Consider the following 117416-nt stretch of genomic DNA (forward strand, 5'->3'; position numbering starts at 1 on the left):
ATCCACCTTCAATGCTGGAGGCCTGGGTTCAATCCCTGGGTTGGGAAGATCCCCTGGAGAAGGGAAAGGCTACCCACTCCAGTATTCTGTCCTGGACAATTCCATGGACTGTCCATGGGGTTGCAAAGAGTCAGACTTAACTGAGAAACTTTTGCTTTCACTTACTCATTCAGTAAAGTAAGACGCTAATATGCCAAGCATGAATTCAATTTCTTGTGTGACTGGAAAATGTAAGAAAAGATAATATCACAAACAGAAATAAACTTGAAGAACAGAGTTGTTTTAGGCAGGAACATTCATTTCTACTGGGTGCCACCACTATTTGGGTGGTGTTTTGAACTATTTGAACAGTTGACTGAGGTGAGAAAACCACTATTTACCAATTATTCTCATGATAACTTTCTACCTGGGCTTCCCAGGTGGCTCAGTGGTAAAGAATCCGCCTGCCAACTCAGGAGATGCAAGGGGCGAGTTCAATCCCTGAGTTAGGAAGATCCCCCGGAGAAAGAAATGGCAATCCACTCCAGTATTCTTGCGTAGAGAATCCTATGGACAGAGGAGCCTGGAGGGCTACAGTCCATGAGGTCATAAGAATCGGACACAACTGAGCAACTGAGCACACACACAACTTGCTTGCAGAATTGGATGAGTGAAATATTAGGGACAGTGTCAGGTGCTAAGGTGGTCTTATCCAAATGGAATTTGAGATGAAGTTTGAAGCATATTTGGACTGATATGTTAAAACAGGGAAACATAATACAAATGTATTGTGATGCTTAAAAGTGCCAGCTGGACCCAGCTCCAGCACTGATGAGTTGTGATCTTGAGCAAGTTCATTAGCCTCAGTTTTTTATCTATGCTATGGGATAATTATAGCACTAATCAGAAAGAATTGCTGAGATTATAGTTCTTTCTTTCAACAAACACTTGTTGAGTGCCTATTCTATGCCAAGGGCTTCCCTGGAGGCTCAGCAGTAAAGAATCGGCCTGCAATGCAGGAGACGAGAGTTCAATTCCTGGGTCGGGAACCTCCCCTAGAGGAGGGCATAGCAACCCACTCCAGTATTTTGCCTGGAAAATCCCATGGACAGAGGAGCTAGGGGGGGTACCGTCCATGGTGTTGCAAAGAGTCAGACAAAACTGAAGCGACTTAGCACACATTCTACGCCAAACGCTATTCTAGGTACTAAGGATATAATAATAAGCAAAGTAGTTTAAATTTCTACTTCGTTAATTCTGGCTAAAGGAAGGATGAAAATAAGAGAGTCAACATAGTAAGATTAAGAGGGACTCTTGGAACTTCTCTGGTTGTCTAGTGGTTAAGAATCCACCTTCTAATGCAAAGGATGTGGATTCGATCCCTGGTTGGGGAACTAAGATCCCACATACTGTGGGGAGCCCCTGTGCCAAAAGGAAGATCCCACATGTCACAACTAAGACGCAACGCAGCCAAAAAATATAATAAATGCATTTTTTAGAAAAACTCCACTGAAGGTGAGTTCACAATCCAAAACCGTTTGAAAAAAAACAAGCAGTTCACTGTGAGATTTTTTTTTAAGACAAAAAAAAAAAAATTTATTCCTTGTAATGAGAACACTTAGGATTTACTCTCAACAACTTTCGTGTAACATCCAGTGTTAATCAGATGAGTCATGTTTAACCTTACCTCCCTAGAACTTATTTATCTTATAACTGGAAGTTTATACCTCGAACCACCTTCATCCAATTCCCCCTCCCCCCGACTCTGAACCATTTTGAGTTGATCGGTAACTCCTGTCAGCTCTGATTGTGCTCTTTAAAGCCACAAAACGACTCCAGTCTCTCTTGCAGCAGCTCTTTAAATATTGAAGAGAGCCATCTTGTCCTGTCGTCCCGTTTTCTCTCATTGTATTAAAACTTTGTACTTCCTTCAGCCCTGCCACAGCAGTGTGTCCGGTCTCTTGGACGTCTGGAGAGAAGCTTCGGTGGGTCAGTGATCACCCCGAGGCTGACCAGAAGGAGCGAGAGTTCCAGGAGTGCTGTGGTCAGAGCCTGGTGAGCCAGGGCTCCATCTCCTCAGGTCAGGAGGTTATAAATCAACATAGGTTCAGCAAACCTTTCTCACAAACCATCAGGTTCTCCGCCTCCTTTCTGGAACTCAGAGACACTCTGAACAGAAACAAACAGCTTTACTGAGATTTGGGGTGACAACTCAACTCTCAAACTGTTGAGCGGAATTGAAGTAAATCCTGTGTGATGACCGCCTCAGGCTGTATCCTCTGCTAAAGGCTCAGGAAGAAGGCAGAGGTAAGTAAGCTCTTACAACTGAGTCAGACAACCTGACCCTGAATATAGGAGCATGGCTTTACTTTCTTTCAAAGCCTGATAACTGGCCTTACTACCTTCAAAAACCTAATGACTTACCATTTTGAAAATAGCAGTCCAACTCTCCTTACTCTTGCCTTCCCCCAAGATTTTATTCTCCTGCTTTTTGTTTTGTTTTACCTCTAAACCCAACTTTTTTCCCCACCTACAACCTTGCATTTCCCAATTGCTTTTTGGCAGCACAAAGAGCAGATGATAGAAGAAATCCACAGATGGGTTAAGTACCTCCAAAAGGATCAAATATCTGAATGTTGAAAGATCTTGAGTTCAATAAGAGGGACTCTTTTCCTTTCACTAGACCTATTTAATAAATACATTTTAAAAGGTAGAAGATGTGTATATGTGTGTGTGTGAATACTCAACAACCAAATCAATTGCAACATTTTTTTTTCTACCCAAATACCATTTAGTAATTCTCAGATATTTCTTGTACTGCTCCTCAACCTCAGAAGGTGATATTTCTGCCACTGTTTCCAACCTGTTTAAGTAGTTTGAGGAAAGACAAACACAAAAATATCTGCCCACCTGCAGCTCTATGGACAAAAATCTGAGAACTGCTTTGAAAGTGAGAGGGGGTGGAGCAGGAAGTGCTCTGATCCTTCTGGTCACCTCCATTTCCAGAGTGTAAATGGAAATTCCAGCCTTTCCTTTCTCTTAAGAAGCCCCAAGTGGCAGGGTTGTTTCCTATTGTCTGATAATGATAGTTAATATTTATCGACTATTCCTTCTGTGCTAGGAGCCATTCCCAGAATAGAAGTGTATTAACTCATTTAGTTCTCTCAACAAATTCATCAGGTCGCTGGGACACATAGGCAAGCTTTAATGTCATCAAGATCAGATGGCTGGGAAACTGAAGAGGAGGGATTTAAAGCTGACTTCTGGCTGCTGAGTTCCAGCACCTCAGCTTCAGAATCACACACTGCACTAACTTTCAAGAGCTGACATTAAGTCAGTAAACAGGTGGGAAAGAGCATTACAATAATTTTGCAGAGATTTGTATATTCTGTTTCCTTCTTACGATGCAATATGTATACACTCTTAGAGTGTTCAAAGCCTTGGAGAACCATACTTCTGAAAACATATGAGTTTTTACATTTTAACTTTTATCCTATGAAAACATAATCCCATTGCCATTATTTACCAGTATCCCAAGACACTCTGCCTGAACCATCCCCTTCTCCAAACCCTTAGCCCATCTCCTATTTCTCCATCTTCTGGCAGGATCATCCAGAGGTTTTATGAAACAATTTAACAAGATAATTTCTACAAGTCATAAATGTCATTGTGCATGAATGCTCAATCATGTCTGACTCTCTGCAGCCCCATGGATTGTAACCCACCTGACTCCTCTATCCATGGGATTTCCCAGGCAACAATACTGGAGTGGGTTTCCATTCCCTCCTCCAGGGGATCTTTCCCACCCAGGGATCTAACCCCCATCTCCTGCATTTCCTGCATTGGGAGGCAGATTCCTTACCACAGAGCCACCTGGGAAGCCCTTTAAAAATAAATGTCATGAAGAGAAGCAAACAGTGTGGTATATATTTGGTGGGATTATCTGGGAAAGCCCTTGAGGAGATAATACTTGAGCTTAAATTCAGAGGTTTGGGGCACAATAAAGGACAGAAATGGTATGGACCTAACAAAAGCAGAAGATAATAAGAAGAGGTGGCAAGAATACAAAGAACTATACAAAAAAGATCTTCATGACCTAGATAATCATGATGGTATGATCACTCGCCTCGAGCCAGACATCCTGGAAAGAGAAGTCAAGTGAGTTTTAGGAAGCATCACTACAAAAAAAGCTAGTGGAGGTGATGGAATTCCAGTTGAGCTATTTCAAATCCTAAAAGATGATGCTGTGAAAGTGCTGCACTCAATATGTCAGCAAATTTGGAAAACTCAGCAGTGGCCACAGGACTGGAAAAGGTCAGTTTTGATTCCAATCCCAAAGAAAGGCAACACCAAAGAATGTTCAAACTACCACATGATTGCAGTCATTGCACACACTAGCAAAGTAATCCTCAAAATTCTCTAAGCCAGGCATCAACAGTATGTGAACTATGAACTTCCAGATGTTCAAGCTGGTTTTAGAAAAGGCAGAAGAACCAGAGATCAAATTACAAACATCCATTGGATCATAGAAAAAGCAAGAGAGTTCCAGAAAAACATCTACTTCTGTTTAATTGATTACACCAAAGCCGTTGACGGTGTGGATCACAATAAACTGTGGAAAATTCTTCAAGAGACAGGAATACCAAAAGACCTTACCTGCCTCCTGAGGAATCTGTATGCAGGTCAAAAAGCAACAGTTAGAACTGTACATGGAACAACAGACTGGTTCCAAACTAGAAAAGTAATATGTCAAGCCTGTATATTGCTACCCTGCTTATTTAACTTATATGCAGAATACATCATGTGAAATGCCAGGCTGGATGAAGCACAAGCTGGAATAAAGATTGCCAGGAGAAATGTCAATAACCTCAGATATGCAGGTGACACCACTCTTTTGGCAGAAAGTGAAGAGAAATTAAAGAGCCTCTTGATGAAAGTGAAAGAGGAGAATGAAAAAGTTAACTCAACACTCAGAAAGCTAAGATCATGGCATCTTGTTCCATCACTCCATGGCAAATAGATGGAGAAACAATGGAAACAGTAACAGACCTTATTTTCTTGGGCTCCAAAATCACTGCAGATGGCAACTGCAGCCTTGAAATTTAAAGACTCTTGCTCCTTGGAAGAAAAGCTATGACCAACCTAGATGCAAATTAAAAAGCAGAGACATTACTTTGCCAACAAAGGTCCATCTAGTCAAAGCTGTGGTTTTTCCAGTAGTCATGTATGAATGTGAGAGTTGAACTATAAAGAAAGCTGAGCGCCGAAGAATTGATGCTTTTGAACTGTGGTGTTGGAGAAGACTCTTGAGAGTCCCTTGGACTGCAAGGAGATCCAACCAGTCCATCCTAAAGGAAATCAGTCCTGAGTATTCATTGGAAGGACTGATGCTGAAGCTGAAACTACAATACTTTGGCCACCTGATGTGAAGAACTGACTTATTGGAAAAGACCCTGATGCTAGGGAAGATTGAAGGCAGGAGGTAGAAGGGGACAACAGAGGACTACGTGGTTGGATGCCATCACTGACTCAATGAACTTAAGTTTGAGCAAGCTCTGGGAGTTGGTGATGGACAGGGAAGTCTGGCATGCTGCAGTGCATGGGGTCTAAAAGAGTCAGACACACATGAGCGACGAACCAAACTGACTGAAGTGACTTACACTGCCATGAGAGTGACTCATGTGATTCAGGGGCTCTCTCTCTGAGCCTGCTCATGTGTCTATTTACCCATAGTTAATAGATACCCGTGCTACTGCTAAGTCACTTCAGTTGTGTCCGACTCTGTGCAACCCCATAGACGGCAGCCCACCAGACTTCCCCGACCCTGGGATTCTCCAGGCAAGAACACTGGAGTGGGTTGCCATTTCCTTCTCCAATGTATGAAAGTGAAAAGTGAAACTGAAGTCACTCAGTTGTGTCAGACTCTTCGTGACCCCATGGACTGCAGCCTACCAGGCTCCTCCGTCCATGGGATTTTCCAGGCAAGAGTACTGGAGTGGGGTGCCATTATAGTTTCCTCTTAATAAATTACTTGCTTCACTACTTCCCTTCCTTGTGGAAATTCTTTTCTGCAAAGTCAAAGGGCCAGGGCCCTTGTCACTGACTACTGGTCTGAGGTTAGGATCTGGTGCTCTCACCACCAGGACCCAGACTCAATCTCTGAGTGGGAACCCAAGCCCAGCTCTAAGTCATTGCAGGCCAAGGCCATGGGAGATCATATCCATGTGTGGCTGGCATCCTTGGCTTTGCCAATAAATCTGAGATCAAAGTTGTGTCTTTGAGCTGTATGGTACAGAAGCTTCCCTCAGAATCTGTACATGCATCTTATGTCTCTTTAAATATCAAACACACTGTAAGTGTTCTTCTCATGCCATTGCACAAGTTCTTTCCTCACTGTGAGCTATGATGAGTCAGACATGGTCCCTCACAATTGTTTTCTGTGCTCTGTTTTTTTTTTTTTTTTTAATGTGGAAAACTATCCTATTAGGGGAAAGGGTTTCTTTTTCTTAATGTGGGAAAAAATTTTTATTTTAGGGACCTCAGAAACAGAGAATTAGATTAATCACACTCATTGTTTCACAATTTGTTCTCATCATTGTCCACACATGGTATTTTCTTATTCATCAGATCATTTCAGATCAGTTGCTCAATCGTGTCCGACTCTTTGAGACCCCATGAATCACAGCACGCCAGGCCTCTCTGTCCATCACCTACTCCCGGAGTTCACTCAGACATGTCCATCGAGTCAGTGATGCTATCCAGCCATCTCATCCTCTGTCGTCCCCTTCTCCTCCTGCCCCCAATCCCTCCCAGCATCAGAGTCTTTGCCAGTGAGTCAACTCTTCCCATGAGGTGGCCAAAGTACTGGAGTTTCAGCTTTAGCATCATTCCTTCCAAAGAAATCCCAGGGCTGATCTCCTTCAGAATGGACTCGTTGGATCTCCTTGCAGTCCAAGGGACTCTCAAGAGTCTTCTCCAACACCACAGTTCAAAAGCATCAATTCTTCGGTGCTCAGCCTTCTTCACAGTCCAACTCTCACATCCATACGTGACCACGGGAAAAACCATAGCCTTGACTAGACGGACCTTTGTTGGCAAAGTAATGTCTCTGCTTTTGAATATGCTATCTAGGTTGCTCATAACTTTCCTTCCAAGGAGTAAGCGTCTTTTAATTTCATGGCTGCAATCACCATCTGCAGTGATTTTGGAGCCCAGAAAAATAAAGTCTGACACTGTTTCCACTGTTTCCCCATCTATTTCCCATGAAGTGGTGGGACCAGATGCCATGATCTTCATTTTCTGAATGTTGAGCTTTAAGCCAACTTTTTCACTCTTCTCTTTCACTTTCATGAAGAGGCTTTTTAGTTCCTCTTCACTTTCTGCCATAAGGGTGGCGTCATCTGCATATCTGAGGTGATTGAGATTTCTCCCAGCAATCTTGATTCCAGCTTGTGTTTCTTCCAGTCCAGTGTTTCTCATGATGTACTCTGCATATAAGTTAAATAAACAGGGTGACAATATACAGCCTTGACGAACTCCTTTTCCTATTTGGAACCAGTCCGTTGTTCCTCGTCCAGTTCTAACTGTTGCTTCCTGACCTGCATACAAATTTCTCAAGAGGCAGATCAGGTGGTCTGGTATTCCCATCTCTTTCAGAATTTTCCACAGTTTATTGTGATCCACACAGTCAAAGGCTTTAGCATAGTCAATAAAGCAGAAATAGATGCTTTTCTGGAACTCTCTTGCTTTTTCCATGATCCAGCGGATGTTGGCAATTTGATCTCTGGTTCCTCTGCCTTTTCTAAAACCAGCTTGAACATCAGGAAGTTCACGGTTCACATATTGCTGAAGCCTGGCTTGGAGAATTTTGAGCATTACTTTACTAGTGTGTGAGATGAGTGCAATTGTGCAGTAGTTTGAGCATTCTTTGGCATTGCCTTTCTTTGGGATTGGAATGAAAACGGACCTTTTCCAGTCCTGTGGCCACTGCTGAGTTTTCCAAATTTGCTGACATATTGAGTGCAGCACTTTCACAGCATCATCTTTTAGGATTTGAAATAGCTCAACTGGAATTCCATCACCTCCACTAGTTTGTTCATAGTGATGCTTTCTAAGGCCCACTTGACTTCACATTCCAGGATATCTGGCTCTAAGTCAGTGATCACACCATCGTGATTATCTGGGTCATGAAGATCTTTTTTGTACAGTTCTTCTGTGTATTCTTGCCATCTCTTCTTAATATCTTCTGCTTCTGTTAGGTCCATACCATTTCTGTCCTTTATCAAGCTCATCTTTGCATGAAATGTTCCTTTGGTATCTCTGATTTTCTTGAAGAGATCCCTAGTCTTTCCCATTCTGTTGTTTTCCTCTATTTCTTTGCATTGATCACTGAAGAAGGCTTTCTGATCTCTTCTTGCTATTCTTTGGAACTCTGCATTCAGATGCTTATATCTTTCCTTTTCTCCTTTGCTTTTCGCTTCTCTTCTTTTCACACCTATTTGTAAGGCCTCCCCAGATAGCCATTTTGCTTTTTTGCATTTCTTTTCCATGGGGATGGTCTTGATCCCTGTCTCCTGTACAATGTCATGAACCTCATTCCATAGTTCATCAGGCACTCTATCTATCAGATCTAGTCCCTTAAATCTATTTCTCACTTCCACTATATAATCATAAGGGATTTTATTTAGGTCATACCTGAATGGTCTAGTGGTTTTCCCTACTTTCTTCAATTTAAGTCTGAATTTGGCAATAAGGAGTTTATGGTCTGAGCCACAGTCAGCTCCTGGTCTTGTTTTTGCTTATTCATAAGATCTAAAATAAACTACATCTAAACATGTGGTTTTCCCCCACCAACCTACTTCCTGTTTTATCCAACCCAAGGTAACCACCCACTTGAGTCTTGTTTTCATTGTGAATCTTGTATCATTCTGTTGCTTTCATTTTTGTATAATTTTGCATGTATGTATAATTCTGAAGAGTGTGTGCCTGCATGTACCCATGTAGGTGTTTAATTGTTCTAAACTATAAAGAGCTTCCTGCTGTATGTAATTTGAGAGGACTCAAGGTTTTCACTTATTGCTATGATACATCAATTTTATTGCATACCATATGATCCAAGTTAATTTGTGTGTGTGTGTGTGCGCACACATGCGCATGCATGCATATGCTCAGTCATGGCCAATTCTTGCAACGGCATGAACTGTAGGCCACCAGGCTCTTCTGTCCATGGAATTTTTCAGGCAAGAATACTGGAGTGGGTTGCCATTTCCTATTCCAGGGAATCTTCCCAATCCAGGTAGGGCAGAAATTTTTGTCTGTTTTATTCACCGATGTATCCAAGTAACTGGAATAATGTCTAACATGAAGGAGGTGTTCAGTAAATATTTGTTGAATGAATAAGTGTAACAAAAACTTTCAAATGACATTAGAATGGCCATACTGATTTGCATTTGCATAACCTAAAAAAGGCAGAGGAACCAGAGATCAAATTGCCAACATCCTCTGGATCATCCAAAAAGCAAGAGAGTTCCAGAAAAACATCTATTTCTGCTTTATTGACTATGCCAAGGCCTTTGACTGTGTGGATCACAATAACTGTGGAAAATTCTTCAAGAGATGGGAATACCAGACCACCTGACCTGCCTCTTGAGAAATCTGTATGCAGGTCAGGAAGCAACAGTTAGAACTGGACATGGAACAACAGAATGGTTCCAAATAGGAAAAGGAGTACGTCAAGGCTGTATATTGTCACCCTGCTTATTTAACTTATATGCAGAGTACATCATGAGAAACGCTGGACTGGAAGAAGCACAAGCTGGAATCAAGATTGCTGGGAGAAATATCAACAACCTCAGATATGCAGATACCACCCTTATGGCAGAAAGGGAAGAGGAACTAAAAAGTCTCTTGATAAAAGTGAAAGAGAAGAGTGAAAAAGTTGGCTTAAAGCTCAACATTCAGAAAACGAAGATGATGGCATCCAGTCCCATCACTTCATGGGAAATAGATGGGGAAACAGTGTCAGACTTTATTTTTCTGGGCTCCAAAATCACTGCAGATGGTGATTGCAGCCATTAAATTAAAAGATGTTTATTCCTTGGAAGGAAAGTTATGGCCAACCTAGATAGCATATTCAAAAGCAGAGACATTACTTTGCCAACAAAGGTCCATCTAGTCAAGGCTATGGTATTTCCAGTGGTCATGTATGGATGTGAGAGTTGGACTGTGAAGAAAGCTGAGCGCCGAAGAATTGATGCTTTTGAACTGTGGTGTTGGAGAAGACTCTTGAGAGTCCCTTGGACTGCAAGGAGATCCAACCAGTCAATCCTAAAGGAGATCAGTCCTGGGTGTTCATTGGAAGGACTGATGCTGAAGCTGAAACTCCAATCCTTGGCCACCTCATGGGAAGAGTTGACTCATTGGAAAAGACCCTGATGCTGGGAGGGATTGGGGGCAGGAGGAGAAGGGGACGACAGAAATGAGATGGCCAGATGGCATCACTGACTCAATGGACATGTATCTGAGTGAACTCCAGGAGTTGGTGATGGATAGGGAGGCCTGGTGTGCTGCAATTCATGGGGTCGCAAAGAGTCGGACATGACCGAGCAACTGAACTGAACTGAACCTATATGTACTTCTCTTAATTCATTTTATTATATTTTTCATTATAAAAGTAAACATGTTTTTTAGAGTACATTTGGGTAATTTTGATTAATACAAACTTCTGAAACTGAAGAAATATATTCAGATTCAGAAATTGACCACATTAAATCATTAAATCGAATCCATGATAATGGGAAGAATACAAAGCCACCACTTGGAAACCAGTTATATTTATATAGCTACCCCAATCAGATCTAGGCATAGAGATAAGCAGATAAACATCTAAAAATCGATATACAGGTATTAGGCTTCCTGTATAGGTGGCTTAGTGGTAAAGAATCTGCCAGCAATGAAGGAGTCAGAGGAGACTCAGGTTTGATCCCTGGGTTGGGAAGATGCCCTGGAAGGGCATGGCAACCCAGTCCAGTATTCTTGCCTGGAGAATCCCATGGACAGAGAAGTCTGGCAGGCTACAGTCCATAGGGTCGCAAAAAGTCAGAACAACTGAAGCAACTTAGCACTCATACAGATATTAGTTATAAGTTAATCTGTTCAGTGGCCTACTTCCTGTTCACTGTTAACCAGCCTCAGTGTGAATAGGATAGCAAATCATAATCTATGTCTGATAAAATATGTCACGCCCTCTCACAAAGTAAATTTATCAAAAAGATTTATTTAGACTCGATTTGCAGGAGTGATTACCAGTGTGGTCAGGAATGGCATATGGAAATCAGGCTGTCAGCAAGGCCCCCAAATTATAAATTACATCATGCCTACAGCAAAATTTTGGGGATAAATCACAGTGAGAAATGTCACAATAAATCAGTGCACTCCTTTGAACTAAAAGTCACTTATTTGATTTTGCAAATGTGAGACTCTGCACTTCCAATACAGTGGGTGTGTGAGTTTGATCCTTGGTTAGGGAACTAAGATCCCACATGCCTTGTGGCAAAAAAAAAAAAAAAAAAAACACAAGATAGGATGTAACAGGAGTGAATCAAGTGTTTCTCCCCTAATGTACTTAAATAACAGAGAGCTAGGTTTAGGATTATATTCGGCAATAAGCACGAAAAATCAACAGTGACTTAAACATATAAAGACTTGTTTGTCTCAAGAAACAAGAGAGCTGAAAGTATGCAAGCCAGAGTTTAAAAAGTGGCTCAATAAAGCTTTTAGTGAAAGATATTTCCATCTGTTCCTTCCATATCATTAGCAAATATATCTTCATCTTCATACTTTTGATTTCATGGTTACAAAATGGCTTCTCTACCCCTAATCTCATAATCAGAGTCTGGAGTTTCCCAGATGGCTCAGTAGTAAAGAACTCGCCTGCAGTTCGGGGGACACAGGTGCAATACCTGGTTTGGGAAGATCCCCTAGAGGAGGAAATGGCAACCCGCTCCAGTATTAATGCCTGGAAAATCCCATGGATAGAGGAACCCAGCGGGCTACAGTCCACGGGGTGCCAAAGAGTTGGACATGACTGAGCACACGTGCACATCTTCCTGATGAAAAGCTTTTCCCTCCGTGAGTACCTTTCAAGACACAATGAGAACATTTTTTGGTGTTATACCAAAAAACAAAGTTGTTTTTTTTTTTTTTAATGTGGGTCATTTTTAAAGTCTTTGTTAAATCCGTTACAACATTGTTTCTGTTGTTTTTATGTTTTGGTCTTTTGGCTCCAAAGCATGTAGGATCTTAGCTCCTCAACCAGAATGGAACCTGCATCCCCTGCATTGGAAGGTGAGGTCTCAACCACTGCACTAGGAGGGAAGTCCCATAAAAATGTTTTACTCAGCTGTTCTTTCAACTGTCATCCACAAAAGAGACCTGGTCTGAACCAAAGTAAAAATTGGCTAACTTTCTTCTCCCAAGTCTAGACATGAGAATTTCTTTTTTACTTTTAGCTTGATGCCTTGGATAAGAACATTCAATGTGAATCAGTGCAGTTACAACATATGAATTTTATTAAAGATCATTTCGACAGCTAAAATTCTAAAGTTTCATAAAAACCTTCAAATAAGTTCACGACTAGAGAAATTTACTGAAACTTCATATAAATCTGCCTTCATTTAACGAATGGATAATGCAGTATTTGGAGTATTATTTAAATAACAAAGGTTTGTTTTTCTTTTCAAAACAGATAAAATTAAGAGATACAAACTTATTTCTAATTTCAGTATTTAATATTTACTGAAGTAAATTAGTCATTCACCTGAGAGCATAATTTAATATGTTTCTCTCATTTGGAGGGTAAAATATACTTTGCTTTCTTTATACCTTCATTTATTTTATGGGAAATACTAGTGATTTCAATAAACAAGTATAAATACAAAGCATTGTTTGTTTCTAGTCCCTTAATATAATAATTGGCTATGGAATGTATGTCATTATTTTTGAAAAAACAATCAGAATTTCTCTTATCTTCAATGTAGCTGATGTTAAAATGTTGCATTGCATGCTAAAATGGAAAACAATTAAGTAATAATTCCTTCAAGTGCTGTCCAGTAATTTTATATGTGAAAAGCATAGAAATTAAATAAATTATATGGAACTTAAGTAGAAACATTTTATTTAAAAATAGCATGAAAGCTATAAGGTTGAGTCCTAATAACATTTGTTATTTAGAGTACATGCAAAATATATGCAAATTGTGTTATAATACCATTTCACATTCTGAAAGACATCTTTTAGAAGTTTCAATCATGACTCAAAAAGTTTAAAAGACTAAAGAGAATTCCCAATTTTCTATAGTAGAAAAAAAGATATGGATAATAAGAAGGAATTTATATTTGACTCTGGAATTGCCTTGTGTGCTTATAATTTAAGAGTGTTTTCTAGCGATAAGGATTGAAATTGAAACTGAACCATGAGCTCCATCATACAGCCTGAGAAGAGCTTGGGAATTTTATAAACCAATTACAGAGAGTTGGAAATCAAAAGAGAAAGGCTACCTATTTTAGTAAAGAGCCTGACCTCACTTTCAATGTTGGGCTGTAGACAGCTATCGACAGCCATGCCTTACCTTTTCCCTTTCTGCCCTACAGAGAGGCAAGCTAGGGAAGTTGGGTGTGCACATCTTTGGCAATCGGAAGAATTTTTTATATGTTTTTTTTTTTTAATTGGATTTTTTTTTTAAATGTTATTTTGGTGTTTAGCAGTCCGATGGTTAAGGCTCTATAGCACTTCCACTGCAGAGGGCGATGTTCTACTCCTGGTCAGGGAACAAGATTCACAGCCAAAAAAAAAAGTCAGTTGCACTTGTTTATCTATGACATCAGTAATGTCTTTGCCGAATTGCATAGTAGTTTTTGAACACTGGAATAATATTTCTTCCTATCTTTGTGCTATTCACAATGTGCCACAAATGATCACTCAGAAACAATATTACTAAAATTTTCATTTAATGCATTATTAATACTTTTTCCACCACTTTCTTAAGTCCAAGCAATACAATAAAACAATGCCTGATTTACATCATTTGCCATTTTACAGGGTGTAGATCAACATGATATCACTGAACAAGTCATTGGGAAAAAGTGTGCAGTAGTACAACGTTATATGATATCTTCACCATATAGATAAAATAGAAATAACCTCAAGAGTAGATAATGATAAAATATTGATAATTAGGAAATAATGAGCTTTGAGTATTCATTACCTTTCTTTTCACATAGTTCATTTAATTATACATTTATATAATTTAGTATTTAACAACGGTTATGTTAACAATCAGTTTACACAATTCCTGAATTTTTAACAAGCAGCTCTCACAGGACAATGACCCCAACACACCACTGATTCATAGCTGTTCCAGTGAGATAAGGTCTTTCCTACCCTTCTGTTTGCCAACCTTCCAATTTTAAAGCAGCTTAAACACCACCCACTAAGTGGGAGAAGAGCTGGGTCAAGAAATCAAAAATAAACCCACTTTGACTGCCTGCAGCTAAGTGAAGCTTTAATTGGATGAGAGTCTGGAGTTTTGATGGGGCTGCCCCTATGGCTCAGCGGTAAAGAATCCGCCTGCAATGCAGAAGACACAAGAGATACAGGTTCCATCCCTGGGTTGGGAAGATCCCCTGGAGGAGAAAATGGCAACTCACTTCAGTATTCTTGCCTGGAAAAGCCCATGGACAGAGGAACCCAGTAAGCTACAGCCCATAGGGTCTCAAACAGTCCAACACGACTGAGCACACACGCACTAGAGTTTTGATAATAAGCAGCACTGGACTTCTGGACATTCAAGAATGATCAGAAAAGCTCTGAGGCCAGACAAGGATTTAATCTGAAGGATGAGAAAATATGTTCACAGGAAAAGTGGTGGGAAGACTTTTTCCTTTGCATGTTCTCTTGAAAGTTCAGCTTGTTCAATAAAACAAAAACAAGAGATTCTGAAAGAAAGATGAATCTGGTTTAGACTCACCCTGGACTTGAGGACACTGGGGGAACCTCAAGAAGATATCCAAGAGCTTTTACAGATTTCATGTTTGACAATTCAGAGTAATAATATGATAAAAAGACATTTGAGAGTTAAAATATTTAAACTCAATGAAGTTAAGAATGTCAATAAAACTTTTTGATCAGAGATATAGACTGTTCAACCTCCCAAGAGCAGAGAACTTAACCAGTGATCCTACTGTGGTACCTACAGTGCTAGAAAGTTTAATAAGTTATCTCAACTATACTTTAAAACAACTCTACAAAGTAGATCTTATGTCTACTTTGCCAACAAGTAAACTAAGGCTCAGATTCGAAAGTAACTCACTTAAGATCCTATAACTAAGGAAATGCTAGATCCATATTTGATCTCAGGTCCTCTGATTCAAAGGCTGCTCATCATTACCTATAGCATGAAATTTCCTTGTTCTTTCCCAACATTCAGTCAGCTCCATAAATTAATCTAAAGCCCAGTCATGTCTGATTCTTTGTGACCCCATAGACTGCAGCCCACCAGGCTCTTCTGTCCATGGAATTCTCCAGGCAAGAATACTGGAGTGGGTAGCCATTCCCTTCTCTATGGAGTATTCCCCACCCAGGGATTGAACCCAGGTCTCCTGCACTGTAGGCAGATTCCTTATCCTTTGAACCACCAGGGAATCCTCTTATTTTAGACTTTTTTTTTTTTAATTAGTGTGGTGAAGAATGGGTAGCTAGGTTTTCACTTCAGTTCAATTCAGTTCAGTTGCTCAGTCGTGTCCAACTCTTTGTGACCCATGGACTGCAGCACACCAGGCCTACCTGTCCATCACCAAATCCCGGAATTTACTCAAACTCATGTCCATAGAGTCGGTGATGCCATCTAACCATCTCCTCCTCTGTCATCCCCTTCTCCTCCTGCCTTCAATCTTTCCCAGCATCAGGGTCTTTTCCAATGAGCCAGTTCTTCGCATCAGTTGGCCAAAGCATTGGAGTTTCAGCTTCAGCGTCAGTCCTTCCAATGAATATTCAGGACTGATTTCCTTTAGTATGGACTGGTTGGATCTCTTTGCAGTCCAAGGGACTCTCAAGAGTCTTCTCCAGCACCACAGTTCAAAAGCATCAATTCTTTGGTGCTCAGCTTTCTTTATAGTCCAACTCTCACATCCATACATGACTACTGGAAAAACCAGAGCTTTGACTATATGGACCTTTGTTGGCAAAGTAATGTCTCTGCTTTTTAATATTCTGTCTAGGTTGGTCATAAATTTTCTTCCAGGAAGCAAGTGTCCTTTAATTTCATGGCTGCAGTCACCATCTGCAGTGATTTTGGAGCCTCCAAATATAAAGGTTTTCACTTAATATGCTTTAAAAGTTAGAAATGACCTTTATGAAAATTTAATAAAGTAGTAGTAAGATAAACAGTGTTTTATTTCCTTCAGATTTTCAGATGAATCTTGACCTCCCCAGCTACTTTTTTTCCTTTTTTATCATCTCTTTCATTTCCCATGCTCACTGCTGCCCTGAAACTTTTTGTACTTCAGATATTTCCCACTTAGGTTGCCAGATTGTCCCTTTCAACCTGTTCAAATTCTAGTGGTTTCTTTAAGGTTCAGTATAAATCCTACCTACTCTATGAAGCTGTCCTTGTCTACTCCACAGCCCTCTATTCTTTTCTACCTTTAAGCACACACATTATTTAGCAACAAACTGGTATTTCTTTCTCTCCTCCAAACAGCCACCAAATTGGTGTGCCATTTACTCCTAAGCTTCCCAAAGAGAGTTAAAAAGGAGCTGACTGTCTTCTCGGCTCCTCTCCTACCCCTTGGCATTAAGCTTCCCTAATTTCTAAACCAGCTTTCTCAGCAGTTACCTCTTCCCCAACCTCTACATATTCCTGCTTTCTCTGAGGAATCCATGTTCCAAAGTTATCTATATCTTAATTTAACCCATTCCACACACAGAGAGCATTTTTGCTTACATCAATCAACAATGACTAGAGACTATATCTATAGCTAGATTAGATCTATAAGGGTTTAAAGTACAATTTCTTCCTTCTTGAAATGCTTTGTTTGGTTGTCTAAGCTAGTAATAGGACTTAGAAACACTGAACTGCCTACAATTTGATTAAATCAAAGCACAATAATTAGAAGAGATACCAGTAAATATCTGTAACCACACACATTAGGTTTTCCTGTTTATATCCAGAGTTTAATGAATTAAAGGAGGATTGATAATTGCCAGTTTTGGAGTGAGCTGTTTAGAGAAATAGTTCTTTCTTAATATTATAATTTAATTCAACCCCCAAGGGAAGTATTATATGAGACAGCAAAAGTAATAGTAAATAGTATAACAATGTAAATAGTGAATACTATAATAATGTGAATATAGTAAAAGTAGTTTTAAAAAATTACATTGTAAATATTTAATTCAGCCTTTACACTTGCTATTTACTGAAAACTTGGGAAGAATGTTATTTTGCCAACATGATGACCAAGTCTATGTGCAAGCGTGCTAAGTCGCTTCAGTCTGCCACCCAGTGGACTGTAGCCCGCCAGTCTTCTCTCCATGGGATTCTCCAGGCAAGAATACTGGAGTGGGTTGCCCTGTCCTCCAGGGGATCTTCCCAGTCTCTTCTGTCCCTGCATTGGCAGGTGGATTCTCTAACACTAGCGCCACCTGGGAAGCCCAGAGCAACTTTCTGCTGCTGCTGCTGCTGCTGCTAAGTCGCTTGAGTCGTGTCCGACTCTGTGAGACCCCATAGACTGCAGCCTACCAGGCTCCCCCGTCCCTGGGATTCTCCAGGCAAGAACACTGGAGTGGGTTGCCATTTCCTTCTCCAATGCATGAACGTGAAAAGTCAAAGTGAAGTTGCTCAGTCGTGTCCGACCCTCAGCGACCCCATGGACTGCAGCCTTCCAGGCTCCTCCGTCCACGGAATTTTCCAGGCAAGAGTACTGCAGTGGGGTGCCATTGCCTTCTATACTAGGGGAAATACTTTCTGAGGTCAAAATTGTAAATGGAAATGACAACTTCTTAAAGAACAATTCAGTAGTGTTGTTTTTGTCTTAATCAACGTGTGTACGAAGAATGTGATTCCAAAGTACACAATCTTAGCTTGCTAGGGAAAGGAAAGCACTGTAGGGAAGCACTATATTCCTTTTACCAGGAAGAATTTAAGAACTGAAAAGTGAAAGTGAAGTCGCTCAGTTGTGTCCGACTCTTTGTGACCCGGTGGACTGTAGCCCACCAAGCTCCTCCGTCCATGGGATTCTCCAGGCAAGAATACTGGAGTGGGTTGCCATTTCTTTCTCCAGGGGATCTTCCCGATCCGGGGATCAAACCCAGGTCTCCCGCATTGCAGGAAGACGCTTTAACCTCGGAGCCATCAGAGAAGCCCACTTAAGAACTGAGGGTATACTTAACTTCCGGCAGGAAGGAACAGTGAGCACTTCAGAGCAGTTCATTTATTCGAAGAACGCTCTGACCCTCGAGAACACGGGTTCTCTTGGCAACCCATCTACTTTACTTTGGCTTTTGTTTTATCTTTATAAAATCTACATATAAATGGTACATTCAGCTGTGGTGACAGGAAGGCAAAGCCCTGCAATCGATGAGCTGCCTCTTGGCTTAGGCAAGAAACCACAGCCGATACGCGAAGAGACTAAATATGAGCTCCCCGGGCACCCGTAGCTCGACTTTTCAAAAAGTGCGAAAAAGCTAAGTGTGAATTCCCAGGTATCCGTAGCTCGGCTTCTTAAGAGCGCGGAGGGACTAAGTGTGAGTTCCCAGGCACCCGTAGCTCGGATTCTCAGGAGCATGCGCCGGAAGTGGGCGTCCTCAGCCGCTCCCTCTGCAGGGATGCAAACACTTCCGGCTTCCCATTGTAGTCCTCAAACCACTAAGAGTATGGAGGCTCCGTGCTCGCCCCCGACGGCGGGGAAGTTCGTGGTGGTCGGCGGTGGCATCGCGGGTGTCACCTGTGCGGAGCAGGTAAGGCGGGCGCGCAAGCGATTTCGTCTCTCCGAGACCCTGGAGGCGCTGGCGTTCGAGGCTCCCTCCCGCCCCCTTTCCCTAGTGTTTCTTCCAGGTTGCTTTCACAATTTCCCTTGTCCCTACCCACCCCTTCCGTCTCCTAGGTATTAGAGGCTCTATCTTGGCTCTCAGAGGATGTCCTTACTACGTCGCAGGCTTCGCCTCCGGTGCAGGGACGAGGAATGGCGAGCAAGTCGTTAGGGGAAACCCAAAGCCGACTGAACCTGGCTGTGGTCCTGGTGATGCTAGAGCAGATGCGAGGAGAAGTGGGATGGGTTATGACTAGGAAGTACTTGGCCAGAAAATTCCCCCTTCCTTCTTAATGACCTGATTGAATCCAGCTTCCTCATATTGGCCCACGTCCTCAGTGCATCGTAACTAGATTATAAAGAAGTCCTTACATAAGTTTTGTATACTTTGGACTCCCAAGATAGAAGAGATGTCATCTCCAGTAATATCTTGTAAAACAGCCGACAAGAGCTTAAGTGAAGCGAGGTGATGCTTTTTTGATTTATAGTCGACAATCAGACAACATATATACCTATGGAATATTTACATGTACTTTACATGAATACATGTATTCCAAAAGGGTCTAGATTATTGTATTGGTAAAAAGTAAATATAAGCAATCGTTGAAGTCATTAGAAATTAGGAAGTTTATTCCCTTAACTTTTAGCCTTTGGATGTGTGTAGATTTCATTCATTCATCAAGTAAACACCTATAATCCAGATACTGTACTAAGGACTGATTAGACTGGTACTATCAGAGCATGGTGCCTCCTTTTTGGAGACTCAAAGCCTAGTGAGTAATGTAAATAAATAAGGAAATCATTTCATCAGTGTGTTCACTACCTTAGGGGTGCCTGTGGAGTTGGTGAAGAGTGAATTAGGGAAGAAGTGTCCTTTCTCACAGGAGATGTCCCTTTGTCTTAGTACAGTCATATCTCATTTTATTGCCCTTTGATTTATTGTACTTCACATAAATAACTTGTTTACAAATTGAAGGTCTTCAGCAGGCCTGTGGAGCAAGCCTTATTGGCACCCTTTTTCCAACAGCATTTGCTCATTTGTGTCTCTCTGTCCTATTTTGGTAACTACCACAATATTTCAAACTTCTAAATTATTACTCTATTTTTTATGGTGATCTTCGATCAGTGATTTTTGATGTTACTGTTGCAAAAAAGACTGCAAAAAGATTAACACTCACTGAAGGCTCAGCTGATGATTAGCATTTTTATCAGTAAAGTATTTTTTAATTAAGGTATGTACATTTTTTACAACACTTTCAGAACACATTTTTATGCACACTTAGTATTGACAACAGTGTGTAGTATAAGCATAACTTTTATATGCACTAGGAAACCAAAATTCTCATGTGATTCGCTTTATTGCAGTCTTCACTTCATTGCAGTGGTCAGGACCCGAGCCCATAGTATCTGTTATGCCTGTATAGAGGAATGAGTAAGAGTTTACCAGGTAGACAAGAAAAGACAGATATTTCAGAGAGAGGTAGCAGTGTAATCTCAGGTGAAAAAGCATAGAACCTTCTGGAAGCAGCAAAACTTAAAGTATATGGTGCTTGGGGAAGATGACCAGAGATGAAGCAAGGAAGACTGGCAGGGACCTGATCATAAAGGATCTTTTAAGTCATGCTAAGAATTTAACAAAAACTTACAAGTAGTCAAATGATTGTGACCAATGGAGTAATATGATCAAATGAAAAAATTTTGAAAGATTATTAATTATAGTGTGTTTGGAGCAGAGGAATCTGGTCAATACGAGACTGGAAGGCCAACTCAGAGGTGATAGTAGTAGTATGATAATGGAAGCAGAAAGTGAGGAAATAAATTACAGAATATACATAGGAAAGGAGAGATTGATAATGTCAGATATAAAAAAATTTAAGTAAGGTTGTACAAAAAAGAATAGTGGATGTGTAGGTGAATTGAACATGCTCAGTTGGGTTTTTTTGTTTTTTTTTTTTTTTAAGGTTTTTACAATAACATTTATTTCTTAAAAGTTAACATGCATAACAGGAAACCAAAAAGCACAAGCAAAAAAACAAAGTCTTTCCTAATCACAAGCAGAGACAGATCAAGATAGATGGAGTTACAGAGCTGCAGGGGTTAAGAAAATCCTTTCAGGAAATTTAAAGTGAGCAAGAAAGAGGTTGTAGCTAAGGAAGATGATGAAACGTTGGCAGATTAAACCTCCGGATTTGAAAAGACTCTCAGAGTCTAGACTGGTTGGGCATTTGGAAGAGTAGGCATGCCAAAGCACTTGGGTAAGTTGCTTAAGTTTTAAGTGTTTTATTGGAAGTTTGCTGTGATTTCATTCAGCTTAAGTTATTAAATGAAGTTATTTTGCAATGAAGAGAAGTTGGTTTAACTGTTAATTAGGAAGGTGGTTCCTTCTCATCCTTTTCATGGTAATTGTTAAGAGTGTGGTGTAAATGTATGTTTCATTTTAATCAATATCAGAGTTGAACGCTTCTCACCATTACCCCATAAATATAGCCAAGACCCAGGATAATGGAGACCTTTAAAGGGAGAACAGTGAGTTTTTAGTTTCCTAAGTTAAGAACATTTAAATTGCATTATCTGTCTCACCCCTCTATGTACTAATACTTATTTATCATAATTTTCCTTTCTTTTTTTTAATAAGTTGGCAATTAATTTTCCATCAGAAGATATTCTCCTGATAACAGCTTCTCCTGTTATTAAAGCAGTTACAAATTTCAAGCAGGTAAGAACCATCATATAATTTTCTTAGTGTTAATTTTCAAAAACTGCAGTAACTCACACAGCAGTTAGGTAATTGTAGTATTTTAATTGTTTAACAAATGCACTTTGGGTACTCATTTTCAAATCATAGCTCAAAGTTTAGAGTTGTTCACATGAAATACCAAAAGCACCTAGAATGCATTAAATTTCTGGTTGTCTCTCATCTTTTCCTCCCCACTCAGAAGTATGTTTCAGAAAGTTTCTCTTTTGAGGAAGGATGTTATGCACATCTACATATAAATGCTATTATACATGTATATCTTTATTATAAGTGTGTGTGTATGTACAGGTCAGAAGAACACTACCTCTGAGCCAGGTTTACACTTGCAGATAAGTAATGCTTCCGATGTGTAGTAAGCATCTCAGAACACTTTGTAGTTCCATGAATTTATTTTACACATAACATTATAATAGCAGTCTAAAGAGCATTTGGGTCATAGTATCATGGAAAAGGAGACGCCAAACATTTTTGATCTTGTACCTCATCTGTTAAAAACTTTTGCACTCATATCTTAATATTATAAACTACATACATGTAATGCCATAGTTCTGTATATTATAGGGCCTATGCAAAAAATAAATGAATAAAAGGTGAAAAACATAAATCTTTTCTTCCCATACTACAATGAAGACTACTCACATAGTCTTTGATTCAGTACAAGTTTTCGCTTATAACACTCTGATGATGGAATATATTTTTTTTTTTCCTTTTGGCATTTTGTATAGATTTAATCTTGAAATAAAAGTTAAATATTTGATCTTAGGGAGAAAAAGCAATCTACCCATCTCCCACAAATACACTTTTCCAATCTGGAAGTGTGTTTTCTAAAGGTTCTTAATAATATTGTCTCTCAGGGAAGAGATCAGTATACAGTTAACCTACCCCATTTTCATACATAAATCCCTAAGATTTACACAATCTCCTAAGACCAAGGGTAATTTAAGACCATATGTTGCACTTTATAACCTCCCTACAGGTAGGTAAGATATCTTAGTACTTAGGTATAGCCAAAAGAACTATGTATGAGATTGGGAGGACCAGAGAACAGATTAAACAGGCTTTTAATTTCTAAAAGAAAAAAGCATAAATTCAGTTATAGGCTACGAGTACATTCTTAGAGATGTATAGCTGAGTCTTCCAAGTACAAGTGTTGTACAGTAGAAAGAGAAAACTTGGGTTCTAGGCCTAGTGATTATTTACTGGCTGTGTGGCCTTGACAAATCTCTGTACCTGAGTTGCATCATTAGGATAATATCTTCCTTGCTTACTCAACAGGGTTGTGAGCTTAAGATGTACTAATATATGTGAAAGTGCATTGAAATAGCAAATGTCCTTTTTTTTTTTAAGTGTATAGAAGTCAGAAATTGCATTCCTTTTATCACTTACTGAATACTTAGATTATTTATCATTGTGCTAGGCATCCAGGATATGGAAGTTAAAAGTATAGACCGTATATCAATCAAAAAGTCACTAATGGTTATCAGTGTGGTTAGAAGAAAGAGTGGTAAAGAGGGACTTTGATAGTTATTCTATATTATGTATTATTTATTTGTTTAGTGTTAAGAGAACACATATTCATGACTTGTGTAATTTTTAAAGGAGAAGAGGAATTAATAGTAATTCACATTTATGGAGTACTTATTATGCTGTACTTCTAAATGTTTAAGTGTAGTAATGTATTTAATTCTTAACCCTGTGAAATAGGTTGTTATCCCTGCATTACAGATGAGATAAATGTGTCACAGTGAGGTTTGGTTGGTTTCCAAGTATATTGTCAGGTTTGAATCCAGACACTTTGACTGTAGAGCCCACATGGTCAGTTTCTCAGAATGATTATTTTCTACTGGGGCAACAAATATGCAAGAAATAGTTATCATACAATTTGATCATTATCCTGATAGAGGCAAAAAAATGAGGTCATATACCAATATATTGATATCTATACATACTGAACTTTGTGAAAGAGCGTCAAAGCCTACCTTTGGGAGTTAAGGAAGGCTTTACATAGGAAATTGCATTGAAATGAGTTTTAAAGAATAAGAAGGTTTTACTGTGTTTGCAAGAGATCAAGTGGAGTTTCAATTAAGAGGAGTAGTCAGTTGTGTCAGATCCTATGGAATGGTCAGGTAAGATGATGGTTGGAAAGTGGTTATTTCTAGTATAGATCATTGGTGACTTTCAAAGAATTTATGCAATTTTGAAAAATTAATGGGAGGTAATTCTAAAATGACAGCATGAACTTTTCTCTACTGAAAAAGTTGGCTATGAAGGTAGAAAAGATTTAGAATGGCACAACAAGAGGACATGAGGTCTAGCATTAAGTTGAATTTTATTCTTTTAAGGTGGGAACTGCTTGAGCATGTTCACTTGTTGAGATTAAAAAACCAGTGGGGAAGCCTGAAGATGAAGGAAAGCAAAGAATATATAACAAGGAAGGAGCCCTGAGGAGGTGAGAGGTGATGGGATCTGGAGCACAGAGCAGTGGATTGACTTTGAAATAGTGGGAGTGGGTCAAGGAAAGTGGACATGAGCAAAGAAACATCTAAATAGTGGGAAAGTAGCCAGAGTTCTTTGTGGTCTCTGTGTGTTAGGTGATTTGCTGAGAATTAAGAGGATAGAGTAAGTTCAGGGAACATTAGAATGATGAGAGTTTGAAAAAGTCACTGAGGGACTGAAGTATGTTACTAAGATGTTATTGCACTTTTCACTATATTTGCATTGATGGTATAAAAGTAGTGGTAGCTACTTAACCCTGGTAGCCATTGTGTTCTTGACTGCCACACAGTTAGTGGGAAAAATAAAAGCCATTTTTTAAAAAATGTTACTTTGATTAAATCGTGACTCTTGAGTGGGCATATTTTTAATATTCTATGACATAATATGTATGCATAAAGCATTTCTGCATATGAAGAGTACAACATTGTCTCAAGGAAAAGCAGTTGTATACCTGCTGAGTTGCAAGATGAACTAGCTACTATTTTCATGGAACATCGCTTTTACCTGAAAGAAAACTGACACCACTGTGGCCATTCATGTTTGGAAAATGAATGAAGTGAGCCTGTCACTTCAAGAAACCAACCAATGGTATTTGTTGCCAGTATGACAAAATTAGAGCTTTCAAGCAAAAATTAGATTTTTTGGAAAACTCATTCTTCACTGTGAGCCTTATAGTACTTAGCCTTTTCTCATGAGATTGGTGATAATAATAATGTGATTTTTAAAAAATATTTATTGATATGAAATGTGTCAATATTTGGAAGATCTCTGTAATTTTGAAAACCAGTATTATCTGATGTGTGAAATTACAAGATAGACTTGTAACTATCAAAGTGCAAGATAGACTAATGGATTTCACAGTCCCAATATGAAAAGTTCTTGACATAGTTTCAAATTCTACTTTGCATCTAATCTTTAAGAAACCATCACTTGTTGAGTTTTAGTGTAACATCAAGAAGAATGTACAGTTATCTGAAAGGGCTACATATCTGTGTGAGGCTAACTCTCTTCGTGTACTTCAACCAAAACAATGGTGCAGTGGTTTAAATGTAGAAGTGGTTTGAATGCAGAAGCAGATACCCAGCTAAATTCTACTAAACCAGACATGAAAGAGATTTGCAAAAATGTAAAACAGGGCTGCTTTCTCAGTTTGTTTTGTTTTTTTTTTTTTTTAAATAGTTATTTTTCTTTAGAAGTGTATTGGATCTGTTATTGTTACTTTTAATTAAGAAATATTTAAAATTTTTCTCCGTTGCAATTTCTAATGCAACAGATATTGCTAGGTCTAACTCAAAAACACAAAAACTCATTGGGGTCCTCAATTGGTAAGCCTATAAAGAGGTCTTGTTTGAGAACTGTTATAGCCAAGCAGCAGGATTTCCAGGCAGCATTTGAGGGCAAATACTAGTCTATAACATGTGTGGGTCTTCTGTAGCAGACTGGGTTTACAACTAGAGAATGGATGTAATTTGGTCTGTGGTTGGAAGTTTTCAGGGTAATTAATGGTTAAGGATAAGAGAGCAAGAAAGTAAAGGATTTGGAAAAAAGATGAAATGATCCATAGTGGCGTCCTAGTGGGATAGGACAGAAGGTAAGTCCAAGAGGAGGCTGACAGTTTTGAAGAACAGGAAAGAAGAGTCCAAAGATTAGCTCACAGTAATGTTAGCTAGTAAATAGAAAGAGAAAGCTGCAAGGATAAAGAAATAGAGAAGCTGTTTGATTAAACTGTACAGAAGTAAGTAGTGCTAGCCTTCATTTTACAGGCCAGGAGACTAAGGCTCAGTGACTTCCTGACTTGCCCATGAGTGGCAGGACCAGTATTTGCATTTAGGTCTAAAGATAAGGAGTCTAGCCTTCTTTCTACTGTGTATATTGCAGCTGGCAGACTTTCCTGTTTTATGAATGGGAAATAAATAGTGTCTAAAAAAGAAATGAAAGTATTTTATTGTTTAAAATTCTTAAAAAATTTAAGTATGCATTTTTATCTCTTTTGTCTCATATAGGTTTCTAAAGTATTGGAAGAATTTGATGTTGAAGAACAACCAAGTACCATGTTAGAAAATCGCTTTCCCAACATTAAGGTTATAGAATCTGGAGTAAAGCAACTAAAGAGCAAAGAGCATGTACGAGGACTTTTTCTTAATGACATTTGCTGTTGTTGAATCTTGGCGAGAGGGCTCGCCTGCCTTCCTTTGACCCCACCTGTTGCACCACCACCCAAGTCCCTGGCATGTAAATTTTAGTGACATTGATTCCTGTTAGTATTAGGAAAATGTACCCTATTTGTGAGTTTCTTAGGGATATATCATTAGTTTAGGTTAGCATTTTAGATTTTACATTTTAAATGAGCATTAACATTTGTATAGTGTTCACTGTGTTCTGGGCACTGCATTAAGTGTGGGGTACAGGAGCAGTAAGAGTAGAAACCTGCTCCCAGCAACTCTCAGTGTCATAGGGAGTACAGACATGCATATGTTTAATGTTGAAATATTATCAAAGCTCTGGTATTAGGTGTTTAGGAAGACCTCACAGAGTGAGTAATACTGAGCTATGTTTTAAAAAGGTAGGCGAAGTAACAGTTCTCCACTTGGGAAAGGACATTCCTGGAAGTGGAGACTGCGTGTTGAGAGACCCAAAGAGAGGAGAAGGGGCATGTGGAGAGAGAGAGGCTGTCAGAGGGGTTGGGATATGGGTAAGGAAAGGATATTGGCCAACTAGGCCAGAGAAGTGAGTAAATAGGATTGTGAAGAACTTTTTATGTCATGCTAATAAACCGAGTTCATTTTATCATCAGTGGATAAATAGTAAAGAAATTCTAAGTGGAAGAAGGGTTGATAAAATATTCTTCTAGGAAGATCTATCTGACAATACTGTCAAAGACAAACCAGGGTAGAACAAGTAGCTTGTAGCCAGTAACCAAATTAGAAGGTGGTTATAACAGTCTAAAATGATATAAGGCCCAAGCTAAGGCAGTCTCAAGAAAGCACCTTCTCAGTCTCAGATGTCAGGGAGTCTCAGTGTCATGCGATACACAGTATCTTCACATGAACTTCAGGCAGTAAGATGGGAAGCAGGGTTTGTAGTTGTTTCTCTGAAGCAGCTCAGGTTTGAGTTCTCCCTTAGGGAGAAGGTGTTATGTGTCATGTTTGAAACAAATAACTTGACAGGAAAAAATAAAGGTAAGAAAAGTACTGAGTTTTATGAGAAAATGTTTACAAATCTGAATCCAAACACCACAGTAATTTCCTAATATTTGTAATGATAACACTTGTTCCATAAAACACCCATGTCAGTGAATCTGCACACTGAGGTAGGCTCAGAAGTATACAAATGAATTGTGAGGGAACTGACGTATTAGGGCACTTGAATGAGTCAGAGTGCCAAATGTGTCCTGTATAATATACATGTCTGCCTTCTGTGATCCATCCTTCATATTCTTTAGTGAGTTATAAATGATGTGTTTACCTTTTTGTCTCCAAAAATTTAACAGTAGTCAATGAAGAGGTTTTGTGTTTGTTTTTATAGTACCTAGGTCCAAATAATTTTTTAAATTTGGTCAGTGCCTATAACTTCTATTAAAATTGTAACCAGATTATCTAAAGGAAGACTTGTATAACATTTCTGTATGATTATACTCTGTTGGTTTACTGGTTTTATGTTGTATTTGTTATATAGCTGAAGAGTTAAAATGTGTAACATATTTCAGTGGGTATGTACTTTGCTATTTGCTAAATTTTATAAATCAAACACAAGGTACAAAGATTAACTCCTAAAACCATTCCAGCAAAGTCTGACATCTCTCATAGTAGCACATGCTTATGTCTATCTGCTTTCTAAACGCTACTTTTACCCATTTAGTATTTAGTGGATACCCATTCAGTATTAAGAAACAAAAACCATGGATCTCTGATATGTATTTTTAGACTTATCTAAATTCACTAATTAAAAATTAATTAAAGCCAGTACATGCTAGGATTTAAGGTTAACATGCTTTTCACTTACAGAAAAATGTAATCTCCAAATAGCATGATGTTTGCTGGTAATGTGATTGTAATTTGTACTTGAGTATAAACACTTGTTCAGCACTTCTGAATTTTTAGATTCAGAAGCTATTGTTACCTCTTCTACCATTAACTATTCCTCTCCACCCATAACAGATATTAAGGTCTGATATGATTATAATCATCAGTCTACTTATAATGAATCCCTTTGAGATTCGAGTGTTTATCAAGGAAATGTTCATCAGAATGCTCAATTTAAAAATTTCTAAATGCTTAGTCTTTAAGGCCAACATACCTTTCCAGACATGAGATTCTCAAAGTTTTATCCAAAATTTTGTGGTAATGTACCTTTTTCCCCCCCATGAGAACAGGACTAGTTTTCATCAGATTTCTTGGATGGTTCCTGGTTCCAAAGGGATTAGGAATCTCTGAGTTGTAGAACACATTCTTGTACTCAGTTAGCTTTGTCGTTGCTGTAGCAAAGTATTGAGTGCTTCCAAGAGGAAACCTTAATATGTTTTTTGCTTTTGCCTTATTGAATGTTTCATAATTGTGCTCATGTGTAAATGTTTCTCCTCTCTTCATTTCTGTACGGTTTTACAGTGCATTTTAACTGAAGACGGCCATCAGCATGTTTATAAGAAGCTCTGTCTGTGTGCTGGGGCAAAACCAAAATTGATATGTGAAGGAAACCCTTACGTGTTAGGAATCCGGGATACAGACAGTGCGCAGGTAACATCTGGGTCACGGGAAAGAAACATGAAGACTTCTTAGACGTTTTCTGCATTTGAATCTAAGTGCTATACTTATAATGTTAATTTCTAAACTGTAGCAGCAGAAGAAACTCTTCAGGACTCATAAACCAAAAAGTAGTATAATGTTCTAGTACTGCCAGTCTGAGTTTAGTTTTAGTTGATAATTTAGGGCTTCTCTGTGGCTCAGATGGTAAAGAACCCACCTTCAATACTGGAGACCTGGGATCAATCCCTGGGTCAGGAAGATCTCCTGGAGAAGAGAATGGTTACCCACTCCAGTATCCTTGCCTGGAGAATTCCATGGATAGAGGAGCCTGGCAGACTACAATCCATGGGATTGCAGAGTTAGACACTGAGCAACTAACAGTTAATAATTTATCTTGTTTTTTATTCATGTTCTTTCTCTTTATGTGTTGTCTCAGGTATAATGTCTATGCTGAAGGTTACAACTTACATTTAGTTCAGTGCAGTCCCTCAGTCATATCTGACTCTTTGCAACCCCATGGACTGCAGCATGCCAGGCTTACCTGTCCATCACCAACTCCCGGAGCTTACTCAGACTTATGTCCATTGAGTCAATGATGCCATCCAACTACCTCATCTTCTGTCGCCCCCTTTTCCTTTTGCCTTCAATCTTTCCCAGCATCAGGGTCTTTTCCAGGTTGTCAGTTCTTCGCATCAGGTGTCCAAAGTATTGGAGTTTCAGCATCAGTTCTTCCAGTGAATATTCAGGATTGATTTCCTTTAGGATTGACTGGTTGGATCTCTTTGCAGTCCAAAAGACTCTCAAGAGTCTTCTCCAACACCACAGTTACAAAGCATCAATTCTTTGGCACTCAGCTTTCTTTATAGTCCAATTCTCACATCCATACGTGACTACTAGAAAAACCATAGCTTTGACTAGACGGACCTTTATTGGCAAAGTAATGTCTCTGCTTTTTAATATGCTGTCTAAGTTGGTCATAGCTTGTCTTCCAAGGAGCAAGCATCTTTTAATTTCATGGCTGTAATCACCATCTGCAATGATTTTGGAGCCCAAAAAAATAGTCTGTCAATGTTTCCATTGTTTTTCCATCTATTTGCCATGAAGTGATGGGACCAGATGCCCTGATCTTAGTTTTCTGAATGTTGAGCTTTCAGCCAACTTTTTCACTCTTCTCTTTCACTTTCATCAAGAAGCTCTTTAGTTCTTCTTTGCTTTCTGCCATAAGATGACACGCTTTCTGGTGTCATCTGCATATCTGAGGTTATTGATATTTCTCCGGCAGTCTTGATTCCAGCTTGTGCTTCATCCAGCCTCGCATTTTGCATGGTGTACTCTGCATATAAGGTAAATAAGCACGGTGACAATATACAGCCTTGACATATTCCTTTCCTGATTTGGAACTGGTCTGTTCCATGTACAGTTCTAACTGTTGCTGCTTAACCTGCATACGGATTTCTCAGGAGACAAACCATACATTATTCTGCTCTGATTGGGAATATGTGATTTGCATCCTAAATGATGTAATGATCTTTTTCTCAAAAGGCAAAGCATGTCCAAAACTTATTTCTTAGCAAATAAATTAATATTCAGAAGATCTTTGTTATGCAGAATCCTAGAACTGAAAAAGATGCATGGTTTGTTCTGTTCAGGAACAGTGATAAACTATCCCAAAAAGGTGAAATTCTATCTTTAGAACCTTTTGCAACTTCTTTTGGTAATTTATTTCAGAATTAATTGATCCTTATTGCCAAGAACATCTTGATTCCAGTCATAATACTCCTGTCTTACCTCAAGCTCAGTGTTGTTCTGTCCTATGAGGTAGTAATTTTATATTTACATAATAAGATTTCACAGCATATTAAAAAGCAGAGACATTACTTTACCAGCAAAGGTCCATCTAGTCAAAGCTATGGTTTTTCCAGTGGTCATGTATGGATGTGAGAGTTGGACTATAAAGAAAGCTGAGTGCCAAAGAATTGATGCTTTTGAACTGTGGTGTTGGGAAAGACTCTTGAGAGTCCCTTGCATTGCAAGGAGATCCAACCAGTCAACCTTAGAGGAAATCAGTCCTGATTACTCATTGGAAGGACTGATGCTGAAGTTGAAACTCCAATACTTTGGCCACCTGATGTAAAGAACCGGCTCATTGGAAAAGACCCTGATGCTGGGAAAGATTGAAGGCAGGAGGAGAAGGGGACGACAGAGGATGAGATGGTTGGATGGCATCACCAACTCTATGGACATGAGTTTGGGTAAACTCCAGGAATTGGTGATGGACAGGGAGGCCTGATGTGCTGCAGTCCATGGGGTCACAGAGTCAGATACAACTGAGTGACTGAACTGAATAAGATTTCATCGTCTGTAAAATCGATAGCAACTTTTTTAAGCTTATTCTTAAATAGGAATTTTAGAGAATACTAGAAGAACTTGATTTTGTTCTTGTGAACATTTGAGGTTCATATTCATATTATTCATATTATGAAGGATTGAGTTCATAACTATGTTACGGCAGTCTTCTGTGTACATGAACTCATCAGTCCTCATGAAAATCCTGTGGCAGTCATTACTCCCACTCTACAGAGAGGAAACTGAGATGGGGGGACTAAGTAGAGCTAACTGCTTCAGCTGTTCAGCTGTCATCCTGAAGCAATGGGACTTTTCTCTACTTCGGAAAGTACCATAAGAATGATTTCTGGTCACTTTTTCTCCAAGCTCATTGTGATCTCTTTTGGTGGGGAATGGGAAATGGAGGCATCAATTAGCTGTTTTACAGTGGTGATAACATTTTAAAAACAAATACTAGATATTATTATGTGCCTGCTACTCCTAACAACTTTATCTCCATCATCTTGCTGCTGCTAAGTCGCTTCAGTCGTGTCCTTCTCTGTGCGACCCCATAGACAGCAGCCCACCAGGCTACCCCATCCCTGGGATTCTCCAGGCAAGAACACTGGAGTGGGTTGCCATTTCCTTCTCCAGTGCATGGAAGTGAAAAGTGAAAGTGAAAGTGAAGTTGCTCAGCAGTGTCTGACTCTTCAGGACCCCGTGGACTGCAGCCTACCAGGCTCCTCCATCCATGGGATTTTCCAGGCAAGAGTACCGGAGTGGAGTGCCATTGCCTTCTCCCCTCCATTATCTTACTTAATGCTTAAAAAACTTTGAGATATAGTCACTTCTTCATTTATAGTTGGGAGGACCTTAGGTGCAGAGAGGTTAAGCAGCTTGCCCAAGGCCACCCAGTTAGTAATTGCTGGAGCCAGGGACTCTACAGTCTGTGCTCTGAACCACTGTGCCACTGTTCTCCTCATATCTGTAAGTTCTTAGTGACTGCAGGGAAAGTGTTGACTGAGGGACTAGAAGGACAGGAAGAATCCTGTATCCAGGATGTAGCTCAGTGTCATGTTAGTAAATTGACTTGGTCCAGTAGTTGGGAATGTAGTAAGCTAAAGGCAGAGCCTCGTGCTGCATTTGAGTATAATGACATACAAGGCAAAGAAAGCTAGAAGAAGCGTTGCTATAAAGGCAATCTGGGGTGAAACAGGGAGACAACATTTATTATATTAATCGGGAGGGTACATCCTGGCAGAGAGGGAAAGAGATTATCGGTAAAGCCTCTTGCTTCAGGCATTGCCCATACTACAAAACACTTGTCGTTTTCTTTTTGGTACAGGAATTTCAGAAACAGCTTACTAAAGCTAAGAGAATAATGATCATAGGGAATGGTGGTATCGCACTCGAATTAGTGTAAGTACATGTTTTTTAATATTATGTAAGGATTGCTCTGTGATTCGTGTTATTATTGGTAGACGAGAAAATATCTTGTTGTCCTGAAAAAATCAAAAGATAAGGATACTTGTTTTTCATACATTTTCAAGGAGAAAATCCACTTTTTTTTTAGCTTTTATGAAATAATTCATAGTTGAGAAGGTAAATTTATGAAACATAAAGAGTTTCAGGAAAGCTTTTGGTCTCACTGACGACTGGTTAGATTTGACCCATGCATGTGTTCTTGTAAGCATGTACTATATTGAAAAACAATTTAAATATGTACACCTTTAGAGAGTCCTGCCCATAGTCCCCATAGCTATTTATTGCTTATACCCCATCCTGCTTCTCTCATTTACATTACCTGTCTGGCCATGAAACCCAAAGTGTTTGTGAGTTTCTGTTTCAAGATACGTGATACTCCCACGTAACTCTTGGTTTCTGGAAGTTTGGGGAATGTGAACACCTTAATATGAAATACTATCTTCTTAGTATGGTGTTTACAGTTTGAAAACCATTAAGCAGTATGCTGCTCTAGTCTCCAGAGCATTGATGCACTTTCTTTGTGATTTTATCTTTCCGCAGATGGCAGACATGGACTAGTCTAAATATTTTTCAGGCCAGAAAGTTGGGTCTGGCTACAAAGAGGACAAATTTATATCCAAATAAGGAATCTGCCAAAACCCTGTCATTGCTCTCTTTCATTTGTTCCAGCCCTGAGACTAGGTTTTTGCTGCCTCTTTTTGAGGATGGTGAATCTCAGTGGAAGCCTGTAAGAGTTCTTGGATTGCCTGAGTATGAGCACTGGCAGTCATTAATGTAATTATGAAGTTTGTGGCATTGTATGGAAAAATGCAGAGAAAAAACTAGAGTCAAGACCAAATGGGCCAGAAGAAGAAGGCATGGATTTATTGTAAGAGGGGCTTCAAATCCTTACATACACATGACAGATTTTTCTCTATCAGTTATCACCAAAAGTGGAACTTAATACTATTATATTATTAACATTGAAAAGCTTGCTCACATTCAAAAAGTTTCCAAGCCTCACAATATTTAATCCTATTCTTTATTTAGGTTGGAGTTTGAAGACCATATACTTGGATAATATTCATAATTTTATATTCAGTAAACTCTGATTGTTTAAGAAAGTGCCCATGTAGTGCTATTCTCTCGGTTTAGATTAACTAAATGATTAGGCTTTTTTGTCTTACTGAAAAATGACATGTCCAGACTCTGATGCTAATACTGATTTCTTCAGTATGCCTTCATTTCAGCTATTATCTCTGTTTCCAAATGTAGGTTATTCCTTTCTTTTTCAAGCAGACATAGTTTTTCATAATTTCACAAAATGTAATACTTCATTGTTGTCTGGTTTGTTTTTTTTTTAAGTGGTTTTAAAAATGAAAGCAGAATTTCCCCAAAGTGTGATGATACCTTCTTGCTTATGCATCTTTCTGAGGACATAGTTCATAGGATAAGAGGATTAGAGGGCATCCTGTGAGGTACAGCACATCCAGGAGTTATTTCTGGTGGTTACTTATGGCCCACTGGTCAAGCATCAGTATTTTAAGCTATACTGCTATGTGTTATGTTGCTATATTACTTTAAAATACCAAAAAAAAAATTGTGTATAAAATTGGAATATAAAAGTTATGTGTATTCTGCTTTCTGTTTATCAGCAATATTATATGATCTGAGCAGCATGAGATATAGAATGGTCTCCAGATAATCTGAAATTTAGTAACTATTAAGTACTCTGCTGGCATAAGAGAGGAGGAGAAATAAAGGCCCCCTGGAGAAGGCAAAGGGCTCCTTTACTGTACACCACAAAGCATGAGCATCAGGTGACCTGGAGTCAGATGCACTAAACATTCTTTCTTCTATCATCAGCTTATCTGTCAGTTAGCCTTGAAAAATCATGTAACCTAACTATATTATGTCACTCTGAGAAATAAAAGTGGTAACACTTTTTACCATAAATGGATGTTAAAAACCAGTGAAAGTAACACACTGATTACCATTGCAGTTTCAAATCAAATCCTAGTATAGTTAGGATGACCATATATCCTGTTTGTTCAGGATTGTCCCCATTCATTTGTACCAAAACACATATTAAGAGCAGATAAATTATAGTGAACTCCAGGGACTGTGTGGTGACTATTAAGAGAACCACATTCTGAGTGTCGAAACCTAGAGATAAAACTGCTAAAGCCCAGAAGCTCTTGCTACCTCATGAACGTTAATGGAAGGTGGTTTCTATATACCCTGGGCATCCTTTTTTCCTCTAAGATCCTTCATTTTCCTGTGACCTGGGTCTTTCTTTGGCTAGATGTCTTTGAAATTTCTTAGATGAAAGGAATTCATTGCAGGGTAATCCTTTCCTGTACAACAAAATTAAGATTTTCATTGTAACTCTCATTCTTTTTTCTCTGTCCTTCCATAATGTGCTTTGAATACATATTGATAAAATATTTGTTCCCAAAGAAGTCAACTGTCTGAATATTGTAGCTATTTGTCATCCATCCTTCCATTACTGATTACATTGTAACTAGATAAACCAGGCATTGCTCACTCCTGGGAACCCTGGGGGACATGCATATAATAACTGTTTAGAAATTGAACACTTTTAGGTGATAGTCATTAAAAATTTTATATGCTATTCGGTGCGTATGTGTGCATGCTTTGTCGCTAAGTCGTGTGCAACTCTTTGTGACCATATGCATTATAGCCCGCCAGGAGAAGGCAATGGCACCCCACTCCAGTACTCTTGCCTGGAAAATCCCATGGATGGAGGAGCCTGGTAGGCTGCAGTCCATGGGGTCGCTACGAGTTGGACATGACTGAGTGACTTCACTTTCACTTTTTCACTTTCATGCATTGGAGAAGGAAATGACAACCCACTCCCGTGTTCCTGCCTGGAGAATCCCAGGGACGGGGGAGCCTGGTGGGCTGCCATCTATGGGGTCACACAGAGTCAGACATGACTGAAGCGACTTAGCAACAGCAGCAGGCTCCTCTGTCTATGGGATGCTCTAGGCAAGAATACTGAATTGCCATTTCCTCCTCCAGAGAGTCAGTGTATATATTTGTCATGTATATGTTCTCTAAATAAACTTGAAATTTCCCTTATAAATAAACTTTAATTTTCCCTACTTTAACTCTTATTACCCTGAAACGGTGTTATATTCTGCTTAATAGTCATTCTCAGTTTGCCTTAAAATATTTTCTTTACTCTTGCCCTAAGAGGTAGTTGTTATTTATCATACAAAGATTTCTTCTTCCACTTTGAAATTGCTCTAAGTAACTTCCATATTCCTTTTAGGTATGAAATTGAAGGCTGTGAAGTAATTTGGGTAATTAAAGATAAGGCAATTGGGAATACTTTCTTCGATGCAGGAGCAGCTGAATTCTTGACTTCAAAGCTCATTGATGAAAAACCAGAGGCTAAAATTGCACAAAAAAGAACCAGATATACAACTGAAGGTAAGTATGGTGTCTAGCTCATTCATTCACAGATGAGACTTTACTTTTTAACCATATAGAGAAAGGCTATAAGAAAATTTAGCAAAATATTTTGATAGGACTGTAGATAATACTTCTTTCTATTTCTTTATGTAACGTTTAAGATTATACACACACACATATATATGTAGGATATTTTTTTATGAAAAGTATGTATAACTAAAACTGCAAATTTAAAGTGAAGTAAATAAACCAGCCCATCTACATCTGTGCAGGCAGATGCTACAGTTCGACAACAGCTAAGTTTATAAAATGCAGTGAGTTTAAAAACAAATACAGTTTTTTAGTTTAAAAGAGCTTTTTTTTTCTTAAATGTTTGGCTTATAAAATTGAACAAGAATTTTGTAAGTTTGGGTCACACTAAAAATTGACAAATTTTTCAAAATTTAATGTCTGATTTTCTTACTCTTTATATTAACCAGTGATTATAACATCCGTGAAGCACTCTTTATGTGTTTATACACAACACTCAATTGAAAGATTATCCATTTTGTAGCTGTGTATCACAAAAAATTAAAGTAATGAATAAAATAATATAGATAAGTTTAGTCCTGCTGTATGACTGTGTATATGAGAATTATTACATTACCTAAAAACTTCTGAATGCAAACATAATTCTCTGCCTGACAGTTTTTGTATCCTTTGGATTTTGAACTGAGTTTGTCTCTTCAGGACGGAAAAAGGAAGCACAAGCCAGAGCTAATGCTGGTAACGTAGGCAGTGCCTTGGGACCTGACTGGCACGAAGGGCTGGATCTTAAAGGAACAAAAGAGGTATGTTTTCAGGTACTGTTTAAACATATCTAAATTCAATTTTAAATTCTTGAACTGTTTGTTAAAGACTGGTTATTAAGCCTGTAGTCAAAGAATTGGCCAAGTCATTTTCCTTAAAATTCATGGTGTTAAGAATGGACTCCGGGGCCAGTTGGCCCATTTGAACTTTAGAGATAGATCTCCATACACACAGGCTTTAGTAAACACACCCATCCTATTTTAAATTAATCTTTTCTCAAAGGTCTCTTTGGATGCAGTCTATTCTAAAGGTTATTAGATAGATTCTAAATAAATTACACATTTAATATCCTAATTGCATAAGCAGATGAATTGCTCTTACTCATTTTATTTACTAGATGTTTTAGTTCTTTGTGGTTAAAGGCTATGTATGATATTTAAATATGTAAGAAATACATATACAGTCTTTATTACTGTATATGATTTCTTTTCAGCCTTCATTAGGTTGGAGTGGGCCTGGCTTCACAGTATATCAAATTTTGTGATGGAAATCACACAAAATTATTTATTCCTGCACCTTCAGGTCCTACAATTAGTGGTATTTTTAACTTGCAGCTTCAGTTTAGTTCAGTGAACATTAGTTGAGTATCTCCTACCTAAGTGGCACTTTACTAAGGTTCTGGAATATAACCATCGGGATATGTCAACTTACTTTTTAGTCCATAACAGTTATAATTTTAAAATATATACAGGGCTTCCCTGTGGCTCAGCAGTAAAGAATCTGCCTGCCAATGCAGGAGACACTGGTTCGATCCCTTATCCAGAAAGATCCCACATGCCGTGAAGCCACCAAGCCTGTGCTCTAAAGCCCAGGAGCCTCAACTACTGAGCCCACGTGCCGTTCAGCCCGTGCACCACAGCACGAGAAGCCTCTCTAATGAGAAGCCTGTGCCCTGCAACTAGAGGAGCCCCCTCTCACTGCAACTAGAGAAAAGCCTGTGCAGCGACAAAGACTGAGCACAGCCGAAAATAAATAAAAATGTATATACATGTAATTATTGATGAGGCTTCTATTAGAAAGTATGCCCTTTGCGCCACCTGCCAATTCAACTCTTGATCTCTAAATACTAAATGAGTTTCTGCTCACTCTTGCCATACACAAAATTAAGAGGCATGTTTGGGAGTTAAATGTGTTTTCACTTATACTGTAAGAATTTTTTTAAGTTTCTGTAAGGGTATTATAAATTTTTTCTTCATCATCAGTAACCCATCCTTCTTTCTGGAAATATTATGGTGACCAGTACTTCTTTATTTTAGTTTTCTCATAAAATTCACATTGAAACCATGTGTGAAGTAAAGAAAATTTACCTTCAGGAAGAATTTAGAATTTCTGAGAAAAAGTCCTTGACTTTTCCAAGAGACCATCATGATCAGTCAGTTACTACTGATAAAGGTAAGTGATGAAATAAGAAAAAATAATCACTTATTTAAAAAGAAGACAATTTTGCTTTATTGTTATATTTAAAAACTCCATACTTCCATATAAAATTTAAATGTGAAAAGATAAAACCGTAATAATGTAAATCATTTCATTTTCAGTACTTAACTCTTTGCAATTTCTAATAAATTAAATTTTATAGAGCTTAACATTTTATGCAGGGCTCATTGTTTGAGCATCATACCCCTGTGAGTGAATTAGAGTATCTTGTAGATCAAGACAAAAAATAAAAACTAAAAAGCTGATGCTCTTAGAGTTGAAGTGACATCCTCAAAATCAGACAGATTGAAATCTAGAAGTTGAAACTAAGGAACAGATCTCCTGAAATTCCTATTCTACATTCCCATGAGAACTACTGTATGAAATATATTCAACTAAACCTCATATGAGATACCCCATTGCTCTGAATTCTTTGAATTTTTTCATAGGAAAAGGGATTGTCTGAATGTCAATAATAAGGGAAAACTTTGAAAAATGAGTAGCCTACTTGGACTAAACTCTTGATGGAGTATAATTTATTAATAAAGATTTTTAAAGAAATAATTTATAAAGTGATTATCAATTTACTTTGTTACAATTTGTGTCTAAATTTGAAGGAAAAACGTTTAGAATGCCTGCTATGGTTTCGTGATTATACCCAAAATAAGAAGATGGAATTGGTCATATTAAAATTGTTTTAGCAAATGTACCTTGTAAATATTCTTGAGTTACTGTTTTAAAGTCACTTCTTGCCTCGTTCAATTTTTCTTTGTTTTACTCGTCATATTCACATGTTACAGGCTGTTGGTGGTGATTACACTTGAGAACAGATTTTTTTTTTTTTTAAGAGATATGGCCTGTATATGTGGAATTGACCAATGAAAAGATATATGGCTGCGATTTCATTGTCAGTGCTACAGGAGTTACACCAAATACAGAACCTTTTCTCTGTGGCAACAATGTAAGGTGAAAATTTTTGTCTCACTGTGAACATTGCTAATGTATTCATTATTTGTGAAGATCTCTAATTCTCAAGCATGAACATTGTTCATTTGAAGCGTGGCACAGAACTGTAAATTGGCTGAAAACAATTTATATTCATGTCTTCATGTTCAGTATTTTTTTACTGTCAAATCCTTAAGCATTTAACATCCCAGCATTATTTAAGGTGACATAATGCATGCTCTATTTATCTAAATGTTGGTAAGAGACTGAAGTGTATGCTAAGTCACTTTAGTCCTGTCCAACTCTTTGCGACCCCATGGACTGTAGGCTGCCAGGCTTCTCTGTCCCTGTGATTCTCCAGGCAAGAATACTGGAGTGGGTTGCCATGTCCTCCTCCTGGGGATCTTCCCGATCCAGGATCGAACCCGCTTCTCCTACATCTCCTGCATTGGCAGGCAGGTTCTTTGCCATTAGCGCCCCCTTGGAAGTGGGCCTCAGAGACTGATACTTCCTGTGAATTCTGAAAAAGTGATTCTTTTAGAGAAACCACTGTGTATTTTTTGCTTTTTAGCATTTGAAGCTTGTAGTAACTAAGGAATATTTTTGTAACTATGAGTGGGGTGGTCATATGTTTATTGGCAATTTTTGATGTTCTAAGAATTTGAAGTTCCAAGAATGCTATGGGTTCATCTTTAGTAGGAATTTGACTGACTGGAAATTCAGATTAGTTGTCTAAACTTGGCAGCTGTTTCACTTTGCTCACTAAAAGTCAGCATATCAACATGTAGAAATTTGACTTGTTCTTTTACTTCAGAATGAAAAAGTCGTTTCCTTTTCCTTACCCCACGTGCTTATGAGGAACATTGTTTAGTTTGATGTAGGAGAAGACGGTGGCCTGAAGGTGGATGACCACATGCACACGTCCCTCCCTGACATCTACGCCGCAGGTGATATTTGCACGGCCTCCTGGCATCCCAGCCCTGTCTGGCAGCAGGTAAGCCAGCATACCTGATCACAGGTGTTTATCAGAGAGTCCATCTGAAAATAAAGGAGCTGCCACAAGTAAATGCAGCTTTCTGGTTTTCCAGCTTTTCTACTTCAAGTGGGAAGCTATCAGAGGTTTTTTTGGTCACAAAAACAACAAAACTCTAGAATTTTTCCCTTTTGGTAAGGTATTACATAGTGATGGAATAGACTGGGATGTCTTAATTTTAAAAAGAATTATGACTGTTACTTTTTCATGCTCAGATGCTTACCAGCAGTGTCCAGTAGAACTTTCTGTGATGACAGACACATTCTGTACTTTTGCAGTGTCCAGTCAGGTAGCCACCAGCCACCTGTCTACTAAGCACTTGAAATGTGGCTGTGACTGAGGAACTGAATTCTAATTTTACTTGTAATTAATTTAAATAGTTATGTAACTAGTGGCTACGATTTAGGACAACACAGCTTTAGATTAAAAAAATAGCACACTGAGATTATAAACCATACATTGTTTCTGATGATCTGTTCCCTGTGGGAATTACTGAAAGGATGTTCCCCGTGGTGAACAGCCTTCCTCAGCCTAACAACCCCTTCCACCTGGATCTAGATTTCCCCCTGCTGTCACAGTGTTGCCTGCCTCGTGATGGTGGGGCAGAAATCCTAGAGGGAGATACCCAAGACAGTGGCCAAAGCTGGTGTTGTTTTAGAAAGAGGAGCATCAAAGGTAGATGTTACAGATAAAAGAACCAGTCAACACACTTATCTTGGTAATACTCCAATAAAAAACAAAAACCACTTACCTTGGTGAAAGACCAGTTCCACTGGTTGGGCTATTATTCATTCAGATTAACTGGGGTGTGAAGTAGTAGAAGAACTAGATGTATTTTAAGAATCAGCTTTATTATTTTTACATACATCAGAGATAGCATCAGCAAGAGGGTGATGTCAGCCCTATTTCTAAAATGCTTCAAACTAGCTTGCTTTCAGTTTTATCTACAATGACATCCTATGTCGTTTTTATGGCGTATCTGTCGCAAACTCAATTAGGAATTGGAGTTGCTGTTTTTGTTGTTAACATTTCAGCCCACTAAGGGTTAAAGCTGGGCTTCCCTGGTAGCTCAGCTGGTCAGGAATCTGCCTGCCATACAGGAGACCCCAGTTCAATTCCTGGGTCTGGAAGATACCCTGGAGAAGGGATAGGCTACCCACTCCAGTATTCTTGCCTGGAGAATCCCCATGGACAGAAGAGCCTGGCGGGCTACAGTCCATGGCATCAAAAAGAGTTGGACACGACTAAGTGACTAAGCACAGCACAGCAAAAGGGTTGAAGTCAGGGAATATGTAAATTACATCCTTCATGTGCCTCATACTCTAATACAGGAAAGAAAGGTCCTAAAATGGTGTTTCTTACTTTGAGTGACTCTAATAAACTCATCTCTTAATTTGCATAAGCAGTAATGGTTTCACATAGTCCAAGACACAAACTGAAGGAACTTGGAGGCTAAAATGCATTAGTAACAGTGCAGCAGTATAGTATCACAGGCCACTTCTGTTGGCCATTCTCTAGTTGTTACTGTGCTCTGTAAGCTGCCTTCTTACTTCACCAGACCTAACCTTGTTTAGAGAGGAGACTGAATTTTTAAAAAAAAAACTATCTTAAAGCTCATATCCATGCTTATGGTTATTTTTTGCACACAAAAAAACATTAGTTGCCACACATGAGGGGTAAGAATTATCAAATACCAGAAGCAGTTAGTTAGTGTGACAGTGATCCAGGCAGTTACCTAACAAGCTAGGTGTAACTGTTCTCGGGGACTGTCATACACTGTAAGGAATTGTACTAGGTTAAGGTGGTAACATTTTTCAAATAATGATAATGAAAAATTAAATTGCATGACCTTCTTTATTTCAGATGAGGCTGTGGACCCAGGCTAGACAGATGGGATGGTATGCAGCAAAGTGCATGGCCGCAGCTAGTGTAGGAGAGTCCATTGACATGGATTTCAGCTTTGAACTTTTCGCTCATGTAACAAAATTTTTTAACTATAAGGTAAGACAGATTGACAAATATTAACAGTACCTTTCCTGCTTGTTAGTCTTATAACTAATTACAGTCATTAATTTTCTCACGTGAATAAGAGCTTAATCTGGTTTTAATCACTGTACAAAAAATGACAGATTTCCTCATTTCTTACAAACCCATAACTGGTATTATTGCTGGAGGCTTCCCCGGTGGCTCAGAAGGTAAAGAATCTGCCTACAGTGCAGGAGACCTGTGTTCGATCCCTGGGTTGGGAAGATCCCCTGGAGGAGGGCATGGCAACCCACTCCAGTATTCTTGCCTGAAGAATCCCATGGACAGAGGAGCCTGGCAGGCTACATACAGTCCACAGGGTCAGGCTTCCCTGGTGGCTCATACAGTAAAGAATCCGCCTGCAATGTGGGACACCTGGGCTCAATCCCTGGGTTGGGAAGATGCCCTGGAGGAGGAGGGCATGGCAACCCACTCCAGTATTCTTGCCTGGAGAACCCATGGAGACAGGAGCCTGGTGGGCTACAGTCCATGGGGTTGCAGAGAGTCGGACACAACTGAAGCAACTAAGCACGGTCCCTAGTCATCTGATAGTCAGACCTACCTTCTCACTGAACTCCTGTAGTTCAGGGGGAAAAAAATCTCTTCCAGATTTGTTCCCTGATGGTACATTTCTGAGTTTTATTTGAAATTCAGTCCTCCTTTGTGAAGGGAACTAACAGCTATTCATACTCAAGAATGAGCAGGTACTACTCTCTACATATTATTTAACCTTCTTTACATCACTCTGGGGCAGGTTTTTTCCTCCTCATTTACTGACAAGGAGAAACATACACATACAAATATATACATAAATTTCAGAGACTCAACAATTTGCCCATGAAAGATCTAACTCAGTTTCTTATTCACCCTTTAAATCATGACTCCAGGCTGATGTAGTCCACGTCCTACATGTTTGTATATTCACTAGGTATTTTTAATGTTCATATACATTGTATGGTCGGAGAAGGCAGTGGCACCCCACTCCAGTACTTTTGCCTGGAAAATCCCATGGACAGAGAAGCTTGGTAGGCTGCAGTCCATGGGGTCGCTAGAGTCGGACACGACTGAGCGACTTCACTTTCACTTTTCACTTTCATGCACTGGAGAAGGCAATGGCAACCCGCTCCAGTGTTCTTGCCTGGAGAATCCCAGGGTCGGGGAAGCCTGGTGGGCTGCCGTCTATGGGGTCACACAGAGTCGGACACGACTGAAGCGACTTAGCAGCAGCAGCAGCAGCATACATTGTATGGTAGTGTCATCTGTAAATGCATACTGTACAAATGTTTTCTTTGGTTCCTTGTAAATGGCACTTTTTTAAAAATATTAATTTATTTATTTTAATTGGAGGTTAATTACTTTACAATATTGTATTGGTTTTGCCATACATCAACATGAATCCGCCACAGGTATACACATGTTCCCCATCCTGAACCCCTCTCCCTCCTCCCTCCCTGTACCATCCCTCTGGGTCGTCCCAGTGCACCAGCCCCAAGCAACCAGTATCATGCATCGAACTTGGACTGGCAATTCGTTTCATATATATTATGAAACATATATTATGTTTCATGGCACTTATAACAGTAAAATTTTGTGATTAGATTTCCCATTCTAGGAAAACACAAAATAACTGTGTATTTTGTTTCTTCTTAAGTACTCACTAAAATAAAATTTTTATATTTCTCTACATAGGTTGTATTACTGGGGAAATACAATGCACAGGGCTTGGGTTCAAACCATGAACTACTGCTGAGGTGTACCAAAGGGCAGGAGTACATCAAAGCCGTCCTGCAGAACGGGCGAATGATGGGCGCTGTCTTAATTGGTGACACTGACTTAGAAGAAACATTTGAAAATTTAATTTTAAACCAGATGAACCTTTCAGCATATGGAGAAGATCTGCTGGATCCAAATATTGATATAGAAGATTATTTTGACTAAAAAGGGCATTTCAAGAGCTATATCAGGTTCCAAATAAGATTTTAAAAGTCAGAGGATTACACAGATTTATGATGACCAGCTGAAGTTAAAATAATTTATTTATAGAGTTTTTTTTTTCTAACACAAAATTGACCGCTAATTATGTAAAGATAAGTCTGAAGTATTCATTTCTGTGTTTTCAACTCAGAGACATTCATTTGTGATTTAGCTTTGAAACAAATTAGCTTGTTATCTACTTAACCAACAGTGTGGTGTCTAGTTAACATACCAGAGCCATTCTTTGACCGTGAAATGTCAAAGGCAGGCTGTGGTTTCAAGAAGCTTACCGCTGTAGCCTTTGTAAGCCAGTTGTGTGAAAAGAAAAATACAACTAGTTGTGACAAGGCATAAAGAACTTAACAAAATTACATGAACTTAATCTCCTACGTATTTTACATTTAAAGGGTTTTACAATAAAGTTAATTTATTTTTCCTGTTTCATACTGTAAATTTATGCAATTCATGATCTCAAGACCTCAGAATGTCTCAAAATTCTCAAGTTTTCAATACTTCAGAGATAAATTCTGAAAATGTAGCTCCATATGTATAAAATATTAATGAAATTGTCTTAAAATTAAACTTCTGATTAACTACAAAACTTATAACATATCCATGCATAAGTTATTTTCTTGGAAAATTTAGAAACACTCATCTCATGCATTATCAATTTTTCTTTTCTTAGCCCCTGTATTCTTACAATCAGGTTGCTGAAGCATGTTTGCAGACCTCTTCAGGAAGTTACTTGGAGTTTTTTCTTCCCTCTTTTTATCAGTTCCTTCAGAATGACAGGTTTGAGGTGATTCAGTCTGCAAAACAACAAGACAAACACTGGTAAAAATTGAGCTATTTCATTTTCTCAGGAGATTAATATTGAGTCCTTCTATATTAATCAGCTCTTTTAAGTGTCCACTGGTCTTGTTTTTATTTTCAAATTTCTTCCAATATGAGCCCCATCTTGAATAGGAAGGGCTGTGCTATCAAGACCATAAAAAATACCTGACATGTCCTTGGACACACTGGTGCCTGCTGAGCTTTTGCAGGCTGGAGAGCAGTTAGTTTGTGACGGGTTTTCAACTGCTGCACAAGCTGACTTCTCAGCTAGCACTGACCACAAGTAGGTCATGAGAGCAGGGTGCATCGTAACATCAGACATTAAAACGGAGTCTTCACATTGCAAAAGGTTGGAAACCCCTAGTCTTTATTTAAAAACTAGTCTAAATTCTTCCACTTAACACCTCTGCAGAACACAAAAGTAGGTTTTATCTCTTCTATACCCAGATTCCAAGAACACTGACTTATCTCTTCTGAGTTCCACTGGACCCAGAAGAGAACAAGTTAAAGATAAGCAAGACACAGGCTTTAATGTCTTTTTCAAATAATTAAAGATTGAAAACTAGTAATCACCCTGAAACAGTTCTGCGTGGGCTTCTTTACTCTCATGGTAATAACGTGTGCCTCGTTGTTCAGAAGGTTAGCTTTAGGTCCTACTTTCAAATATGAAATGGTAGCATAAGCTGTAAAACTGTAGTCTTCTCTGCAGGAGACAAAGGCCAACAGTCAGGCTTTGAGAAGTTGCAGACAACAAACTGAAATTTATAAAAAATAAGTAAAATAATTTTAACTAACATTGATATGAAATAAAACTTTTAGTATAAAAATGCAATAAAGTATTGTACTTTTCTGCTGCTTTGACATATGATAATTAAAAGTTTGAACTTGTTTACTAGGTAAATTTTATAGTGTTTAAAAGTTCCTATGAAACAACCACTAAACCATTTGTTCTGTTGCACTTATATAAAAATGAGACTCAGGAAAGACAGCATGCGAGGGCAAGAAATGGGTCTGTAGATACTTGAGATACTGCTGTATGAGAAAGTGTGCAATGATTTTCTCCAGGTCTTCACGAGGAAGTGTGGGAGGAGCAAGGCCTGCTACTCTCAATTTCGAGGCACCCTTTCCCATCCAGGAGTCGATTAGTTTTAGTGGCGTGAGCTTTTCATTCAGGTCCTCGGCCTGTTTCAGGATCTTAATAAGATCCCTGCAGTATGCAGTTACATTCTTTCTTTCAAATGCTGTAATGAAAGAGACATGGTTAAAGATGAATGAAATTTTGAAATTAGGGCAAGGATAGGCTGTCCTAAGTGGTTAGACTCGTTTAAAAAATAAGTCATCCAATGTGAGCCACCCTAAACACTGGTTTGTTCCTATGTTCTGAATTAAGACTTGCTCAAGTCTCTTTTCATTAGATTAAGCTATAGTCTCTCTAAGACACGAATTTAAATGATATACAAAAAAATAATCTGTTTATTGGAAGGTCTTTGGAGATGCTCTCAGAACCAAAAGGTATCAGCCAGACATGATTATGACAAAGACTTAGAGGTGTTTACAGGAGGGTAAGTCTCTTCTACATATTTACCAGGTTTAGACTACCATATTTAGTCAGTCTGTTCTTCATTTCTTCATATTTAATGAAGCATGCTCATTAAGCAATATTCTGACAACCAGTGTGGCTTCCTAGGGACTCTAATTTCACAACAAGAATCTCCTGGACAGTTATTCCCATCTATTGACATGAGCACTCAGATGTATTTATCAGACTCTTATTAATTTGGTCAGTATAAAACAGTCTAGTAAACACAAATAATTTTCTCTACCTGCAAAGTTAAAATTGTCGTGACCTTCCCCCACCAAGGCATCAGAACTCAGTAAGGAATGGGTTAGACTAGCTCATCAAACACTATGCATACGTAAATAATTTTTAAAAGTGAAAATACAGCACCAACACTACTAAACTAGTGTCTTACGAGTGATTGAGTATTATCTGGATCAAAAATGATACACTATAATCTCTATGTTGTACTAAATTTCTCTCTTCAGTCAGTGACTATAAAGTGTTAGAGATTATTACAAGACGTTAGCATTCTCATACATAAATAGTATTTCTAATCAGAGGGATTTTAAATGTTTCCCTTCATTTCTTAAAAATTTAACATCTCGGTGTAGCAATATAAAATACATGCATACACATAATAGCTTTTAAGTGTTACTACTCTCGAATCTGAGAAATTCTATTCACACCTTGCTGATTCTTTTAAATCCATTTTGAGAGTCTAATACTGCCCTCATGTAGTCCTAGTTATAAACATTAGCTTATAGAAATCTAAAAAGGACAACTCACACATCTCTTTACAGCAGTTATCACACATTTTGTTACATGCTTCTGGACTCCATACTTCATCAAAATGTTGAGCTATCAATACACGGCGACATCTGCAAACACATTAGAGATATGAATTATCCCTGTTTCAAAATACAGGGTTATATTCTGTTACTAGTTTCCTGTTGCTGCCATAACATTAACACAAACTTGGTGGCTTAAAACAACGCATATTTATAATCTTACATTTTTATAGGTTAGAAGGCTGACATGGGTCTCACTGGGTTAAAATCAATAAAAGCAAGGTGTTGACAGGGCTAGATTTCTCCGAGCGGTTCTAGGGAAGAATCTGTTTCCTTGCCCTTTCCAGACTCTAAAGACTGCCTGCACTCTTTGGCTCATGGCCCCCCTTCATCTATCTTCAAAGCTAACAATGGGTTAAGTTTTCACATCACTTTGACATCTTATTCCTCCTTCCACATTTAAGAACCCTTGTGATTATAGTGAGTCCACCCAAACAATTCAGGATTATCTCCCTATTTTAAGATCAGCTGACTACAACTTTAAATCCATTTGTAACTTTAACTCCCTTTTGCCATGTAAAGTAGCATACTCACAGGTTCCAGAGATTAAGATGTGGACATCTTTGGAAGACTACCACTATGCCCACCATATGTAATAGTTTTTTCCGTATGTTGTTAGTGTAAAAATAACTTCTATGCACTGGGAAACCAAAAGATTCGCATCACTAGCTTTATTACAATTTTCACTTTACTGCAGTGGTCTCAAACTGCAACTGCAATATCTCCAAGGTATACCTGTATTAGAGAATCCTCCTGAGAGCAAAGCAGTTTCCTGTACTTTATAGTATCATTTTGAGTCTAAGTCCCAAAATATGCTTCATGAGGGCCTATTGGATATCTAAGGACATTTTCATTTTCTCATTTTTTAAACTTACTGTAGCATTAATAGGAAAAAAATACCATTTTCTATCACTAATTACTGCTCACTTAAAAAATTTTGAGTCCTTATAATATGATGGGTAATAAGACTACAAAGATGACTAAGAGTAAAAATAGTAATTGTGAGGGAAGAATACAAATGCAAGATTGTTAAAATGCATTTGAAATTAAGATACCAAGTTACATCATCATGTATATAGAGAAATTGGTATATATAAACCTCATGGTAACCATAAACCAGAATTCTATTATAGAAACCCACACAATAAAGAAAAAGGAATTCAAACACTAAATTCATCAAACCACAAGAGTAAAAGAAGGAACAAAAAAGGTCTACAAAACCACCTCAAAACAATGAAATGGCAATAAGTACATACCTAATCAACAATTCCATTAACTTTAAATGGACTAAATGCTCCAACCAAAAGACATAAAGTGGCTGAATGGATACAAAATCAAGACCTGCATATATGCTGCCTACAAGAGACTCAGCTCTAAAGACACACATAGACTGAAAGTGAGTGGCTGGGGAAACATATTCCTTGCAAATGGAAATCATAAGAAAGCCAAGGTAGTAACACTCATGTCAGACAAAGAAAGTGAAAGTTGCACAATCATGTCTGACTCTCTGCAACTCCATGGACTATACAGTCCATGGAATTCTCCAGGCCAGAATACTGGAGTGGGTAGCCTTTCCCTTCTCCAGGGGATCTTCCCAACCCAGGGATCGAACCCAGGTCTCCAGCATTGCAGGCAGATTCTTTACCAACTGAGCTATAAGGGAAGCACCATATCAGACAAAATAAACTTTGAAACAAAGACTGTTTCAAGACACAAGAAGGACATTACATAATGATCAGGGGATCAATCCAAGAACATATAACTTTATATATATAGATACATATAGATATATATATACCTAACATAGAACCACCTAAATACATAAAACAAATATTAACAGACATAAAGGGAGAAACTGACTAACACAATAACAGCAAGGGTCTATAATATTCCATTTATATCAATAGATGACCGAGACAGAAAATCAATAAGGAAACACTGGCATTAAATGACACATTAGACCAGACTTGACATATATAGACCATTCTATTCAAAAATAGCAGAATATATTCTTTTCAAGTGCACAAGGAACATTAACATTCTCCAGGATAGATCACATGCTATGCCACAAAACAAGCCTTGGTAAAGTTAAGACAAGGAAATAATATCAAGCATCTTTTCCAACCACAACAGTATGAAACTAGAAATCAACTATAAGAAAAAACTGCAAAAAACTCAAAACATGCACAGGCGAAACCATAAACTACTAACCACCAATGAATCACTGAAGAAATCAAAGAACAATGCAAAAATACCTGGAGACAAAACAAAAACACAACAATTCAAAATCTAGGAATTTAGAAATAGAGTTCTAAGAGGGAAATTTATACCAACACAAGCTTACTTCAGGAAATAAGAAAAATCTCAAATAAACAAGCTAACCTTACACTTAAAGGAATTACAAAAAGAACAAACAAAAACAAGTTAGAAGAAGGAGTTAATAGAAGGAAGGAAAGAAAGATCACAGCAGAATAAATCGAGAGTAAAAAAATAATGGTAAAGATCAATGAAACTAAGAGCTGGTTCTTGGCACAGAGTCTAAATCACTGGCCCACCAGGAAAGTCTCAAGATAAACAGAATTAATAAATCTTTATCCAGACCCATCAAGGAAAAAAGCCCAAGTCAGTTAAATCAAAAATGAAAAAGTTGCAACCTACACCAGAGAAATACGAAAGATCAAAGAGACTACTATGGACAAATATTTGCCAATAAAATGGATGACCTAGATGAAAAGGATGAATTCCTAGAAATGTACAATCTCCAAGACTGAACAAGGAAGAAATAAAAAATATGAACAGACCAATTACCAGTCATGAAACTGAATCAGTAATTTGAAAATTCCCAAGAAACAAAACTCCAAGAATAGATGGCTTCACAGGTGACTGCTACCAAACATTCAGAAAAAAGTTAACAGTTATCTTTCTTGAAGAAAGACAGAATAACTTTTTTCTTTTTCTCTTTTTAGACTTAAGATACTATATTTTTTATTGTTGTACAATTTTAAAGGTTACTTTCCATTTACAAGTATTACAAAATATTATCTATATTCCCTGTGTTGTACAATACATCCTTGAGCCTATCTTACACCCAAAAGTCTATACCTCCCACACTCCTACCTCCTCCCCCTGCTCTCATCACTGGTAACCACTAGTTTGTTCTCTGTATCTTAGAATGCTGCTACTGCTGCTGCTGCTGCTGCTAAGTCACTTCAGTCGTGTCCGACTCTGTGCGACCCCATAGACAGCAGCCCCCCAGGCTCCCCCGTCCCTGGGATTCTCCAGGCAAGAACACTGGAGTGGGTTGCCATTTCCTTCTCCAATGCATGAAAGTGAAAAGTGAAAGTGAAGTCGCTCAGTCGTGCCCAACTCTTCGCAACCCCATGGACTGCAGCCTACCAGGGTCCTCTGTCCATGGGATTTTCCAGGCAAGAGTACTGGAGTGGGATGCCATTGCCTTCTCCGTATCTTAGAATATATGTTCTTAAATCCAGGCATTCTGCAGGTTCATGTACTGGTTTCTACCCCTTCAGACATCTGCTTTTACTGATTTACACTTGATGTTTCACCAATGTATTTACTCACTTAAGTAAGGACCCAAGAAACGTCACATGCTTTCATGTTGTTTTTAATTGACATAAGTGACAAAAAAGTGTGTGGCTTACTTGTTTATGTTTTGACAGTAGGACACCATCTCATAAAGCTTTTGTTGTCCCACATTTTCCATCACCACCATTGAACTTATCCTGAATATATCTCCAAAGCCATAATACAAAATACAGTCTGCTTTCATGTCATCTCGACCTGCAGTGGGAAGCATCTTCAGATTGCATAGTTACTTTAAAAAGTCAAACATGCAAAAATAATAAATATAAAATCTGCTGGTGATATTTCAGTCTAAATATATCATATCTAGAAATTTCAGATAGAGATGTAAAAGTTAATTTGTAGCAGGTGTCCTCAGATTTTTTAAAATACGACTGAAGAGAACTATCAACAATCAGCTTTATTAGCTTAAAAACCTGTCCATAAATAATCCAGTTGTTCAAATTATAAACTTGAAACCACTAATTAAAAAACTCAGGAGACAAAGATGGATATCAAATTACCTTAGCAAATATAAGAAGAAATAATTCATTACATTCCAATAGAACATAAGGAAAATTTCTCCATAGGCAAATAAATATAAAACTTCAAAGGACTTTATTGTTTGTTATAAAAATACTAGCCAATAAAGAGTTAAAAATACAGTAGTAATAAATATCACTTACAGTGTTTTTAAAGCTCTTTTAAAAACTTACTTCTGGGTATGAGTTATACATACCTGCTCGGCCACTCTCTTGGTAATAATTTTCCATAGATTTACTCATTGAATGATGAATAACAAACCTCACATCTGGCTTATCAATTCCCATACCAAATGCAACTGTTGCCACAACTACCTAAAATGTATTAACATTGTATATATTAATTAAGCTAAAATACATTTAAAGGTGAATTAGGTTTTGATTAAAGAGCTATTAGTTAACCTGAATTTCATTCGCTGACCATCTTCTATGAACCTTGGTCTTATCTTCTGGCTCCATATTGGCATGGTATGCACCTGCAGGAATCCCCAATTTCTGTAAACTAACTGTAACTTGCTCAGAGTCTTTCTGAGAAAAGCAATATATGATTCCTGCAATAAAGATGTCAAATGGTTAGATATATACAGCACACTCCTGGAAAATTTTTAACTCACACACTCAAGATACTGGTAATTACAATGCATGGGGAAAAAAAGAATTATGAAAAATTCCAAGGCCCTGAACACATACTGACTTTTCAGTATAACTCAAGATTTGATCAGCAACTTGCTCTAGAGCAGTAACGAGCCTGGAGCCACCAATTTAGGTTTCCATTATCTTAGTTCTCTCTCCAACTTTATCTTCCACTACACAGTATTTCTCAAACTGGTGCTTCATCCTCTAGAAGATGTAAACAAGTGTGCTGTGAAAAAAGAGTTCCATGCACAAATGAGTTTAGGAAGCACTGCATTGAACAAATTAAACAGGTGTATCTATTTGCAAGGCTGGTTAGAAAGTCAAAGGTACTGAGATACCCTGTGACTCTGTGGGAAGAATAAATAACTTGCAGATTTTCTCAAACTTATTTGACCCTGGAACTCCTTTTACCCAGGGCACCCACTAATATCTCCTGGCAATCTACAGAATAGTTTTGAAATACAACTTTTATATCAATTCTTTGCTTTAGTAACACCTGTCTATGCATTAATCCTGGAACATGTTATACACAATCTCAACTCCATCTACACTCATTCAGCATTTACTTTTTATATTTCTTTACACAACTTTACACTACACTTAACTCATTCAGCATTTACTTTTTATATTTCTTTAATGTGTCCTTTATTATAAGAAAACTATATTTTATATCCCTATAGAACATCATTGCTTAGCCTTCAATCTTATACACAGTAGCTACTTAACTAAATATGTGCTATTGATAACATTATCATTAGGCCTATTCTAATACAATTAAGTGTAAATAAGCAAATCAGTTTCATGACTCTTACAATCTGTGTCATTAGCAAATGCCAACCCGATTTCTAAGACCACCAAGCAAATTAATTTTATCATGATATTTTTAAGTATGTTCTGCCATGCATTAATCTTTTTCCAGTGAACTGCTGTAGTATTTGTTACTTTTGTAAAGTGCTCAGTCTTTATAGGTGGTTTGTTTCTGTATTACCTGATTGCCCCTTGTACCTTCCATTAATGAGCTTTACAATGTCCTCAATAAAATCTTCAGTGTTTGAGGGCTTCTGCCGAACCTAAAAAAAGTTAACTTATTAAAAAGTAAATTAATAAGTGCCATTCGTGTAGTTATTTACTTACAACTTTCAAGGTGCCATTCTTTCTTGGACATGGTGTTTTCTCCTATCATTCTTTCATTCATTTCATCTGACCCTGTCACAACCCAGACTCTTCTTGATCCTTAATTTTTAATTCACCAGAGAAGAGGAGGCACAGCAGCAATGAATAACTTGTAAAGATGAAGACTTTATTTTCTGACCCTACTTTTGTAAAAACATAAACCATGGCACAAATAACTATTCAGTAAGAACTCAGAAAAATATTAAGTCTATCCTTGGAAATGGAAAGTAAAAACAGCTGTGAGGTTATTTAACTTTCCAGGTTATATACTAAATAAAATCTAAATAGGGAGTATTAGCAAATCTTTAAGGGTATAATAATTTTGCATTATTTCATAATTAATTTTATAGAGATGTCATTAGGGTCCTTGGTTATCTTTTTCATTTTTTTGGCTATGCCATGTCCCCTGAATTGGAAGCAGAGTCTTAACCACGGGACCATCAGGGAAGTCCCAGGCCCCTCAAACGATGCATACTTTCTCTCCATCCTTACACAAAACGTGTGTATGCAAATTTAACAAGGCAGTTTTTTCTACTTAACCAAGCAAAGGATTAAACAGCATAAGATATACGAACGAAGCATTCATGAATAAATCTGTTTATACTCATCCAATTTTTTAAAAACTTTTGAACATAACTATGACTCATGTAGGGAGAAGGCAATGGCAACCCACTCCAGTACTCTTGCCTGGAAAATCCCATGGATGGAGGGGCCTGGTGGGCTGCAGTCCATGGGGTCGCACAGAGTCGGACACAACTGAAGTGACTTAGCAGCAGCAGCAGCATGACTCATGTAAACAGACATAATGAAAAAGTAAACTTTGAAAAGACTCTGATGCTGGGAAAGATTGAGGGCAGGAGGAGAAGGGGACGACAGAGGATGAGATGGTTGGATGGCATCACAGACTCAATGGACATGAGTTTGTGTAGGCTCCAGGAGTTGGTGATGGACAGGGAGGCCTGGCATGCTGCATGGGGTTGCAAAGAGTCAGACACGACTGAGCGACTGAACTGAACTGAAACTCTGCTGAAATCCTTCACAAAATAAACTGACATAGAATTACATACCTCATAATAGAGATTTGGTCGATTAAAAGAAGCCGTGAAAGTAAAACATTTTTCAACACACAATATTTTCTGAGCATCCTTCAAAACGTGACTGGTCGCTGTTGCAGTCAGTCCAATTAGCGACGCATTAGGGAACTGCCGCTTCAAGATACCAAGAGCCTTATAATCTGGAAAAAAAAAAAATACAGAGTAGCCCTCTTCCTATTCTTTCAGGAATTAAAAAAAGACCGATCTTTTAGGCAGATCATCAAGATCACTGTGAGTTTATTTCCACAGCCACCTGTATCTAATCTGCCACTGCAGCCTAGCCTTTGTGACAGATGGGCTTTACTCTGCTTTTATAACTGGTTCTTCAGAAACAAGCACTCTTGGCCACAGGTGGAATGCCCTGCAAAATGTCTCCAGGAAGCTAAGCACTGGTCTACACCTGCTGGACAGTGGATTCAAGAGATGGAGTGGAAGCAGCCACGGTGTTTGAATTATGGCAACGGATAAAAGATAAAAACACCATTTGTCAAAACCCTTCTACCACAGACACCACCCAAGAGTGTTAAACTCAGACAAGAAAATGCTTGATTATTATAGAACCCACTTCAGGGAAACTGCTCTGGGCTCCTATTTATCCTATGCATCGAAATCACTAGCTATGTTGTCCTTGAGTACACCCTCAAGTAGTTCAACTATTTGAAGAAAAGTGAAGAACAAACGTTGAAGAAATGGCTCAATGTCAAGGTCAAAAAGGCTACTATAACAACAGGGAGGAGGAAGTTATCTGTTTGGAAAGTTATGAAAGCCCAGAGTCCAGAAATAAGCCCACATATATATAGTCAATAAATCTTCTACAAAGGAGCCAAGAATATATAATGGGGAAACAATAGTTTCTTCAATAAATGGTGTTGGGAACACTGGACAGATACATGCATAAAGAATAAAACTGGACCCTCATATGACACCATACACGAAAGTGAACTCTCAATGAATTACAGACTCGAATGTAAGATCTGGAACCATAAAACTCCTGGACAAAAACAAATGAGATAAGCTCCTTGACATCAGTCTTGGCAATGATTTCTTGAATCTGAGGCCAATAGCAAAAACAAAATGAAAAAAACAGGTGGGGTTGCTTCAAACTAAAATGCTTCTGTCCAGCAAAGGAAGCCATTAACATAATGAAAGGCAACCCAGGGAATGGGAAAAACATCTGCAAATCACGTATCTGATAAGAGGTTAGCTAATACACAAAATTGATAAAGAACTCATACAGCTCAACAGCAAAAAAAAAAAAAATTTGATTTTCAGATTTCTTTCCATAGAACAAGTTTGAGCAATCTGTTTTAGGCTAAGACTGTAGGATTATGCTGGTGGAGCAAAGAATAAGGTTACTAAAGTATACCACAGAACTATAACATTGAGGAGTTCATTGGGTGTAGATCCTGAAGTGAGTGCTGAAGATACCTAAAATGACGACTAAAAGAGACAACTTTGAAGCAGAAGCAAATTCCTCAACAGATATGAAGGAGAATCCAGAAATCAGTAAATCTTTATGGCTAAAGATGACAAAGTACAATATATACACATTTCAAAAGATAAAGGCAACTGGACTAATAAGCACTACTGTGGTGGGTTTGGATTAAAGAGATTAAAGATTCTGCCTCGGCTCCTCTTGTATTAAGGCAAGAAAAAAATAAGTAATGACTACCTAAGAGGATAATTTTAATGGAAGCAAGGATTTGCATCATGTAAAGCTGAATAAGAAAAGAGTCCCTAGCATCACAGAGTTTTCTAGGTAGAATATACATGTGTGTGTGCACTCTGTCATGTCTGACTCTTTGTGACTCCATAAACTGTAGCTCACCAGGCTCCACTGTCCACGGCATTCACTGTCCAGGCAAGAATACTAAGTGGGTTGCCATGCCCTCCTCCAGGGATCCTCCCAACCCAGGGATCGAACCCGTGTCTCCTGCATTGGCAGGTGGATTCTTTACCACTGCACCACCTGAGAAGCCCAGAACATACATACCAGGTCTGAAATCGTGCCCCCACTGACTACAGCAATGAACTTCATCTACAGCAATTCGGGTAAATCTCCTTGCTTCATAGGCTTTTTCTAGTCTTGACATAAACATTTTGCTTTTTGCAATTTTCTCTGGAGTCACATAAATTAGTTTTAGCTTGGAGTTTTTATTTACCATTTCAGCATGAACCCATTTCACATGCTCCTATTGAAAGGAAATATAGACACAATGATAGAACTAAGCCAGCAGAATGCAATACTCAGTGGTAAATGAAGATGCTCATTACTCAGAAGCAACAGCCTTGGGATACTATAGCAGCAGATGCTTACCTCATTAAAATTAAAATGATGTCCCAGTACTGAGCTTCATGGTAGCTGTGCTAATAGCATTTTAGTTATTTATTTACATTCAGACAGTTGATAAAAGAATAATCAATCTCATTTGACAAAAAAGAGAACACAAAAACGAATATGAAGACACTCCAAAAAGCATTTACTCCATGAAGGCATAATTCTAAATTTTTCACAATAAATGCCAAAATGTAAGCTAAATGCAGTAAGTATGGTGATAAAGACAGGTTTTATTCATTTTAATGTTATATTTGAAATCATTTCATAGATCTCATAGATCTGATTTCATAGAACAAAATTTATTCTTGATTAGATACTTTAATGATGTTATCAAATCTATTCATAATCTATTTAGGTTTTACAAAGTATCTGATTCCTTATATCAAGATTTTATAATTATGAATAATTAAAATGAGATTCTACATATTATGTATTATATATAATAAGAATACATCTTAAGAGGTAACAGCTATTTGGTTCTTAGTCCTGTTGTTTTCCATAATATTTAGTACATTGGATGTTGTATTTTTCCTTCTAATCTAATTAAGGATCAAAAGAAGTGGTGAATGTGATAGAAATAGAAACTCAAAATGCCTTCGTCATCCCAAGAAAGCAGTTTGTTAACTCCTCGAGATATTCCTAGTTTTGTTAAGAAATGGTGAAGTGTATTAAATATTTCAATTGGTCTATATGTCCCAAAAATTTTAGAGGAGCAAACATCTGAGCTATTGCCTGAGAAAAGGATGCTTAGTCACTCAGTCATGTCCAACTCTTTTCGATCCCTGTGGACTCTAGCCCGCCAGGATCCTCTGTCCATGGGATTTCCCAGGCAAGAATACTAGAGCGGGTTGCCATTTCCTCCTCCGGCGGATCTTCCCAAACCCAGTGGTGGAACCCCATGTCTCCTACATTGGCAGACAGATTCTTTACCACTGAGCCACCTACAATATGAACTGCATGGGTGCACTTACATGCAGATTTTTTTCAGTAGTAAAGACTACAGTACCACATGACCCACAGCTAGTTGAATCCCTGAATGTGGAAGGCTGACTGTAAGTTAAGCGCAGACTTTTGACTGTGTGGCCAGTTAGGGCCCCTAACCCTCACACTGTTCAAGGGTCAACTGTACTTTCCATTATTATTACTCTGTTTTTCAATTTTAAAAAAGTGCAGTATGAGAAGACAATGTTCTCCATAGATTCATTTTGTTGAGCTAGAAAGCACTTAAAATGACACAAGAGTTTAAATAAATTAAAACTATTTGGGAAAGACTAGAAGAACCAGAACTTCTTCAAGACGTGGCTGATTTCAGGTTTGGGAAGAAATACACAAAATAAGCATGACGTATCTTAGAAAAGAAACCAAAGACTCAAAAGCTAGGGGTTAGACGTAGGGGCCAAATTAAATAGACTCTCACTACCCAAACATGGGACTACTTCAACATTAAAAAAAAGAAGAATAACCACGGATGGAAAGACATCAACCATAGGTTTAAAATGATACTTGAAAAAAAAAAAAAAATGAATTTATTGACCACCTTTGGAGAATGCTGGAAAACCAACTCTTTCCATAATACTTGACATTTCATTTCCATAATGAAAACTGGTAAAGAAAGGGAAAGAACTTTCAATCGTCAAAGAATAAATAAGGAAAGGTCCTTTTCTACAGAAAAAGTCTAGCTAATTTAAGAAGTGAGAGTTAGAAATCATTTTATAACCCCCTAATTAAATAATGGTCTAAGGTTGGCAATTATTATCAGCAGTTGTAGCCTGCCAGGCTCCTCTGTCCATGGAATTCTCCAGGCAAGAATACTGGTGTGGATAGCCATTCCCTTCTCCAGGGGATATTCCCAAGCCAGGGATTGAACTGGGGTCTGCTGCACTGCAGGCAGATTCTTTACCATCTGAGCCATCAGGGAAGTCCCCAAAAAAGAGAAAGAACTTTCAATCTGCAAAGAGTTAGGGGAAAAGTTCTTTTTTACAGGAAAAATCTAGCTAATTTAAGAAGTGAGAATTAGAAATCACCATCTTATAACCCCATAATTAAATAACACTCTAAGGTAGGCAATTATTATCAGTAGCTACTAAAAGCCATTAAATGAAAAGCTGATCGAGAACTTGATAATTATAGAGCAGGCAGACATAAGGTGACCCCACTGATCAAACTAACATCACACACAAAAAAATAATAACCAGGTGTTAAATACCTCCTGAGTGATACCAGGAGTAAGTATACTCTTACAGAAAAAAAAAAAAAAAAAAAAGCCCAAATTCAGTCAACTTTTAGACTAAAAGTAACAAGTGGAACAACATCACAAGGATACAATCAGGAAGACACGGAATATAGGAAACTTAAGGACCAAGAAAAAAAAAACAAAAAACAAAAACCTAAACGGTAATTTCACAGGAAACAAACAAGAAATAAAGGGAACCTATGGACATATCAACCAATACAGCATAATGCGTGAATCTGGACCATGATTTTAAACAGATAATAACATTTGATGAGACAGAAATCTGAGTATTTTTATTTAATGGTTTTAAAGAACTAATACTAAATTTTTGGATGTGATAATGGCATTTAGTTATATTTTTTAGTTATTTTTTTTTTTAATGTTAGAGATATATACTGAAGAAGTTACAACTGAAATGGTATGATGTCTGGGACTTGTCTCAACCAAATAAACCAAGGGTGGGCAGGGAGGGAAATTGGGAGTATACAGATGAAAAAAAACTAGCCATATGTTGATAACCATTAAAGCTACTTAACAGTTTTTATACTGCTCTATTTTTGTATATTTTAAAAATTTTTAATAATATGCTTTTTAAAAAAGAACACCTGGGAAATGCTTTATTGTACAGATAAAGGTAAGAGAGTCCTTTTCCAAACAAGAAATTCCACAAGGTTGGGTATCTTGTTTCTAATTCATTTTTTGTATTTAATTATATCCCATAATCAGAAATTCTTCCTCACTGTTTTAGAATGGATACTATGAAACAAGTCAGCAAACTTCCTGTAAAGTGCTAGACAGAAAACATTAGGTTTTGCAGCCCATATCACAACTACTCAACTCTGTCCTCATGTGTGAAAACAATCAGAGGCTACACATAAAAGAACCAGCATGGTTCCGTTCCAATAAAACTTTATTTATGGTCACTGAAATCTGAATCTCATATAATTTTCACACTTAACAAAATTTCACACTTTTAATTTTCACACTTCACTATTCTTTTGATTTTATTTTTTTGCCATGCCATACGGCATGCAGGGTCTTGGTTCCCAAACCAGGGATCAAAACTGTGCCTTCTGCAGTGGAAGTGTAGAGTCTTAACCACTGGGACTGCCAAGAAAATTACACTGCTGATTTTTTTGTAACCATTTAAAACTATAGACTAATCTGAGCTCACACACCATACAAAATAAGCAGTGGGCTAGCCTGATCTATGAGTGGTGATTTTAGATTCCAACATAAAGTTACCAGTTTTTTCTTTTATAAGCAACTCAATTGTAGCTAAGGTTCCTACTTCACTGAAGAGTATAAATTAAAAATAAAATACAATAAAAGCCACAGGAGCATACCTTAGAACTAGAAGCATTTAACATGGTAGCTGAAATTCCTAATTGTTTCAAAACCATTAACTGGTCTTCCATAAGGGAGATCAGTGGGCAAATCACAAGGGTAAAACCTAAAAAAGAAAGAAATCCACCTTAAATTTCATACCACCACCAGAGTAAGTTTCAATTATTTACCTTCTTTACTGTAACTTGAGAAATCTGTATGCAGGTCAGGAAGGAACAGTTAGAACTAGACATGGAACAACAGGAGTTGTTCAAAATAGGAAAAGGAGTACATCAAGGCTGTTTATTGTTACCCTGCTTATTTAACTTATATGCAGAGTACATCATGGGAAACGCTGGGCTGGATGAAGCACAAGCTGGAATCAAGATTGCAGGGGAAAATATCAATAACCTCAGATATGCAGATGACATCACCCTTATGGCAGAAAGCAAAGAACTAAAGAGCCTCTTGATGAAAGTGAAAGAGGAGAGTGAAAAAGATGGCTTAAAACTCAACACCCAGAAAACTAAGATCATGCATCTGGTCCCATCGCTTCATGGCAAATAGATGAGGAAACAGTGTCAGACTTTATTTTGGGGGGCTCCAAAATCACTGCAGATGGTGATTGCCGCCATGAAATTAAAAGATGCTTGCCCCTTGGAAGAAAAGTTGTGACCAACCTAGACAGCATATTAAAAAGCAGAGACATTACTTTGCCAACAAAGGTCCATCTAGTCAAAGCTATGGTTTTTCCAGTAGTCATGTATGGATGTGAGAGTTGGGACTATAAAGAAAGCTGAGAGCTGAAGAACTGATGCTTTTGAACTGTGAGATTGGAGAAGACTCTTGAGAGTCTCTTTGACTGCAAGGAAATCCAACCAATCCATCTTGAAAGAAATCAGTCCTGAATATTCATTGGAAGGACTAATGTTGAAGCTGAAATTCCAATACTTTGGCCACCTGATGCAAAGAACTGACTCACTGGAAAAGATCCTGATGCTGGGAAAGACTGAAGGCAGGAGGAAAAGGGTGAGATGGTTGGAGGGCATCGCTGACTCAATGGACATGAGTTTGGGTAAACTCTGGGAGTTGGTGATGGACAGGGAGGCCTGGCATGCTGTAGTCCATGGGGTTGCAAAGAGTTGGACATGACTGAGAGACTGAATTGAACTGACTGTAACTTGTGGCCCTGCCCACCAATTCAGACTGATTTTCAAAGCAGCTTTAGCAATATACCACCTATTTCTTACCTTCATTATTACAGAAAGTAAATATGAATAAATGATAAGCCAAATAGACTTATCATTTATTGACAATAGACAAATAGATAAGATTATATATAGAAAACTCTCACCTTATCTAGTCCTATAAAAACGTGGAGAGATATCATTTTGAACTTACTATCATACTTGACAATCAGTATTGGTAACCTCAGTAAAATTACATAAATCAAGTCATATACTATCAGGTTACATCAGGAAAAAGTTATTCCAAAGCTTTCCAAATGTGTTGTACAGAAGAAACTAACACAACAATGTAAAGCAATTATACTCCAATAAAAAGAAACAATGAAAAAAGTTCTATGATAAACTACAACAGAAAAGAATATTAAAAAAGGATGTGTGTGTGTGTGTGTGTATATATATATAAAAGTGAATCACTTTGCTGTACAGTGGAAAATAACAACACTGTAAATCACTATACTTCACTAAAAAAAAAGCTTTCCAGGGACTTCCCTGGTGGTCCAGTGGTTAAGACTGTGCTGCCAATGCAGGGGCCCCAGGTCCAACCCCTGGTCAGGGCAATGGAACCCATATGCCACAACTAATGATCCTGCCTGCTGCAACTAAAAAACAAACAAAAAAAAAAACCCCACATACTGCAGCTAAGACCAGCACAGCCAAATAAATAAATAATTTTCTTTAAAAAAAAAAAGCTTTCCAAAGCAAACATAGCACCTTGTATCATCCAGAATGATACATGAGTACCCGTCCACTTACTGCACAAGATTAATTCAGTCTGAGCAGAAATCAGTTAACAGTTTCTTGACTGACTCAAGTTCTGGTAATAAATCCCCTTTCTGTGAGAACTGAAATTGTTCACAGCTAAGAGAGCTATTTAGATTGCTAAAATCTTGCAGTCTTAGGTTTCCATAGTTTGTTCCTTAAAACAACTTGGGGCAGAGAGCAGACCAGTTTAAAAAACATATTCAGATTAAGACATTATCATGGATTTCACCCTCTCAACTAGTCCTCTCTGCTGTATTCTCACTTTCTCCCTCTTTACTGGCTGGCACCTTTTCATTGTATTTAAATATGGTCAGTTCAGTTCAATCATGTCAGACTCTTTGCGACCCCATGGACTGCAGCATGCCAGGCTTCCTTGTCCATCACCAACTTCTGGAGCTTGCTCAAACTCATGTCTATCGAGTCAGTGATGCCATCCAACCATCTCATCTTCTGTCATCCCCTTCTTCTCCCACCTTCAATATTTCCCAGCATCAGGGTCTTTTCAAATGAGTCAGCTCTTCCCATCAGGTGGCCAAAGGTTGGAGTTTCAGCTTTAGCATCAGTCCTTCCAATGAATATTCAGGACTGATTTCCTTCAGGATTGACTGGTCTGATTCCTTTTCTAGGGCTTTTTCTCCTACAACGTGCTTTTCAAGGATGTTTCAGGAATCAAATAAAAGAATGAACTACTTTCAGTCTTTAACATATCCTCTGTAAGTGAACACTTAAATATCTATTTGTGCATGCACTCAGTTGTGTCCTACTCTGTACAACCCCATGGACTATAGCCCTCCAGGCTCCTCTGTCCGTGGAATTTTCCAGGCAAGAATACTGGAGTGGGTTGCCAGTTCCTTCTCCATTAAATGTCTGTTAGTGGAGAGACAAACAAAAAATGCACTTGATTTTGGCAAATACACTATAGAGATATTTTTTTAAGACTTAAAAATATATTCATAGAAATGATGTTCTTCACCTTAAAATTAATGTTTATTAATACCCACCATCTGAACACAATGCTGGTAACTGGTAACATAAGCTCTTTCCCCCTCCTGTAGGCATAACGAGAAATACCTCCTTTCCAGACATTGTGACGTTAATAGTTTCTAGCTGAAGTGGCCTGAACTTCTGCAGTTTAAAGACATTTTGTAGAACATCTTTAACTTTACCAGACCATGGAAAATCTAGAAAGAGAATAACAAGTAGAACTATTTAAGATTATAATGAGACACAAATGTGAATGGCTGCTTCTATAATAGAGAAGAATCAGATCTATATATATAAGACTTTTAATACTAGGGATAATTTAATGTTTATAATAATAATTTTGAGATCAGTTTAACTCACGAAGCTAAGCAAACCAAATTTAATGATATATCAAAAGAAAAAGTATATCAGAATAAAATGACAACATTTGCCAGTGAGAAATAAACTACAGAGGAGAAAGGAGCAAGGTCAGGTACTTGATAAATAGTCTGAGTGTTGGTCAGGGAATTCACAGTATCAGAAACCTCAAATACCATGAACCAAAGTTAACAATTATATGGACTTTTGGTGTCAATATCTTGTTTAAAAAGTGGACAACAAAGCCCAGAAAGCACTGCAATTCTGTCAAGAGTTACAGTATTCTAAATTAATGATAAACAAGATGTTTGGCAAGATCCTCAATCAAGGAAGATTTACTCACTAGGGCAGGGGAATGAACTAGACTTTGACGAGGAGTTTGAATTTTTTTCTTGTTTAATTTCTCATTACAACCAAGAAAATTGAGTTAAATAAATATCTTTCTCCAAGCAAATATGTTTCCAATATGTCGGAAACATATTTGGTCTGAATAATAAAGGCTTTCATTTTAAAAGGACGTGGGTAAAGGCTGGTCTGCCTACTAATTCCCTTGCCACCTAAGGATGGCCAGTCTCACTTCTAAACTACTGAAAAGCACTGACCCAGACACAACAATTCAACTCCAGTTCAAAGAAACGAGAGGAAACAAAACTTGCAAAGAAAAAAAAAAGAGAGCAAACCTTCTTTATTCCAAGAGGCAGGTGAAGAATCACATTCACTGCTCTCCCCAGCATCGGAATCCTCTAAACACAGCTTTATTCTCTTAGTTAGTACGTTTTTTTTCTGAATGAGCTCCTGCTGTCTTTCCAGGAGTTCCTGGATTTGAATGTCTACTGCATGTAGCTCACTCGTTATAGAATCCAGTTCCTCACTCAGAGCTACAAGGGAAGAAAAAAGATACGATGACCAGACAGAATTAATCACAATTTCAGGTTTCCTTATGATTGATTTTCTTGGTATTCCTCACTATCAACTGTATAAACTTAGAGTAGTCTAGAAGAGTGGTTAAGTGCATGTTTTGGAGCCGCCCAGACAGGAGGTATATCTTAGGCCTTCCTCTCACTGGCTGAGCGACCTCAGGCTAAGTACCTTATACTTAACTGAGCCTCAAAATCCCTATCTGTAAAGTGGGGATAATACCTAGCTTTCACAGTATTGCTATAAAAAATTAAATGAGACAGAATTTTGAAAGTTCTTAACACAGTACCTGGTACACAATTAAGCATTTAATAAAAAACAAGTATTAATTTTACCATGGTGTGCTTCCCTGGTGGCTCAGGAGTAAAGAATCCACCTGCCAATGCAAGAGACGTGGGTTCAATCCCTGGGTTGGGCAAATCCCCTAGAAACGGAAACAGCAAACCACTCTAGTATTCTTGCCTGGATAGAGGAGCCTGGTGGACTACAGTCCATATGGTCACAGAAGAGTCAGACATAACGGAGCGACTAAACAATAACAAAAATCATGTTGGAGGCAAGTGGTCCAACAATCTTCTAAATCACTTCAGTAAAATGACTAGACTTTAAAGCAAGAGGAAGTTATCTAAAAGTAATCCCCTAACTACTTAGCTATCATTTACAAAAACATTTGTATTTGGGTTCATACTGTGACGTGGTAAGGAGCTGGTGATTATAAACAAGATGACATATCAGTAAAAAGAGAAATCAAATGTGCTACTAAAATTGGCATTACAAGGGCAGCATGATAATTTATAAAGAAGCCTTAACATATGTTACTAGACGATCCAAATATTAAAGTCAAAATGAGATTTCCTTTTACATCAGTGGAAACTAGAAAATTTTACAGACATCCTTGCTGCTTTCTAAAACATCTGCCTGCTTTAATCAAAGTCCAGTTTTAATGTCTTCCCATGAGATAAAATCTTATGGTTATGATTTAAAATAGGATGCTCTAGTGTTTCTGTATTGTATCAACTGCTTGTGTGATCCAGGTTTAGGGCTGGCCACCAGTGACGTCTGTCTGAGATTTGGAAGGTGGAAATGAAACAGCAGCCAGGTTTACAGTCGACATAAGGTCGGGCGCTGCTGCAGCTCTCCTTGTGGCCGATGTGCTGGCTCACCCTGGCCGACAGGGGGCAAAAGTCAGTTCCTCTTGTGCTCAGTCATGTCTGACTCTGTCACCCCATGGCTCCTCTCCATTCTCCAGGCAAGAATCCTGGAGTAGGCTGTCATTCCCTTCTCCAGGGGATCTCCCCCAACCCAGGAACTGAAGCTGGGTCACTTGCACTGCAGGCAGACTCTTGACAGTCTGCGCCACCAGGGAAGCCCAACAATACACAATAGTGAATGAAGCCAAATTTATTGGTGTGGATTCAATAAGAAATTCTGAATTTAGTACACTAAATATAGTGGCCAGGAGTGGCTCTAATTCTTTACTTAGCCGATCCCAAAGATGAGTATCAGAAAGTTGGGATGGAATGACACAGGGGTAGGTGCCAATGAAATGGAAAGGCTAGAACTTTCTGGGTATACACTAAAGGAGAGGAACTCGGAGCTTAGGGAGATGGGAGTGCTAGGGTGGTTGATCATCCACTCTCCTGCGATCCCCCAGGAGGATCCAGGAGACCCTCCTTTTCCCAAGCCTGTAAGAAATGCATTCATGAGGGGAATGAATCCCTGAAGAGGTCTGGGTTGGCTGTTCTCTGTAAGCCAGGAATGACCATGGGAAGTACTGCCTTTCAACTAGACAACCTGAATCATTGAGAATGATGATTTCTAAGACACAGGGGCTAATTGTCAGCAATTCAATTCATGACCAAAGGAAAGGCAGATGTGGTTGCCAAAATGGGCAACAGAAAGTGAAAGTGTTAGTCGCTCAGTCATTTCCTATTCTTTGTGACCCGATGGAGCCTGCCAGGCTCCTCTGTCCATGGGATTTCCCAGGCAAGAATATTGGAGTGGGTTGCCATTCACTTCTCCAAAGAATCCTTCCAATCTGGAGATGGAATCCAGGTCTCCTGTACTGCAGGCAGATTCATTACCATCTGAGCCACCAGAGAAACCCAAAGGGCAATAACCAGAAGAGTAACAATTAGAACAGTCTGACTTAAAGACATCTTTGGCACTGGCTAGGTGATCATAAAGTCTGAAATAGAAATAGATTACATGATCTGTACAGGCATTATACAAAGGCCTGAATCTGGTGAACCCATGTCTGATTTGAATTACCACAAAAGAATCATAGTCCTTCAACTAGTGCCCAGAAATGAGCCAATTTATAGATCCAAAGCTCCTTATGTAAAGTAGAGGTTGGGGCTCTTTGAAAAAGGACCCTTATATACAGCTAAAACTTCATGCAATAAATCTTTCCACTATCCTTCTCCAGAGAAACTTCAGGTAATTGTGTACTTGGAAAAGGAAAATAACTTCTCAAAAGTTCCTGGACAGCAACTGTAATCTGACAATTCCTGGAGAACTATAATGCCATGGTGACCCACCAGTTAGAGTATGGACTGAACTTGGGCAAAACAGATGATCAATGCCGTTCTGCTCAGGCGCATCACGCAAGGAGCTAGGAGGTCTACTCTGTGCTTACCTCCCCAGCTCCAGCAGGTACAATTAGAACAGATACCCTCAGGTGGCGCTAGTGGTAAAGAACTCGCCTGCCAGTGCAGGAGACACAGAAGTGTTCCAACAGGTTCCATCCCTGGGTGGTGAAGAATTCCTTGGAGGAGGGCATGGCAACCCAATTCACTATTCCTGCCTGGAGAATCCCAGGGACTGATGAGCCTGGCCGCCTACAGTCCATAGGGTCGCAAAGAGTCAGAGATGACTGAGGCAACTTAGCATGCGTGCATTCAGCAACTGGCTGGTTTCCTGACCTAAGAGTAAGGACTATTATGGTAGGAAGGACCAAGTGGAAGGCAGTAAAAAGAGTGCTTACTACCAAACAGTGAATAGTGCTGTTCCTCACACAGCCAGGACTCATGGGCCTGGGAAACAGGGTTGGAAACATGGCTCCTATTACCCTTAGTGATCCACTAGTGAAATGTTTGCTTCCCACCCCTGAAACTTTGGACTCTGCTAGTCTAGAGGTTGCCCAGTTAGAACTGCTTCTACCAGGGGAAAAAGCAATGGTTCCATTTAACTGTAAGTTGATTACCACTTGGCCAGTTTGGGTTCCCATGGCCAGGAAACCAAAAGGCAAAGAAAGGGGTTACTGGCCTGGCTGGGGCAAATGATCCTGACTATTAAAGGAAACTGGACTGCCTTGACACTGCAGAGGTGAGGAGCAGTGTGTCTCGAGTGTGGGGATCCTCCAGGGCAGTGGTCCCCAACCTTTCTGGTACCAGGGACCGGTTTCATGGAAGACAGTTTTTCCAAGGACCAGGGTGGGGTGGGGGAGGGTATGGTTTCAGGATGATTCAGTGTATTACATTTACTGTGCATATTATTTCTGTTATTATTACATCAGCTCCACCTCAGATAATCAGGCATTAGATCCCAGAGGTTGGGGACCCCTGCTCTAGGGTTATCTTTTGGTATTCCCACATCCCCTGCTTAGAATTAATGGAAAACCACAAAAACCCATTACAAGCAAACTGCTAAGGCAAATCCCACCAGACAAGGCCCCTTGACCAGGTGAGCTGTTTGCTGAGAACAAAGGGATACGGAAAGTTGAAAAGGAAGTTATAAAATAACAGGTATAACCACATGATCAGGTGAGACCCAAGAACTGGAATAGCTATTAAGCATTTCTCCTTTATTTTGACATTCCTGTAGAAGCCAAGTTTGGATTTCTCTTGTTGATGGTTAGTTAGTTGATGAATGGATGGATAGACTGACCTTCTGGCTCCCATTCCCCTAAATCCTAAAATAATAGGTGTTAATAGTCACTAACTTTGTATCTCAGGATTTAAGTTAGAAGACTATCATGGAGGATGTGATTGAGCAAGAAGAGGAATGAGCATCATCCAAAGATGAATAAAGAGAATTCCTGTCCTCTTCAGGGGAGAGGATCAGCATACATTTGTTTGGACAAGAGAGAGCTGTGTCAACTTGGGGAGCCAGAGCTTTAGAAGGTGGAAGTGAAGCAGTAGCTATATTTTCCATATTTAAGAAGGGCAGTGCAAGGTCAGGTCTGGTGACCTCTCCGGCATGGGGTAGCAGCTGGGCCCGTGATTCTAGCTGCTGCTAGATATCCCTGGGAAAACAGAGGTGCCTGCAGTTCCTCTGGATCCTGTTGGTTCTCCTCCTTGGGCTTCTCTGAACACTCAGCCAGATTGTGTGCGACTCAACAGGGAAGGACGCCAGCATTTTGACAGGTGCTGCCTCACCTAAACTGGAGGCTTTGAGGCAACCAGAGACTGGTCCAGGTTCTGGTGAGATTCATCTTCACAGGCAGCATTCTGTTTGGGCAATCCCCTTGGCAGAAGCATCTTCTCTTCCTATCTACTGGCACCACCGATGCCAGGCCCACCAACAGACACAAAGAAAGAGCCTAAACACTTCCCAAATTCCCACCAAGAATTCCTACAGTCAATCCCTCTTATCACTCACAGTGCTTCTGCTTCTTTCATTGAATCCCACCTAATAGAGATAATGTCAACCTATGCTACAAAGTCAGTATCACTGCACCCTGGACAAAGTCCTGATTGACTCAGAATATAAGAAAGTAGAGCTAGTTGTAAAAAATCAGGGTCTTTTAATATTTTTGTTCAAAACTATAACCATCTCTAATGCCAGCTTGGACAACACATGACCTGTATGATGAGAGATGAGATTGAAAAGGGAAGGATTTCAATCATTCATCATGAAGAGGGCTTATTACTATATCTCAAGAGCACACAGCATCGAGCAGGGATCCTGCTCCTAAGCTTACAGCTGAAACAAGGGAGGTACCATTCTTCAGAAGCAGGACAGTTTCTAGCGATCTCCCATACTGAAGGCCACAGTGAAAAGGAAGTGATTTACCACTTCCTTTGGGAACCACCAAATCCAACTCAACAAACTATCTGAAGGCAATTTCAGAGGCATTTCAAATACAGGTCGACAAGTGGGTAGAACAATAGAAGAGGTGGGTTATTTGAACAGGGTAAAATATTCTAAAAGCAATGATTTAAAATAATCATCTCTTCTTAAATAAAATTGATCTATGGCATTATTTGGTTATTTTAAAATCATATCCCAGGGACTTCCCTGGTCATCCACAACAAGTTGAGAGTTTGCCTGCCAATGCAGGGCACACAGGTTTGATCCCTGGTCTGGGAAAATTCCACACACCTCGGGGTAACTAAGCCCATGCGCCACAACTACCGAGCCCACGCTCCAGGGCCTGGGAGCCGCAGCAAGAGAAGCCACCACAATGAGAAGACCGCATATCACAATGAAGAGTAGCCCCTGCTGGCCACAACTGGAGAAAGCCCTTGTGCAGCAGTGAAGACCCAGTGCAGCCATAAATAAATAAATAAACAACTTTTAAAACATCATATCCTACTGAGAAAGAGTAAAGTCTTACTAAACAGAATAACTCACTGATATGATCCAAAAATAACTATTTCAACTGAAGTAAGGTTTGGTTCGGTTCAGTTCAGTTCAGTCGCTCAGTTGTGTCCAACTCTTTGCGACCCCATGGACTGCAGCACGCCAGGCTTCCCTGTCCATCACCAACTCCCGGAGTCCACCCAAACCCACGTCCATCGAGTCGGTGATGCCATCCAACCATCTCATCCTCTGTCATCCCCTTCTCCTCCTGCCCTCAATCTTTCCCAGAATCAGGGTCTTTTCAAATGAGTCAGTTCTTCACATCAGGTAGCCAAAGTATTGGAGTTTCAGCTTCAACATCAGTCCTTCCAATGAACTGATCTCCTTTAGGATGGACTGGTTGGATCTCCTTGCAGTCCAAGAGACTCTCAAGAGTCTTCTCCAACACCACAGTTCAAAAGCATCAATTCTTTGGCACTCAGCTTTCTTTATAGTCCAACTCTCACATCCATACATGACTACTGGAAAAACCATAGCCTTGACTAGATGGACTTTTGTTGGCAAAGTAATGTCGCTGCTTTTTAATATGCTGTCTAGGTTGGTCATAACTTTCCTTCCAAGGAGTAAGTGTCTTTTAATTTCACGGCTGCAGTCACCATCTACAGTAAGGTTTAGTAACATCTGTGAAACCCACACTTTTGTCTCTTAGTGAAGAATACCTGGGTTAGCATTTAATATAACTTCAATTGTTATCATTTATTATTAGCCCTTAGGCTATTAGTATGAATCATTAAGCGGTGAGAGATGAAGACAAAATCTATGTCACTATTTTTTTCACATTTATATTTAAATAAATTGTAAAGTTTTGGGGTGTGGAGAGGAGGATTCCATACTTAAGAAAACCATTCCTATAAAGTTTGTTAAGAACCTAGACTTCTTACTCCACAGTCAGTGCTAAGGTCATATTTACTATATCCTACAAAGAACAGGAAAATAACCATAGAATAAGTTCCTCCCTCTTACCATCCACCTCTTAACTGAATAAACAGCAAAACTTTACTAATAAGCACAAAAGAATCTGGTCAAGTTTATAAAAACAAACAATGTGAGGAAATACATCAAAATACCAAGAGTAGCTGCCTGGAAAAGGTAAAACAGATGTCTTTCTTTTATATTTTAAAAATATTTCAAATAATACCACTTTGGAACTTATCTTAAAGAAATAATCAAAGAAGTACACAAACCTTTTGATTCAAAGATGTCCAATGCAACTTTTTTTATATTTTAAAAGTAAAGACAGCCTAAAAGTTCAAAACCAACACTCAAAGTGTTAATTCTTCAATGCTACTATAAAACAACAAAATACAGAGCAGTATTAAAAACAATATCGACAACATAAAATTTACAGTATGTCTATATTCTTTATCTACATTGTGTTTTTAAGAATCACATTACCAAACATTATGTAAAAAATATGAAAATTTTTGTTGAAAATAATACATCTAAATGGTACAGTATTAATTTGAGTAGTAACATTATTAGTGATTTATACTTTCTACTTTATAATTTTCTTAGGTTCCTAAAACACTATCAAAAAACATATCAGTCCTTGGAACTTTTATGTATTGCATGGTGGGAATGTAAAATTGTGTAGCCACTATGGAAAACAGTATGGTAGTTCCTCAAAAAATTAAACACAGAAATGTTATCCAGCAATTTCACTTGTAGGTATGGTGGTGGTTTAGTCACTAAGTCATGTCTGACTCTTGCGACCCCATGGACTGTAGCCTGCCAGGGTCCTCTGTCCATGTGATTCTCCTGGTAAGAATACTGGAGTGGGTTGCCATTTCCCTCTACAGGGGATCTGCCCGACTCAGAAATAGAACCTGGGTTTCCTGCACAACAGGAGAATTCTTTACCGACTGAGCTATGAGGGAAGCCCACTTGCAGGTATATACACCCAAAAACTGGAAGCAGAGGCTCAAACAGATGTTTGTACACTGATGTTTGTAGCTGCATTATTCACAGAAGCTGAAAAGGGAAATAATTCAAATGTCCCCTGACAAACAAGTGGATAAACAGAAGGTGGTATATCCATACAGTGGAATATTACTTAGCCTTAAAAAGATACATGGTACTCAACAGATGAACCTCAAAGACAACACAAAAGGACAAATATTGTATGATTCCACTTCTATGCTGCTGCTGCTGCTGCTAAGTCGCTTCAGTCATGTCCAACTCTGTGCGACCCCACAGACGGCAGCCCACCAGGCTCCCCCGTCCCTGGGATTCTCCAGGCAAGAACACTGGAGTGGGTTGCCATTTCCTTCTCCAGTGCATAAAAGTGAAAAGTGAAAGTGAAGTCGCTGGGTCGTGTCCGACTCTTAGCGACCCCATGGACTGCGGCCTACTAGGCTCCTCCATCCATGGGATTTTCCAGGCAAGAGTACTGGAGTGGGGTGCCATTGCCTTCTCCACTTCTATGAGGTACCTAGAAAGGTCAAAGTCCCAGACAGAAAGCAGAATGATGTTACCAGGGGCTGCAGGGAAGCGGGGGGAGTGGAAGTTATTGTTCACTGGGTACACTGTTGCATTGACCATCTTTGACTCAAGAGCTTTATGTACTTCTTCCATTATTTCCTTAAGGTAAGTTCCTAAGTGGTGCTATTTAAAATACTTTTAATGTATAAAAGAAAGACATCCATGTTTACCTTTTCCAGGCACCTAGTCTTGGCATTCAGCGGGGAGTGATGAAAAGTTCTGGAGATGGATACTGGCAACGGTTGCACACAATGCAGATGCACATAACGCCAGGCATGAATGCTCTTGATTGTCTGCTTAAAAGTAGCTAAATGATGTTTAAATATATTTTACAACAATAAAAAGAAATATGGAAAAATACCTATAATCAGAATTATTAAGACAAATATTTTCTAAATTTATTTTTATTTATTCCTACTAAAACTTTTTTTAAAAGTAGTTTAAGACTCACAGTAAAACTGAGGGGCAGGGACAGAGAAAAACACACAGTTAGAAAGAGAACAGAATGAACCACAAAATGGAATAATCTCTACTAACCTGAAATGGATGCCATTGTGAAGTTGAACTGGAAAGCCAAATTTCTGCCTAAAAGTGAAAGAAAAATCAGAGCAACATTTTTTTAAAAAACAATACTGTTGATAATGCTCAATATAATCTGTCATTACTGAGCACAAAAAATGTTAGAAAGTAAATTATATACTGCAGTGACCTTTCAACAATACTACATGGTTCTTCCCACTCTACTGTTCATGGAGAATTCTCTAGATTTCAGAGAAGTAACCAAAGTCACACAAATATAACAACAAGTATGACACCAAAAATAGTTAACAAACACCCAGCAAATACTTAGTGAAGTTGCAAAAAAAGAGCAAAGTGTAGAGGTTAAACAGCTTTACCATTACATTATTGTGTGTGATTTTAGCAAACTTAAAACAATCTGTTCCTCTCAGCCACTTCCCCTATCTGTAAAATTGGGATGGTGGAACCTATTTTACAAATAGCAAGTTGGATAGATTAAAATATCCCAGATGAAGCAAAACCCGTTAACAAAGTAAATTATTCATTTAACGTTTTACTGAATATTTGCTCTACAGGGTTACAATTTAGGCTCAGTTTTAAAAGAGGAATTGGTATTCCATGGAGGGATGAGATTTCGGATGGAGAGAACACAAAGAGTTCAGAAATGGGGAAAAAACTGGTTTGTATTAAGAAATATTTCTGAATGGTTAAAACTTAAGAGTACACACAAGCAAGTGAAAGGAGGTGTGAGTCTGGAGGGTAGGAACTTTATTTAGCTTATCCATAATCTCCAAGAACACCTTTTCCAACTCTGAAATGGACAACCAACATTTTCTGAAACTAAGTCAGTGTTCTCCGAAGGTAGCTTCAGCAGCACCCTACCCTTACTCAAATTGCTCACGCTATGCCCTGCCTCATGTAGAATTCTAAAGCCACCACTAGGCTGGAAAAATAGGTAGGGTCTTCTGTGACTTGCTAAGAAGCTTGAAAAAGTCACAACACTAAAAGATATTTAAGTAGAGGAGTAAACCAAGGACTTCTAATTCTTTATTTATATGAACATGCCTTCACCATTTCATGGAAATATAATTCTCCTTCTCTGGACTGCAGGGCTTCCCTGGTGGCTCAGAGGTTAAAGCGTCTGCCTCCAATGCAGGAGACCTGGGTTTGATCCCTGGGTCGGGAAGATCCCCTGGAGAAGAAAATGGTAACCCACTCCAGTATTTTTGCCTGGAGAATCCCATGGACGGAGAAGCCTGGTAGGCTATAGTCACAAAGAGTCGGACACGACTGAGCGACTTCACCTTCACCTTCCTTCACCTGGAGTGTAAGATTCTCCAGCAGGGTAGAGATTGAGTCACTTCACCTCTGTATCCCCGTAGCCTAGTAAAATGCCTTGCATATAGTGAAGGCTCAGGGTGGCACTAGTGCCAATACAGGAGATGTAAGAGATACAGATTCAATCCCTGGGTCGGGAAGATCCCCAGGAGGACAGCATGGCAACCCACTCCAGTACTCTTGCCTGGAGAATCCCATGGACAGAGAAGCCTGATGGGCTATGGTCCATAGGTCACAAAGACTTGGACACAACTGAAGGAGATCAGCCCTGGGCGTTCTTTGGAAGGAATGATGCTAAAGCTGAAACTCCAGTACTTTGACCACCTCATGCAAAGAGTTGACTCATTGGAAAAGACTCTGATGCTAGGAGGGATTGGGGGCAGGAGGAAAAGGGGACGACAGAGGATGAGATGGCTGGATGGCATCACCGACTCGATGGACGTGAGTTTGAGTGAACTCTGGGAGTTGGTGATGGACAGGGAGGCCTGGTGTGCTGCGATTCATGGGGTCGCAAAGAGTTGGACACGACTGAGTGACTGAACTGAACTGAAGGGACTTAGCATCCAGGCACACAGGTTTGCTGAGATTGAAAGCAGAAGCTTTCTCCACTCTTATGAAAGAATGTAGTCTACAACTCTACAACCATTTCCCCCCACTATTTTAAACAACTCCTTTGATTATATCATTTTTAAAAAACTGCTTATAAACTCCATCCCCAAATGATGTGATTTAATAGCAAAACCTAGCTGAATGTAAAATATGTTCAAAAATTAATGAGCTATGTATAGCAGGTCTGTCAGAAGTATACCTAGACATTGTTTAAAATCCAAAACAAAGGGAGATCAGCCTTGAAAATTCCCTGGGCAGACAAAACCAACAGAGCCATACAAACAAAGCTTAATTTAGCTTATTTTGAAAGACTAACTTGACCTGGGGCACTTGGCCTTTCTGCCTCTGGAAATCAGAAGCAAAACTCCCACTGTCCCAAGATTGCTAAGAGGTAACCACTAACCAATTCTGCATCTTTTAAGAAAATGTTAATATAACCAATCAGTGTGAAGAATAAACAGTCAATGCCCTCTTACTCAGAGAAGGCAAGGGCACCCCACTCCAGTACTCTTGCCTGGAAAATCCCATGGGCGGAAGAGCCTGGTAGGCTGCAGTCCATGGGGTCGCTGAGGGTCCGACACGACTGAGCGACTTCACTTTCACTTTTCACTTTCATGCATTGGAGAAGGAAATGGCAACCCACTCCAGTGTTCTTGCCTGGAGAATCCCAGGGATGGGGGAGCCTGGTGGGCTGCCGTCTATGGGGTCGCACAGAGTCGGACACGACTTAAGTGACTTAGCAACAGCAGCAGCCCTCTTACTAAACAAGCTGCTTTGTATTAACTATATAGCCCTGAGCCTAATTTCATGTTTCGATTTGAGTGCTCTTGGTTGGCAAACTGTCTTTTTGGTGTATACACAATGAACCTTTACTAATTACTACTTCCATGATTCAGTGGTTTTACTTCTGCTATATCTGAACTTTTGATAGCAACCTTCGGAAATACTTTACAAGGTCTCATGTCAGTCATGCACGCCTGACATCAAGTGTTGCTGTTGTTCAGTCGCCCAATCATATCTGACTCTTTGCGATCCTATGGACTGCAGCACGCCAGGCCTCCTTGTCCCTCACCATCTCCCAGAGTTTGCCCAAGTTCATTGGTGATGCCGTCCAGTCATCTCATCCTCTGAAGCCCTCTTCTACTGCCCTCAATCTTTCCCGGCATCAGGGACTTGACACCAAATACCAGAGGCTAAATCTCACACACACACACACACACACCCCTCTTTCCGCCACCTGGGTTTAGATGCAACAGCAATGTAATAAAACCCTCCGTCACGTTTAGGCGTCCCCTCTGGCTTTTCCCAATAAACAGTGGTTGCAAATAAAAGGCTTTGGTGACCGAGTCTCCTGCCTGGAAAAAGCTGGTGATAAAGAGACCGACCCGCAGTGGAACGTGCCCCTAAAGGCCCGAGTTCCATTAGAACTGGGCGATGATGGAGAGTTCCATTAGAGGGGCGAGGATCCCTGTTTCTCCCTCACCAACGTATTGGTGGAAGGAAGTGAGCCGGCCTTCCCCATCTGCCAGGAAAAGGAATGTTAGCTCTTTCATAGAGGTAACAGGGGTTACCCCAGAACCTCTCCCCGGTGAAGTTAAGAAAAACATTCCCCCTCCTCGATCTCCGACCCCAAGACCCCCCTGACTCAGGTCTACTACTTACCCGTTTCAGTCGCACTCCAATAAAAACTTCCCGCCACCAGGCTTTCCTTTCTCTCCAGCCGGGGGCACTCACCCTTCCGGGTCGGTCCTCTCAACCAATTGCAGGTACTACCCTTGTCTTAATGGTCAAGGGGTGTGGCCACCATGTGCGTCACTGAACAAGACCAGATATTATTGGTTGATGTTGGGAGCAGGTCTAGCCAATAGGAAGCGGGTTTGAACCTAGGGTGGGGGCGGCTGCGTGTTTCCGGAAGACGTGGCGGCTCTCGCCTGGGCTGCTTCCCGGCTTCATTCTCTCCACTTCGCTCCACACCCAGGGCGCTCCGAGGTGCTGTTGCCGCCGCCCTCACCTCTGCAGCCATGATCTCGTTAACGGACACACAGAGTAAGCACCTGCCCCGAGGCCCCGCCTCAAGCCCCGCACACACCTTCCTCAGTCTGGGTCTCGCCCGCCTTCCCCTCCGCTTGCCCGGGTCAATGAATGAAGCTCCGCGATGGGGGCGGTGGCCTGCAATACTCAGCTAGGACTGCGGGACCCTGGAGGGCTTCCTGGAGGAGCCGGGTGCTGGACTTGCGGCTGCGGACCTGGCGGGAGGGGAGAGTCAGTGGGGTCTGGGGAGACGCCCGAGCTAGGGAGGGGGAGCTTTCGCCGAGCGCGCGGGGGTCGCGCCGCTCTCACTCTCAGGAAGATGGTCGCTTTGTTCCTGCGGGCGGCCGCGAGAGAAAGTTTGATGCGCGATGCCAGCGGCCCACTCTTGGGGATATTTTTGCACTTGACATACTTGGGGTCCTCTACAAGTTACTGCTGGTGGTTTGGAGGCCGTGTTTTAAATGTCATCCATGATAGGCTCTTTTTGGAAATGTGCTTACGCTTAAATATTTTGAGTATTTGCTTTTTGCCACCACTGGAAGCAACCTTTTAAAAATCCCTTGAAATAGCTTCACTTTTCTACCGGCTGCTGTCTTCCCAATCGTAAACTTTGTGTTCAGTTAAACGACTTCTTTCGTTAATATTGTATGTTGTGCTTTGTGGTATGTTTTATTATTTTAGCATCTTTCTGTCTGCCACTGAGTTCTCCAGCCTATCTTATCTCTAAGATTGATATTGCTGTCTGTTTTCTTTCAATATAAAATTTCCCTTTCAATATAAAATATAAAAGGGGTAGTTTTCTACCCCTTTTTGTCAGTGTTAATAATTTTGTATTTACGTATCTGCCACCCCTGTGCTTCCTGTCTTTTGATGGTAGTGATAGTCTTTTTAATCTCACTTTATTTTATCTGCCATGCCTTTTTTTTATTCTGTATAACTTAATTGAATTTTAAAGATTTTTAAGAATTTAACAGTCTTGGAATAAAAAATAGAACTTCCTTTAAAGATGGCTTTTTTTTTTTCTTTCTTTCTTTTTTTAAATTTTATTTTATTTTTAAACTTTACAATACTGTATCGGTTTTGCCAAATATCGAAATGAATCTGCCACAGGTATACATGTGTTCCCCACCCTGAACCCTCCTCCCTCTTCCCTCCCCATACCATCCCTCTGGGTCGTCCCAGTGCACCAGCCCCAAGCATCCAGTATTGTGCATTGAACCTGGACTGGCGACTAGTTTCATGTATTATATTATACATGTTTCAATGCCATTCTCCCAAATCTTCCCACCCTCTCCCCCTCCCACAGAGTCCATAAGACTGTTCTATACATCAGTGTCTCTTTTGCTGTCTCGTATACAGGGTTATTGTTACCATCTTTCTAAATTCCATATATATGCGTTAGTATACTGTATTGGTGTTTTTCTTTCTGGCTTACTTCACTCTGTATAATAGGCTCCAGTTTGATCCACCTCATTAGAACTGATTCAAATGTATTCTTTTTTTTTTTTTTTTTTGAGGTACTTTATTTTTTTTTTTATTTTATTTTTAAACTTTACAAAATTGTATTAGTTTTGCCAAATATCAAAATGAATCCGCCACAGGTATACATGTGTTCCCCATCCTGAACCCTCCTCCCTCCTCCCTCCCCATACCATCCCTCTGGGTCATCTCAGTGCACTAGCCCCAAGCATCCAGTATCGTGCATTGAACCTGGACTGGCAACTCGTTTCATACATGATATTTTCAAATGTATTCTTTTTAATGGCTGAGTAATACTCCACTGTGTATATGTACCATAGCTTTCTCATCCATTCATCTGCTGATGGACATCCAGGTTGCTTCCATGTCCTGGCTATTATAAATAGTGCTGCGATGAACATTGGGGTACACGTGTCTCTTTCCCTTCTGGTTTCCTCAGTGTGTATGCCCAGCAGTGGGATTGCTGGATCATAAGGCAGTTCTATTTCCAGTTTTTTAAGGAATCTCTACACTGTTCTCCATAGTGGCTGTACTAGTTTGCATTCCCACCAACAGTGTAAGAGGGTTCCCTTTTCTCCACACCCTCTCCAGCAAAAAAATGGCTTATTTTAAAGTGAAGTCGTAAGGTTTGGATTCAAGTCTTGACTAAGTTGAACTTCACCAAGCTGCTTATAACTCCTGCACACACTGCCACCCCAGGAAGGGTCCCTCCCTTCCTCAGATTGAACTGGGTCTGCACCTTGAGTGCCCATTTTGGTGTATCTGTTCTGATCAGAGAAAATACAGTGTCCTTTTCTGTTTCTAGGTTTTTGTGTTTGAGTTGGTTTTTTGTTTTGGTTTGGTTTGGTTTAGTGTTATAATAAAACTACCGATTATATAAAAGCATCTCATATCAGTTTACCATGTGCTTTCGTGTAAAATGTTTTCTTTAGTTCTAAGAGCCTTGTAAAGCAAAGAAGAATATATCTCTTGTATAAATTAAAGAAGGCTCAAAAGAAATCCAGTGTATAATCATGAGGAAAGCGAGAGAAACAAGATTTGATCCCAGGTCTGCAGGCTCAAAAATCTTTGTTCTTTTCACTGTATCCTGCTAGCATCTAAGAAGACTTGATGTTAAGTTTATTTGAAATCTATCTTAGAGGGATGAAATTTTCCCATAGCAAAAAATAGTTTCAACAGTAGATATTTATTCTTTAGAATTATGCATTGATTTTTTGAGAGATTGGGTAGAATATTCAGAGCCTATTTTTGTTATGAGGCAGAACTCTGGTCCTCTTGACTGAAACCCAGAATTTAGCAGAATACTATACATAAATTGCTAGAATTTATTTCTAATAGTACTACTAATTACTCAGAGGAGGTACTTGATCTTTACGTAGTTTTCCTATCTGTTAATACTCCTGTCTGAGTCTGTGATTATTACATATATATATTATTTACTTACCCTGGGCATATAGATTCTCCTAATTTACATCCTTCCAAAAACCAGAATGAGGGGGTTGGGTTGGAATATGGGCAGAATAGGCAGCATTCTCCTCACTTCATTACAGTGATGAAGAGGAGGAAATTAAACTCTTTGCTGCTCATTTGCTGAATGTTTTAAATAGATAATGGATGAGAATACAAAATGATTAGTGGACCAAAAGCTCTTCGGATTTCAACTGGTGTTTGTGTGTGTGTTCAACTGTAGGAGTTGGCCATCATTCAAGTGACTTACCAAGATTATTCTGGGATCCCGATTCTGGGAGACAGTGATCAAGTACTGGTCATAGTAAAAAAGCAATTCATGACTTTTTAAGGGAATTCTGTAATCCCTTCGAGTACCCCGCCCCCAAAAAAACCCACAAAATTTATTGAGGAGGCTGGAGTGGGGCAGTTGCCGTGCTACCTCTAAAGCTTTACTTCATTATGTCACATTGCCTAAATTCTACCATGATGTTGAGTTGAGTTTTTATTATAACATTTTCTCTTTTTGAAAGGGCATAGACAGCGCTGCCTTGAAATGTCTTAAATAAGAAATCAAAGTGCTTAAGGTGATTGTCATTGGACTAAGAATATCTCTCCTTGTCAAATTTCTACAATAAGCTTTTGATTTTAGATAAATTACTTTTATTAGATTTTTTAATCAGATTGTGCTTTAAAAATACACATGCCTATGTGCATGTGCACATGCACGCATGCACGTGTGCAAGAAGAATGAAGCTTTAATAACGCACAAGAGAATACGTTTATTTTCAGTCAGTTCAGTTGCTCAGTCGTGTCCGACTCCTTGCGACCCCATGGACTGCAGCACACCAGGCTTCCCTGTCCATCACCAACTCTGAGAGCTTACTCAAACTCATGTCCATTGAGTCAGTGATGCCATCCAACCATCTCATCCTCTGTCGTCCCCTTCTCCTCCTGCATTCAATCTTTCCCAGCATCAGGGTCTTTTCAGATGAGTCACTTCTTCTCATGATATGGCCAAAGGATTGGACTTTCAGCTTCAGCATCAGTCCTTCCAATGACTATTCAACTGATTTCCTTTAGGATTGACTGGTTGGATCTCCTTGCAGTCCAAGGGACTCTTGAGAGTCTTCTCCAGCATCACAGTTCAAAAGCATCAGTTCTCTGGCACTCAGCTTTTTTTAGTCCAACTCCCACATCCATGCATGACTACTGGAAAAACCATACCTTTGACTAGATGGACCTTTGTTGGCAAAGTAATATCTCTGCTTTTTAATATGCTATCTAGTTGGGTCATAACTTTTCTTCCAAGGAGCAAGCGTCTTTTAATTTCATGGGTGCAGTCACCATCTACAGTGATTTTGGAGCCCAAGAAAATAAAGTCTGTAATTATTTCCATTGTTTCCCCATCTATTTGCCATGAAATGTTGGGACCAGATGCCATGATCTTAATTTTCTGAATGTTGAGCTTTAAGCCAACTTTTTCATTATCCTTTTTCACTTTCATCAAGAGGCTCTTTAGTTCCTCTTCACTTTTCCTTTTTTTTTTTTTAATTTTATTTTATTTTTAAATTTTACATAATTGTATTAGTTTTGCCAAATATCAAAATGAATCCGCCACAAGTATACATGTGTTCCCCATCCAGAACCCTCCTCCCTCCTCCCTCCCCATACCATCCCTCTGGGTCGTCCCAGTGCACCAGCCCCAAGCATCCAGTATCGTGCATCAAACCTGGACTGGCAACTCGTTTCATACATGATATTTTACATGATTCAATGCCATTCTCCCAAATCTTCCCACCCTCTCCCTCTCCCACAGAGTCCATAAGACTGTTCTATACATCAGTGTCTCTTTTGCTGTCTCGTACACAGGGTTATTGTTACCATCTTTCTAAATTCCATATATATGCGTGAGTATACTGTATTGGTGTTTCTACCATAAGGGTGGTGTCATCTGCATATCTGAGGTTACTGATATTCCTCCCAGCAATCTTGATTCCAGCTTGTGCTTTATCCAGTCCAGTGTTTCTCATGATATACTCTGCATATAAGTTAAATAAGCAGGGTGACAATATACAGCCTTGACATACTCCTTTTCTGATTTGGAACCAGTCTATTGTTCCATGTCCAGTTCTAACTGTTGCTTCTTGACCTGCATACGGATTTCTCAGGAGGCAGGTCAGGTAATCTGGTATTCCCATCCCATGTGGGCAACTTAAGACTCAGATTAGTAACTCATCCTTAATCACAGAAACGGCAGATGTGTGTGTATGGAGGGGGACGGGTGTTAGGTGGGAGGGGAGTGGTGTGGGGTTTGGATAGAATTCAAATCTAGTCTTGAGGCTCCACAGTTTATAACTTGGGAACTGAAACATTCCACTGCTTTACCCAGTGCAGTCCAGCAAGAGAGAGTTGCCTCTAACATTTTTGCCAAAACACTAGCAGGTTATTGCCAAATAGTCGCTGATGTGAATGGGTCAAAAGGCTCAAACTGGCCTCACTGTTCCATTTTCTCCCCTCCAGTTCTTCCCTAAGCCTATGTATTCACAAGCCCTCTGGTTATTCAACCCTACTTGGAGCTGCCCTCTCACCATCAGAATCAAACCCAGTAAAATAAACGTGCTGTTCATGCTGAACAGCGAGGCCAGTTTGAGTCTTTTGACACATTCAAATTAGGGACTATGTGGCAATAACCTGCTGGTGTTTCAGCAAAAATGTTAGCGGCAACCCTCTCTTGCTGGACTGTACTGGGTAAAGCAGTGGAATGTTTCAGTTCCCGTGATATAGTTATAAGCTGTGGAGCCTCAAGACTAGATTTGAATTCTAGCCAAACCCCACACACTCCCCTCCCACTCAGCACCCGTCCCCCTCCACACACACCTATATTTGCCGATTCTGTGATCAAGGATGAGTTACTAATCTGAGTCTTAAGTTGCCCACATGAAACATGGAGCCAGTAATACTTTTTAACCCCCCAGTTTTGCCAAAGGAATTAGGACATTTGTTTAGACATCTCATGGCTCAGACAGTAAAGCGTCTGTCTGCAATGCAGGATCAATCCCTGGGTCGGGAAGATCCCCTGGAGAAGGAAATGGCAGCCCACTCCAGGACTCTTGCCTGGAAAATCCCATGGATGGAGGAGCCTGGGAGGCTACAGTCCATGGGGTCTCAAAGAGTCGGACACGACTGAGCAATGTCACTTTCACTTTCATTCATTAAATGTAAAACCATATATATTGTCTTTCTTTTTCACTGTAGTTTTTAATAACATAACTGACATTATGTTAGTAACAAGCTGATTATATTAAACTTAAATCACCTAAAGATGTTTCTCCCAGAAGTTCAGCATACCCCAATACCCTAGAGTTTCATTTAATCTGATGTATTTAACTGGGGGGAGGGGGATCCTTTGGGAAGCAGTATGGCATGATGGTTAAGCACAGGGACTTTGGATTTGAATAGACCTGAGTTCAAATGCTTAACCAGGTGTGTGACTTTGGGCAAATGAAGTCAGTTCTCTAAACCTCAGTTTCCTCCATCTCTAAGATGCTATAATGATACCTACCTTGCAATATTACTGGGAGAATTAAGTTCTATAAGAGATGTGAAGCACTTCATAATGGCCAATTCATTGTAAATTCTCAGCATATAGTATGTTTATTGCCATATAATTTACTTTCTGAAGAAACATTTCAACATGTCTATGTTATCATTAGGACTTGTTAAAAAAAATAGAAATGGGTTGTATTTAAGTAACTGTGAACTTCCTGATGTTCAAGCTGGTTTTAGAAAAGGCAGAGGAACCAGAGATCAAATTGCCAACATCCGCTGGATCATGGAAAAAGCAAGAGAGTTCCAGAAAAACATCTATTTCTGCTTTATTGACTATGCCAAAACCTTTGACTGTGTGGATCACAATAAACTGTGGAAAATTCTGAAAGAGATGGGAATACCAGACCACCTGACCTGCCTCTTGAGAAATTTGTATGCAGGTCAGGAAGCAACAGTTAGAACTGGACATGGAACAACAGACTGGTTCCAAATAGGAAAAGGAGTACTTCAAGGCTGTATATTGTCACCCTGTTTATTTAACTTATATGCAGAGTACATCATGAGAAACGCTGGACTGGAAGAAGCACAAGCTGGAATCAAGATTGCCGGGAGAAATATCAATAACCTCAGATATGCAGATGACACCACCCTTATGGCAGAAAGTGAAGAGGAACTCAAAAGCCTCTTGATGAAAGTGAAAGTGGAGAGTGAAAAAGTTGGCTTAAAGCTCAACATTCAGAAAACGAAGATCATGTCATCTGGTCCCATCACTTCATGGGAAATAGATGGGGAAACAGTGTCAGACTTGATTTTTCTGGGCTCCAGAATCACTGCAGATGGTGACTTCAGCCATAAAATTAAAAGACACTTACTCCTTGGAAGGAAAGTTATGACCAACCTAGATAGCATATTCAAAAGCAGAAACATTACTTTGCCAACAAAGGTCCATCTAGTCAAGGCTATGGTTTTTCCAGTGGTCATGCATGGATGTGAGAGTTGGACTGTGAAGAAGGCTGAGCGCCGAAGAATTGATGCTTTTGAACTGTGGTGTTGGAGAAGACTCTTGAGAGTCCCTTGGACTGCAAGGAGATCCAACCAGTCCATTCTGAAGGAGATCAGCCCTGGGATTGCTTTGGAAGGAATGATGCTAAAGCTGAAACTCCAGTACCTTGGCCACCTCATGGGAAGAGTTGACTCACTGGAAAAGACTCTGATGCTGGGAGGGATTGGGGGCAAGAGGACAAGGGGACGACAGAGGATGAGATGGCTGGATGGCATCACTGACTCGATGGACGTGCGTCTGGGTGAACTCCGGGAGTTGGTGATGGACAGAGAGGCCTGGCATGCTGCGATTCATGGAGTCGCAAAGAGTCGGACACGACTGAACTGAACTGAACTAAGTAACCCAGCTGCCAGTGATTAAATCTTAACTGCTAGTTATTTAACGTATTGTTACTTGTTCATTTGTCCATATTTTTCTCTCAGAAATTATGTCTGACATCTGAATAGTTATTTTGGTAAGTTCTCCTGAAGCATTTAAGCATGAAAGTATCAGCCTCCAACTTTCATGAGAATTTATGTCCATGGTATACACTTTGCAGTGTATTTATGGACAGGTACTTTGCTGACAAAGGTCCATATAGTCAAAGCTATGATTTTTCCAGTAGTCTTGTATGGATGTGAGAGTTGGACCATAAAGAAAGCTGAGTGGCACCGAAGAATTGATGCTTTCCAAATGTGGTGTTGGAGAAGACTCTTGAGAGTCCCTTGGACTGTAAGTAGATCAAACCAGTCAGTCCTAAAGGAAATCAGTGCTGAATATTCACTGAAAGGACTGATGCTGAAGCTTCAATACTTTGGCCACCTGATGCTAAGAGCCAGCTCATTGGAAAAGACCCTGATGCTGGGAAAGATTGAAGCCTGGAGGAAAACAGGGACGACAGAGGATGAGATGGTTGGATGGCATCACCGACTCGATGGACATGAGTTTGAGTAAGCTCTGGGAGTTGATGGTGGACAGGGAAGCCTGGTGTGCTGCAGTCCACAGGGTCACAAAGAGTCGGACACAACTGAGTGACTGAACTGGACTGAATCTGAATTCTTTTAGTCTAACTCTCAGAGAAAAAGGTAGCTGGAATGGGAGGCAGTCATTAACTGTAAATTAAAGTGAAGGATGTTGAAGAAGACACGTAAATTTTTAACTCATTGGAACATTTTACATGGCTTAAATTTTTAAGGAGCTGTGACTTAGATTTTAGCTTGCTGGAGCTGAGGTAACAGATCAGAAATCACTACTGCGTATATAAAATTGTATTTCCCATAATATGGCAGTTTCAGTTCAGATCCATTATTTTCTACAGGTAGTGCTGCTAGGTAAAGTAAGGATTGGTGACTGTTTTCCTGCAAGCAAAACTAAAATGAGCAAGGAAGTAATTACATGGATTGTGCTTTGTAACATTAACAGATTAGTACAACTGTAACCATAAAAAGTTGAGACTCTTTAGAAGTACAGATAAGTCTAGGGAATGTAAAGGCAATAAAATTGTTAGTTTTATATAAAGAGTAAGCAGAGCCTTAAAAGCTTATACTTTCCACTACTCTATACTCAGTACCTAGAACAATTGCCAACATCTAGGAGTTGATCAACAATTTTTTGTTTCTGAGTGAAGAAGTAAAGACCCAGAGTGTTAATATTAGGTAAAACAGTGTTGGAGAGATGGTTTTAGGACTCAGACTAAATGTGTGAATAGGTGCATAGTTGAGAGAGACTTACAGTAGATAAATGCATAATAAACCATCAGGAAATCAAAGTGATGCCTCACCTTCTGAATATTAACTTTTAGAGGAGACAGCTACTTGATTCTCAAAATCTCTCGTGTTGCCATTGTGAGAAGCAGCGCATAATAGAGTGAAGTCTGTTGTACTGACGTCCTGTAGCATTTCTGGTAGGTTAAGCATTTTAAGAAGAAACTGCAGGTATTGTGCATATAAATACTAGTCCTGGAACATAAAAGGAGAAGAGGGGACAAAGTAAAAGTAAACCCATATACTTATGTCTGAAGCCAGAAGGTTTCTTGGGAGGAAAAAAATACATAACCAAAGGTTTAGAATCCTGATTCATCTTTCTCTATTATGGGTATGTTTGTGAGAAGTCCTCTGTTTCGTATAAGGAGCAGAAATTCTTAACTCATTTTAAATTTGAGAGTAATTTTCTGATGTTAATTTAATTTGTTATAGTTCATAAAGAACGTCATCATAAGTTAACCTGCAGTGTTGGGACCCATGTTTCCTTATCAGTCAAAAGACAAACTAAATCTTTCCTAGTTTACAGGAATCTGAATGTAACTTTACTTTTGCTCTACCCTTAACTGTATGACTTATGTTGCAGAAATTGGAATGGGATTAACAGGATTTGGAGTGTTCTTCCTATTCTTTGGAATGATCCTCTTTTTTGACAAAGCACTACTGGCTATTGGAAATGTGAGTGTTTCAACATATATTTTAACTACATTCATAATGAAATTTTAACTTAATACAAATGAATTATTGCCAGCTGTAAAACTGGGGGAAGATAATTCACTGTTACTCATATGAAGATTCCTGTTACATTTTCTGTTTCCATCAGGAATGAAACTTGCAAGCTTACTGTTTAAATAAAAGGTAAACACTTAATGAGGTTTTCTAATCCCATAACTGCTTGGTTAAATATTTTGGTATGTGATTTACAATAGAGTAAAATCAAGACTACCTCTGAGTAGTTCGAAGTAGATGACTTCAAAGCCCCATGTCTTGGTAAATTTGTTAATGTTGTTTTGACTTGAAATACCTGAGATTTAAAATTCACTTCAATAGCATAAGATGAAGAGTTTTTTAAAACCACTTCAACCTTTAAAATATATACCTCTATTAATAATTGGCTTGCTAAGAAAGGTGTGTATATTGTTTATTTGGAATGTATACTCTCTTTTCTATGGTGAAGGCTGTGCAAGAGCCCTAGAAATTAGTAACCCTCTTTAAAAAAGTGTTAGTTGCTCAGTCATGTCTGACTCTTAGCGCCCCCGTGGACTGTAGCCAGGGTCCTCTGTCCATGGATTTCTCCAGGCAAGACTACTGGAGTTGATTGCCATGCCCTCCTCCAGGGGATCTTCCCAACCCAGAGATTTACCGTCTGAGCCCCCAGGGAAGCCCAGTAACCCTCCTAAGAGGGCCGTAAAGTCATTGAGTAAGGATGGAATAGTTTGAAGTGTATATTAACATTGGGCTTTCAATTGGACACTGGAAAATATAAAGGATAACAAAATTGTTCAGAATTAATGTTTTAATAAACAATAACATCAACAGCGTTGGCATCTCAGAATGTGAAACTTAAACATTAGGCTTAATAAATATTTGTGTGAAATATTTTTCACCAAAGTACAGTAATGAAGAAAGGCAAGTGTTTGGCAATAAAACCTGGGAGAAAACAAATTTTTAGTTGACCACCATCTCTTGTCCGTTGTCTGAAAACATACAGAATATATTTGAGAAGGCACAGCTGTATTTCATATCAGCTGCTCCCAGACTTCTGGAATTAATAAAACTAGGATCTTCCTCCTGGGTTTGTGTGATTTCTTCTACTACCAAATGGGCCATGTCAGATTTTCGCCCATCTGTAGGAACTGCTGTCGGTCCTGATAAAAGTTTTCAGAACCGGGAGTCCCTTCAGTTGATATTTTACAGGCACCTACTCTCTTTCACCTTGCGACTCATCTTGTTAATTGACAAAGCTTTCGCCATCTAGCTAAACCTGGGGAAAGCACCGCAGGTGCAGACACCCGTGGGCAATGCCTCATTTGTCTTGCTTCTCTTCATCTGATCACAACAGAAGAGGGCTGAGCAGAGAGGGATGTAACTACCACTTTAACATGGTTCTGCCTCTTGAGTGCATCGGTGGCCTTCTCTGGCCAATTGGCCATGTTAAAACGCACATGTCTTAAACATTTATCGAATTTAGCTTTGACCTTCCTTTTCAAGCATAAACAATGCATTTAACTGCTTAACTATGTTGAATTTTCCTTCTCTTGCAGGTTTTATTTGTGGCTGGCTTGGCTTTTGTGATTGGTTTAGAAAGAACATTCAGATTCTTCTTCCAGAAACATAAAATGAAAGCTACAGGATTTTTCCTGGGTGGTGTGTTTGTGGTCCTGATTGGTTGGCCTTTGATAGGCATGATCTTTGAAATTTATGGATTCTTTCTCTTGTTCAGGTAAGTCAACTATTTTATTCTTTCAGTAAACCATTATGTCAGATAATTATTACAGAAACCCAGATGTGTTTATCAAGTGCAGATGATTGCTTGTGTCAGGGTATAAATTAACTTGTAAAGCATTTTCAATGCTATAAAATTTACTTTGGTGGCATCTCAAGGCACTCTGTCTCTGTTTGCTGTTTTCATCAACCAACCAGTGATAGATCAATCCAGCATTTTAACGTGTAGAACCTGATACTGCACAGTTGCCACTTGATGATGCTTTCTTTAGTGTGTGCAGATGTTAAAAAATTTTGGACCAAATACATTATGGGAGGTTTTGATCATTTAATATTTTATGAATGCCACTTACCAAGTAAATAATAGTTTGCAATGTGAGAAAACACTTTTAAGTACGGTTGATTAAATTATTTATTCAAGAAAGGTATATCAAGTGCCAAATCTGCTTTAAGGAATCTCTCATTTCTGATCCATGAAATAGACTGTAAAGGAACTGGTGGGATATAGTAGTAATGTGGTTATAGATGTGCATGCAGAGTGTTACAGAGCACAACTAAAGAAGGGATCACATCCAGGGAGAGGGAAGAAATGGTAACTGAATTTTGAAGTTGCTTAAAAGTTCAAAATTTTAACAAAATTTCTTTTTATGTGGCTAACAGTGGATTTTGGTGATAGAGAATCTGTTTGTTCTAAGACCTTTTCCCCCTCTCCCAGGGGCTTCTTTCCTGTGGTTGTTGGCTTTATTAGAAGAGTGCCAGTCCTTGGATCACTCTTGAACTTACCTGGAATTAGATCGGTAAGTAATCCTATATTTAGCAACATATTTTTTTCAACCATTAAAATAAGTGCTCTCTGGGAGAAAGAATGGTTTGGGAGTTTGGGGTTAGCAGATGTAAACTATTATATTTGAAATGGATAAACAAGATCCTGCTGTATAGCACAGAGAGCTATATTCAGCATCCTGTGATAAATCATCACAGAAAAGAATATAAAAAAGAATATACGTATATATATGTATAACTGAATCACTTTGCTTTTACAGCAGAAATTAACACAATGTTGTAAATCAACTACAATTTTTAAATTGTTTAAATAAAATAAAAATTTTAAAGATAAATAATTGTTCTCTGATGCTTTTTTTAGAAATTTGAGGAATTGATAACATGATTGATATGTTTTTATTATGATATAAACAGTTGCATCACATAAATTGTGGTTACAATGAATAACAGAATATAATCATTACTAAACCTATAAAACCTGAAATTTGGTTTCACTGTATCCACATTTAATGTTGTTTTCCTTTTTTCATGTGACTTGGATTGCTATGCTACCTTTCTCTTTGAGAGTTCAAAGCACCTTTCAATTAACTTTTATAAGAGCTCTAATTTTAGAAGCAATAATATAAAAGAACACCATTATTTCTTACAAATAGGTTCTCTCTTAGACTGTATCACCAAATGGAGTGGGTTGAAACAATTAAATAAAGCATTGTGATACTGAGAGTCAGATGATAAAATTCTGTTTCCAGCTCTGTCCACAGTTAGAACAGTCTTGTCAAATCTGTATCTCCAGGGCAGGCCATCAACTTCTTACAGATGTTTGCAGATTTGCATAGATGCTTCTAGAGATACTCCATAGCATGTATTGAATTCTCAAAGAGCTAAAGGATGGCTTTCCCACCAAGGAATAGGTACCACTGTAAGCCTGATCTCATTTCAGTTTTAGAGTCAGAACCTCACAGCTCAGATAACCTAGATATTTGAAGTCACCTTTAGAGAGAAAATGTGCTTTCTCTCCACCTGAATTTGTCATAAAATTCTAATGAATCCATGAGTGCCAGTCACTTATTTGCAATAATATAAAATGTTGGGACCTAGGCTTATAGGGGTATATCCTGATTTCATTTGCATTAATCCCCAAACTCATACAATAGTCACTGTTGTTTATACTTAGAATGTCTTTTGAATGTACTAAAACTTCTAGTTATATAGAGTTGTACTTATTAATCATGTCCCTAATTTAAGGATTCTTCAGTATTTGCATAAATGAACATTCAGTGCTATAAATTTTGTTTTCTACTATTGCTTCATTAAAATAAATAAGCATTTCTTAATATTATTATTTTTTTATTATTAAGTAAAAGTATGAATAGTGACATAAAACAAGGGGTTAAATGATTGCTACATTTTGATAGTATTGTAGCCACTTGGGTTATGTAACTTAATATCTTCACTAATTAATTTGTTTCAACATGTGTTTGCATCACCATCTGGAATGCTGAAGAAAGCCCAATTGCTTTATATTTGGGGTGGAGTAATCAAGTAAATAACCACTTACATTACTGTGTGTTAAAACTTATGTTCTGTAATTATCGATTTATGCTTGCATCATTAAGTCTCTTTTTAATGTCATTGCCACTTTCAGTCTGAAGTCCAGAATACACATTTAAAGTATTTTTAGTCAATAGCTGTTGTTAATTATTGAACTTAATGGAGCTAAATCTGTTTGTTCAAAGACTACATAGGCCCAGAAGAGATCCACAATAATGGTCAGTTGAAATAATATTATTGGGTTCATTAATGCATGAATGGCTGACATTTCAGCTTTTTTTTTTTTTTTTAATTTTTCTTTTGTTAAGCTAGAAGCGTTAACTTCATTTTATCCAGTTTTTTTAATTCATTGTGTTGCATTTCTCGTGTTGCACTTTTAAAGTCATATGTATAACATGTCATGCAAAAACTTGTAGAAAAAAAATTTTTTATATATATTTATGTGTCAGAAGATGGTGAGTAGTACTGGATTAATCATTGTCAGTCATACCTTAAATTTCCACAAATCTTACAAAGCTGGGTTTTTAAATCAACATTTAAAGTGTTGATGTGATATTTTTAAGTGCTCTAGGCTTTCTTTTAACTCTCTGTTTTTCTTCTCCTTGCAGTTTGTAGATAAAGTCGGAGAAAGCAACAATATGGTATAACAACCATTGAATTGAAGACTCATTTAAAATATTGTATTATTTATAAAACCCTTTGAAGAATATTCAGCACAAAATTAAATTACCTGAAATAGCTTGTAATGTTCTTTACAGAAGTTTAAAACGTATAGCCTGCAAAGTACCAACAACAGTTAACAAAGAAGCGATGAAAACAGGCTTCTAACCAAGTCATCTAAGAGGTCAGCAAGCAAACCGAAGGAGGTGAAATCTATGTTATATGCATATTGAAACTTTTAAAGGCCATTTTTATTATTTTTCCACAATGTGCAAAACACAGCCATCCTTAGAGGACTGTAATCCCTATTTCTTTCCTTCTTATGTTCAAGATGCAAGCATATCCATAGGCATTTGCTTTTTAGAAGTGTCCACTGCAATGGCAAAAATATTTCCAGTTGCACTGTGTCTCTGAAAATGATGCATGAGTTAGATTGGATTATGTCATTTTAATCTATTAAAACCAGGAAAACCCAGTGTTGATGTATGAATCCCTTTTTTTTTTTTTTTTTTTGGTAAGAATATGGTTAAAATAAAACTTTCATGGTTCTTCTGAATCTTAATATTTTAAAACCAGATGAAAATCCGACCTAGATATTCTTTGTTGTAATGTTGCAAAGGTCATTCTTTACTAGCTTACAGTTTCTAAGTTACAGCTCACTCAGCACTTTTTCCTTCAGCAACACACTCTGGAAATCCTGATATTCCTTGGGACTCTCATCTGAGCGTCTGTATCTTTCATGACACATGAGCATTTAACAGAAAGCCATCTCGGCCATGAAACAGTCTGTTACAAAGCTTGTTTCACTAAATGGTTTGTTCTTTAAGATACTAAGTGATACAACCCAAGTGAGATTTTTCCATGTCATGATCCAGTTTTTCCTTTTATTTTTTTTTAATTTTAGCAGTGGTTTATTATTTTGCTTTTCATACATTGGAATAACTACTGGTAATTTTTACTTCAAGATGTAACATGTTATAAGGTTAAGTTTACAGCTGTTTTTTAAAGGGCTATTCACAGAAGCCAATTTTTCCCTTATTTTCAGCTTTTTCCTAATATAAAAATCAGTATGCATAATGTGTGTTTCATACACTCGCTCTTCATCTTGAATTCATGGAGAGAATATCTGAGTTCACACGCAAAAGTTACTTTACCGCAATTAAACTGGCTATAGTTCTGAAAAACATGACACTACAAAAATGATGTGTTGTTTTCTCCCTGTTGCTGCTCGATGCGCAGTAGGTAGGAAGCTGTGGGTGTTTCCTCAGTAGTAGTTTTCCAGGGAGGCACCCTTTTGTAGAGGTAGGAAGCCATTTCAAGAGTCATAGTACTATTTGTTTTACTACTAATGATTGTACTATTTGCTCATTTTTTTTAACAGTTGCAAAGCTTTTTAATACATAAAATCATAATTGAAATTTGTGATTTTTATTTAGAAACATGTCTACAAGATACATTATTGCCTATGTTACTAGTAGTTAAGTCTCTTGATGCACAGGGAAGTCCTATCCTTGCTCATCTAAAGAAAGAACGACTTGGTAGATAGTCCTAACGGTTCAGCCTTGTGGATTACTGTCTTTTCGGTACTGGCATTCAACTTATGATATAATCTGTGAACATAGATGATATTGATGAAATGAGACTCCTACCTCAATAGTTCATGGAATGATAAGAAACCTTTTGTTGTCTAATGTTCTTCAAAAAAGTACTATCCTCACTTGGAGAGTGTCAAATATCTATATACTTGCCATATAAGTTGCCCTGTGGGACTCTGTTATACATATTTTTGACTGACCCATATTATTAACAGTGGCTAGATAAGTCTACCTTTTTTAGAGCAAGAACAGTATCTGTTAATGTAAGGAGCATCTGTATTATTTAACTCCTTTGTAGACATGAATTTCTATCAAAATGTTCTTTGCACTGTAGCAGAGATCTCTTTTCTGAAACAATCTTGTTTCAGAAAACATTATTAGACAGAAGTGTATAAAGGATGTGATAATCTCCCAATAAGAATGAGAGGCTTGGAGCAGTTTTCAGTTTTATCAAATGTGAGTTTGGGACTGCTTGGCAGCATTGTATGTTTCTTAGAACCATTGATGAGGCTCTACTTTTAAACATAACTTGTTTTCTGACAGAAAACACTGTACATCATATTGTTTCTTCCTTTCCAAAATTAGTCTTCTGTCTGTGACAAAAAAAAAAAAAAAAAGCATTAGTTATTGCTACAAAGGTGGAAGAAAAGGTCTAATACTACTTAGCCTTAAGTGTTTCTGGCATTGTTCAAATCTATTTTCTGTAACAGAAACCTATTTGGAATGTTTTTCTTTTCCCCTTATACATTGTAATTCCTGGAATACTGCTGCTTTTAAAAGTCCCACAGATTATATGATCTAACAATTGAATATTGTAAATACACTTGTCTTACTTCTCAATAAAAGGGTACTTTTCTATTAATTGGTGGTTGTCTCAACTTGGGCTGCTAAAACAAAATTCCACAGACCAACTTACACAACAGATGTTAGTTCTGATTGTTCTGGATTCTGGAAAGTCCAAAATGAAGATTCTGGCAGATTCAGTTCCTGGAGGGCCCTCTTTCTAGCTTGCAGACAACTGCCTTCTTACTGTGTCCTCACATGACATAGAAAAAGAGAATGAGCTCTCATCTCTCTTCTAATAAGGACACTAATCCCTTCATGAGGCATCCCATCTTGGTCACCTCATCTAAACTGAACTACCTCCCCATGGCCCACCCCCAGTGCCAGCATATTGGCGGTTGAGTTTTCAACGTATAAGTTTGAAGGGAACAAAACTTCAATCCATAACAATGGTCAGATGTATTTTTATTATGAAATTCTAAAAATTGAGCATTGTACAATAACCCAACTTGTGTTTTAAATTGATGGGAAAACAGTGGAAACAGTGTCAGACTTTATTTTGGGGGGCTCCAAAATCACTGCACATGGTGATTGCAGCCATGAAATTAAAAGACGCTTACTCCTTGGAAGGAAAGTTATGACCAACCTAGATAGCATATTCAAAAGCAGAGACATTACTTTGCCATCAAAGGTCCATCTAGCCAAGGCTATGGTTTTTCCTGTGGTCATGTATGGATGTGAGAGTTGGACTGTGAAGAAAGCTGAGCGCCAAAGAATTGATGCTTTTGAACTGTGGTGTTGGAGAAGACTCTTGAGAGTCCCTTGGACTGCAATAAGATCCAACCAGTCCATTCTAAAGGACATCAGTCCTGGGTGTTCTTTGGAAGAAGTGATGCTAAAGCTGAAACTCCAGTACTTTGGCCACCTCATGCGAAGAGTTGACTCATTGGAAAAGACTGATGCTGGGAGGGATTGGGGGCAGGAGGAGAAGGGGACGACAGGATTAGATGGCTGGATGGCATTACCAACTCAATGGACGTGAGTTTGAGTGAACTCCAGGAGTTGGTGATGGACAGGGAGGCCTGGCATGCTGCAATTCATGGGGTCACAAAGAGTCGGACATGACTGAGTGACTGAACTGAACTGAACTGAATATGCAATTTTCTTTTTTATAGAAGGATCATCACATCTTTCATTTCCAAATTGTTTAATTATAATCAGAAATAGGCTTCAGGTAAAACAAAGTGAGCAGTGAATTTAGAAATTGGTGGAGGAATGCTTAATTTTTTTCTCAGCATGGAAGGAATATATAATATTTAAGTATTCATGACGTAAACTCACTTAATGTCAGCAGTGTTTTGATCATAAACTTTAGTAAGGCCAAAAGCCACTGGACAAACCTATCAGTTAAGGTACACAATAAGTGTGTTGCGTCCAATCATTGAACCACAAATCTTGACTATTGTCTGTTGAACTGCAAGTCTTGAATCCATTATTAAATATCCAGTACATCTTTCTAGTAGTGAAGGACAGGGAGACCTGATGTCCAAGGGGTCACAAAGGGTCAGACACGACTTAAGGACTAAACAACATCTTTCTAACCTTTTCCTCTGGGCTAAAAGGTTCCAACCTCTGTGTTTCTGCTTCTTGTATCCATGTAGGAGGTTGGACATAGCATCTGCCCCAGATCCTTCAACTGACACTTTTCCATGGCCTTACCTTTACCAAGACCTGTTAAAAGGTCACCTCTATTTGACTAGGCCAAAACAGCTGGCCCTTCCATGTCCTCTCCTAGACCGTTCCACTTGTTTTGTATGTATATGGTTTTGGGAAAGAGATTCTTGAGCTTCAAAGCTTAAGTAAAGGTAAAGCCATTGGCCAATGAGTGGGGAGTTTTATTTTGGATAGTGGGCCTTCTCAGTGCCCTAAATCTCCTAAAGCTGGTAGCTCTTTGGGGAGTTAACTTCTTCCACCCCTTTATGAGACAACTGGCCTATGGAGTTGACTGGCCTTCACAGAGAATAAAGCCAAAACAAAGTAGGAATTAAACCCAGTGACCTCAACATCCAGTACCAAAATCCTCTATTCTTTCATCAGAGATAATTTCTATCTTTGAGTATCTTAATAGCCATATTGTCCAGGTAATCTTTCCCAAGATAGGGGCTGTTTGAAAAAGACAAACATCATATGTGATTTCTAAAAAAAAAAAAAAAAATTGATACAAATGAACTTAATAAAGAAATAGACTCACAGACATTGAAAACAAACTTACAGTTACCAAAGTGGATGGAGTGGGGGAAAGGTAGATAAATGAAGAATTTCAGATTAAAAAATACACACTACTATATATATAATAGATAACAAAGACCTACTGTAGACAACAGGGAACTATATTCAGGGAATTATATTCAACTATATTTTGAAATAACCTATAATGGAAAAGAATCTGAGAAAGGTTATATATATATGTTAGTTTGCTGTGCATCTGAAGGGCTTCTCTGGTGGCTCAGACAGTTAAGAATCTGCCTGTAGTACAGGAGACGTAATAGACACTAGTTCGATCCTTGGGTCAGGAAAACCCCCTGGAGAAGCCTGGAGAATTTCCTGAAACTAATATAACCTGCACCCGAAACTAATATAACATTGTAAATAAACTATACTTCAATTTTTAAAATGCATAAATTAAACAATTTGTTTCTAAAGGTAGGTGCTGTTGTGTGTGTGAACACAGTAATCACGGATCTTGTGAGAATGCAGTTTAAACTTTGACAGTGTTGTTTAAGTTGGGCCTGGGCACCCTGAAGTCGACTGGAAGAATTCAGATAACATCAGTGATATGAACAAAATTATCTGCATTAAATATGCCTTTTAAAAAAGTTGCAGAAAGGAAAACAAGTATCACATATTTATGTATATGCAATCTAGAAAAAATGGTACAGGTGAACCTATTTGCAGGGCAGGAAGAAAGACCAGACGTTAAGAAGAAACATGTGGACAGAGGCATATGGAGGAAGGGGACGGTGAGACAAAATGGGAGATGGGGATTGACATACGTAGACCACCGTGGGTAAAAAATAGATAGCTGGCGGGAACCTGACGCACAGCATAGGGAGCTCAGCTCAGTGCTTGTGATGACAGAGGGGATGGAATGCGGGGGGGCGGGTGTGTGTGTGAGAGAGAGGGAACTTCAAGAGGAGGGGGATATGTGAATACACACAGTTGATTCTTCTTGTACAGCAGAAACTAACACAATATTGTAAAGCAATTACACTCCAATTTTTTTTTTTTTTAAATGAAGGAAAAATAGGTTTCGGATCCAATTTGTCCAATAGCCACTGCCAGGTCATCATGTCAGCAGAATAAAAGGTAATGTTTTTGTATGTCAACTGTTTTGTAATCAAATAAGCAACTTCTTTTTTAGCCCATTTCTAGGTTTAGACCTGTAAAACTCTTTAACTTTTGTGATTTAACAAAAACATTTGATTGGGAGTCAATGCCTTTTTAGAACAAACTTACCTTCTCGCATGTTACTTTTGATAAGACTAGAATATTGATAACATGTCAAAGCCATTCTCCTCACTTGTGTGTATTATGCTGAAAATGGCAGCTTTGACGTAAAACATCTGCTTATGAATTCATTAGCGAACCTGTTATAGACAAAGCACATTAATTTATTTTTTCTTAAAATCATAATTTCAAAACACAGTTTGATTGGCAATTTATTTTCCTGTCCCTCTTTCTAGAACCTTTGTGTGTGTTTGGTATGGAAAGGGGAAAAAAGACATTTTAGTTGTTTATTGATGAATGATCAGTCATTTCAGTCATGGCCGACTCCTTGCGACCCTATGGACTGTAGCCTGTCAGGCTCCTTCTGTCTATGGGATTCTTCAGGCAAGAATACTGGAGTGGCAGTGGGTTGCTGTGCTCTCCTCCAGGGGATCTTCCCAACCCAGGGATCAAATCCGCATCCCCTGCGACTCCTGCATTGCAGGTGGATTCTTTACCTGTTAAACCAGCAGGGAAGCCCAGTTGCTTGTTCAGTTCAGTTCAGTCACTCAGTTGTGTCCGACTCTTTGCGACCACATGAATCGCAGCACCCCAGGCCTCCCTGTCCATCACCAACTCCTGGAGTTCACTCAAACTCACGTCCATCGAGTCGGTGATGCCATCCAGCCATCTCATCCTCTGTCATCCCCTTCTACTCCGTTGCTTGTTAGGATAACCTAATAACTGGGTTTCAGTTATGAGTTCTTTTAAAATATAGTCTTCTTTTTTCTATTGCTTTTTCTTTGGAACTTGCTACAATCCCTTGAAATTAATTTATGAAATCCTAAAACCTAATCTTTAATGTTAAGATTTTTCTCTAGATATGGTGGTAATCTTTAGTCCTTAGTTTTTATCTTCCTCCTCTCCTAAACAGTAGAAAATACTACATTCATGGTTCTGGCTCTTTCTTGCTTTAATTATTCTTTAAAGGGAGTAACTATTTCTTAAGTTTCTACCTACAAACTCCTTTATATATTTCATTCTCATTTACTAACAAAATCTCCTTTCTGCATATGACTATCAAGTCCAAATGTCAGATGCCCAAACCTCAATCTCTCTTGCAGAAGTATTTACAGGTAGATAGCATCACCCATCAGAGAAGGCAATGGCAACCCACTCCAGTGTTCTTGCCTGGAGAATCCCAGGGACAAGGGAGCCTGGTGGGCTGCCATCTATGGGGTCGCACAGAGTCAGACACAACTGTAGTGACTTGGCAGCAGCAGCAGCAGCAGCACCCATCAAGCTTCAATCCCAAGAAAAACTCATCTGTTCCTTCTCCATACGCCCTGATATTTCTATTGCTAGCCATTCTCCCCAGAGAAGGCAATGGCACCCCCACTCCAGTACTCTTGCCTGGAAAATCCCATGGACTGAGGAGCCTGGTGGGCTGCAGTCCATGGGGTCACTGAGGGTCAGACATGACTGAAGTGACTTAGCAGCAGCCATTCTCCCAGTCATGCAGACTTTAAGTTTTCAAGTTTTTTAGTTTGTGTTATCACTTTTTATATCATCTAAGATTTACTACTCAAAATGTCCAAGGGTCAGAATAGGATCTATCAGCATCACTTGGGAGTTTATTAGAAATGCAGATTCTCAGGCCCCATCCCATCTGTACTGAATCAGAACAGACATTTTAATGAGATTCCCAGATGATTCAAAAACACATTAATAAATACCTGCAGAGCACTACTCTAACATTTAGAAGAAAGAGATCATCTCTCTCATCCATGGTACCTTAGCACATGGTGGCCACTCTGATCCTTGTTCACTGTCTGCCTGTGTGTATAACTATTTCAACTAAAGAAAGTCTTGCTGAAAGTGAAAGAGGAGAGTGAAAAAGCTGGCTTAAAACTCAACATTCAAAAAACTAAGATCATGGCATCTGGTCTCATCACTTCATGGCAAATAGATGGCAAACATTGGAAACAGTGACAGACTTTATTTTCTTGGGCTCCAAAATCACTGCAGATGGTGACTGCAGCCATGAAATCAAAAGACACTTGCTCCTTGGAAGAAAAGGTATGACCAACCTAGACAGCATATTAAAAAGCAGAAATATTACTTTGTCGACAAAGGTCTGTCTAATCAAAGGTATGGTTTTTCCAGTAGTCATGTATGGATGTGAGAGTTGGACCATAAAGAAAGCTGAGTGCCAAAGAATTGATACTTTTGAACTGTGGTGTTGGAGAAGACTCTTGAGAGTCCCTCGGACTGCAAGGAGATCCAACCAGTCAATCCTAAAGGAAATCAGTCCTGAGTATTCATTGGAAGGACTGATGCTGAAGCTGAAAGTCCAATACTTTGGCCACCTGATGCGAAGAACGGACTTATTGGAAAAGACCCTTATGCTGGGAAAGACTGAAGGCAGGAGGAGAAGGGGACGACAGAAGAGATAGTTGGATGGCATCACTGACTCGATGGACATGTGTTTGAGCAAGCTCTGGGAATTGGTGATGGACTGGGAAGCCTGGCATGCTGCAGTCCATGGGGTTGCAAAGAGTCGGACACGACTGAGTGACTGAACTGAACTGTACATATTTGGGTCATAGCCCTCTTGCCTTCTCCAAATTCCTTTTTGCAGTTCTCTTCCATATCATCAATTTTTCCTTCTCTGCCAATCATCTCCATCAGCATACAGGTTCTGCAAATGGTCATCAAAAGAAACCAACAAACCTGGTTGATTTAAGCAAAAGAGGACTTTCTTAAAAGGACACTGCAGGTGGATCACTACCTCCTCAGCACTGCATGCAGGAATCTGTCACTAGCATTGTAGCCAGTATTGCCCACACAAACTTGAGCATCCTACAACCACTGCTACACCAGAAAGTGCTTCTCCCACTCCCCACTTATTCCCTCCCAGCTCCAGTCTCCATCTAAGTGGGCACATCTGATTGGTGAAGCCTGTATCATGCCCACACTCTACCTGATAGGGAGACTGGGAAGGAGTATCTGACATGTTCAGCATCTACAATAGACGGAGAACACTGCCTCCCACCAAAAGTCATAATTTATAGTTTAGGGAATTTCAGAAATTTCCTTCAATTAAAAGGATTCAGATGTTATTGAAAGGTTAAAAAAAAAAATCCCATTTCTACCACACTCATTTATCTTTTTTCAAAGTTTATTTTTTCCTTTCCCCCTTTTGGTGAAATTAAAAAAGGTTGTCCACACTGGTCTTTATTTCCTCATATCCTATTCTACCCAATCTAGCATTGTTCTTCAAAAGCCATCATATTCCCAAATCCAGCAGACACTTCTCAGCTCACACAGTTTAACCTTGCAGTGTTATTGGATATTCTCCCAGCTCCCATGATCTTATGGTCTCTTGGAATTTCACTTTTTTCCAATTGCTTCAGCTCAGCTTCCTTTGCTGACTTTCCCTCTGCTCAATCTCTGTATATTTGTTTTCAGAGCTCTATCTCTTCCTCTCTAACTCCATTCACTCCCTAAGCATTCTTTCAATTTCAATTTTTTCCTGGCTTAAAATTCTCAAATCTGATAATTCTTGCCTTTAGAAAAAAATCTACAGACCTGTTTGCTGAGCTCTAGAGTTTTGCATCTGCAACTGCTTACTTTGTACTTCTCCATGTATGTCTAATACATATTTTAATTTTAATATGTCCAAAGAAAATTCTTAATTTCCCTCTCTAAGTTGGTTCCTTATGAAGTCCCTCCAATTAGGGCTTTATCATTCATCTGGTGTTGAAGCCAAAAATCTCAGAATCATCCTTGATTTATTTTTCTTAAACTCTCATATCCCATTTATCTACAAGTCCATATTTTCTACCGCCCAAATTCATTACAGCTCTCCATTCCCTACAAGCACTCCCCTAGTCTAAGCCATCATCATCTTTTGCTTATTCCCAAATTGACATTTGAATTGGCCCATTTCTTCCTCTCCATCCTCAATTCATAGCACCCTCTCCAGACCCCCACACAACTTTGCTCCATTGATCACCTTCCTGTTCTTCAAACAAGCCAAGCTCTTTGCCATCCCAAGATTTTGCATTTTTCTTCTGCCTAGAATGTCAGCAATACTAAATCCATGCCAGCTTATCCCATTCTGACTCCACCTTATCCTTCCAGATCCCTTTTGATTTTTACCTTCCCTAAACTAGCAGAAACTTGTCTTTTTGATTCATGTTTGTGTCCCATGGGATGTCTGATACACAGTAGGCATTCCATAAATATTTGTTAAATAACTGAATTGATAATTAAGTGAATGACTGATGTCATATTCCATTGAGATTCCCTAACCTTTTCATTCCTATCCAAATGACTCATCTTTACTCATTGGTGATAGCTTGATAACTAGTTATCTAAGACAAGTTTTGTTCATTTACTTTTGATTCTGCCTGGGGTTATTAAACATTCTTTTAATGATAATAATAATAATGCCTTGAAAATCTAGTAAGAAAACCAAAGATTATGATGCTGATATACTCAGAATATCTCCTGGCTGATGTGGGCAGTAAATGATGTTCACCCATCAATCATTTTTCCACTTCCTGCAACTGAATCTCCCTGGAGGAGTCATCAGATGCTCTCAATCTTGAAGATTGACAGGAAGTCCCTGCAGACACCAACTCTATGCAACATCAAGAGGGATCCTTGACACTGAGATTTAAAAGCCCCATTCTCAGAACAAGATTTAGAAAACTCACAGGCTAAGTTCTAGTTATCGCAGCTTCTGGAAAGGTGCAGAACATGAAGGTAAGGAAAAGTTTTATTTGAGACTTTCTAGCTATTTTATAAAAAGCTGTATAGTGTTTTTTTTTTTTAACTTTCATGTTTAATGTGTTTCAGAGTCAAACATTATGCCCTTAAAATATCAGATTCATTTGATTTTACAAAGAAAAAAATTCACTTATTCTCTTAAATCCTCGTTTGGGTTAAATAATTAAAATAAAATATTTCTATTTTTTAAAAAGATCTCTTTGTGAATTAACTAGATGATAAACTGGGGAACTCCCTTCCCCCCTACACTCTGAGTGCTAAAACAGAACATAGCAAATAAAAAAAAGGGGGGGGTGTAATTGTCCAGGAGCGAAGGAAAAAAGTAGAAGATTCTATAGGCACAGAAATAACTTTGATCTTTTCATGCAGGGATTCAAAAGTCTGGTGGTAATGACCTTGACCCTCTTCCTGGTGTTTTCTTTCATGGGAAATTGCAACAGTGCTCCGCAGGTAATCACAAGCAAAAATTGGGGCTCCTCTATGCGCTGGGTACGTCCTTCCTTCCTTCTTCCCTCCCCTCTATTTCTTCCCTTCTTTTCCTTCTTTCTTCTCCTTCCTTCCCTTCCCTTTCTTTCGTTCCCTCCCCTCCCTTCTGGTTTATTTCTAATGCTGGGCTGGGCAGCAACGCCTCACTAACTGCTTTCCTCTTCTTGGGTTGTAGAGACTCTTTGAGAGAAGGAACTGGACTCCTCAAGCTATGCTCTACCTGAAGGGTGCACGTATGTTCCAAACACTTTGCTCTTCTGACAGTGGTAAAGGGAGAGCCTTAGGGGCGCATGAATCCGTGGGACAGATGGAGACCTGCGGGGAGAGAATACTATCGAGGTTGTTCCCATAAATAATTGAGGTCATCCTGGTCTCAGTTAATCAAGGAGAAATGTCGGGGGTGGAGGTGGGGGGGGGGGGGGGGGGATAATCAGAAATCCTCTAACCAAAACCGGAAGGTAGTTGGCTCTTGCTCAAAGAAAGATTGGGGTTTCCCAGGCACACCGCCCTGGCTGGTGAGCGAGACCGCCACCCCTTCCGAAGCGCTGGGGGAGGCGCGCGGCTTTCCCGGTGGTCTCTTTCCCCTACCGCGCTGGGGACCCGGGGGCCCGGAGGCCCGCAGCCCCGCGCGCCCCGGGTGGGAGCACCGGCCTCGCCGCCCCGGCTCGCCCGCTCCTGGTCCGGAAACTCCCACCGGTCGGGCCGGGCGGGCGCTGAGCCCTTGTCTCGCCTTGGCAGAGGGGCGCCGCTTCCTTTCCGACCAGAGCCGGAGGAAGGACCTCTCCGACCGGCCGCCGCTGGGTGAGTGCGCCGGAGCCAGGAGGCCGCGGGCGCCAGAAGACCGCGCGGGTCGGGAGGGCGCACTACGCCCCCGGGAAAGCGGGCTCCGGGGCCGCCCAAGGGAGAGCCGGCCCCGCCCAGGCCGGCTGACCTTAAGGATAGAGATCCGGTGGCGGGAGCGGGGGTTCCGCTCCAGACAGCCGGGGATGGGGGGAGTGGCGGGGCGGGGGGAAGGGCGGAGAGGTCAGGATGGGTATGAGAGCTGTGCGCCTGCCCCTAGAAATGTGCCTGCCGTTTAACGCAGGGTCTTTTCAAGATTTCCTTTAAACTCTGTTGTTACAAATGTTATCATCGTCGTCATTATTATAATAGTGCTTTGCCTAAAAACTTCAAACGCCTCTGTTTTATTACTGAAAAGAACTATCAAAAGGTTCAAAGCCAGAAATAGTGAAGAAGTGGGGGGCCTTTAAGGATGGAGCCGGAGACTCTTTCATGATAAACTTTCCACGCCGTTGGATTAAAAAATAGCAATATCATTCATTTTGATAAGCATTCAAGATTGCTGAAAATTACCAAGTCTACTCGTTTTGAAAAATACCAAACACTGTTTTGAGCACGTAGTAGGTGCTTATCAAATTTTGATTTACCTTCTTCAAGCCGGCACCTTATTTACTGTAGGAGGGTAAGGTTTGTTTTCCCACTTCTGTAGATCCCCAAAAATCGTGGTTTGTGTTGAATCAGGACGGTCTGTCTTCCATCAACTTAGGTTTGAAATAGTTTTGAATATTTTTCAGATTCTCTTTCAGTCAAATAATTTCCTTATATGTGGCCCAAAAAGTAGATTATTTTCTCAAACTGCTTTGGAAGGAGTAAGAAAGAACTAGACTCCAGGCAGTGTGTGTGTGTGTGTGTGTGTGTGTGTTAGTCATTCAGTCGTGTTTGACTCTTGCAACCCCACCGGGCTTCTCTGTCCAAGGAAATCTCCAAGCAGAAATACTGAGTGAGTTGCCATTTCCTCCTCCAGGCGATCTTCTTGACCCAGGGATCAGACTCCAGGCAGAGTCCCCTCTAAACTTTTCCACTCAGGCATCCCATTTTAACCTCTGAGGGGGAAAATTCCTCCTGGGCTCTTTATCTTAATCCTCCTTGCTTTAGTGAAATTTGCTGTAGTATATAGTTTAAATTCTCTTCCATTCCCTGTCATAATATAACCAACTGTAAGTAATGTCCAAGGAAAGTGTGAAATGTTTCAACTTGTAAAAATCAGTCTGTGCAAGGGGCTCTTTGCTGAGCAATCAAAAAGCTATTTCACAGAGATTTTTCTAGTATTATAGCATAGTGGAATAAGACTTATCTATATGAAAAAAAAAAAAAAAAGGCTTATCTATATGAATATTTAGGATTCCCTGGTGACAGATGGTAAAGAATCTGCCTGCACTGCAGGAGACCAGGATTTTATCCTAGGGTCGGGAAGATGCCCTGGAGAAGGGAATGGCAACCCACTCTAGTATTCTTGCCTTCTAGTATTCTTGCCTGGGGAATCCCATGGATAGAGGAGCCTGGTGGGCTCCATGAGGTTGTGGAGTTGGACACGACTGAGCAACTAACAGTTACTTACTTATATGAATGTTTAAATGCTAATAGAACCTGTATATGTTTTTTCATTTCTCCAGAAAGACGAAGCCCAAATTCCCAACAACTAACTCTTCCAGAGGCAGCAGCTGTACTATTGGCTTTTTTGCAGAAACCACAAGAAGGTACAAGCATAGTGAACTCTTTTACCTGCAGGACAGAGAAGCTTTGAGTGCTTTGGAGATTCTGTGTTGAGTACGACAACGTTGCTTTTATTTATTTAGATTTTAAAAAATAATTAACAGTTGCCCAGGCCATCAGAAATTCACAGAGATGTTTATTATTTACAGACTACCATATTTCTCATTATAGTGAGTCCCAAGAATGTAAAAACATTTCCTTGATGAGATGGTGGGATTTCATGTTAATTCCATAATCCATAGCCTTTTGGAACTTTTATTTCTCTTAGAACCCTAGAGACTCCAACTTCATTATTTTATATTGGAAAAAACTGAGGCCAAGTAATCACAAATACAATTACTTGCTATTAAAATTTGAAGCAAATGAAATAGCTGAAAATCATTCATGTTTAACTTACAAACAGGGCAGTTTCTTATGGTTCACCCTAAGAGATACGGGCTAGTTCTGATGCTAAATGCTAAACTTGTGTGATTTGTGTTTCACTATTCAACTTCTTGGATTTTCCCAATGGCTCAGTGGTTAAAGAATCTGCCTGCAGTGCAGGAGACACAGGGATACTCAGGTTTGATCTCTGGGTTGGGAAGATCCCCTGTAAGAGGAAAATGGCAACCCACTCCAGTATTCTTTCCTGAAAATTCCATGGACAGAGGAAACTAGTGGGCTACGGTCCACGGGGTCGCAAAGAGTCGGACATGAATGAGCAACTGAGCATGCACACATACAGCTTCTTGCATGCCAGGATTAGGTGTGATCTTCAAATAGAGATTCTCTGTCCCTGTGGCATTAAAACCACTATTTGCATTAAGGCATCTTGTAACACATTAGCCTGGACTTTGGAATATAACAGAACTGGGTTCAAATCCTGGCCTGACTGTTTTTCTATCTGGGTGGCCTTAGTGTCATTATTGCTAAAAAGGAATAATGACATCCATGGGCAGGGTTGCTCTAAGAGCCAAATGAAACGAAGTATGTAATTTTTTATTAGTGTTAACAATAGAGGTCATCAAAGCATAATAAATAGACCTAGACATTTTGCTCTCAAAAACTGTAATGATGCCATATTTATGATATGATTTAAATGATAAAATGTATTTAAAAAATACAGTGAGTAGTGTGTGCTCAGTCGTGCCTGACTCTGAGACCCCATGGACTGTAGCCGACCAGACTCCTCTGTCCATGGGATTTCCCAGGCAAGAATACTAGAGTGGATTGCCATTTCTTCCTCCCAGGGATCTTCCTGACTGAGGGATCGAGCCGGCATCTCCTGAATTGGCAGGTGGATTCTTTACCACTGAGCCACCTGGTAAGCTCCCTGGTGGGTCAGAGCACAAACTGCTGGTCTGCTGCTCTGACCCTTGTGCTGATGAAGAAAACCCTGTGCTCACTGCCTGGTATTGGATGGGCAATGTCTGGGAAAGGAAGAGAGCAGGAGGTTCTTTCTGGCTTCAAACTTATGGCTTTGTTGTGGAAAAACAAAATAAAAACAACCCTACAAGAAGCAAATTGAAGAGACAGGGATAAAGAAGTCTTTTGAACTCAGAGCAAGGTGGGAGTTGACTTGGTTGCGTGGAAGAGGTTATACTACTCAATTCAGCAAATCTGCATTGATGTCTGCTAGGTTCCAGGCACTGTGGCAGATAGAGAAAAAAGTAGGTTAAACAAAAAAGTAAAATGAGTGGTGGTGGTCCAGTGGTTCAGACAGCATCTCCTGCATTGGCAGGCAGATTCTTAACCACTAGCACCACCTGGGAAGCCCAATACATTTATTAATAATTGATTCATCCATACTAAGTGAATACCTCCTAAGATTACCCACCACTATCATCCATACTTTACAGATGAGGAAACAGAAGCACAGAAAGATTGAGTAGCTTGCCCACTCTCAGGAGGCAGGGACATACTAGAACTGGGCTGAGAAATAGGAGGTAGCTGATTCTTCATCAGAGAATTAATCATATGGTCTATGGATTTTTAGCAGAGAGAGAACATGGTAAAGGAAGATGTAACTGGTTATGGCTTATAGGGTAACCATCAGAGCAGGAACAATAGCTATAGTATGAGAACATCTACCGTGTGTCAGATGTTAATGTCATCCTTGTAGCTCGGAAAACTGAACCTTTCTGGGGTGTATAGCCTTTCCTAAGGCCACGCGGTTAGTAAGAAGTGATATGGGGAGTTTAACTCACGGCTGTGGGCATCTGTAACTCTTGCCATCTCTCAAATGGATGGTGATAAGAGGAAGGCTGGAGAGGGGAGTCAATGAGAAACTAAGGCAGTCATTCGGGAGCGGAGTCATGAGGTCAGCAGGAATGGAGGCTCTATGCTGAGGCATACCACAAGGAGAGCAGATAACACAGGGTAACTATTTGCTAAAAGCATAACACAGAATGGATAAGCAACCAGGTCTTACTGCATAGCACAGGGAGCTATCAAATATAGCAGAATGCTTAGTAAGAGTACAGAAATCAGAGGAGGAAGAAGATTGTGTTGGGTAGGAAGGGTCGTTAAAGAGGAATGGGATGGGGGCGTGGGAGGGAGGCTCAAGAGGGAGGGGATATATGTATACTTATAACTGATTCACACTGTACAGCAGAAACTAACACAGCATTGTAAAGCAGTCATCCTCCAATTTAAATTTTTTTCAATTAAATAGTAATAAAATAAATTGTAGTTCACAAATCTTTCCCTTGCCCTGCCCAGTGGTAAGATTTACTGCTGCTATGCCCATTCTGAAACCTTGTTTGGAGGGAATTTGGGAAAGGAAATTAAACTGCAGAGTTAAGAGAAAGTGGGCGCTTGCTGGCATGGCCTTCAGAATTCTTGCAATGAAAAGATGAGAAATAGTTGAGTCATGGGTAGAAGATGCTGCATCCAACATTTGGCATTCTTAGTGATTTTTGAAGTCAGTAGGAGGACAGCACAAGTAGACATGAGGGGATCATGAAGTCTGAGATTTCATTGCTGGGAAGATTTGCAGAGCCAGAAAGGAAAGTGAGCTGGAAGGGAGAAAGGAGAGCTCGTTTTAAAGAGAAAGAGAAGGTAAACTTCCCTGACAGTCCAGTGTCTAAGACTTTGAACTCCCAAGGCAGGGGGCTTCTGGTCAGGGAACTAGATCCCACATGCCACAACTCAGACCTAGCACGGCCAACTAAATTAATAAATATTTTTTAAAAAATAAAGAGGAGGAGAAGGATCTTCATTAAAAACTACAGAAGGATTTGACTCTAGGTCTCCATTTCAAGTCTTTTGGAAAAATAAATTCAATTTAGTTCTTTAAGTTTCTGAAGTGGCTTGTCTCTGATGATGAAATTAGAAAACAAAATTTTATTAGTCTAAATTGATGGGAAATTTTGGATTCTTACATGATAGATTAATCAGTGTTCATCTTTATATTTTTATTCTGAAGTCCCTAGATATGATTTGGACTGACTCTTTGCAATCCCATGGGAATTCTTCAGGCCAGAGTAGATAGACTTACTGGAGTAGATAGACTTTCCCTTTTCCAGGGGATCTTCCCAACCCAGATGAGCCACAAGGGAAGCCCTTATTTTAAGTAGTGGATTATTATTTTAATGGTGGATATACAGGGATGATTCCTTTCTTGGCTTATTTTTCCTTTCCTTTAAATACACTGCTGCTGCTGCCACTAAGTCACTTCAGTCGTGTCAGACTCTGTGTGACCCCATAGATGGCAGCCCACCAGGCTCCCCCGTCCCTGGAATTCTCCAGGCAAGAACACTGGAGTGGGTTGCCATTTACTTCTCCAATGCATGAAAGTGAAAAGTGAAAGTGAAGTCGCTCAGTCGTGTCAGACTCTTAGTGACCCCATGGACTGCAGCCGACCAGGCTCCTCCGTCCATGGGATTTTCCAGGCAAGAGTACTGGAATGGGGTGCCATTGCCTTCTCCCTTTAAATACACACTACCCTATATAAAACAGATAACTATTAAGGACCTACTGTATATCACAGCGGAGAAAGAAATGGCAACCCACTCCAGTGTTCTTGCCTGGAGAATCCCAGGGATGGGGGAGCCTGGTGGGCTGCTGTCTATGGGGTCGCACAGAGTTGGACACGACTGAAGTGACTTAGCAGCAGCAGCAGCAGCAGTATAGCACAGAGAACTCTACTCAATACTCTGTAATGACCTGTATGGGAAAAGAAGTGGATACATGTATATGTGTAACTGATTCACTTTGCTATACAGAAGAAACTAACACTATAATAAATTTTTTTTAATGTTTTAATTTAAAGAGTAAATAGAGCAGCTAATTATCTGCAGTACTTTGAAGTTTGATAGCAATTCAGATTAAACTAACTCAGATATTCCAACTATAATGTTACTAACTAGAGGAAAGTGTTTTTCTCTAGAGATGACCTTAGACAAAATGAACAGTGAAATTTTGCCTCTGGTAACTTCCTTTCCCTTCTGCATTGTCAGTTTCAGCCCTTAGACCCAGTTTTAATTCTAGGAACCTAGTGTCCCCTCAGTATGTTCCCACACAAGAGGTGATTCCTCCTGCTCTGAAGTTTTGCAGTCCCATCCAACTAACAAACGTCCCTTCTTTTTGTCTTCCTTCCATCCCAGGCCTCTAGTTGAGCTAATAAGAGAATATGTGTTCCTTTGGCATCTTTCCTAACCAAAGTGCATTTTAATAGGAAATATAGAAACAGTGGGACTTCCCAGGTGGTGCTAGTGGTAAAGAATCTGCCAGCCAGTGCAGGAGATCTAAGAGACTCAGGTTCGATCCCTGGATCAGAAGATCCCCTGGAGGAAGTCATGGCAACCAACTCCAGTATTCTTGCCTGGAGAATCCCATGGACAGAGGAGCCTGGCAGGCTACAGTCCATAGGGTCGCACAGAGTCAGACATGATTAGCATGCAAATTAGCATGCATGCATGCATAGAAACAATACCTTGCTTCGAGTGCATGGTTCCACTAGGGAATATTTTAGACACGAGGCATATTTAGAGAAAGACATGTGGCCATTTTGGATTTCTACTAAACACACCATGTAAATTCATTCACTGTGGCGACCCACAGTTAGATATGAATTCTATGATGGGTCCCAAGCTGAGGGAGGAAATTTTTTAACAAAATCAATCAGAATCCAATTAGGGGGCATTCCGTAGCAGAGGCCATGAGTTGACATAATGTAAGGGGGGCAAATCAAATGTTTACTTCCTGAAATTCTCTTCATCTTGTGTCTTCTTCTTGTAAAAAAACAGGATGTGTTTATGTTATGTATTTTTTTCCCTTACAGCTGGAGATGAAAACTTGGATCAAACCAGATTCCTAGAAGACAGTCTGCTAAACTGGTGAAAATATAACAGATTCCATTCAATTATATTCTATTCTTGTTGAAAACATGAACCATGTAAATAAAGCCTGTGGACCCTTTTCCCTTCATTTGTAATCTTAGGAACATGTGCAGCCAGTTTTATTCTTCCAGAAGGTAAAGTGATGCTGCGTTCTTAGAACGTCACTGCTTTCTCCATGATTTCAGGTCCTATTTAGATCACCTGGTGTCTTACTCTTGAATTTAACCCATTTATAGTTATTAGGTTGAAGACTCTTTAGAGTGTTCCTTCTTTTTGTTACAATACCCATCTTGATTTAATCATTCTTAGTTGTGGTTTTTTTTTTTTTTTTTCCATTTTATTACCCACTTGCATTGTCTTAGCACTCAACAGTGAATCTCCTCTCCTTTCCCCCCTTTCTTCACCTCCAAGGAGAGAGAGGTGGGAAGCATGGGAGGATGAGAAAGAGTGAAATGTGATTGTTAGTATCCAGGAGAGGTGAGTTGTCAGGAAGGGAACCAGGGGGGATGACTGGGAAGAAGCCCTGTGATCAGACACGACACTCTGGTTGCTGAGGGAGGGGGACCCTTGGTGAGGCAGGAGCCAGTGGAAGGTTCTACAGTGGGGTGCTCTCCCTGTGCTCTCTGGGGATTTCTGTGAATTCAGTTTAGAAACGAGGATCTAAAAGTTACTGGAAAATAAGATGGAAACATACTCCACTCCTGGATATATTGTACAAAAGAAATGAATCATTTTTTTTAGAGCCATTTTCCTTGGCTAAGCAGATTCAAAGATTGCTTACTCTAACTGTCTAGAACTTTAGGCTTTATTTGCCCCTGGAGGAGGAAACAGCAACCCACTCCAGTGTTCTTGCCTGAGAAATCTCAAGGACAAAGGAGCTTGGCAGGCTGCAGTTCACAGGGTTGCAAAGAGTCAGACATGACTGAGAGACCGAGCACGCACTAGACTTTATTTGCATTAAAACATAACATAAAGGCACTCCGAGAATGTAAGTGCATGATACAAGGCCTAGTTTATTCAGTTTTTAAAGTCAACTATAAAGTCGACAGTTTTTCAGTACTGTCTGAAAAATAAAATATGCACTACCTACAGCAAGCATATGGTATTTATTTGGAATTACAGTATGACCAGCATGTCAATTATTTATGACTTAATTAATTGAAAGTTGTTACTGATAATTGTCATAAGTGGAAAGCATTGTCAATTCTTATTATCACCAGTATATAAGCTATTAGTGAGTAGGTAAAGAATATCATTATATGAATGTCTCTGTAACTTGGAATTACAGTTTTACTGTATTAAGTAAACAAAACCCTATATGTAAGATTTGTCTGTATCTCATTTCATAATTGAATAATGAAACTGTTTTCAAGTTAATGTAACACGGATCTCTGCCAAAAACTTAATATGCTAGCATTAAAAAATTCTTTGTGGCATTAAAATAGACGCCTGTCATTAATATTTGATTTTAAAGTGGATTTTCTAGAAAGTATAAATGTCCAGTCTATTGAGAATTATTTACTCAGCTGACATAGACTTGCACATTTGAACTACTTAAATACTACGTCTATTTGGAGAATACATTTAAAGTCTATCTTACAAAGTAATTCTTCCACCTAAAACAATCTCAAGCATTTCTCACTAAAACAGAGCTTTTCAAAGCTGTCTAAATGGCCAACAGCTGTTAAAATATTACCAGCTCCAATATTAGAAGTATTTGAATTTCCTGAACATTTTTCTGTTATAAAGATGTGCTCATTAACACAGTAGTTGCATAAAGACCCCTATGCCTGGTTTGCTATAACTTTCTATCTCTCCTGGAGTGTCTTTGCAATTCTCTTCATTTCTGCCTTTTCAAAACCGAAATGAATTAAGTGATCAGTGGTCAAAATCTTTCACATTGTATGACTTGTATTTTATTTACAATTTTTCAGAATTATTCAACTTTCTGCTTTACTTTTTAAAAAAATTGAGTATAGTTGCTTTATCCCTAAAGAAGGGTATGGCAACCCACTTCAGTATTCTTGCCTGGAGAATCCCATGGACAGAGGAGCCTAGAAGGTTACAGTTGGTATGGTTGCAAAGAGTTGGACACAACTGAAGCGACTTAGCACGCATGCATGCATAGTTGCTTTATAATGTTGTGTTAGTTTCTGCTGTACAACAAAGTGAATCTGCTATATATATATGTATATATGTATATATATATATATATATACACATATATCCCCCCTCTTCAGCCTCCCTCCCACCACCCCCCATCCCACACCTCTAGGTCATCAATATAGCAACTTCACACTAGCTATCTATTTTGCACATGGGTAATGTATATACATGAGTGTTACTCTCTCAATTCATCCCACCTCCCTTTGAGTAACTCATCTCACCTCTCAATTCATTCCACCCTCCTCGTCCCCCTGCCCCTCATGTCTACAAGGCCATTCTCTACGTCTGCGTCTCTATTCCTACCCTCCACGTAGGATTGTTTGGCTTGTACTTTAAAATTGGGAAATATTTGCCTCCTATCCATGTCCATGTCCTAAAATACCCCACTTGTGGATTGGCCTCGCAGCCACTTTCATACCATCCAGTTGCTCTCTCCCTCTTTGCCTCTATATCCTTCTTCCCCTGTGGCTACGTGGCCTCCAGGTGAGCTCTCAATTATCTTGTTTCCCTGGGTTTCCCCAGTGGATGTTTTCTCTCCACCAATCCACACATCACCATGGTGATCCTAAGCAAGGAGAGAAGGAGATAGGTCCTAACAGGTTACCTCCAAGTAGCATTTCTTCTTTATCTGCTGATGAGAAATAAAAGTCTATATCCTACCAACCCTGAGTTACATTATTTTACCTTGGCCTCAGGACAAAGGGCAATTGGGACTGCAACTTGCTGGCTTCCTCTTACTGAACTATAAATTCCTTAAGGAAATGTTCATGTCCGATTTGATTTGATCCTTACAACCACAATGTGAAATGGGCAACTGTGTCTCCCACATTACTTCAGAGAAATTTTGTCTCCCCCTAAGATGTCTCTTTGAATATCTTCAAGTATATACTTAACCAATCCCTCTTCTGAGACCTCCTGAAAAGCTATTTGAATAGCACTTGCAATATTTTATATTCCCATCTGTATATGTAAAGCCAGTTCTATTCACCCTTCTTCCTACCATAGAAGAAAGGGTCGTACAATGCATAAAAAAAAAATCTTGCTGTCAGCTGTTCAAGCACACAATTTTCTATAGTTCCTGACCTCCAGTTTATGGATACATACATTTTTTTCTTTCTTTTTTTTTTTTTTTTTTGGCCTCGCTCCATGGCATGTAGGAATGTTGTTCCATAATCAGGGATTGAACCCACATCTGCTGCATTAGAAGCGTAGAGTCTTAACAACTGGACCACCAGGGAAATCCCACACATTCTTTATTTTTTTCTTTTTTTATACATAGATTGTTTAAGAACATCAACTTTCTTATCTTTGTTTCTTTCATTAAAATCGTGTATAAGGCACTGTGATAGGCACAGAGTCATCTAATGATCCCATTGGTTGCTCCTCACTGAGCTTTGACAAACTTGGGAAAATGACAACTAAACACTGAGTTTTGTCAGTCTTGGGGGAACAACAACTAAACACTGAACTTTGTAAGTCTTGGGGAAAGAACAACTAAGCACTGAGCTTTGTCAGTTTTGGGGAAATGACAACTAAGTGCCTGGAGCAAGGGGTTGGAGTCAGATGGCAGCAGCTGTCTGAACAGAGGACCAAATGCAGGGTAGAAATCGATTCCTACACATGCCACTGGAAGCCAAGTGTTTGCAAATCAGTCTTTCCCCATGACCTATACCATCTGTACTCATTTCTAATCAGAAAACTATTCTTTCATTTTAAAAACAACTTGAATTTTAAAGTTTTATATTAAGAAGTTATATCTTCTATAGAGTTCATGCTTTCAACCACTTACCAATCAAGAGGATCACTTGAATACACACATCACAACATCACATCACTTTACCAGGGATATAGTCTCATGGTTATTGCAACAGTGAAACCCATTTTTATCATGAGATCTTTCTGGTGCTTCAGCAAATGGGTATTTGAATTGTAATACAAATCTATTTCATATTTTGTTTTTCTAATCTCCTCTGCAGAGCTTTCCAAACTGCTCTGCAGATGCTGGGTTAGTTGGAATCCATTGGGCATTTTTTAAGGAGTAGGCTTTAGGTAACTTATTTTCCTTCCCCACAAACCTCTAAGTGAGGGAGTTTGCCATGATCTTCCATTTTGGTCTGAGATGTTGCTAATGTCTGTCATTCTTCTACTCTCCTCTAATTATGGGGCAATAGGAGAGCTGGAATTCAGTTTCCACTGGTCTTGCATAATCTGATTCCAGCTTGAGCTTCATGTAGCCCAGCATTTCTCATGATGTACTCTGCATACAAGTTAAATAAGCAGGGTGACAATATACAGCCTTGACGTACTCCTTTGCCTATTTGGAACCAGTCTGTCGTTCATGTCCAGTTCTGTTTCTTCTTGTCCTGCATACAGATATCTCAGGAGGCAGGTCAGATGGTCTGGTATGCCCATCTCTCTAAGAATTTTCCACAGTTTGTTGTGATCCACACAGTCAAAGGCTTTGGCGTAGTCAATAAAGCAGAAATAGATGTTTCTCTGGAACTCTCTTGCTTTTTTGATGATCCACCGGATGTTGGCAATTTGATCTCTGGTTCCTGGCCTTTTCTAAATCCAGCTTGAAGATCTGGAAGTTCTTTTAACTTATTTAACTTATATACAGAGTACATCATGAGAAATGTTGGACTGGATGAAGCACAAGCTGGAATCAAGATTGCTGGGAGAAATATCAATAACTTTAGATATGCAGATAACACCACTCTTATGGCAGAAAGTGAAGAACTAAAGAGCCTCTTGATGAAAGTGAAAGAGGAGAGTGAAAAAGTTGGCTTAAGTTCAACTTTCAGAAAACTAAGATCATGGCATCTTGGTCACATCACTTCATGGCAAATGTATGGGTAAACAAGGAAACAGTGACAGACTTTATCTTTTGGGGCTCCAAAATCACTGTCAATGGTGACTGCAGCCATGAAATTAAAAGATACTTGCTCCTTGGCAGAAAAGTTATGCCCAACCTAGACAGCATATTAAAAAGCAGAGACATTACTTTACCAACAAAGGTCCGTCTAGTCAAAGCTATGGTTTTTCCAGTAGTCATGTATGGATGTGAGAGTTGGACTGTGAAGAAGGCTGAGCGCTGAAGAATTGATGCTTTTGAACTGTGGTGTTGAAGACTCTTGAGAGTCCCTTGGACTGCAAGGAGATCCAACCAGTCCATCCTAAAGGAGATCAGTCCTGAATGTTCGCTTCCAACGAAGGACTGATGCTGAAGCTGAAACTCCAATACTTTGGCCACCTGATGCAATGAACTGACTCATTGGAAAAGACCCTAATTCTGGGAAAGATTGAAGGCAGGAGGAGAAGGGGTCAATAGAGGATGAAATGGTTGGATGGCATCACTGACTCGATGGACATGAGTTTGAGTAAGCTCCGGGAGTTGGTGTTGGACAGGGAAGCCTGGTGTGCTGCAGTCCATGCGGTCTCAGAGTTGAACATGACTGAGCAACTGAACTGAACTGCATGATCTGATACACTCTCATTGTTTCTTTTCCTTTTTTAAAAAATTACAGGTTATGTATTTATTTATTTTTGGCTGTGCCAGGTCATGATTGCTGCACACAGGCTTTCTCTAGTAGCAGCAAGTGGGGACTACTCTTCTTTGTGGTGCGTGGACTTCTCATTGCAGTGGATCCCTTTGTTGTGGAGCATGGGCTCTAGGCACTTGGACTTCAGTAATTGTGGCCCATGGGCTTAGTTATGCCATGGCATGTGGAATCTCCCAGACCAGAGAACGAACCCATGTCCCCTGCATTGGCAGGAGGATTCTCAACCAATCTCAACCATTCTCAAACATGGACCACCAGAGAAGTCCCTATTTCTCTTCTTTTATTGCCATCAACAACCCAAAATTGAGCAGACCTAAAGAGTCTACAGACCTGGGCCAACCAATAAGCCAACCAAGGCGTTCTCTGTTATGGAAAAATAATCCACAAATGAATTTGGGGTTGGTATGTTTTTTGCCAATTTAG

At 39.3% G+C, this 117416-nt stretch overlaps 4 protein-coding genes across 18 annotated transcripts; 3 read left to right on the forward strand and 1 right to left on the reverse strand.

The window, feature by feature from the left end:
* The first annotated feature begins 18765 nt into the window (after positions 1–18765).
* PYROXD1 (pyridine nucleotide-disulphide oxidoreductase domain 1) lies at positions 18766–44970 on the forward strand. 4 transcript variants are annotated; one of them, XM_045165320.1, is made up of 13 exons: positions 18872–18990; positions 20188–21587; positions 21697–21777; positions 26316–26435; positions 28917–29045; positions 32725–32798; positions 36142–36302; positions 37014–37114; positions 38390–38525; positions 39398–39510; positions 40366–40488; positions 42391–42528; positions 44242–44970. In XM_045165320.1, the coding sequence occupies exons 2-13, from the start codon at positions 21564–21566 to the stop codon at positions 44488–44490; spliced, it is 1449 nt and encodes a 482-aa protein (XP_045021255.1). In that variant the 5' UTR covers positions 18872–18990; positions 20188–21563; the 3' UTR covers positions 44491–44970. The 4 variants fall into 4 exon arrangements, with proteins under 4 accessions (XP_006067694.3, XP_045021255.1, XP_044797165.2 ...); XM_044941230.2 differs by lacking the exon at positions 20188–21587 and adding an exon at positions 24159–24265 and having other exon boundaries at positions 18959–18990; XM_006067632.4 differs by lacking the exon at positions 20188–21587 and having other exon boundaries at positions 18766–18990.
* RECQL (RecQ like helicase) lies at positions 44571–77304 on the reverse strand. 5 transcript variants are annotated; one of them, XM_025283365.3, is made up of 16 exons: positions 77157–77256; positions 73566–73613; positions 73199–73335; positions 64724–64921; positions 63704–63883; positions 60714–60820; positions 56790–56988; positions 54770–54936; positions 53518–53599; positions 52296–52444; positions 52091–52208; positions 51432–51570; positions 47708–47799; positions 46382–46601; positions 45934–46063; positions 44571–45335 (listed from the first exon to the last, which is right to left on the reverse strand). In XM_025283365.3, exons 5-16 carry the CDS (start codon positions 63786–63788, stop codon positions 45183–45185), a joined length of 1641 nt encoding a protein of 546 aa, XP_025139150.3. In that variant the 5' UTR covers positions 63789–63883; positions 64724–64921; positions 73199–73335; positions 73566–73613; positions 77157–77256; the 3' UTR covers positions 44571–45182. The 5 variants fall into 5 exon arrangements, 4 of the variants coding, with proteins under 4 accessions (XP_025139150.3, XP_025139148.3, XP_025139151.3 ...); XM_025283363.3 differs by lacking the exon at positions 73199–73335 and having other exon boundaries at positions 77157–77303; XR_006550409.2 differs by lacking the exon at positions 73199–73335 and having other exon boundaries at positions 45208–45335; positions 45934–46115; positions 77157–77304.
* A 79-nt stretch (positions 77305–77383) lies between these two features.
* Positions 77384–94700, forward strand: GOLT1B (golgi transport 1B). The gene is made up of 5 exons (XM_006067635.4): positions 77384–77540; positions 87391–87482; positions 89069–89247; positions 89965–90046; positions 92192–94700. Exons 1-5 carry the CDS (start codon positions 77516–77518, stop codon positions 92228–92230), a joined length of 417 nt encoding a protein of 138 aa, XP_006067697.1. The 5' UTR covers positions 77384–77515; the 3' UTR covers positions 92231–94700.
* A 5934-nt stretch (positions 94701–100634) lies between these two features.
* Positions 100635–112706, forward strand: SPX (spexin hormone). Of its 8 annotated transcripts, none has more exons than XM_044941231.2 (6): positions 100635–102880; positions 103274–103393; positions 103566–103729; positions 104129–104191; positions 105844–105997; positions 111207–112706. In XM_044941231.2, the coding sequence occupies exons 1-5, from the start codon at positions 102875–102877 to the stop codon at positions 105995–105997; spliced, it is 507 nt and encodes a 168-aa protein (XP_044797166.2). In that variant the 5' UTR covers positions 100635–102874; the 3' UTR covers positions 111207–112706. The 8 variants fall into 8 exon arrangements, with proteins under 8 accessions (XP_044797166.2, XP_044797167.2, XP_025139158.1 ...); XM_044941232.2 differs by having other exon boundaries at positions 103274–103354; XM_025283373.3 differs by having other exon boundaries at positions 100639–102880; positions 103566–103623.
* Positions 112707–117416: the final 4710 nt, after the last annotated feature.

This window comes from Bubalus bubalis, chromosome 4 (assembly GCF_019923935.1).
Source record: "Bubalus bubalis isolate 160015118507 breed Murrah chromosome 4, NDDB_SH_1, whole genome shotgun sequence".
Taxonomy (NCBI): domain Eukaryota; kingdom Metazoa; phylum Chordata; class Mammalia; order Artiodactyla; family Bovidae; genus Bubalus; species Bubalus bubalis.

What these genes read in the sequence shown, in the direction of transcription:
- SPX (XM_044941231.2), top strand. An exon ending in GGGGCTCCTCTATGCGCTGG is followed by an intron (nt 103,394 to 103,565) that starts GTACGTCCTTCC and finishes CTTGGGTTGTAG; the next exon opens with AGACTCTTTGAGAGAAGGAA. An exon ending in GGGGAGAGAATACTATCGAG is followed by an intron (nt 103,730 to 104,128) that starts GTTGTTCCCATA and finishes TCGCCTTGGCAG; the next exon opens with AGGGGCGCCGCTTCCTTTCC.
- GOLT1B (XM_006067635.4), top strand. Translation starts at nt 77,516, where the DNA reads ATGATCTCGTTAACGGACACACAGA. An exon ending in CACTACTGGCTATTGGAAAT is followed by an intron (nt 87,483 to 89,068) that starts GTGAGTGTTTCA and finishes CTTCTCTTGCAG; the next exon opens with GTTTTATTTGTGGCTGGCTT. An exon ending in ACTTACCTGGAATTAGATCG is followed by an intron (nt 90,047 to 92,191) that starts GTAAGTAATCCT and finishes TTCTCCTTGCAG; the next exon opens with TTTGTAGATAAAGTCGGAGA.
- PYROXD1 (XM_006067632.4), top strand. Translation starts at nt 18,817, where the DNA reads ATGCGCCGGAAGTGGGCGTCCTCAGCCGCTCCCTCTGCAGGGATGCAA. An exon ending in AACTAAAGAGCAAAGAGCAT is followed by an intron (nt 26,436 to 28,916) that starts GTACGAGGACTT and finishes ACGGTTTTACAG; the next exon opens with TGCATTTTAACTGAAGACGG. An exon ending in GGGATACAGACAGTGCGCAG is followed by an intron (nt 29,046 to 32,724) that starts GTAACATCTGGG and finishes TTTTTGGTACAG; the next exon opens with GAATTTCAGAAACAGCTTAC.
- RECQL (XM_025283363.3), bottom strand. An exon ending in ACCAGCATTGTGTTCAGATG is followed by an intron (nt 60,821 to 63,703) that starts GTGGGTATTAAT and finishes TTTCTTTTTTAG; the next exon opens with GTTTTACCCTTGTGATTTGC. An exon ending in GGGGCACGATTTCAGACCTG is followed by an intron (nt 54,937 to 56,789) that starts GTATGTATGTTC and finishes TTTTTTTTCCAG; the next exon opens with ATTATAAGGCTCTTGGTATC.